This window comes from Salvia splendens, chromosome 2 (genome assembly GCF_004379255.2).
Source record: "Salvia splendens isolate huo1 chromosome 2, SspV2, whole genome shotgun sequence".
NCBI classification, from domain to species: Eukaryota; Viridiplantae; Streptophyta; class Magnoliopsida; order Lamiales; family Lamiaceae; genus Salvia; species Salvia splendens.
In genome coordinates, this window is record NC_056033.1 from 26,190,614 (window position 1) to 26,334,792 (window position 144,179).

General features: G+C 39.5%; 6 protein-coding genes and 2 pseudogenes across 10 annotated transcripts in view; 6 read left to right on the forward strand and 2 right to left on the reverse strand.

The window, feature by feature from the left end:
- The first annotated feature begins 4,032 nt into the window (after window positions 1-4,032).
- Window positions 4,033-8,783, forward strand: LOC121777165 (annotated as a pseudogene).
- Window positions 8,784-11,945: 3,162 nt separating this feature from the next.
- Window positions 11,946-13,926, forward strand: LOC121763311 (transcription factor bHLH148-like). The gene is made up of 3 exons (XM_042159307.1): window positions 11,946-12,089; window positions 12,409-12,992; window positions 13,588-13,926. Exons 2-3 carry the CDS (start codon window positions 12,447-12,449, stop codon window positions 13,675-13,677), a joined length of 636 nt encoding a protein of 211 aa, XP_042015241.1. The 5' UTR covers window positions 11,946-12,089; window positions 12,409-12,446; the 3' UTR covers window positions 13,678-13,926.
- A 52,856-nt stretch (window positions 13,927-66,782) lies between these two features.
- Window positions 66,783-68,286, forward strand: LOC121763327 (F-box protein At5g49610). The gene has a single exon (XM_042159330.1). It carries the CDS (start codon window positions 67,005-67,007, stop codon window positions 68,091-68,093), a length of 1,089 nt encoding a protein of 362 aa, XP_042015264.1. The 5' UTR covers window positions 66,783-67,004; the 3' UTR covers window positions 68,094-68,286.
- Window positions 68,287-80,170: 11,884 nt separating this feature from the next.
- LOC121777189 (pentatricopeptide repeat-containing protein At3g48810-like) lies at window positions 80,171-81,592 on the forward strand. Its single transcript, XM_042174366.1, has 2 exons — window positions 80,171-80,209; window positions 80,550-81,592. Exons 1-2 carry the CDS (start codon window positions 80,171-80,173, stop codon window positions 81,396-81,398), a joined length of 888 nt encoding a protein of 295 aa, XP_042030300.1. The 3' UTR covers window positions 81,399-81,592.
- Window positions 81,593-82,584: 992 nt separating this feature from the next.
- LOC121777198 lies at window positions 82,585-114,234 on the reverse strand (annotated as a pseudogene).
- Window positions 114,235-121,070: 6,836 nt separating this feature from the next.
- LOC121792058 (YTH domain-containing protein ECT4-like) lies at window positions 121,071-125,933 on the forward strand. 3 transcript variants are annotated; one of them, XM_042189844.1, is made up of 8 exons: window positions 121,071-121,316; window positions 121,564-121,649; window positions 121,923-122,073; window positions 122,202-122,275; window positions 122,353-122,826; window positions 122,942-123,475; window positions 123,610-123,822; window positions 124,844-125,933. In XM_042189844.1, the coding sequence occupies exons 3-8, from the start codon at window positions 121,989-121,991 to the stop codon at window positions 125,477-125,479; spliced, it is 2,016 nt and encodes a 671-aa protein (XP_042045778.1). In that variant the 5' UTR covers window positions 121,071-121,316; window positions 121,564-121,649; window positions 121,923-121,988; the 3' UTR covers window positions 125,480-125,933. The 3 variants fall into 3 exon arrangements, with proteins under 3 accessions (XP_042045778.1, XP_042045779.1, XP_042045777.1); XM_042189845.1 differs by having other exon boundaries at window positions 121,923-122,067; XM_042189843.1 differs by lacking the exon at window positions 121,564-121,649.
- Window positions 125,934-140,829: 14,896 nt separating this feature from the next.
- On the forward strand, window positions 140,830-143,351 carry LOC121763336 (pyruvate dehydrogenase (acetyl-transferring) kinase, mitochondrial-like). Its single transcript, XM_042159339.1, has 6 exons — window positions 140,830-141,236; window positions 141,871-142,129; window positions 142,255-142,435; window positions 142,521-142,668; window positions 142,762-142,975; window positions 143,053-143,351. Exons 1-6 carry the CDS (start codon window positions 140,994-140,996, stop codon window positions 143,109-143,111), a joined length of 1,104 nt encoding a protein of 367 aa, XP_042015273.1. The 5' UTR covers window positions 140,830-140,993; the 3' UTR covers window positions 143,112-143,351.
- A 532-nt stretch (window positions 143,352-143,883) lies between these two features.
- Window positions 143,884-144,179, reverse strand: part of LOC121792059 — a 4,251-nt gene continuing 3,955 nt past the window's right edge. For all 3 annotated transcript variants that reach the window (XM_042189848.1, XM_042189847.1, XM_042189846.1), the window contains one exon: window positions 143,884-144,179. This exon is cut by the window's right edge and continues 129 nt beyond it. In XM_042189848.1, the coding sequence (XP_042045782.1) occupies window positions 144,096-144,179 (84 nt within the window). In that variant the 3' untranslated portion in view covers window positions 143,884-144,095.

Here is a 144,179-nt window from a genome sequence, read left to right on the forward strand (position 1 = left end):
TGTCAGTCTCCTGCAAAACGTACTATAAAGTAAAACTTTTTCTAACAACTTAACCTTCTTCATGGAATCAACATAAAACACAGAGCATAATCAGATCTGAGCATTCATGTATAGGGATGTCAATCGGGCCAACCCGTTCGGGTTGTCGAGCCATTCGGGTACGGGCTGTTCGGGTTATGATTTTTTCAGGTTATAAAAGTTCAACCCTAACCCTAACCCTTTGGGTTTCGGGCTTACCCATCACGTTATCAGGCCAATGCATATTTTTACTTTTCTTTAATATTTTCAAAAAATAATACGTGTTTTTTTAATTATATACATATTTTTAATATGTCATGCAACAATAAAATACGTATTTTTAATTTTCTCTAATGTTTTTGAAAAAAGATTAAGTTTTTCAAATTGAAATAACTTATTCATTACATATTTATGTAATTAATTACAAAATATCTATCAATAGTATGTTTATGTATTTGAAACATAAATCAACACTATGTTTCAAAATTCAAAACATGAATTAATTCTTAGAAAACTGAATAAAATTTTGAATATTTTAAATTGTTGAAGAGTGAATTATCAAGATGCTAGCTAATTGGAGTAACTCTAAAGTTTTCTTGAATTATGATTAGGAAAATTTAATTTATTTCAGCTGTAAATAAGTCCAATACTAATTTATCTTTGTTTTAAGAATTATCAAAGTACACATAATTCAATGACGAAACGACGTCAAAACACTTTCACTATTATATTGGAAATATACTAAAAGAAAGCTTTTGTATATGAGTATTTATGAATCCATGAACCACATAATGACTTTTTTCGTTATCTTATATAGTTGGTTGACGTATTTGGATTTTGTATGATTTTAAAGAGTTGTCGTGGATAATTTTGATTATATTTCTATTTTTGTATGTTTACATGTTTGTTGAGAATTGATAGAAATGGATTAGAAAATGTATACGAAATATGTGGATGTGCAGCAGCCTTGTTTGAGTCAATGTTTCTCGCGATTTTGAAGTTCTATAAGCCTCTAATGCATATCATTCTCTTCATCTTCGAAAGAGCTTCGCGTGGGTATCTTGCACGCCTCAATCGAAGCTTTGTAGAGAAAGTTATGGTCGTTACAAAGACTGTGCGTTGTCCAGAAGCCTTCAACCCAACGGGCTGACCCGTAACCTGACAGGGCCAGCCCGCCTAACCCGGTAACCCGACCAGGTCAGCCCGAATGGCCCGATTTTAAATTCAGGCTGCGAAATTGCAACCCTAACCCTATATTTTTACCGGGTTATTCGGACCGGCCCGTGGGTTCCGGGTTACATTGACATCCCTATTCATGAACAACACATCTTATCATAACAATATGTAAATTTAAATCTGCCCCTAAAAACAAAACTACACTCTCATGAATAAGAAACTAACCCATAATCATTAGGAATTATCAACTCATCTATCAGATCTAAACATCCTAAAACACTTCAACCATAATTTTCTTCGCAAATAGACAAAACATAAATCAAAGACTCAGATCTAATCAAACCGTAACAAAATACTTGAGCTAAGATATGCATTGTAAATATGAAATCAAAAGTAGATCAGAGAATTCATGCGTAATAACAAACTTCCACAAACATTAATCAATAAACTAAAATCACCGAATCAGCACATCCAAGTCTGAACGTCAAACATAAACTAGAAGTAAACAGAGCTAAAAGTAGAAATTGTTTCATCGCTTCTTCTCGAAGCGGAATACAAAACCAAAAGGTGGAAATGATAAAACCAGAACCAACACGCTGCTAAACTAAACTAAACTAACAACTAAGTGTGTATGTGACGGAATTCAGGAATTTGGAGTAGATTGAGTTGCCATTTCAGCCCTAGAAGTGAGCTGAACTCTAAGGAGTGTGTCTCTGTTTCAATGCATCCTCCCTTCCTACTCGCACTTCGCTTCCTATTTATAGAGAGGCGTAGGGCTCTCATCCCTAGTGTACCGTCCTCTCGAATTGTCATTCCTGCCCTTGGCTTTTGGTGGGGTTTTTAGCTCCATCCTCTATGCGGGACTTCAGCTGGCTCCATTTGATCCTGACTTGATCAATTCGTGTAGTAAAGCGCCTCCTTTTCCTTCCTCTGTTCGTCCACCCTACTGATCAGTTCATTTCTTGAATATGGCGGACTTAACACCTGACTCACATTTGCATGTTAGTATCACAGAATTGGGTGCATTTTATCATGGAACACATGCATGAAACGAGCCTCATCAAACTGCTAACACTTAAACCGTACTTATCCTCAAGTATGAAAGACAAGAAAAAGAAAGAAGACAAGTTTGAATGCATGGTTCTTATTCAAAAACATAAAAATAAAAATTAAGCATGTAAAAGCTCTTGGAAAAGGAAACTCAAACATACTGAAGAACATTAACACATAGAGAAAAAATGAATTGGTTTATACTTTTGGCAGTCGTCCCCACAAGCTCAAGGTCAATCCAATTGTTTACAGTCTCAGATTCCTTTCCCCCATATCTACCTAATCATGCTTGTCCGTTTGTCATTATAGCTTCTATCTTTTCTAACTGTTGGATTCACTCAGTCACTCATTCCTCATAAGAAATGTTAGGACCATTCACTCATTCATTTTGTCATACCATTGATGCTGCGAGAATCACCAACTTAGTATAGTTCCTTAAGGCCTTTGATCAGGTTGTAATGGAGCTAATAGGGTGTTATGTGAAATTAGGTGAGAGTCCTAAGGGTTCTATGCTCATAACAGAAACTTAAAATATGTGAGCATGTGAACTCAGAGACAAAACCAAGACAACCCCCCTGTTTATTCTGATTATTTCCCAAAGGATGATCATATATTTTTTTTCTTTTCTTTCTTAGCTATTCTAGCTCTATACATTCTTTATCTCTTTCTTTTTTAGGGTCAGGTTATATGATTTTTGCCCATCCTTTTTTTTAAAGGTCTCTCTTTTTGTGGGTCAAGTTTGCAACGAACCTCTTTTTCCGTCTCTGCGATGACTGGATCAGACTTGACATTTATTTTTGATTCATCGTTATCTTTTGCAATAGTCTCGATGACGGAACCAGATGTGGCCTCCTTTTTAGCCATGACCTCTTTATTTTTGCTAAATATGCAACTGCCTCAATTATTTTGTTGAGAAGTTTATTCGTCTCGGCGAAGTAAATGACATCCTCATCAAAGTTATGATAAACAGCATCTGGAAGTTCTTTCCATGAGCAATCAGGATTCAAGCGTCGATACTCATGGAGCCATACGGATGCTGGATGGTCAAAAAATAACCTCACAAAGAACAGTCGATCGGCATCAGAGAACAAGTGATAGTCAAACTATTCTTGAATGTCCAAAATCCCTTTCAAAGGGTTAACACCAGAAAACCGATGAGCAGTAGGAGGGTAGTCTGACAGCAAAACGGACATGGTGGTAGAAATAAATAAATTGGAGGATAAGAACCTAATGAAAGCACCAATTTGATAGGCTTTAATTTCCTACCTTGAAGAAAATGGGTGATTGCCGTGTAATTTGAGAGATGCTCGGGGAGATATCGGTTTTCTCCAAGAGGGAGAAACCGTAGAGGAATGAGATTAATAATTCAATTCTTCATTCTGCTTGATAATAATAAAAGACTCCACACATATTTATGTGGTACAAAAAAGATCTCCTATAAACTAGGAAAGCAAATCTAATCCTAACCAGTGAAAGTAAATCAAATCATAATAACTAAATAATAAAACATAAAATGAGCTAACTAATTATACGGAGAGACAACTCCCTTCCGGAATAAAGTAAAAGACCAGGTCCCTATCAGATTCCGAGGATATGCAGGTATGAGACTGGATATTCCAGAAGAGCTTAATAATCTGGTTCTTCTTTTCTGGTGTCCATTTCACAAGACCTTCAGGATTAAGCGTGTTTAACTTAGGGAAATTGTGGAAGAATAAATACCACGAGCCCTTGTGCATTTGTGGTTCCTACGTAATGGAAGAATAAACACCAAAGATCGTCTCTTTAGACATGGAATCCAAGGAGTTGATGACGATAGGTGTGCCCTTTGCAAGGAGGAACGAGAGACCATTGAGCATCTCTTTTTCAGCTGCAAGTTCTCCTCCAGCTTGTGGTATTTTTGTTGTTCTCAATGGGGTATCTCTTACTGCATCCCAAACCATGATTTCCCAAACCATGCAATGACAAATCTACTCTCATGGCGGCGTGGTACACCGTTCACAAAGTTTGATATGAAATCTTGGTTGTCAATGTTCTACATTATTACTTGGACTGTTTGGGATATCATGAATAGGGTTGTTTTCCAAGGCCTCAACCTGAATTGGGAGTTTGAGAAAAAAATGTTGTTTTGGTGCCTCGGCATGTGGACCCGGGGTTGGTGTCACAATTTTTCCTTCTCGCCCGGACAAATTCTTAATAATTTGGAGAAAGTCAGGAAGTGGGCAGGTTCTTATCAACCCGAGGCTAGGTGCTAAGCTTTTCGTGGCCTTCTTGACAGTGGTTTTATGGCTCCTATCGCTTGTCGTAGTTTTCTTTTCTAGATTTGATTGTGGTGGAGTTTGTTGCTCCCTTTCTTATTATTTTTGTGTTGTTATGATTCTGTTTGTACTTCACAGCTTCTCTTGGCTCTAGCATTTTAATTAATTAAAAAAAAACTTTGGACCAACTGTAAAAGGAGTGAGCTCCTAAAAAAGCGTATGAGTAAAAAATAAAATATGCTGAAAGACATGTTAATTTGTAGACGTATCCGTGAATTTGGAAGCCGACTTGTTCACTCACTATTGATGAATTAGAAAAATAAACACAGATATAATAATCTTTATGACTTTACACCTCTATTTTTCATATCAAAACATCAAATAGAAACACAAACATAAATAATGAAAATTTGAAAGAAAAAAAAATCAATAAATAAAAGAACACACTGGACGGTGCCCATATCTAGAACATTGAATTGTTTAATGATGTCTCATGGTAGGGGGCAGTCACCTCTGGCTTGTGATTGCACTAAAATTATGATTTTTATTAGAATTATCTATGACAACGTATATGAATGGCATGTTCACATAATAATTGAATGAAATATTATTGATGGTGATGGCGAATTAATATTATCCGAACACAGCACAAAAAGCCAAAGCCTATCCCTTAGCTATATATTATCATACTATAAATTAGTCTTGAGGTGCGATACAGCAACACATACATGCATGCATTGCATATTTTTTGAAAGTTATGACCTCTTAAATTAATTTATCTTTTATGGCTAATTCATGATTTATGTTTGTGTTTATAACTATCAGTTTCTAAGGGTTCAAAATTTGAGTTTTTTTATACAAAAGAAATAATCAATGTTCAAAATTTGATTTTTTTTCTTATAAAAGAAATACTTTGAGCTAAGAAGTAAGCAAACAAAAGAGTCAATCAACATACTAACGATATACGGCAGAAAACACACTAAAAAAACACTCTTTGCTAACACTCCCACCTATCTACCATAGCTAAGCAAAGTAATACTCCTCACCATCTCAGACAACATGCACTTTGAGTTTTAATATAAAATTGATAAAGTAAAAGAGAGGTTGAGAAAAAAAAGTAGTATTGTTAATGGAGAATAAGTCTTATCTTTAGAGAAAAAAGTTTCCAATATTAGAAAGTGCATATTTTTATGGGACAGATGGAGTAACTGTTAAAAAATACAATGCGGAAAATAAAAGACTATTGCAGAATGTAAAAGACGGAGAGAACTTCAAAGACTACATTGTGAATGACTTGAATTAATTCTCTCAATGGTTACACAACCTTTTATAGGCTCTAATTCTAGCTATACATGGAAAATATATACTAATATCCTTTTTATTTGATTTTCCATAATCTTTAATTGATTTCCTTCTTTATTCATGCCATAACTTCATCTCTTGCCTTCTTGTTCTCCAATTACTTGATTTCCTTATTCCAACACTCCCCCTCAAGTTGAGTATCGAGTTTTTCGACACTTAACTTGCACGATCTTTAGTTTGATAAATAGTTTATACTCGTATTTAAGAGTTCTTCAATTTCCATTGATAGTTTATGCTCGTATCATAGAGTTTCTTCAATTCATCATTGATAATTTATACTCGTATCAAAGAGTTATTGAAAGTTTAGACTCATTTCAAGGAGTTCTTCAATTTTCTGTTGACGGTTTTAACTCGTGTCAAGGAGCTCATTCGAACAGTTTTGACTCATGTCAAGCAGCTAATTCGGACAGTTTTGACTCGTGTCGAGGAGCTCATTCGGACAGTTTTGACTCTTGTCGAGGAGCTAATCTATACAGTTTTTGCTCATATCTAGGAGCCATCAGCCAGTTTTGACTCATGTCGAGGAGCTAATCTAGACAGTTTTTGCTCATATCTAGGAGCCACTTCATTTTTTTCCGACTGACAGTTTTTAACCGTGTCGAGGAGCTCATTCGGACAGTTTTGACTCGTGTCGAGGAGCTAATTCTGACAGTTTTGACTCTTGTCGAGGAGCTAATTCAGACAGTTTTAACTCTTGTCGATGAGCTAATTCACCTTTGGACTGAATTTAAATTACAACCCATAGCTTAATTTGGGGCCATTCTCGGCCCATTTCTTTTCTTTGGGGCCATTCTCAGCCCATTTCTTTTCTTTGTTGAGCCTAAGGACACTAGACCCAAATTTGTTTCTTCTTGTTGGAATACTTTGGTCGTCCATCCAAAGTCTACTCTCTCCCGACGGTGAGAATTCTCCCGTCACTCCTTCAATCTGGTTTCTGATTCTTCAACAGCCGACGCTTCGCGGCTTTTCCCGCGGTTGTTCCTTTAACATCGTCTTTTGGCAACAGGTTCTCAACGTCCACTCGACGCCATCCCATTGCCATCAACTCTTCACAGCGGCTGTGTGGCGACACTATCTCTCTCCCCCTCGCCACCCAGACGTTGGCTGCTTTGCCTTCGTCCTTGGCAATTCTCTCCTTAATTCGGAGATTGAATCATTTGGCAAGTGGTTGATATCTCCCCTCTGCCAAACACTTCATTATAATGTGAGTTCACAGTCTCTCACGGCTGCCACCTCTTCGGCAGTAGATTTTCCTTTCTCGATTGCTTCTTCTTCTCTGGACCATTTCTGCCTGAAGCTATCTTTTCTGGCATAGGCGCTGCTCCAATCATCTCGAATAATTATCCGGCTTGGGCTAACCTCTCCCCCTCTGCAGGATAATTCTTTGACTGCTATATCTCCTTACCTGAATGCCCTGCTGCTGGTCATGGCAAGCTTCTCACGGGCCATTTTGACGGTACTTTCTCAGGCCAGATATGATTGAAGAGAGATTGTTCGGTCAGATACTTATTCTCCCCCTCGGCCGGACAAATCGAGGACTCCTTTGTTTTCTTCTTTTGAAAGCGGTTGTGCGCGTTGCTGCTATCAGGATTAGTTCGGGCAGCAGCTGCCTGTCGTTCTTGGCAGTCCCGTTTCTTCCAAAACTTGATAGGAACTTGGAATTGTTTTCTTCTGTCTTGATTTCTTTAACAAAAATATGCTCATCTGAATGATGCAGAGGGAAAACAAGTTCAAGTGCACAAGAAGATTGAGTACTCAATGCAACTGAATGCTTCTCGAATCAAGGTTCTCCAAGCCCAGGATGATTTTGTCAATTCCATGAAGGACAGTGCATCAAAGAACTCCTGGGTGTTAGGCAGTGTTCAGAAAAACTATAAAAATCTCCTGAAGAATCTAATTGTTCAGAGTTTGTTGAGGCTGAAAGAACCATCTGTGTTGTTGCGCTATCGTAAAGAGGATTTGCAATTGGTTGAGTCTGTTTTGGATTCAGCAAAGGAAGAGTATGCAGAGAAAGCACCATCAACCTGAGATCATTGTTGACAAAATCTATCTTCCACCGACCCCTTCTAAATAGAATGAGCATGATCGCTACTGTTCTGGCGGTGTTATGGCCGGGAAAATATACTGAAATACCGCACTTACCGTACCGAAAAAATGCCGAAAATACCGAATTTTTGGTTTACCGTACTTTTCGGTACAGTATCATACCGTACCGACAGTTTTAGGTACGGTAAATGTATGCATTTTGTATATACCGTGGTATACCGCGTTACACCGCATCATACCGCAATTGCGGTATATACCGCAAATTTACGGTATAACACGGTATACAGCAAATACGGTATATACCGTAATTGGCGTTATATACCGCAGATATGCCATATTTAACATATTTATTATTTATAAAATATATTATTATATAATTTTATTAAACATAATTGAATGGATTTTGAATGTCATGAACTATGTTTGCTTTGTGATGGATTTTTATCACTTTAGATATTTCCTAGATGTTTAAAATGATATTTTTGCTATTTAATGCATGAATGTTAGGTTTTGACATGCGGTATTCGGTATACCGTACTGTGATTTCAGCATACCGCATATTGCGGTATACCGAAATCAAGGTACGGTATACCAAAATGTCGGTAAGGTAACGATATCTAAATTTTGGTATACCGACTTTTCGGTATACCGGTATGCGGTATACCGAAAAAAGCGGTACGGTAAAGGTAAGGTTTTTGGTCTTACCGCACTTTTCGGTACGGTATGCGGTATGTCAATTTCGGTACGGTATACCGTACCGTTCCAACCCTAGGCGGTGTGGTGTTGGCTTCTAGGGATGGGAAAATTGTTTTTGAGAACACTCTTGATGCAAGACTGGAGGTTGTATTCCGCAAAAAGTTGCCAGAGATACGATAAAGTCTGTTTCGCCATATCGCTGCTTAAGGGTTGGAGAACTTTGTAAATTGTGGGAATGTAACAGTAATTCCTTCACAAAGCAGAATAGCCTATTGATATTTGGTGCAACCCTTTTTTTGGATTTTTTGGGTACAAGAATCTGATTGAACGGTTCCTTTTTTTTTAACAAACTAACGATGGATCGTTAGCTGTTCTGATACCATGTTAGAAAATACAATGCAGAAAATAAAAGACTATTGCAGAATGTAAAAGACGGGGAGAACTTCAAAGACTACATTGTGAATGACTTTAATTAATTCTATCAATGGTTACACAACCTTTTATAGGCTCTAATTCTAGTTATACTTGGAAAGTATATACTAATATCCTTTTTATTTGATTTTTCATAACCTTTAATTGATCTCCTTCTTTATTTTTGTCATAACTTCACATATTGCCTTCTTGTTCTCCAGTTAATTGATTTTCTTATTCCAACAGTAACACTTACCAGTAATACCTCGACTCTTGAGACAACCCTTAACAAACAGCCATCCAAACAGCCATACCAGTAGCTCAACCTTTGCTATTTGACTTTTCAAGCTTTAACTTTTTTTGGGGGACGTCCTATCATAAATGAGTCATTTAACTTTTAAGCGAAAATTATATATCTTACTTTATTTTTCCACCTACTTTATTCTTTTCACTTCTCTACTTTTTCCTGTCCACTTTAACTCTTAAAATATCAATTCTTCAAATTTCGGGCTTAAAAGAAGTCGTTCGCTTATGTCGGGAGACTGAGGAAGTATTAATTAGTCTTAGAAAAATCCGAACTCAAAAAAAGAAATCTAACGATAATGATGAAATTCTCCAGAAAATCCACCAGTAGATAAATAATTTCATGAAAATAATTAGTAGTAGATAAATAATTTCACGAAAATGATTTCTCAATTCAATTTGGAAGCGGCAGACAAACGTCGTTACCAACCAAATACTACTATTTATTTATGCAAATAAAGAAGCAAAAGTGTTTCTTTGCACGTTGTTAGGGTTTAAAAGCTCTATTAAACAGCCTGTCTAGCTTTTAGAAAAGCCATTAAATATTAATGGCCTAATCACAATTTTGACATTAATAAATTAAAAACTAAAAAAGTAGTAATCTAAATAATGCATTTACAAATCCCCAAAACTATTCAACCAATCATTTATCTATACAGCTAGTTATATTAATTAAATAGTTATGGACTACAATTGGAAGTTAAAAAATACGATAGTTCAAACATCTTTGGAGGTAGAATGCATCAAGTCTTATTTTAATTTCTTTCAACTACCTCAGCATTTTATTTCATGAATTGATCGTCAAGAATACTTATGTTTTGACGTAATTTTGGTTTCACTTTAATTTCAGTTTGTAATAAAATTGTCAAGTTTATAATTGGTACTTAAAATCACAAACTTTGACCAAAATATGGTTATATAAATTTAAAAAATGTTTTAATACATCATAAACTTTACATTTTATGTATTATTTTGCATGTCGGGTCCTAATATCACGAACTTTGACCCAATTATTTTTGCTAAATGATTATAATTTTTTTCAAAAATTGTGTTAATTCAATATTGATCTACATATAATTAGTTCAAATAAATAACCATTGACTGATGAATAATTGATTCTTTACTTGTTAACGACGTATATATAGATAAGAACACAGAAATAGTTTTCTAAGCCAATAATTATGGCAATCACACAAGCAAGAATCTTTATTCTCCAAAATATTTTATATTAATAGACCGACTACTTTCATTTGTTATTTAAATTGTATTTTTCTTGATAATTCTATTGGAAAAATAAATGAATAAAGAAGGAATTTTTACTTATAAATATGATAGCAAAAGAGCATTACAAAACATAAAAGTATAATATTTTATTAAATATATTTTCTATTTGAGAATGATTTTTTATGAAAAAAGGTAAATATGGCAATGATAAGATTTACTCTCTATTGATTGAAAGGTAAAAATATCTCTTTAAAATATCAAAAAATATAATACATTCTCAAATACCATAAAATATTTCTTGGAGAATGATTTTTCATTAAAACAAGGTTTACTAGATATAAGACTTTACCTTTCCATTTCTCTCTCCACATAGAGATGCTCTTACTAATAATAAAATCAAGATTATGCATAAACTATTATGTTTATAATCATAAAAAATATATAATCCAACATATTTTAATAATAAAATCCGTTTACTAAATACTTTGTTTGGATGTTTTAGAACTTTTTTATTGGAAATATTATTGCATATTTGCATTTATTAGTTTATTATAAATTAGTACTACATCCGTCCCATTATAGAACGTTTTATTTTTAATGAAACAATCGGAAAAGAAAACGTTTCATTTTTACTCGATCTAAAGGAGCATATAATATTGGGAAAATAATTGTTGATTTACAAAATATAATCCGATGTAATACATTACAATGTATTTTTTCAAATTGGAGAAGAAATTTGCATATTTCTTAGTATATAATGTAATGGTATAATATAAATACATAATCTTGATTTTATCACTAGTAATAATAATGTAGTAGTATGATTTTGATTTTGTACCACGGTCTACGGATACCTGATATGGTATATATCTAAGGAACTTATAATTTATTTAACATATAAAGAAGTAGTATTAAAATTTGTTTTATGGTTTTATAGGTATTTTAGTTCAAGTAATTTTACAAAAATGGGGAAGTTCTAAGTACAAATTAGAGAATTATTTTATTCCTATCCTATACTCACTCAATCTCATTGAAAATAAAATATTTTTTTAATGTATCATTAAAAATAAAATGCTTCCTAAAATGAAAAAAAATATTATCTCTATCTTTTATTTCTCTTGTTTTATTCTCTCCTTATTAACTAATAAAATAATAATGTATAGCAAAAAGCAAATGTTTCATTTCTAAGTAATTGATGAACTAAATTCTTTTAATACCACGAAAGTGGATTTTTTATGATATGGTAGTATTTTTTTTAAATACCACGAAAGTGGAAATATCAAAATTATAGGATAGCTTATGTAATTCACTCTTTAGGAAATTGGAAATTAAAATAGAAAGTATGTGTGCAATTTCTCTAAAGGATATAAATATCGTATTTTGCTGAATCATTTTCCCCAAAGCTCCTCCACTCACCGTCCCACCATTTCTTCTCCACTTCATTGAAAAAACTCCATTTTCATTTCTTCTATTCTATATATTCATATACATCAACGCAAATCTCCATCGAAAACGCAATCACAGAAATCATCTCCTCAATTTCTTAAGGTGTCGTTCAATTCTATGAATTTTATTTTGTTTGATTCGACAAAATTATAATTAACGGAATTACCTTTTCATTCCTATTCATGCGATTCATTATTCTGGCTCCGGTGATGATCCATTCACTAAATTTTCGAATCTATTTGTTTGATTAGAGAAGAAATCTGCATATTTCTCAGAATCGGTTCTGTTTTTTTTTTTGAAATATTGGGGGAATGTTCTGTTCGTGTGATTTGTTTCTGTGTTTAGTATTCATAATGCGCTAATCTGCTTTGATCGATTTCGCTCATTTTCTTCATTGTAATTGTATCAATTGAATCTGCAGCTCGAATTCTGGAATCAAAACTCAATTGATTAAAAAGGATGATGATGTCGTCGATTATATCATCATCGAATCCATCAGTAAATCCATCGACGAGAAGGAAGAAAAAGAAGAAAATCAGCCACAATCCCCAAATCCAGCCCGAAAACCCCCAAATTGAATGGAAATCGGAGGCGCAGCAGCAAATCTACTCCTCGAAGCTGCTCCGCGCGCTGCAGCAGGCGCGGCTGGGCTCGTCGGGGCCGCGGGGAGTTCGCGAGGCAGCGGACGGCGCCCTGGCCGCGACGGCGCGGGGGCGGACGCGGTGGAGCCGCGCGATCCTGACGAGCCGGCTGAGGATCAAGTTCATGAAGAAGAAAAGCGTGGAGAGGCGGCGGCGGAAGGTGATGGCGGTGATCGCCTCCGCCGGTAATTATCAGCAGCGGAGGAGGTCGAAGGTCGGCGTGTTGAGGCTGAGGTCGAAGTGCTTGCCTGCGTTTCAGCGGAAGGCGCAGGTGCTGAGCCGGTTGGTCCCCGGCTGCCGGAAACAACCGTTGCCGGTGGTTTTGGAGGAGACCACAGATTATATAGCTGCGCTCCAAATGCAGGTATACATAGATGCACCTGTCGCACAGTAGTTGAGTCGTTTATAATGGGGCGCTGATCGGCGAATTTTGCCATTTTTGTTCTTTGTTTTATCAAAATATTTTATTCTCTTGATTTACTCTTTCATCTTTTATTGTTTTTTAATTTATTATTTGAATCATAAATTTTAGTTAAATTATGATTTCCAATTTTGAAATTGAAATATCTAATCACTGAATTTCATTTTTCTTCAATTGTCTTGTCAATGCATAAAATGTTCACGCCTTTCATTAAAATAAGTATTTTTTTCTTTATATTCCTTTATTTTCTCATTTCTTTTCTTATTTAATTGAAATATTATGTGTTTAACATCGTGAAAAGATGTTGATTTTGTGCATGGATGGGGTTAGTTAAAAAAATTAAAATTTTGCTATTTAATTTTTTAGTTTCAAAGTTCATGAGACAAACTAAATTTTGACCAAAACTTCATGATTTAAATGACTATTTTTTCTTTTTTTAAATTTCTTAAATCAACATATTTTGTGGGGCTCACCTGTTCAATAATACATGAGCTATTTGTGAAATTAAGTTAGTGAATTATGGTTTTGGTGATTGTAGGTGCGAGCCATGAGTGCATTAGCCGAGCTACTTACCGTTTCAGGCTCATCTTCTAGCAGCACCTATGCGGACCCCACGCAGCTAATATGATATTTTCTTCTTCTTTGGTTTCTCTGACTGTTCAGCTATTCCCCCAGCTTACGAGTAGTATCCTAATGTGAATTGTTTTGGAAAGAAATGGAATATTTGGGTGAGCATTGTGCCTAGAATAGTAAAACTAATAAAGATGATAATGCTGGTAATATTGTTTACTACTACTAAGTACTAATATTTGAAATGAGATAATTAGGATGGGCTAATGTGGATTAGTGGGAAGGAATCAAGTCACCATCTTCTTTATTCACGTGGTCTCCACCTTTATGTATTGCAATGGGGTCATTTGTAATACTTAGATTTCGAGTTCTTTCCACTTTACTTTCAATAGCACTTCATCCGTCTATCCAAGGCTAATTTGACCTGATATAGATTTTAAAAAGTGTAAAAGTCAATTTTAATCTTAAACATATGACCAAAATGCAAACTTAGTTCAAAACACACATTTTTTTATAAAACAGGTCCATAACAAATGAAATCTTTATCGGAGTGGTCCTTTTTTTACGGTTCCCGTAAAAAAACTAACGGTCATGCCACTGTGTATTTGTGTATTTCGTGTTGACCGTTAGTTTTTTGACGGAATCGTAAAAAAGGACTACTTCGTCGACATTTTCATTTGTTATGGACCTGTTTTTTTAAAAGTGAATGTTTTGGACCAAATTTGTATTTTAGTTATATGTTTAGGACCAAAATTGACATTTATTCTTTTTAAAAATTATAGTAGAAGTGAGTGGGAAAAGGTTAGAGTAGTGAAATGTGTGTGAAAAGAAGTTGGCGGAATGTGTGGTAAATTACCAAAAATAGTAAAAAAAACAAATGTAATATTTATATAATTAATTTGTAATCTGTAAAAATATATTGGGACAACTTTATAAGCTCCCAAAAGATAAAATTGTTTAATTTTTTTGATCTAATAAATACTCCTATTAATCATTTTAAAGTAATAATGCTATTATAATTTGCTAGTGAAACATATTCTCCTCCACTTTTGATCATATTTTAGTTTTCTCTTTCTAGCTTATATTTATCTTCAGTCTGTAAACATAACTACTTAAATATAATAATGTAACAATCTTTATTTGATTAATAAATTAACTGAATAAGTGAAATAACTTACCGATACAGAGTCAAGTGATTAACCGTACTAGTCAATAAACGGAACCTTTATTTTAAAGAACTTTAGATTGCAAATGCTTTATAGAATATGTCAAAATAAATTTTGACAAATAGTGACATGGATAATATTATTGTATAATGATGAAAATGTAGGTTGTGGGCATGTGTATTTGGGAAGGTGAAGAGAAGTAGAGTCGGTTAAGAAATTTGTTTTGCGGCATGTTCTTATAATCATGACTCCACGCTGTTTCATGTGGAGCTCTCAAAAAGATATACCCCTTTATATTTTTATCAGATTTGTTAATTTATACTTAGAAGTACTCCATCCTCCATCCGTCTCTTTGGAGTTGAGCTGTATTTCTATTCGGATTGTTCCATTGTAGCTGAGTCGTTTTCTTTTTAGCAAAAAGCAACAATTTTTCTTCTCTCTTCATCTCTCTACAGTTTTCTTTTTCTACTTTATTATTCGTCTATTTACCTCACTTAACACAACATTTCTTAAATCACGTGCCGAAAAGAAACGTCTCTACTACAGAGAGACGGAGGAAGTAGTTTTTTTTTTGAATTGTAGTCAATTAAAAGTATAAATAATAAAAGTATAATTTCTTTTGTATATGGATATTTTGTATATGTATAATGGACTTCATCCTAAAATGAACATTACGTGATAATGTACTGTGGAATATGAAATTTCAAACTATTACCAAATTGAAATCTTTCGGTAACATATCATACCGTACCGAAATTCACAGTATGTTGAAAACTCTGTATATTTAGCAATTTTTTTGGGTCTAAGTTTGTATGCAAACAATATGGATTAGGGTTTTTTGGAAAATGATGATTGACACAAGAGGGTGGGGGGAAGGGAAATTCATTACTACTTTAACATGTGCACCAACATCCACACAAGCACATGATGCATCCTTTTTCCCATGTGCATCGCTAAATCTTCCGACCTTTTCAGTTTTGTGTTTCTACTTTTGCATAGAAAATTGAAATTTTATACATAAAATGAAAATGTTATGCTACACGCCTTATGTGAACTCTTTATGTGAGTACCTCTCCCGTTTAACACACATTTAACGTTGTTCGTTTCAATTTATATATTTAGTTTGATTTTAATACATTAAAAAATGCTATTGAAATTTTTAATTTCATAAAATTCATAAAAATCAAAGCTCGATTTACTCGTTTTCTCTATAAATTCAAATAAATTAATAAAATAACAAATAAAGCTTTATTTTTATGATTTTTGTGAAATTAAAAATTCCAATAACATTTTTTAATATATTAGAATCAAACTAAATATATAAATCGAAACGAACAACGTTAAATATGCGTTAAATGAGGGTGGTTCTCACATAAGGTATGTAACATATCACCCCTCTAATAAAATTACGAAATATGTAATGCATGCTTAACATATAATATCACATTCGTAATGAAAAAATTCATGTGACAAATGGATAGAAAAAACTAAAACAATGAACACAAATTCCGTGTGAGTGTCATTTTTTATATTGGTTTTAGTTTGTCTCGTTTTTCTTGAATTTCATTTTTTCATGTTGTAGTTTATTTTGCATAGCCTTGATCATTCCCAATTTGGGTGATAGTTATTTTTAGTTTTCAATGTTAAGTATTAGTTATAATTTATGATAAGCGATTTGATTTCATAATTAGGGTTTATGTATTTTTAATTTCAATTATCAGTTACAAATATTCGTTTGAATTTATTACATAACAATTAACTTTTTTATAGCAACTATTAAGAAATTCTTGATAGTAGCTAGGCAATAGGGTAAGAGAGAAGAAAGTGGTTAATAATAATAATTTATATTTTTTATGTATCAGTATTAATATTGTTTAGGGTTATTCTTTTATGTTTATAAGTAGGTGCATAAAAATGCCCCCAGATAGCTAATACTACTATATATTTTCATCCAATTCATTGTTTTATCATTTATGCATAGCAAATGAAATTCATATTTCTACAGCAGTAAAAGAAGAGATAAACAAAAAAAATCCCAAAGGTTTGGGAAATAATTCCATAAAACATGACATGGCATAATAGTGAACTTACCTTAAAAGTTAAATAACATATTTCCATGCATCCACAAATATATTAGCACTAGAAATAGAAATTTAATCATAATTCACATAACTGATTAGAGCAATGATCATATAAGAGAACGATTGTTAAAAGTATATATGTAAATAAGTATGAATTCTTCGTTATTACTTATTAGTCATATTTAATGTAGCATGCCCTTGACTAAAGACAAAATAAAAATTGTTAATCACAAAAGTTTAGGGGACATCATCACTAAACCTTTGCTTAGCCCCACACCCGAACTTGACATGATATTAGCCGCATAATTATGATATTTATAAATTGAGTAAAGGTCAATTTCGATCCTAAATATATGATTAAAATAAGAATATGATCTAAAATGTTTATATTTTGAAAACGGGTCCATAACAAATAAAAATGTCGTCGAAGTAACCTTTTTTTACGATTCCGTCAAAAAACTAACGGTCAACGCTGATTGCACAGTGGCATGACTGTTAGTTTTTTGACAGAACCGTCAAAAAGGGACCATTCCGACAAAAATTTCATTTGTTATAAACCTATTTTTCAAAAAGTGAATATTTTGAAACAAATTTATAATTGGTCATATATTTAGAATCAAAATTAAGCTTTGCTCTTATAAATTTAACATAAAGAGTAATGAAATACCTTTGGAAACCCTATATAGAGGTTTTTAAATTTTTATCCATCAAAAGATAACTAGGTACATGAGGCAGATCAAAATTGGGTCCCATAATTAATTGGGTTAAAAAAAATAAAGTTTAACAGTTTGAAAAGAATGATAAAATCCAAAGAACGGAAACTGCAAGAAATAGGAACATGTAACACAAAAGAAGGAATATATAAAAGAAAAAAAATAAAAAATAAAAAAGAAGGAATATATGGGCTCCACTCACCATCAACATTTAGTGGGCAACCATGTGTCTAAATGCTACAAAAATCATAAAATAAATAATGCTTATATTATCATAATACAATTATCAATCTGCATTTCTCGTTATTTCATTATACATGGCATCTAAAAAAAATACTATGCCTGTATTTCATTTAATGTAACAAATTGTTGTTATTTCAATAATCCTGGTGATAATAGAAGTTTACACTATGGATTATGGAATAAATGTGGGAATAATTAAAAGAATAATTACAAAAAAACTTTCTATGATGATTAACCAAGAACAATGGAGAATGAATATAAGCCATATAACAATAGCGTGCCTTGACTCATATTGAATGAATAATGAAATTGCTTTATAATAGTTATGAATCTTCAAGACGATCAGAGACATTATTCACAATATATTGTAGAGAAAATACAGAAATATTGAATCGTTTTATAATGTCTAGGGACCATAACCCAAGCTTATATTTATATAAATATAAAACTCCTTATTTTCTATACACTCCCTCAACAAATAGAAAATCTTATATTTATCGAATCACTTTAATTGGACAACTGAAAGATGGTCATACACATTAGATTAGTCGTGTCGAAGCCCAAATTTCAAACAATCTCCTTTGGGCAACACATAACACCAAATAAATGTGTACAAACTAATGAACACTCAAATACGATATATTGCAGTGTACTCCCAAACAATCTTATCATTAACCTTATCAACATATGACTAAATAGGTAGTCACCATATTTTTCATGATTATACACATCAGTAATCACATGCAAATACAATCAACAATGGATCAATTATAGAATATAGCATGAAAATTTCGTCATGCCTATTTTTAACTAACTGAAACCAAATTAAACAAGTAATGGACAAAACATAATACTCCCTCCTTCCCAAAGAAGATGGCACACTTGGGAAATGACACGAGATTTTAGGAAATGTTGTTTTGTGTGTTAAGTGGTAAGAGAAAATATAATTTTATAATTAATGTGAGAGGAAACTTTTTCCAAAAGGGGAAATGTAACATCTTTTGTGGGACAAACTAAAAAGGAAAGTGTGACATCTACTATGGAACGGAAGGAGTACTTTATTTCCTCAGAGAATAACATGAGTTTTTTATAACTACATGTTCAAAATACAATATTGAGAAATAACCAAAACTACTTCCAGTAAACAGAAGCATCATCAAATAATGTAACATGCATATAGGCTAAATGCCCATGATAGGTATTGGTCTAATTGGAACCATTTGTTTCACAACTAGAAATATGACATTGCAGATTTTGTCACGGGAAAAATTAAGTGGCATTTCAATACTTTTAGCAATATGCAGCCTAGAGAAAAAAATTTCGCAGCCATATTCAATAACTAGATGCCCCACAGGCCACAACAAGCTACGAATTCTGATGTCACGTAAAAAGTGTTGCAAGTGTCTTCTGAACACTTCTCCAAATGCCTTATCATCTAAGACTTTCTATATCCATTAATTAATTTGTAGTCTGCTATGGACTTTAAATTAATCAATAATTTTTATTTCCAAGAGTTTGTCTAGTACGAGAAGTATATTAAAATATACTTTTTCTTTTCTATTATTCTTGGATAAAATCCAAACTGGCCGGGTTTCCGAACAATAGAACTTCTCTCGAACACCTCTAAGGGATATAGTCAAACCACACAGGACACGATCCAATGTAATAATAAAACTGGCACCATACTAATTATTAATTACTACTACCCAAGATATCAGGAATATTGGGTTACGAAAAACCCGCACCTACTGATAAGTCAAAGCAACGTATGATTAAATAACGTGTGTCCTATATTATTACAAAGATTAAGAAATATTAAATCTCCAAGACATCGTCTTACAGTAGATAGAAATAAAGACGTGTCTATATTTTAGATCCTTTCAATGCTATACCACACCAGTGTCACTAGTCATTCTCAAGGTAAAGACGACCTTTCGTGATAGGTAGCCAGAGACTATCTAGGTTGTGAAAAAGTTTTACTTCTACAAGGTTCCGGCTGGGTCACCTACTGTGATGACCTGTTCCACGACCCAACCTTCAATGTGAAAGACTTAGACTGATTTTACTTTTCGGCGTTTTAATTATATAATTAAATATATAATTAAAGACGGTCAATACCCATTAAAGTAAAATAGAAAGCATGAAGAAAACATTTATTATTTTCATTAAATGAGGAGAGTTTACAATATTCAAGCAATTTATCAAATTCATAATAAACTCGAAAAATGTTTTTTAGCATATATGTTCCAAAAATCTCCCACTTATACTCAAAATATGCTTTCGAGTATACTATTGTCAATTTTCTTCAATTTCTCCCACTTACAGAGAAAGCAGGTCTTAGTCTTTAACGCACTTAACACATATGCCTTCCATATGACGATTAACGTCCCACCCATTAGGGCTTTTGTGAAAGGATCATCAAGGTTGTTTTCCGTTGCAATCTTGACTACTTGTATGTCTCCTCTCTGTACAATCTCCCGAATGATATGATACTTCCTCTCCATGTGTTTGCTTGTTTTATGGGATCGTGGTTCCTTCGAGTTCGCAACAGCTCCAGAGTTGTCACAATAAACCGTGATACTCTTTGGCAAACTCTGAATCACGCCCAACTCCTTGAGAAAGTTCTTGAGCCATACAATTTCTTTTGCAGCTTCAGAAGCAGCTATATATTCAGCTTTCATGGTTGAGTATGCAATGCATTTCTGTTTTGCATCTTTCATATAATGGCTCCACCACCCAAGGTGAACACATAGCCAGAAGTAGACTTCCTCGAATCACGATCAGATTGAAAATCTAAATCCATGTGCCCCATAGGACATAGATCAAATGCCTTGTAAACTAGAACATACTTTTTAGTCCCTTTCAGGTACTTGAGTATATTATTTATTGCAGTCCAATGTCCTTGGCCAGGGTTCGACTGATACCTAGCGACCATGCCTACGACAAAGCATATATCTGTTCGCGTACATAACAAAGCATACATGAGACTTCCAACTACCAAAGCATATGGAACCTTTTTCATGTCCTCTGTCTCTGTGGGTGTCTAATGACACATCTCCTTGGATAGATGAATTCCATATCTGAAGGGTACAAAACCTTTCTTGGAATTATCCATGCTAAAGCGTTGTAGTACGGTATCGATGTAGGACTCTTGGGATAAGCACAACATTCTTTTCTTGTGATTTCTAATCACTTTGATTCCTAGAATGTGTCCCGCATCTCCCAAGTACTTCATCTTAAACTGGGTAGACAACCAGTCTCTTACGAACGACAACATCTTGTTGTTGTTTCCAATTAACAAGATATCATCCACGTAAAGTATTAAGAACACCACATTTGCACCTTCAACTTTCTTATCCACGCAACTTTCTTCTGGGCACTAATCAAAACAAAAAGATTTTACAGTTTTATCAAAGCACATGTTCCATGCTCTAGATGCTTGCTTGAGTCCATAAATGGATCTCTTAAGCTTCCAGACCATGTTCTCTTTGCCCTTAACCCCATAGCCCTCGGGTTGTTTCATGTAAATGGTTTCTTCAAGAATGACATGTAGAAATGCGGTCTTGACATCCATTTGTCATACTTCCCAGTCCATGTAGGCTGGGATGGATAGGAGGATTCGAATTGATTTAAGCATAGCGATAGGTGAGAAGGTCTCATCATAGTCGATGCCCTCTCTTTGGGTATAACCTTCGCCACTAATCTAGCTTTAAACAATTTCACCTTCCCATCAGGACCTCGTTTACGTTTGAATACCCACTTACTTCCAATGGAAATGCAGCCTTCGGGTAGGTTTTCATGGTCGTAAACGTCCTTATCCTCCATTGATTGTAGTTCGGAATCCATCGCCTCAATCCTGTTGAGGCCATCCAAATCATTTACTGCTTCTTTGTAGTTCCAGGAGTCAGGTTCTAGATGGCCGGAAACTAAGTCAGAAGACTCGCCCAGACCAATCCACCTTTCAGGTTCTTTTGAAACCCTTCCACTACGACGATGCTCAACAATCACAGGAGTAAAAGTTGTAACAGTTGGTGCAATATTTTCTTGTGGAGTTTCCTCTTGTATAATTGGAACGTTATCATCTCTCATTTCATCAAGAGTGATTACACTTCTGGATTTCTGATTCTTTATATATTCCTCTTCCAAGAACTTTACATTTGTGCTTACAAACACTTTGTTGTTGATAAGGCTCATTTCATGCAACGGTTTAGGGGTCAAATGTACGCTACTTGATCGATTTATCACGCAAAGCAAGTGTTAAATGTGCATGAATGCCGCTTGACCAAGGCAACAAGGCCAAACTGATCATGCAAGTACAATAGGCGAAAAGAGCCTAGAAATCGGGGGAGTTGAACAAAGGGAGTAACCAAGCAGGCAAGAAGGGGACCACAGGCTTCCAGAAGAAGGACACGCGGGGCAATGAGCTTGATGGTGCATATCATCCTGTTAGCAAGGACAACGTTCTAGAATGGGACACGTGCTGATATATGAGACGGAAGGACGGAGCTGAGTCATGAATCTATTACTGAAAAGCGTCGTCATTCTAGAAGGAGAGCACGTAGAAATCGATGAGTCGCTCACACTCAGCGTGAGCGAATATTCCCTGCCAAGATCGTTATCCAGCTGGAGGTCGTGCCGAGCCTATAAATAGAGGATGTGCCACCACATTAGAGGGAGCCGATCCTTTACTTTCCGTCTTTAGTTTAGTTTAGCTTAGCTCTCTAGTTTAGTTCAGTTCTCTAGATAGCTTAGATAAAGTAATGCTTAGTTAGAAAGGGTGATCGAAGGAGCGCTGCAGAATACTTGATATCTGTCGGCATATTCTTATGTTTCCCATAGAGGATCCCCTCCGTTTTACTTGCTTTCGTATTTTCCGAAGTGTTAGCTTAGTTTAAATTTCACGTTGTACTGTTCAGAGTTTAGTTTTAATCAAAGTTGCTTTCGTTTTCATCGTGGTGTTTACTGTTTCACGTAGTTAATTTTTCATTCCAGTCTGAAATTCACTTGACACAGTAGTTAAAATTTCCTTGATCAAGTTAGTAAGTTAAATTCTGTCTAGAGTAAAATCAGTAGGTAAAAACACCCAAAGTTAAAGCGTGGCAGCAGCCAACCCCTTGTTCACTACTCACACACTTGATACACTAGCTTCTCTGTGGGATCGACCCCGAACTTGCCGCTTTACTGTTAAAGTAGTGCAAAATTAGGAGTTTATAAATTACTTTGGTAGGAAACGAGTGGAAGCAAGATTGCATTGATCAAGTGGCAACGACATTTGCTAACTGATCCAACCTGTTCAGTTATCATCCATATAACTTGATCCACACTCTATTCGCGCCCATTCTCGAGGCCCTTCCAAAATAGCGCCGTTGCCGGTGAAGCATGGTGTTATTTTATGTTTGTGTGTAGCGCATAGGTGTATATAATTTTGTTTCTTTCTTTTCTTATTTGTTTTTTTTCTTCTGTAGATGAGAAGGTACCACCGCGGCAGCCACTGGAATCACCCTCTTATATACAGAGGCACTAACGCTCATTGGAGAGTCCAGAAAGCCGGCCTCGTTACCACTCGTTACAGAGCCGCACTAGCAGCAACAGCAGCCGTTGACCAACTGACCAGCGAAGAAGAAGGAGAGCAGAACGCACAACCTAAACCACCACCACCACTTAAACAAGCAGAAGCAGAGATCAACCTCGTCGCCGACGACTCGGGAATTGGCATTCTGCACGCTCATGATGAGAAGGAGCCCACACATGCCATTGCTGTTACTCCTGGGATGCGGACCATCACGATTAAGTCAGGAATACTGGCCATTTTGTCCCATTTTTACGGCCTTTCAAAAGAGTGTCCGTACGCCTTCCTGGAGGAATTTTGCCGATACTGTGATATCTAGCCTGTACCGGCTGGATCTACGTCTGAGGTCTAAAGGCTGAAAGCTATCCCCTTTGTCTTGAAGAGTGATGCTGGAGTATGGCCGTCGAGACTGCCAGAAGGGTCCATCAAAACATGGGCTGAGTTCCGAATGATCTTCCTAGATCGTTTCTTTCCCGCGTCAAAGACAAGTGCCCTCAAGAGGGAGATTACAGAATCCAGACAGGAGTACGATGAGCCCCTCGGCCAGTATTGGGATAGATTCCAAGGGCTGCTTCAAGCATGCCCCAACCACAAGCTGGGGGAGCGGGAGATCTATTCGATCTTCTATGGTGGAATGACAATCGATATCAAGAATGATCTAAACCTCGCAGCTCAGGGGGATTTCTCAAAGGCCCCATTCAGCTAAGCCAAGAACATCCTGGAGAGGCTCATCGAGGCCAAACGCTCGTACGAAATGTCCCGTGGCCAGTACAGAAGGGGTGCGGTGCACGCAGTCGAGGCGCGCAATAACGAAAAGTTGGAAGCTCGATTTGAGAAGATGGAGAAGAAGCTGCTCGAGGCAGTGGAGAAAGCCAGACCGCCTCCACCACCTGCACCGAAAGAGACACAGTATGCGCCGCCACCGCCAGAAGAGCATCACTATTATTATTCCGAGTTTCCCCATGAGACGGAGCCGCAACCACAAGTGAATGCCGTTGGTCACTGGAATGCGAGTGGTAACTGGGATTCAGAGGAAGCAGAGAGACGCTCCATGGAGAGACTACCCCAATTTTAGGTGGACTGATCAGAGTCAAAGCCAACTACCTCAACCCTCAACACAGCGGATGCAACCCTCTGAAGGGCAGCCCAACTGGCCTGCTCGGATCCAGGATAAACCAAACACTGGAGGGAACAAAATACAAAGCGGAACTCAAGGGAACTGGTCTAATGGAGGACAACCCAACTGGTCAAGCAGACAATCGGGGGGAAACCGGGGATACAGACTTCAGGGCCCACAGTCAAGTAACCAGGGAAGACAGCCAAACAACCAGATGGTCAGCTACGTTCCACCACACCAACGGGGAAATCTGTACCCTGGAAATCAACAGCACAATCAGCCGCAATACCAACAAGAGCATTATGGACAATATGACTACCCGCAGCCCAACTACAATGGGGGACCGCCGAATCAAAGATACAACCGACACCCCAACGATAGTCAGGGAGATATGATAGTACCACACCATCCTAACAATGCAATGCGGGAAATCCAAGAGGCTCAGAAGGAGCAGTTGGAGGCGTTGGAGATGCTGACAAAGCAACTTTCTCAAGTTGCGATGTCACTGGGTGAGCTGAGGGGAAATGAAGGAAGGATTCCAGCTACTGTGCAGCTACCTGGTTGAGAAAACATTAGCGAAGTAACCCTAGGATCAGGAAAAGCCTACCAGGGCCCTACTCCACCTACGGAATCTCCAGCATCTATGTCTGGGCCGAGCCATGAAGGAGAAGGAGAATCCAGTGGAGCAGAGCAAGCAAAAGGGAGTGAAAAGGGCAAGGCAAAAGTGGGAGGTGAATCCTCATAGGAAAGTTGGAGAGAGGAAACTGAGAAAGTTAAGCCATATACGTACCGTGGAATGGTGACAAGAAAGAGGGATGCCACAATCGATGTGGCAAGTATGTTCGAGGACGTGGAGATGATGGTGCCACTCTTGACGGCGTTAAAGATGCCCCCGATCAGCAAATTTATTAAAGACTACGTGGCAGGGAAGGTCAATGAGGAAGGTAGAATGATCGCAGATGAGAATATCTATGTCGTGATCCAGCGGAGTGATCTTCCTTCAAAGAAGACCGACCCAAGGATGTTCACTCTCCCGATTTCAATCGGAGATAATCAAGTAGAGCACGCGATGTGCGACCTAGGGGCTTCCATCACTATTATGCCGTATTCTATATACGAGAAGCTAGGAGAAGCTAAGCTCGTCAAAACCGGTATGATGATACAACTAGCAGACGGGTCTTGCATTCACCCAGAGGGAATTCTGGAAGATGAAATCGTCAAGGCCAACAAATTCAAGTACCCTGCCGACTTCTTCGTCATGAAGATCACAGTGCCAGGAGCGGAGGAGTCTACCGGAGTCCTTTTGGGAAGGCCATTCCTATCTACAGCCAGCACAATCATCGACGTCCACCATGGGACGATGAAGTTGGGGTTTAATAGAGAACAACTTGCATTCGACATTGATAAAGCTGTGAGAAAGCCACAGGACAGTGAGAGCATACAATCGGTAGATACTATCAGACCTTGGGAGCAAAAGTATCTAGGAAATGAACTCCTCAAAAAACCGTCCACTGACTCCTTTCAAGATGAACATCTTAAGAAGCAACTGAATGGTTCGATGCAACGATGACCGGGGAAATGGATGATCAAGCCATCGAAAGAGCAATTATGGATTTCTGTAAGCCGCCACGACTAGCTGAGCTAAAAGAGATCACTCAGCCGGCAAGGATCGAAAAACCACCTGACCAAGCCGCTCCATTGAGAAGAATGTTGAAGGAAAGTTCTGCGCCTAAAAGGAAACTATTATCTTTACCTGCATCGCCAGTTACCCTCAAGAGCCTGTCTAGTGGGGCAGAGAGAGCTACTCTTCCAGTGTCAACTCAAACTGATACCCAGGAGACGGAATTCAAAATGGGTGGACCCTCGTACCATCATGACAATGCACACACAGGAGGCAAACATACTCCCAGGAAAACCCCCCAATTCGTTCTCCTTCGTGGTCAAGAGTCATCGGGTTGTGCCCTACAGGGACAACACCGAGGCGGGCACAGTGGAAGAAATTCCACTGATCCTGCCTAATCTTAACCAGTGAGCAAGTAAAAGGAGTGATTGGGTACTCATGGGTAATCTGCTTGATCAAAGCGAAAAATTCTTGATCTATTAAAATGATCAAGTGACATCCTAGGGGAACTCGGTCAAATCCTTTGTAGTTAGTGTAAATAATTTTTCGTGTGTTAGTCTTTAATTCTTAGAAAACTAAAAGTCGGAAGTAAGGATGGAAGCTGATCAAGTGGAAGTATTTGAGTTGTCATCTGGAATTAATTGTCCACTTGATCAGTACAATTCAAATTTAATTGGTGGTACAGTACTTTCGTTGATCAGGGCAGGTGATGAAAGGACGTGCGCAGTGACTGAAAGGGTGTCAGGAAGAGCCAACTGCCGCATTGGACAGAACGTCCTGGAGAGAGGAAGGAAGCGTATCAGAGAAGCTAAACCAGCTGACACTCTGAAAAGGCGCGTTTGTACATGAAAAGTCGCAAGGATCTGAACAGCCACAGGGATCTCAACAGTCGAGAATCCTAACAGCCGCGATATCATTATAAAAGGAAGATTTCAGATCCGTATACCACTTTCACCCAAGCCGCCACAGTACATTCCATTTGCTCTCATCTAAATTCTCCCAAGATCAAAACCTTTAACCAAGTTATCATCTTCTTCACCAAGACCTACCGCCATTACCAGTTACAATGTTACTTGAACAAATCCCGACTTCATCCTCCTTCTTCAGTTCCGGCGCCGACAATGGTGACCGGGAAACTTCCTCTCAACACCAACTAGAAAACCCTAATTCTCCACCACAAACCACCGCCGCCGCTCCACCTCCCAAGGTAGATGAAGAGGCCCTACGGCGCCTAACCAGAATCCTCCGGAGTATACCCTATGAGATGGATATCGCGACGGTTTATGCCACCTTAAAAGCCTGACTTGGTATATCCGTGTCAAAGGACAAAGCCACAAGCTCCACCTCCCAAAATCCTCCCCGAAACCCCCATCTACCTCCCAAACACAAGCCCCCCTTCGCACCCCTGAACCTACACCCGCCGTCCCCCTGGTGCAGTGCCGTGGGGGTGATTTTGAGAAAGAAGGGGCGCAACCGGCCGCCACTCCAGCCACCGAAACAGAATTCGTGCCGCAGTGAAGTGCTGATAGAAATACTGTGTGTTGTTTTTATGCTAGGTCAAGCTTCTCAAACCAGAGAATCCGCTAGATCACAAGGTCTAGGAACTCGGAGGATCTTAGAAGTCTCAGTCGTTGGACACACAAATTCCGCATTCAAAACCCTCAACCCGCTATACTATGAATTAGTACAGGGAAGCAGGGATCGATCCCATGAAGATGGACGCGTAAGAAAGCATTTAGAAGACTCTGGAAAGGTGAATAGCTGCTGCCATGCAAAATTGGGTTGAGGTGGAACTATTACTAGACTCAGGAATTAAATCTAACACTAGACCTAGGAAACTGTAAACATCATGCGGGCTTGGAACATATTTGTAACTACGAGATATCTAACTAACTTCCTCGACCGAATAAACGACTACCTAATATAGCTAGACAGAAAACGAGTAAACAGTGGGGACCATTTTCCAGAAATAGCAAGTACGGATTAAAAGCTGCAGATAACAAACTACGAATTTAACTAAACCGATATGCATTCCTTACCTGATTCAAACGTGAACATGAAGAAAAACAGAGCAGATTTCCAGATTCAAACAGAATGTAAAAGTTCGGACGTCGGAAACTTGCGATTAGCCGGAAGTTAAACAGATCTACATATACTAGACGGGAGGAAATAAAAATACGGAAATGAGGCATCCACCTGCGACTACTCTGTTCAGATCCACACGTCGGATGCTCAATCCACTCCGAATCCAAGCAATCCGAACCCAACTACAACCAAAATCAACTCCATAAACTCCAATTCAGCAAATCTATTCCGATCAACAACTATCGTCAACGATTCTACTCCAATTCAACAAGAAAATGCGAAAAGCACCCAATCGAGTAAATGACAACGAACTCATAAATAAACATTATTCATACTCAAAATAAACATTGCCATATCAGAAAACAGAAATTGCATAAAACCTGGTTAATTCGACAGAAAAACAGAGCCGAGCTTCGAACATCGAAGCTCGGTGAAATTCACAACAACGGAAATGAAATGAAAGCGGTAAATTGTATCTTCGCCCTACGCAAGGACGGTGTTACCCAACAACTAACAGAAAGTGAAACCCGAAATCCCCTACAATAACCCCGGACATCGCCCCAAGTGTGTAGAAGTAAGTGAGTGAAAAAAGAGCAAAAAACCCCAGCGTTTCCCAAAAAAAAAAGATCTCTCCTGACTGCATGCTCTTGCTCTTATATAGGCGCGGAGGATCTTCTAGAAGCCTTCGCAGAAATCTCAGTTCTACCCTTCAGCTTCGCTGCTTCCTCCGTCTAGTCATTTTTCTCCTTATTTCTCACTTTTATCGCCGATTCCCTTCGCCATGCGATCGTCCTTCTTTCTTCTTGGACCTGGCGAAACTTTCTACACACCTGGCTTAAACAAATGTGTTAGACCCCGTAAATGCATAATTTCAACCCCTTAATCAATGCATGAAATTAGCCTTATCACGCAGCCACATGCAGAGGCCACGGCTGCTCCCAACGCTCCGACACCACCAAGTGGCGGAGGCTCCAACTCCCCTACTCTCCTATGGCCGACACAACTGATTGAGGTTGTGAACATTAACGATGACTCTACGGAGGACTTTCTGCCTTCCCCCAGCGATATACTACAACAAAGGGGGGCAGAATGGACCTTCATTCTTCAGGTAGAGGGTGAGTCGGTCCCGGAGACTAAGGAGGAGCCGCTGCGCTGCCGGACGCGCAGAAGAGAAATCAACATGCTGATGGAGGAGGTGGAGGCCACGGTGGCCAACATGCAGAGGACGGAGGAGGAGCAGGTGGAGAGGCCCCGTGCAGTGCGGAGACTTTTGGATGAGTCGGGGGAGCCGGAAAACCAAGGAGTCGTTGGGGCGATGAACCAAGAGGCCGGAGAGGCCGAGGCAGTTGAGGATAACCGTCAGAGGGCTGAAAGGAAGAGGAAAGGGAAGGAGATTGTTTTGCCTTCTCCAAAAAGGATGCGCCCCGCACCCCGGGGCATTGAGATTTCTGATGCAGACCAACCTGCCCCTCCACAAGAAGGAGAAGAGGGCAGTGATACAGAGGGGAGAGAGCTCCGGTCGACCCGAACATCCCGCAGGCAACAAGGAAGGCCTGCACCACCCCCCACTATCGACTATTCCAGAAAAACTGTGGTGTTGACCACGGACCTCCTCCAGCGGATGCTGGAATTTGAAGACCCCAAATGGGCAGAGGAGGTCCACCAGAGGGTGACACCCACTAAGAGGCTGAAGGCCGGTAAGAAACTCCACCAGCCAGCCCTGGCGACTATCCGGGTTGAGGAGAGATTCACCCTATATATTACTGGGATTGGTTTTGACTTGCTGTTGGAGATCGAGGATACCCTCGTACCCGAGGACCTGGCCAACGAATTTTTCACGTCTTTCCGGTTTACCGGAAGCACAAACTTAGAGGCCAGAAGCGTCTCCTTACGGGTGTTCGGGCATGAGCAAGGATGAGCCTGAATGAATTTTCTATGAGGATGGGACTCTATACACAGTCCCAGGTCGCTAGTGGAGAGTGGTTCGGGCGCGACATTGTCCTTACTCAGAAGAAGCCGGAGTTTGATCAGCAAGCCGTCTAGCAGGCCGTGTGCAACGGACGTGCCCCCGACTTTAAGGCCTCTGAGTCCAGAGGAACTCATATTGCTGATCCGTCCCTCCGCCTTGCCCAGGTCTACCTTGCCTGCAATCTCCTTGGCCAAGCCAATACACTGACGATCATTACTCAGGTCGAGCTCTACTTTATGTGGAGCATGAAGGAGCAGAGGAGGGTGGACCTCGGCTACTGGCTGGATTACTCGATAAATCAGATTGCCACTCGCCCTACCCGCCTGTCATGACCGCCCTTACTAAGGATAGGGAAGACGGGGAAAACGTGACGAGGGGAGGGACTAAGGAGCGATGAAGAAAAGGGGGACGCAATGAAAGACAACAATAAAGGACGGCATTTAATATGAAAACCCAATTAACTTCAAAAAGAAATATTTTAGTTTATTGAAAAGTTAAGCAACGGATTTTAGTCTCAAGATACTAAATGTCATAAAACAGTATTAAAATAGTGCGAAAGACTTCTAGAAATTAATTTTAAACACGGCAACGGAAGAACAAGTATCAAAGAGAGTCATGGGATGACACCCATGTATGAAGACACGACGCATCCGGGAATCCCTAAAGCTCACTCAACATCCGCTGCAACATCCCGCTCAACCTGCACATAGGGAAAACATATACAGGGCTGAGTACTTGTTGTACTCAATGGGCTCATGCCGAAAACATTTTATAACAGTTATGTCATCCATACCAATGAACTCGAGTTTTACATGTAGTTAAGAAATATCGCCGAGAACACAAAAACATTTCATAGCCTGGCCAGACAAACAATCTCCCCACTTTCTCAACAATCCAACAATCACATGATCTTTCCACAGTGCGACGAAAGTGTGGCCACACTATTCGCCCACGAGACCGGCCGACTAGCAAGGACGGCTCCCGATCCCACCAGTGTACACAGCCTGATAGGGTTTGCGGCCCTACTCAGACCCCAGCGTCTCCCCCAAAAAAAGAGATCTCTCCTGACTGCATGCTCTTGCTCTTATATAGGCGCGGAGGATCTTCTAAAAGCCTTCGCAGAAATCTCAGTTCTACCCTTCAGCTTCGCTGCTTCCTCCGTTTAGTCATATTTCTCCTTATTTCTCACTTTTATCGCCGATTCCCTTCGCCATGCAATCGTCCTTCTTTCTTCTTGGACCTGGCGAAACTTTCTACACACCTGGCTTAAACAAATGTGTTAGACCCCGTAAATGCATAATTTCAACCCCTTAATCAATGCATGAAATTAGCCTTATCACGCAGCCACATGCAGAGGCCACGGCTGCTCCCAACGCTCCGACACCACCAAGTGGGGGAGGCTCCAACTCCCCTACTCTCCTAGGGCCGACACAACTGATCGAGGTTGTGAACATTAACGACGACTGTACGGAGGACTTTTTGCCTTCCCCCAGCGATATACTACAACAAAGGGGGGGCAGAATGGACCTTTATTCTTCAGGTAGAGGATGAGTCGGTCCCGGAGACTGAGGAGGAGCCGCTACCCTGCTGGACGCGCAGAAGAGAAATCAACATGCTGATGGAGGAAGTGGAGGCCAGGGTAGCCAACATGCAGAGGACGGAAGAGGAGCAGGTGGAGAGGCCCCGTGCAGTTCGGAGACTTTTGGATGAGCCGGGGGAGCCGGAAAACCAAGGAGCCGTTGGGGCGATGAACCAAGAGGCCGGAGAGGCGGAGGCAGTTGAGGACAACCGTCATAGGGCTGAAAGGATGAGGAAAGGGAAGGAGATTGTTTTGCCTTCTCCAAAAATGATGTGCCCCGCACCCCGGGGCATTGAGATTTCTGATGCAGACCAACCTGCCCCTCCACAAGAAGGAGAAGAGGGCAGTAATACAGAGGGGAGAGCGCTCCGGTCGACCCGAACATCCCGCAGGCAACAAGGAAGGCCTGCACCACCCCCCACTATCGACTATTCCAGAAAAACTGTGGTGTTGACCACGGACCTCCTCCAGCGGATGCTGGAATTTGAAGACCCCAAATGGGCTGAGGAGGTCCACCAGAGGGTGACACCCACTAAGAGGCTGAAGGCCGGTAAGAAACTCCACCAGCCAGCCCTGGCGACTATCCGGGTTTTAGGAGAGATTCACCCTATATATTACTGGGATTGGTTTTGACTTGCTGTTGGAGATCGAAGATACCCTCGTACCCGAGGACCTGGCCAACAGATTTTTCACGTCTTTCCGGTTTACCGGAAGCACAAACTTAGAGCTTCTCCTTACGGGTGTTCGGGCATGAGCAAGGATGAACCTGAATGAATTTTCTATGAGGATGGGACTCTATACACAGTCCCAGGTTGCTAGTGGAGAGTGGTTCGGGCGCGACATTGGCCTTCCTCAAAAGAAGCCGGAGTTTGATCAGCAAGCCGTCTGGCAGGCCGTGTGCAACGGACGTGCCCCCGACTTTATGGCCTCTGAGTCCAGAGGAACTCATATTGCTGATCCGGCCCTCCGCCTTGCCCAAGTCTACCTTGCCTGCAATCTCCTTGGCCAAGCCAATACACTGACGATCATTACTCTGGTCGAGCTCTACTTTATGTGGAGCATGAAGGAGCAGAGGAGGGTGGACCTCGGCTACTAGCTGGCTTACTCGATAAATCAGATTGCCACTCGCCCTACCCGCCTGTCACGACCGCCCTTACTAAGGATAGTGAAGACGGGGAAAACGTGACGAGGGGAGGGACTAAGGAGCGAGGAAGAAAAGGGGGACGCAATGAAAGACAACAATAAAGGAAAGCATTTAATATGAAAACCCAAATAACTTCAAAAAGAAATATTTTAGTTTATTGAAAAGTTAAGCAACGGATTTTAGTCTCAAGATACTTAATGTCATAAAACAGTATTAAAATAGTGCGGAAGACTTCTAGAAATTAATTTCAAACACGGCAACCGAAGAACAAGTATCAAAGAGAGTCATGGGATGACGCCCATGTATGATGACACGACGCATCCGGGAATCCCTAAAGCTCACTCAACATCCGCTGCAACATCCCGCTCAACCTGCACATAGGGAAAACATATACAGGGCTGAGTACTTGTTGTACTCAATGGGCTCATGCCGAAAACATTTTATAACAGTTATGTCATCCATACCAATGAACTCGAGTTTTACATGTAGTTAAGAAATATCGTCGAGAACACAAAAACATTTCATAGCCTGGCCAGACAAACAATCTCCCCACTTTCTCAACAATCCAACAATTACATCATCTTTCCACAGTGCGACGAAAGTGTGGCCACACTATTCGCCCACGAGACCGGCCGACTAGCAAGGACGGCTCGCGATCCCACCAGTGTACACAGCCTGATAGGGTTTGCGGCCCTACTCAGACCCGAATTCGTTTCACACACAGCCATATAGCCTAACGGAGCAAGCTCAGACGAACTAGGCATCATGCAACAATCTCAGCATAAAAACAGTAATGGCATGGCATAACACTTTAAATCACCCTTATAGCTCCAACATCATAATTTGAAACGTAAAATGAGTTTAGTAAAAGAAAGCCCACCTCGCTTGCTTGTACCACACAAATCACAACTTTAACGCAACCCTTTGCTCTTGGTACCCACGTACGTACAACCACCCTTGCCAAAATCACCACACAATCAGGTTTTCCATCACTACAATTATTATGCATGTCCCATCATTCCTTTAATCGTTTTCTTAGATTTCCCATCCCAAACGTTCATCAACAAAATGAAACGAACACTCAAGCATACATCAACGGGTAACACATAGCCACATCATAGGATACGTTTCTTATTCACACATGTATCATGTATTCACTCAAAACTTGACAACCAAGATTATTTCAACAAGACATAAATCTGGCAGAGCAGCACAGTCGTTTTGCAAAAATCATTAAACATCCATACGATATCATTTGAAGCTGAAATTTGGTAACCACACAGTAGACACATCAAGATGCATCCAGTTAAAAATTTCGTAACTCACTGGACGAGAATACATATTCTGGCAGAACTGCGCAGTTCAATTGGAAAATTCGTTAAACATTCATCTTTCGTCAAAAAAGGCTGAAATTTTGACACAACACAGAAGTCACCTAAAATTTCACTCAGTTAAAATTTCGTGCCAAAATAAGATCGTTTGGTTGTTTAAACACGCGTCGGAACCTACTGTCCGAACACCATAGAAATCATGCTCAACATTCACAAACTAGGGTTTGTCTATCCTTCATCCACACACACATATTCATGCTTTTAACACATATTCATGCTTAAAAATGACATCACAACCTTGATTTCATATTTACACATAACATTCACTAATGAATCATCCACAATTTCACATACACACCTATATACATGCACATATACATGCACATACACATACTTTCTCATGCAAACACCCTTCCCAACCGATTAATTTTTAGATCTACGATTCCTACACTTACTATATGCATGAGGGAATCAAGAAACATGGATTCAATGGTAAAGGTGATAGAGATGATTCAAGTATACCTTTCTCTTGCAAAAAAAATATCAGTAGGAATGACGAATGGTGCGATTCTTCGATGAATCTTGAGTATCCAACTCCAAAAAGATGCAAGAACAAGGGATTGGTGAAGAATTGGTGGAGAAGGAGAGGGGGAGGGAAATATCGTGTGGGGGAGAGGGAGAAGGGAGGGAGGCGTGTGATAGTGCGCTAGGGTTAGGGTTTCTCTTGTATTTATTAAATAATTCTTCCCTCACTTAATTAAAATAATTGTAGAAGAATAAAATAGAGATCAATAAATAAATCTCACGTTTAAAATGAAAATAGGCGTGTATATGGGAAGGAGGATTTTCGAAAATTAGGCATTACTTGGAGAGAAATATCTTCACAAATTTGGTAAAAAGATATTGGGTATTTCATAAATAAGGCAACAAGAAAATTTAAAAGAAATCTCCAAGAAGGAAATAAAAGGAGTGGTGGGGGGGCGTGTACTTTAAGGGAGTAGCAAGAAAATATTTAAATCCTCCAATAAAATAGGAATATGATTTAAATTTGGTAATTTTGTTTTGTAGAAAAAAGGCTCCCACAAAATAGGTAACAAATATATTAATTCCCCAAGGAAAATCATAGGTATATGGGCGAAAATTATTGGCCTTAAAGAAAGAAAGAGTTAAATCCTAATTAAAATAGGATATGGAGGGATTTGACAACATATGGTTAGATTTAATTGGATTTTAAATTCAAGAAGGGAAATTAAACAAGACACCAATTAAATCTACAAAAATAATTTATCCTCCTAATTAATAGGGGATTTTCGATAATCTCCAAGGAATAAGCTAAGGCTCGAAAATCATGCAGAATAAATTAGGGATAATTTGGTTTGGATTTAATTTGGATAAATATCCCAAAATAATTAATTAAATCCAAGAAAGAAAATATTAATTCCATCAATTTGAAGGGACCGAAAATTCCAAATAAAATGGCTAGAATAACATGCACGATCCCATTTAATTAATTTCCCACGTTGGAAAATATAGTACCTTATTCTACATAACTCACAACAATTAAAACTCGTATCGCTAACTCAAACACATAGAAATTAAATTCCATGAAAGATATTCCAAATTCAACAACCACATTAATGAGAACAAAAGTCGCAAAATTTTCGGGGTGCTACACCGCCACCTCAACGTCTGCCACATGCTTGGAGCCTACTTAAGGAGGAATTAGACCCTGGTGTTTCACAGGGACGTGGGGCGTCCTAGCCGTTGCCCTAAGCCCGAATTATTTAACATGGAATTCTTTGTAAGAATACACGTACTTGAACGGGTACCCGACGGGAAACTTCGCTTCTACGTAAAGCTAGGCAGGAGAGGCAGACGGAGCAACAGGAGACCAGGCGCGAGGAAGAGAGGAGGACGGCCGATCATCCGGCAAGCCCTGAGAGGCAGCAGAGAAGGCTGGAGATGGTCCCCACGACAGAGCCAGCGAAGGCTGCACGGACTAACAATGAATGGAGGCTCCGCATGGAGCAAATGATTACACAGCTGGTGGAGAACTCACATGCCCAGCTGGTTGCTCAAGCTAGGATTCTGGAGGCGATCCGCCAACCAACCACCACCTCCCTCTACAAGCTCTCCTCCGTCTCGGCGCCCATCATCCTACCGACCACCCTCAGCATCTCCCGGTCAACCCCCAGAAGGCATTGAGTGCACCCCCCCTCCCAATCTCAGTAATTTCAGGTTTAAACAATCTTACCTTTTATTTGTTTTTTATTTGTATAACTATCATCCTGCTCCACTTCACACTTAGACTTGTGTTGGGTCTAAGTGTAAGAAGTTATACATGTTCATTTTGCTATGTTTTGCCTACGTGTTTTGTTTATTGTTTTTCTGATAGGCTTGTTTGATTGTTGGCACTGTCTCACACTAAGCCCAGTGTCTGGTCTAAGTGTGAGAAGTTTTCCTTGGTTTCTGTTGTGCCGTTGCCTGTACCTAACCCTTTTTCCACTGCATCCAGTCCCTCAAGGACGAGTTCATATGCAGTGTGAGGGGGGAGGGTTAGTTCCAGAACATAAAAATCATACATGTCAAAATTTTTGAAAATACAAAATATCAGATAGTAATAAATAGGCAATATGCATGAAATCGGATAAGTGGAAGATTTGATTACTTTGGGAAGAGTTAGAGAAAGGAATCAGTATGTTTACATGTAGAAACTTGATTGCAAAAACTTGATCAGTTTGAACGACGCAAGTATGATGGAAATGCTCAATTTTTAAACTTACTGTGAAGCCTCTCTATATGTGAGTTATAAGCCAAAGTAGAACACTTTCTACTATTTTTACAAAGGAAAATCTTTTACGATAGTCTGAATTTTTTATATTTAGATGAAAATTGCACAAGTAGTAAGGACTAAAGGCATTAGGACTTAACCAATTTGAACCTTTCCTTCTTTCGCTCCACGAATCGGCCTCGTCAAGCTAGGTACCCCTTAGTTAACCAAGTTGAGCCCATACACTTTTACCCTTTCTTTGATAATCGAGACCCACATCCATATACTTTTTATAAATACCTGAGCAAAAGGGGTCAGAGAGATGAGTCATTTCAAAGTAAGGGGTAGTACGATAGAAAGTAAAAATAAAAGGGTAGCCGGGTTGAGCGAGTTAGTCAATCAGGTTGATCAAGTCAAAAATCAAGTCAAAAAAATGTGTTGTTATCGAGCAAAGTTTGAGAAAAAGAGGGCAGGAAAAGTTGTAAGCTGACCCGATAAGTCGGAAGTTAGAAAAATAAGCCAAAAATTCAAGGCTAGAAGTCGCCACTTGACCAAGTAAGATATCTAGTGGCGAAATAAATAGTTCAAATCTTTGGTTTCTTGACTCACTTGTTTTTACAGTTTATATTTTTAAACTTAGAACCCCTAGGACCCTACCTTGATACACCACTACCCTTAAGCCTCATTACACCTGAAACAAAGACCTTAAGAAACTATCTTGTGCAATCCGATTCAAGATATTAAATTTGTGGCAATACCGAGTGAACAGTCATAACATCTCTGGTAAGAAATGAGTGACTGAGTGAATCCAACAGTGGTTTTTAAATTGAGCAATCTTGACGAACTGACACATTGATCAAGTAAAAGTAAAAAGGAAGAAACATAAGCTGTTGGCAAATGGATTGACCTCGACCTCGGGTATGATTGTTGGAAATTTATTCGATCTATGCATCTATGTGAATATGTGTTTTTATTTCGAGTCTTGTTTTCTTTTTCGTTTTCTTTTAATTTCTTGAAATGATTAAACCATGCCTGAAATTTGTCTTATCTTTTTCTTTTCTTTTTCTTTATACTTGGGGACAAGTATGTTTTAAGTGTGAGCAGTTTGATAAGGCTCATTTCATGCATCGGTTTAGGGATAAAATGTACGCTACTTGATCGGTTTATCGTGCAAAGCAAGTGTTAAATGTGCAGGAATGCCGCTTGACTAAGGCAACAAGGCCAAACTGATCAAGCAAGTACAATAGGCGAAAAGAGCCCAGAAATCGGGGGAGTTGATCAAAGGGAGTAACCAAACAGGCAAGGAGGGGACCACAGGCTTCCAGAAGAAGGACAAGCGAGGCAATGAGCTGGATGGTGCGCATCATTCTAATAGCAAGGACAACGTTCTAGAAGGGGACATGTGCTGATATATGAGACGCAAGGACGGAGCTGAGTCATGAATCTGTTACTGAATAGCGTCGTCATCCTAGAAGGAGAGCACGTAGCAATCGATGAGTCGCTCACACTCAGCGTGAGCGAATATTCCCTGCCAAGATCGTTATCCAGCTGGAGGTCGTGCCGAGCCTATAAATAGATGATGTGCCACCACATTAGAGGGAGTCGATCCTTTACTTTCCGTCTTTAGTTTAGTTTAGCTTAGCTCTCTAGTTTAGTTCAGTTCTCTAGATAGCTTAGATAAAGTAATGCTTAGTTAGAAACGGTGATCGAAGGAGCGCTGCAGAATACTTGATATCTGTCGGCGTATTATTAAGTTTTTCGCCGAGGATCTCCTCGGTTTTACTTGCTTTAGTATTTTCCGAAGTGTTAGCTTAGTTTAAATTTCACGCTGTACTGTTCTGAGTTTAGTTTTAATCAAAGTTGCTTTCATTTTTATCGTGGTGTTGACTGTTTCACAAAGTTAATTTTTCATTCCAGTCTGAAATTCACTTGACCCAATAGTTAAAATTTCCTTGATCAAGTTAGTAAGTTAAATTTTGTCTAGAGTAAAGTCAGTAGGTAAAAACTCCCAAAATTAAAGCGTGGCAGCAGCCAACCCCCCGTTCACTACTCACACACTTGATACACTAGCTTCTCTGTGGGATCGACCCCGAACTTGCCGCTTTACTGTTAAAGTAGTGCAAAATTAGGAGTTTATAAATTACATTGGTAGGAAACGAGTGAGAGCGAGATTGCATTGATCAAGTGGCAACGACATTTGCTAACTGATCCAACCAGTTCGGTTATCTTCCATATAACTTGATCCATACTCTATTCGCGCCCATTCTCGAGGCCCTTCCAATTGTCTTGAGGACCATAGAATTCATAGCCTTTTGTTCCTTTGGCATATCCCACAAACAAGCGTACCTCAGTACGAGGATCCAATTTACTTGGATCTTTAACTAGCACATGCGCTGGACAACCCCGTATTCTGAGATGATCTAGGTTGGACTTACGTCCAGTCCATAACTCATGAGGTGTCTTAGGTGCTGATTTTGTAGGTAAGTTATTGTGGGTATAACACGATGTTTCTAGCGCAAAGCCCCAAAGGAATTTAGGCAACTGAGCATAACACATCATTGATCGAACCATTTCAAGAAATGTTCGATTTCTCCTTTCTGCAACCCCATTTTGTTGAGGTGCGCCAGGTGCAGTCAATTGGGATTCAATCCCAGCTTCTGCCAAGTAGCCCAAAAACTCATCATTAAGGTATTCGCTTCCTCGATCGGATCTTAAGGCTTTTACAGTCTCACTATGACGTGTCTCTACAAATGCCTTGATCTCTTTGAATTTCTCAAAGGATTCTGATTTGCGTTACATCAAATAGACTTAGGACAATCTCGAATAATCATCAATAAATGTGATGAAATATACATAGCCACCCCTAGCTTGAGTTGAAATGGACCGCACACGTATGAGTGAATGAGATCTAGTACCTTCTTGGCTCTATTTCCTTTAATCTTAAAAGATCTTTTGGTCATCTTGCCTTCCAAGCAGGATTCACAAGTTGGAAAAGGTTCTAAATTCAATCCCTCGATTGAGCCAAGGCTCGCCAACTTTTGGATCCTTCTCGGATTGGCATGCCCAAGCCTTAGATGCCATAAGTACATATCATTCACATCATGTGGAGAAGTTTTTCTCTTGCGAGAAACTGATATGTTATTCGACTCAACAAGATGATGTGTAGAGCGTATAGTATACAAGTTATTTTGCATGATACCTTGATAGATAAAATACTCATCTCTCTTTATAATGCAAGCATCATTAAAAGAAACAGAATATCCATCAAAAACCAGTTTAGAAACCGAAACCAGGTTCCTTCTAAACGAAGGTATCAATAAAACATTGTTCAATACTAAAACTCTACTACTAGAGAATCGAATATAAACAGCTCCCACTACAATCGCTCCCACTCTAGTAGCATCCCCAGATGAACAGTGATCTTGCCTTCACTTAGTTTCCTTGATTCCTACAACAGAGCAGGATCGAAACACACATGATCAATGGCTCCGGTATCTACTCCCATTGATGGGTAGAAACAGTTGCTAAGTGAGTTTCAAGAACATAAGCTTGGTGTATACCTGAACCATTTGGACCTTTATCCTTTTTGGGGCAATCAAGCTTCCAATGTCCCTATTCACCACACTTGAAACACTTGCCAGTTTTCCTTGCTTTAACCTTTTTCTTGCCCTTCTTTGCCTCCAACACTTTGGCGACTAGCTCCGCTTTGCCATCCTTTCTCGGTCTAGTGACCTTGAAACCGGAGGCATGATCAACCAGCATAGGTTGCTTAGCTTGGGCATAAATGCTTTCTGCATTCTGAAGCTCTATTAGATGTTGAGCCAAGTTGAGGTCTTGCTTAGTCATCCCATAGTTGACTTTGAACTGCTGAAAGCTTGCTGGAAGACTCTGGAGTATTATGTCCACCTGAGAATCTGGATCTATTGATCCTCCCAAGACCTTAATTTGATTGAGGTGGCGCATCATTTCAAGGACATGGTCCCTAACTGGTGTGCCCTCCTTAATAGTCTTATTCATGAGACTCCTGATCGCTAAAGATCTAGCAGATCGACTCTGAGTCCCAAAGAGGGATTGAAGGTTCCCCATAATTTCATGAGCGAATTCATAGGAATGATGCTGATGTTGAAGTACATTTGACATAGAAGCCATAATGTAGCACTTCGCCATCTCATTTTCTTTTATCCACTTCCTATACACGGCCTTCTCTTCCTCTGAAGCATTATCAGCGGGTTTTGCAGGACAATCGGTTTCAAGCACAAACTTATAATTATCAGCGATGAGAACAATATCCAAATTACATTTCCAGTCTACATAATTTGGCCCCTCGAGTTTGTTTTCTTTCCAGATCATAGATAATGGACTAAGTGACATAATTGATATTGACTGAGAAAAATAAAAGGTATCCATCAAATAACCATACATGATAAAAGAATGTAAAAACCATAAAACATTCGAGAATCGCATATGCTGTTAAAATGCTAAATAAACAAGCACCAAAAGATGTCATGGATTATTTAGATTTTAAAAAGTTTTTCTTGGTCACAATACCGACAGATAGTCCAAAGACCATAACAATGGCTTGGCTGCCTAATAATGCCTAAGCTAGTACCACAATTCTAGTCCTCAAGAATCTTATCTTGCTTTGAATACTCCTCTAAAGAAAGGTCGCACGCCACTCAATAAGATTCTAAGACTATGGTTGACATCTTTTAAACAATTCTCACTTCTTGATAATATTGCTCCCACTGGACACGATATTACTTCAAAAACATGTCTTTCATTTAAAATAACCATTTTAGTTATTCAAATATTGTGAAAACTGTAAATACTGATGATAACATGACTCCTCTCAAGCAAGGTCGAAATGTCATATAATTTACTTCACATTTGAGTACGATTTATGGAGACCATATACAACATGACTGTTCATAATTGTCGCTTAGTCATTTTGAAATAAAATGGTTTTCATTTGATTATCATGCAAGCAAATAATTATTTAACTCGCATAAGATGTAAATCACATAGGCAAATAATTTTGCACACTTTGTCACATCACAAAGAATCAAATAAATCACTTCATTTTAAACCAATAAGTGTCTAAAATCAAATAGTTAAAATAAATCACATTTTTTCCTTTCCATGAACCATGGTACTCCGGATAAAAAGGATTAAATAAAATATATACCCCATTTGAAAAAATCAAATATATAGGGCATAAAAAAATTAGGTCAAGACCACACCTTGGGCCTTGCCTATTAATCAGGCCTTCTAAAACCCTAATTAGGGTTATGCCCTAAAATAAAAACAACTAGCCGTCGCTGCCGACTTGGGATCCCCACCGCCGCACCACCGCCTGCCTCGATCTGCGTGCGATCGAACCCCTAGAGGTTGCGACCGCCGCCAAGGTTGTCTGCGCAGCCGCCTGCTCAGCCGCCCGCTGTCGCCAGCCCGATCTGCCGCCTCCGTCGCTGCCAGTCGGGAGCAGCCAAGGCAGCGCCGCCGCCGCCGACTGTCGCCGTAGACCAGATCCGCGTGCGGCCGAGCCCGCTAGGGTTTCGGCCGCCGCCTAGGTCTTCCTCACCGGTCTCGTTCTTCGTCGAGTTTCCTCCATTGTATTACATTTCCTTGTATTCTAACTATTACATTTGTTTACAAAAGAAAATACAAGGAAAAACAAATCCTAATCTACCACGGTCAACCCCCGTGGGTTTACAATAAAACGAAGAACAACAAGATTCAACAACCACGCAATATAACAAGCATGAAAACAATCATCCATCACATTTTTCAAACATGTAGATCTACACAAGTAAAACTCATATGTAGAACACAACAACATAGATCTAGAATAAACTATCATATATCTATAATATTCTCAATCAATAATATCCTTATAGATCTAGAATATTCTATTTTGCAACTATATAATATAGATCTAGAATATACTCTATAGATCTTGGAATATTCTATTGTAGATCAAGGCATTCTTCACCGACCTTGAATAAAATTCATAGATCTAGAATGTTCTTTAGCTGATCTAGAATGTGCACTTATAGATCTAAAATATTCTTCACGAATCCATGTAATTTTGAAAAAAAACAAGATTAAATCCACATAATCAGAGCCTAAAAGCATGGCTCTGATACCAATTGTTGGGGATATCGCAGCGGAAATTGCAAATTAAATAAATCCACAAAAGAATATATTTAGGAGATTATGTGGATCGATTCATTTTCATGCTTGAACATGTAGAGACATATTATTGTGCAATTAATAACATAATTTAGAATTAAATTATGACGTTGAATACTTACAATTATGATTCTCCAAATAATCGAAGTGGCTTGCTACTTCTCCACGTGTAGATCTTGAAGCTTGAATGTGATTGCAAGACCAAAGATCTTCTAACCTATGACCCAACTCTAGATCTAAATTCTTTGTGGGAGGAATCTTTTAGAAATTATAAGGATCTTGAAGGAGAAGACAAGAATGCCAAGAACACACAAAAAGGGGAATTTCGAAATCCTCTATGAGAGAGAGGGCCGAAAATTCCAAGTGTGGTGGCTAGGGTTTCACTTCATGTGTTGTGTGTATATGTCACACCTCCTCCATCCCTATTTATAGAGTTTGTGATTGGTTAGGTTAGGGATCTATGGCTCTTGGATTGAGCCTCCCCTATTGGACCTTCTTTACTAATTAAATTATAACCCATAATTCAATATAAGGTCAACATAATATTTCTTGTGCCACTATCGAAGAAATACTGACCGCCCATCCAATCCGTGATTACAAGCAATCCGGGTTAACCTCTTTAATATATTATTTCCCTTGTCTAAGACTTTCTATATCAATTAATTAATTTGTAGTCTACTATGGACTTTAAATAAATCAATATCTTTTATTTCCAAGAGTTTGTCTAGTACGAGAAGTATATTAAAATATACTTTGCCTTTTCTATTACTCTTGGATAAAATCCAACCGACCGGGTTTCCGAACAATAGAACTTCTCTCGAACACCTCTTGGGGATATAGTCAAACCGCGCAGGCACACTATTCAAAGTAATAATAAAATTGACACCATACTAATTATTAATTACTACTACCCAAGATATCAGGAATATTGGGTTACAAAAAACCCGCACCTACTCAAAGCAACTATGATTAAATAATGTGTGTCTTATATTATTACAAAGATTAAGAAATATTAAATCTCCAAGACATTGTCTTACAGTTGTCACAGCCGACCATAATAGGGATACTATAAACGAGGCGATCGTGACCAAAGGATAGCAATAAAGACAACATTTAATGATAACAGTTTATATGGAAAACTTAATTAGCTTTAAAGAAATATATTTTAGTTCATTAAAAGTTAAACAACGAATTTTTAGTTTACGAATTTTTTTTCAAAAGAGGCAGTAGGGAAAATAAATATCAAAATCCAATTAACTTCCAAAAGAAAACATTTGGTTTAGTTTACGAAAAACCATTTTAGAATAACAAGGTAAACATCGGGCTAAAGCCTAACACAAAAGGACATGCTCAAAAACAGTACGAAATAAATAAGGTCTTGAGGCATAGTTCCAAAAATATAGCAGCGGAGATAAGGTTTCAAAGAGAGTCAAGGATGACGCCTATGTATGAAGATACAACGCATCCAACATTTCCTAGGTCGACTCAACATCCACCGCAACATCCCGCTCAACCTGCACGTAGGGAAAACACATGCAGGGCTGAGTACTTGTTGTACTCAATGGGCTCATGTCGAAAATATTATATACAACTATGAAATCCATACCAGTGATCTCGTGTTTTACATGTAGTTAAGAAATATCACGAGAACACAAAAATATTTCAAAGTCTGGCCAGATAGTCAATCTCCCCACTTTCTCATAAATCCATCAATCATAGTCATCATATCACAGTGCGACGAAAGTGTGGCCACACTATTCGCCCACGAGACCGGCCGACTAGCAAGGACGGCTCACGATCCCACCAGTTTACACAGCCTGATAGGGTTTGCGGCCCTACTCAGACCCGAATTCGTTTCACAACACAGCCATATAGCCTAACGGAGCAAGCTCACAAACAAAAACAACATAGCATGACATAACAAGTTAAACCACCATTATAACACCACATCATATTTTCGGAAAAATAAAAAGATTTGTAAAAGAAAGCCCACCTCGTTTGATTAAACAAATCAATATCCAACTTAAGGCAACCCTCGTTCCTTGTGCTCACGTACACGGAATAACCCTTGCCAACATCACAACACAATTCAGCCTTCCCTCTATTCACATTATCATGCATGTCCTTTCGTTCCTTTCATCGTTCTCTTAAATTACCCATCCCAATATTCATCAACATAAGGAAAACATACCATAATATTTATCAACGTATCACACATAATCACGTCATAGGATACATTCCTTAATCATACATGCATCATATAATTCACCCAACTTGGCAACAAATGATATTTTAACATAGCAACAAATCTGGCAGAACTGCGCAGTTGGTTTGTAAAAATCACCAAAAATCCATCCGACCTCATACGAAGCTAAATTTGGTCACAACACAGTAGACACATTCAAGTTCATCCAGTTCAAAATTCACATAAAAATGAGGCCATTTGGTCGGTCAGATAGAAAACGAAACTTTCTGGGCGAGAACACAAGTTTCTGGCAGAATTGCGCAGTTGACTTCAAAACTTTATTAAAATTTCATCTTTCGTCAAAAGGGGCTGAAATTTATATACAACATAGAAAACACCTTGAAGTTTACTCAGAAAAATATTTCGCACCAAAATAAGGTCGTTTGGTCAGTCAAACACACGTCGGAATCCACTGTCCGAACACCACACTTTTCAGGTTTTACAATTTCGAAATTAGGGTTTCTTCCTCATTCATCCAACCACAATTTTTCATGCTTCCCACACACAATCATGCTTCAAAAGGCTCTCACAATCATGTTCTCATATGATCACACATCATTCACCAATGATTCATTCGAACTTCACACATATTCATTCAAAATCGCATATTCACAATTCTTCTCATACAAAACACAAATTCCCACTGATTAATTATGCGATCTATACTTCCTACACTCACTATATGTATGAGCGAATCAAGAACAAGGTTTCAATGGAGAAGATGAGGAAAAGATTTTAGTTATACCTTCTTGAATCAAAAATCAAACGGTAGAAGCAAGTATATACGCGATTCGCCGGGAACTCTTGAAAAACCAACTCCAATGGATGCAAGAACAAGGATGGAAGGAATTTTGGAGAGGATGAAGAGAGGGAGGTGGGGGAGGCGTGTGAAGAGAGGGGGGGAGGGAGAGGGACGAAAAATGAGGAGGAATGGAGGCTAGGGTTTAGTTTATGTGATTATATAGTCCTAGGTTTAATCCCACAAAATTAATTAATTGTGGAGGAATAAAATAGAGGTCAATAATAAAATCACACAATTAAAAGAAAGGCAATTTTCGAAAACTTGGCTGGAAAATTAATAACGAATTTATTTGGTATTTACTTGGGGAGAAATAGATTCACAATTTAAGAAATAAAACAATGACTATTCCATAAACAAGGGAACAAAGTAAATTAAATCTCCAAGTAGGAAATAATGAGGGAGGGGCAGAAAATTTTAAAGGTGTGCACAAGGAAAATTATATAAATCCTCAATTAAATAAGAATATGATTTAAATTTGGTAATTTCTTTATAGGAAAAGACTCTCATAAAATAGGTAACAATTAAATAAATTTCCACAAGGAAATTTGAAGCATAAGGGGCGTGTGATATGGAGAGCACAATACAAGGAAAATATTCACATCCCCAATTAATTTGACTTAGGTATTTATTTGAATAGAAGGAATTCCACAAAGCAGGGAAACAAATATTATTTTCCTTCTTAATCAAAGGCGCCGAAGATTTGGGTATTATTCCCACAAGGGAATAATTCGAATATTAATCAAATTATGGTGGGGAAACAAAATGTGACAAGATTTAATTTGGATTTAAAATAATGAAGGGAATCAACAAGGTACCAATTAAATCAAAAGAATAACCCATCCTCCTAATTAAATTGGGAGATTTTTCGAAATCCCTCAAGAATAGGCTAGGGTTCGAAACTCCCACGTGGCTTCCTCGGGACCATGGTGTTTTCACAACACTTTCACGGATGCTATCGACTTGTTTCGCAACTCTTGCACCTTCCGATCTAGGATTGCCTCGGGCCTTTCCTCGTAGCTCATGTCGGGGGTCAGGATTACTTCCTCTTGATGAAGCACATGCTTGGGGTCGAACACGTACTTGCGCAACTGCGACACATGGAACACATTGTGCACATTCCCAAAACTGGGAGGTAACGCCAAACAGTACGCTACAGGACCTACTTCATAGATAAACTCGTACGGCCCTACAAAACGCGGTTTCAGCTTGACCTTCACTCCAAACCTCACAACTCCTTTCGTCGGGGATACTTTCAAGAATACTTTGTCACCGACATCGAATTTGATTTTCGTTCAACGCAAGTCAGCATACGACTTCTGCCTATCTTGAGCTTCTTTGATCCTTGCGCGGATTTGATGCACAATTTCGGTCATTTCCTTTATAGCGTCGGGTCTTAACATCTTCCTCTCACCAACTTCATCCCAATAGAGTGGGGATTGACACTTCCTGCCATACAAAGCTTCATACGGAGCCATATCGATCGTCGCTTGATAGCTATTGTTGTAGGCGAATTCAACCAACGGTAGAAGAGTTTCCCAACTTTCCCTTCGATCTAAGACAATGGCTCGCAGCATATCCTCCAGCATTTGAATTTTCCTCTCTTACTGCTCGTCTGATTGCTGGTGATAAGCAATGCTGAAGTTCAATTGTGTGTCCAATTCTCGTTGCAAACTCATCCAAAACTTTGATGTGAACTTCGTATCGCGGTCGGATACAATGGTCTTTGGCACTCCATGCAAACGTACAATCTCACTCACGTAGAGTTTAGCTAACTTGTCCGCTCCATAAGTAATCCTAATCGGTAAGAAGTGCGCGCTTTTAGTAAGTCGATCGATAATTACCCATATCGCAGTGTTGCCCTTTTGTGACTTCGGTAAACCCGTAACGAAATCCATAGCTAGATGTTCCCACTTCCACTCGGGAATTTCAAGTGGTTGCAATTTCCCATATGGTCGTTGGTGTAAGGCCTTCACTTTTTGACATGCTAAACATCGCTCCACATATGATGCTACGTCCCCTTTCATTCCGTCCCACTGGAAGGGCTTGGAAAGAGACGAAAACGCGATTAGAATGCGGATCAAGTTTTATGGAATGATAACCGAACCGGTCGGATCAGTTAGCAAATGTCGTAGCCACTTAATCACTGCAGTCTTGCTCCTGCTCTTCCTTCCTTACCAAAGTAATTTGTAAACTCCCAATTTTGCACAACTTTAACAGTAAAGCGGCAAGTTCGGGGCCGATCCCACAGAGAAGTTGGTGTGTCGAGTGTGTGAGTAGTAAACAGGGCGGATGGCTGCTGTCACGCTTTAACTTCGGAGTTTTAACTACTGTTTTTACTCTAGGCAGAATTAAACTAGCTAGCTTGATCAACGAAACTTTAACTACTGGGTCAAGTGAATTGCAGGTGATAGCGGAAAAGTAAATGCGCGGATTAAAAGTGAAAATAACTTTGATTAAACTAAAACTGAGTACAGCGTGAAATTTAAACTAAGCTAACACTTCGGAAACTAAGAAAGCGGTAAAAACTGAGATGAATCTCAGCAGGAGACTTAAGATAACGCTAACAGAAATGAGTATTCTGCAACGCTCCCTTCGGTCGCCCTTTTAACTAAGCTATCTGGAGAGCTAAACTAAGCTAGAGAACTAAACTAAACTAAACTAGAGAGCTGAACTAAACTAGATAACTAAGCTAAGTTAAACTAGACGGAAAGTAAAGTATCGGATCCAATCTTTGTGATGGCACACCCTCTATTTATAAGCTCGATTCGGCCTCCAGCTGGATAACGATCTTGACAGGGAATATTCACTCATGCTGAGAATGAGCGACTCATTGATTGCTACGTGCCCTTTCTTCTAGAATGACGACGCTTTTGAGTAACAGATTCCTGACTCAGCTCCGTCCTTGCGTCTCATAAGCTAGCACGTGTCCCCTTCTAGAACGTCGTCCTTGATAACAGAATGGTGCGCCATATCTAGCTCATTTCCTAACGTGTTCTACTTCTAGAAGCCAGCGGTCCCCGCCTAACTACTTGATCACTCCCCTTGATCAACTCCCCCGATTCTTGGCCTTTTATCGCCTTTTGTACTTACTTGATCAGTTCGGCCTTGCTGCCTTGGTCAAGTGGCATTTATGCACATTTAACACTTGTTTTGCGCGATAAACCGATCAAGTAGCATACATTTTACCCTTAAACTGATGCATGAAATGAGCCTTATCACCCACCAAAAACGTTGCTTCAAATCTCGATACATCTTTGTGCTTTCGGGGTGAGCAGTGTAAGGAGTGTCATGCGCTTCACTCAAAATCTCATCTTTTAGCGCCTCATCGCTCGGCACACACAATCGTCCATCGTACGTCAAGGCATTATCCGCCTCCTCACGGTAATGATCAAGCTTCACGGCTCTCACCTTCACACGTAATTCTTCCAACTTCTCATCACGTCGTTGGGCTTCTATGAGCTTGGTTCTCAAATCTGGCTCAATCACTAGCGTCGCGATTCTTACTCCTACTGTCTCAGACGCTTTCACTATTTCCACTCTCATTCTATCGAATTCGCGAATCAACGCTTCCTCTTGCGTTAGGAAATAAGCCAATTGCAGTAGGTTCTTCCTACTCAAAGCATCGGCTACTACGTTCACCTTGCCCGGATGATAGTGAATACCACAGTCATAATCTTTCACGATCTCTAACCAACGTCGTTGTCGCATGTTTAGCTTCTTCTGCTCGAAGAAATACTTGAGACTCTTGTGATCCGTATATATCTCGCATCTCACTCCATAGAGATGGTGTCTCCAAATTTTCAGTGCGTGCACTACTGCTGCTAGTTCCAAATCATGGGTCGGAAAATTCAGCTTATTGGGTCTCAACTGTCGGGAAGCATATGCTATCACTTTCCCATCTTGCATTAACACACATCCAAGTCCTACTTTTGATGCATCAGTATAGACGGCGAAGACCTTGTCGGCTGCCGGCACTGCTAGAACAGGTGCTGTGGTCAACTTTTTTTTCAACAGTTGGAAACTCACCTCGCATTCCGGCGTCCAAACCACTTTAATTCCTTTCTTCAACCATTGTGTCATTGGTCTCGTGATTTTAGAGAATCCCTCGATGAAGCGTCGGTAGTATCCCGCCAATCCCAAGAAACTGCGGATTTCACTCGGTGTTTTAGGCGATTTCCAATTTTGCACAGCCTCGACCTTTGCGGGGTCTACTTGAATCCCATTTGCCGTCATGATATGACCAAGAAAGTTCACTCGAGTCAACCAAAATTCACACTTACTAAACTTGGCATAAGCTTCTCCCTTCGTAACGTTTCCAACACAGTTTGCAGATACCCTCAATGTTCTTCCTCGTTCTTCGAGTATACTAAAACATCGTCGATGAAGACTAACACAAACTTGTCAAGATACTCGTGGAAAACTCGGTTCATCAAGTCCATGAAAATGGCCGGGGCGTTGGTCAGCCCAAATGGCATCACGACGAATTCATAATGGCCATAACGAGTGTGAAAAGCAGTCTTAGGCACATCCTCGCGTCGGACCTTTAGTTGATGATATCCCGACCTCAAGTCCATTTTCAAAAATACGCCCGCTCCTCGAAGTTGGTCAAACAAATCATCAATCCTTGGCAGTGGGTACTTATTCTTCAAGGTCATCTTGTTGAGCTCACGATAGTTGATGCACATCCTCATCGTTCCATCCTTTTTCTTAACGAACAACACTGGCGCTCCCCATGGTGACACACTAGGTCGAATAAAACCCAAGTCTAACAGTTCTTGCAACTGAATCTTCAATTTTGCCAACTCTTTAGGGGCCATTCGGTATGGCGCCTTCGATACTGGCGCAGACCCTAGTTCCAAATCAATAGTGAACTCTAATTGTCTGACGGGTGGTGGTCCAGGCAAAGCTTCGGAAAATACCTCGGGAAATTCTCATACTATTACCACGTCTTCCACTTTCAAATCATTCTTTTCCTCTCCGTTCAAGTACACAAGATACGCCGGACGCCCTTTTCTTAACATTGTGGTTGCTTGCAATGCAGAGATTATGGAGGTTCGTCGGTTCATGGAGATCCCATTTAAGATAGTCGGCTCTTTGCCTGGGGCTTGAAAAGAAATCTGTCTCTCTTTACAGTGAATTGTTGTGTGGTTCTCGGTAAGCCAATCCATTCCCAAAATTATGTCTACATTTTCCAAAGGTATAACGTGCAAAAGTTGGGCCACTACTCCTAATTCTCCTAACGCAAACTCTATGTTCGAGCAAGTTTGCACAATATCAATTAACCCTCCAACAGGTGACGACACCTTCAAACCCAAGTCAAGTTTAGCAGTAACGAGTTCTAAGGCATTCACACATGACATCGAAATAAAAGAATGTGAAGCACCCGTATCAAACCGCAAGATAATAGGTAGTTGTTGGAGCTTTCCCATACCTACCAAATTCTCCTTGCCCTTGTTGGCCTGCTGCTCTTGCACTTGATTTCCTTTCAGTGCATACGCCCTTGCTTGTTGTGGGGCCACTTGTCGGATCGGTTGTGGCTGTTGCGGTGGCCTCTGTCCTTGCCCATTCTTCGCTCCACCTTTGTTGTTATTTGGGCACTCTCGAGACATGTGCTCATTTCCACCGCAGGCATAACACCGAATGCCTCCAACTTTGCTCTCCCCAACATGATACTTGGAGCACCGATTACAGTAGGGTGTTCTCTGTGGGTTTCCCCTCTGATGTGGCACAACTTGGCGGCCATGGTTCTGCGGGTGCCGAAAAGTGGAAAAATGCCGCTTGTTGTCAAAAGGAGCTCGGTTTCCTTTCTTGTCTCTATAGTTCAATGGGAGTGCGGGTGGTGTAGGATTTATTGCCCTCTCGTTCTTGGGCAGTGCTTCTTCCACATCTAAGGCGCAGCACAACACCTCGGAATAAGGAATTCCCCTGCGGCTGGCCACAGCTGCCCTTATCTCGGGTCTAAGGCCAGAACGAAACTTCGCCGCCATCTTCTCGTCTGTGTCCACCAACTCTGGCGCATAACGAGTCATCTCACATAGGGCGCGGTCGTACTCCGTGACCGTCATGTTTCCTTGTTTTAAGTTGTGGAAGTCTACTACTTTCGATCGCCGATAACTCATGGGAACATACTTGTTGTACACTTCCTCCTTAAACTCTTCCCCAGTAAGCGCCTCACGGCGAGCGGGGTCCATGGTTCTCCTCTTAGTTTCCCACCAAAAATCAGCGGGCCCTGTCAGTTGATAAGTCACGCATGCCAGACGTTGCCTAACAGTGCATACAATAAAGTCAAAGATACGCTCAAGGTCGCGTACCCATGCCTCCGCCTTCTGGGGCTCTCCCAACCCATCAAACTTGGATGGGTTCTCTTTTTGAAAGGCCTTGATGTATTCCCTTTCGTTAGGTTGGGGTAGAGGTGGTGGTGGAGGAGGGGGTGGATTCCCTACACTTCCCTCTGTCTATTCCCCAACATTGTTCTCCACTCGTGGACCACGTCTACGTCTTGGTGGCATATTGATAGTTATGCAAAAAGTGAACTTCCATAGATAACGTGGAAAGGAAAGTTGAAACATTTGTTTGGAAACAAAAGCAAAAGGTACTACTTCCATCGTCATAACAACTTAAGAAAAAAAAACAACATTCATCTATCTATCGATATACTCTTCCTCTTTCGGGTCCTCTTCCTCTTCCGGGTCCTCTTCGAGCCAACGGAAGTCCTCATCATCATCCATAATGTCGCCTACATAATCATCCTCGAAGCCCGGAATCATCCCTACTTGTGCCATGGCTTCACCTTCCGCCGCGGTCTTAACCTCGATCATGGGTTTTTCTTCCCAAACTATCTCGTCTTTCTCATCTTCCGCCGACGGTGGTTGCATAAAACGAGAGTCGATCAGAGCACACTGTAAGGCTTTCAGAACACCTTTCATGTCGCCATCCATCCCACTACTTCGTGGTTCGTACCACATAAACCGACTGGCCGTTGCTTCCATCCAAGAGTTCCAACTCTCGGGCATCAACTCGACTAGCCTCCTTATGCCACTATAGGACGTCGCATGGTACCTGCGGACTTTTCGCCACAGGGTTTCGAAATGGGCGACGACCTCTCTTAAGGCTTTTTCTTCTTCTCTCTCGTAGTGGCGGTAATTGTATATTGCTTGTCGCGTTCTAGCACTAAATTGACTGCTCTTAAGCGCGGTTTGTTTCGTTCGTACCATCTACGGAAAATGAAAGTTTCTTTTTAAAACACGTTTTATACCATTGTTTGCTTGTGATGATTCTTAAGTTCATCACGTAGTTTGAAGTTTAATATTATCTTACGGCTTCATATCTTCACATGCTATCGCCGTAGTATTTTCGCACATGATGCACATCTAACATCACGAAGTTCTTGCTCATGTCTTATCACTTTCGCCCATTTGGCATGTACTTTGGTCATTATACAAATCTTGTTCATGTCACACGTAATCATACCATATCAATATCATGTTCGTACATACAACACGTGCTTAAATCATCTTGTCAAATCATGCTCAGATTCCACATATTCACACTATCACAATATTATTTCCACATAATACACGTGTTTAGATTATCATGCCAATCATGCTCACATTCAACTTCTTTATGTCATCACATCATTTATTCACGAATTTCAACATGAAAATAACATCACATCATCACTTAATTACATGCTCATGCATCCTTTTGCCCAAAACATCCTCATCATATTATCAATTTTATACATCGTTCTCATATTTCATCCACAACTTAGAACATACCTCACTTTCCTTGGTTGAGCGTGATGCTTTAGATGTTGAGCCTTCGTGACACTTCTAGTCAATAAGGGTTCACTAATCTAGACTTAAGGTAAAAGAAGACTCTCGGACCACAGCGAAAGAACGAAGCTCTGATACCACTCTGTCACAACCGACCAAACTAGGGGTACTATAAACGAGGCGATCGTGACCAAGGGATAGCAATAAAGACAACATTTAAGGATAACAGTTTATATGGAAAACTTAATTAGCTTTAAAGAAATATATTTTAGTTCATTAAAAGTTAAACAATGAATTTTTAGTTTAAAGAAACTAAATGTTATAAATTTATTATTAATTAGCAAAGACTTTTAGCAAATGATTTTTTTTTTCAAAAGAAGCAGCAGGGAAAATAAATATCAAAATCCAATTAACTTCCAAAAGAAAACATTTGGTTTAGTTTACGAAAAACCATTTTAGAGTAACAAGGTAAACATCGGGCTAAAGCCTAACACAAAAGGACATGCTCAAAAACATCACGAAATAAAATAAGGTCTTGAGGCATAGTTCCAAAAATATAGCAGCGGAGATAAGGTTTCAAAGAGAGTCAAGGATGACGCATATGTATGAAGACACAATGCATCCAACATTTCCTAGGCCGACTCAACATCCACCGCAACATCCCGCTCAACCTGCACATAGGGAAAACACATGCAGGGCTGAGTACTTGTTGTACTCAATGGGCTCATGCCGAAAACATTTTATACAGTTATGACATACATACCAGTGATCTCGTGTTTTACATGTAGTTAAGAAATATCACGAGAACACAAAAATATTTCAAAGTCTGGCCAGACAGTCAATCTCCCCACTTTCTCATAAATCCATCAATCATAGTCATCATATCACAGTGCGACGAAAGTGTGGCCACACTATTCGCCCATGAGACCGGCCGACTAGCAAGGACGGCTCACGATCCCACCAGTGTACACAGCCTGATAGGGTTTGTGGCCCTAATCAGACCCGAATTCGTTTCACAACACAGCCATATAGCCTAACGGAGCAAGCTCAGACAAACTAGGCATCAGGCAACAATCTCACAAACAAAAACAACATGGCATGACATAACAAGTTAAACCACCCTTATAACACCACATCATATTTTCGGAAAAATAAAAAGATTTGTAAAAGAAAGCCACCTCGTTTGATTAAACAAATCAATATCCAACTTAAGGCAACCCTCGTTCCTTGTGCTCACGTACACAGAATAACCCTTGCCAACATCACAACACAATTCAGCCTTCCCTCAATTCACATTATCATGCATGTCCTATCGTTCCTTTCATCGTTCTCTTAAATTACCCATCCCAACATTCATCAACATAAGGAAAACATGCCATAATATTTCTCAACGTATCACACATAATCATGTCATAGGATACATTCCTTAATCATACATGCATCATATAATTCACCCAACTTGGCAATAAATGATATTTTAACATAGCAACAAATCTGGCAGAACTGCGCAGTTGGTTTGTAAAAATCACCAAAAATCCATCCGACCTCATATGAAGCTAAAATTTGGTCACAATAAAGTAGACACATTCAAGTTCATCCAGTTCAAAATTCACATCAAAATGAGTCCATTTGGTCGGTCAGATAGAAAACGAAACTTTCTGGGCGAGAATATAAGTTTTTGGCAGAATTGCGCAGTCGACTTCAAAACTTTATTAAAAATTCATCTTTCGTCAAAAGGGGCTGAAATTTACACACAACATAGAAAACACCTTGAAGTTTACTCAGAAAAATAATTCGCACTAAAATAAGGTCGTTTGGTCAGTCAAACATACGTCGGAATCCACTGTCCGAACACCACAGTTTTCAGGTTTTACAATTTCGATATTAGGGTTTCTTCCTCATTCATCCAAACACAATTTTTCATGCTTCCCACACACAATCATGCTTCAAAAGGCTCTCACAATCATGTTCTCATATGATCACACATCATTCACTAATGATTCATTCGAACTTCACACATATTCATTCAAAATCGCATATTCACAATTCTTCTCATACAAAACACAAATTCCCACTGATTAATTATGCGATCTATGCTTCCTACACTCACTATATGTATGAGGGAATCAAGAACAAGGTTTCAATGGAGAAGATGAGGAAAAGATTTTAGTTATACCTTCTTGAATCAAAAATCAAACGGTAGAAGCAAGTATATACGCGATTCGTCGGGAACTCTTGAAAATCCAACTCCAATAGATGCAAGAATAAGGATGGAAGGAATTTTGGAGAGGATGAAGAGAGGGAGGAGGGGGAGGCGTTTGAAGAGAGGGGGAGGAGGGAGAGGGACGAAAATGAGGAGGAATGGGGGCTAGGGTTTAGTTTATGTGATTATATAGTCCTAGGTTTAATCCCACAAAATTAATTAATTGTGGAGGAATAAAATAGAGGTCAATAATAAAATCACACAATTAAAAGAAAGGCAATTTTCGAAAACTTGGCTGGGAAATTAATAACGAATTTATTTGGTATTTACTTGGGGAGAAATAGATTCACAATTTAAGAAATAAAACAATGACTATTCCATAAACAAGGGAACAAAGTAAATTAAATCTCCAAGTAGGAAATAATGAGGGAGGGGCCGAAAATTTTAAAGGTGTGCACAAGGAAAATTATTTAAATCCTCAATTAAATAAGAATATGATTTAAATTTGGTAATTTCTTTATAGGAAAAGACTCTCATAAAATAGGTAACAATTAAATAAATTTCCACAAGGAAATTTGAAGCATAAGGGGCGTGTGATATGGAGAGCACAATACAAGGAAAATACTCACATCCCCAATTAATTTGACTTAGGTATTAATTTGGTATTTATTTGAATAGAAGGAATTCCACAAAGCATGGAAACAAATATTATTTCCTTCTTAATCAAAGGCGCCGAAGATTTGGGTATTATTTCCACAAGGGAATAATTTGAATATTAATCAAATTATGGTAGGGAAACAAAATGTGACAAGATTTAATTTGGATTTAAAATAATGAAGGGAATCAACAAGGTACCAATTAAATCAAAGGAATAACCCATCCTCCTAATTAAATTAGGGGATTTTTCAAAATCCCTCAAGAATAGGCTAGGGTTCGAAATTCATGTAGTACAAGTTTGGAATAGTTTGTTTTGGATTTAATTTGGATAAATATCCCAAAATAATTTTATTAAATCCAAGAAAGAGAATATAGTTTCCAATAATTGGGGGGCGGAAAATAGCCACTTTATTTGGCTAGAACAACATGCATGATCTTATTTAATTTAATTTCCCTCATTGCAAAAAAAATATATATATATAAATAACACTTCATTCCAAATCACCCATGACAATTTATTCCACATAGTCAACTCAATCACGTAGCAACAATTAAATTTCATAAATGAAATTTCCAATCGACATATTAACATAAAAGTCGCAAAAAAATTTGGGATGTTACAACAGTAGATAGCAATAAAGATGTGTCTATATTTTAGATCCTTTCAATGTTATACCACATCAGTGTCACTAGTCATTCTTAAGGTAAAGATGACTTTCGGATGGACACAGCAACCTTTCGCGATAGGTAGCCAAAGCCTATCTAGGTTATGAAAAAAATTTACTTCTACGAGGTTCCGGCTGGGTCCCCTACTGTGATGACCTGTTCCACGACCCAGCCTTCAATGTAGAAGACTTAGACTGATTTTACTTTCCAGCGTTTTAATTATATAATGACTAAAGTCCCAAAATGGTCCTTAATATATTGTGTTTTTTTTTATTTTGGTCCAAAACATTATCTTTTGAATTATTCGGTCTCTCACATTTGAAATCGGATCACATTTGGTCCATTTTGGACGGTTCCGTCAAATTTTTTACGGTTTTAATTACCGGGTCACAAATCCGTCAATAATCCGTCACTAACTGGGAGAAACTGATCCGTCACTAATCCGTTACTAATCCGTATATGGTTATGTTTATGTTTATTAAAGGTTTAAGTTTTCTTAAAGTCTAATTAGTATGTGGTTATGTTTATGTTTTTCGCAAAGGACTATCTCCACGAGTTAAGATCAGAGCGAGAAATTCAAGTTAAGAAAAGTAAACAAATGAGGTGGGCTTTCTATCCTATATGATTATGTGGGCTTCCTATCTTACATATGATGTTATGTGCGAGCTTTATGTTTAAAGTACATTTTTATGAAAAGTATTTTGCGGGCTTTCTTATCCAAAGTATTATGTGCAAGCTTTCTTCTTAAGATTTTATATGGGCTTTTCTAACCTACACTATTATTGTGGGCTTTATGTTTAAAGTACAAGTTTTATGAAAGGTGCTACTATGAAATAATATTACGTGGGCTTTATATGATATACGTTGAGTTGTTTATGTTCACAGTGTGTTTTGCAGTATGAATGCTTCCAGTTATTTACATTTTCAGTATGAATGCTTTCAGTTATTTAAGTTATCAGTATGTTTTGTCTTGCCAAGATTTAATTTAAACTTTGCATATCTGTTTGTCTAACAAGGGCGACCTCCCTACTAGACCAGTTCAGTTTAAGCGAATTCGGGTCTGTAAGTGGGGTGAGCCCTTACATACCCAATTCACACAGTTTCAGATATGACATTAGTTCCAGGAAAAATAAACCGCAGTCACAGATTTTTACATAAAAATGTTTTTAGTGTCCTCAGGCCTTTTAAGATAAAACCCCGAGCTCACTCAGTAATGGCTTGACAAAACCAGTTTAGTAAAATATATTTTGGCACGTGTCCACTGAGTACACCAAGTACTCAGCCCTGCATATGCTTTCAAAATGTGTAGGTTGAGCAGTGATGACGGTGGGCGGTGTTGAGCAGAGACTACAAAGATCCTTCGATAGAATAGTATTTGGATGCATCGTGTCTCCATACACGATGTCATTCGCTCTTGAACGCTTCCGCAAACGTCTACTTCATTTTCAGTTTTGTTAGTCCGATTTAATGGTATTCCCAGTTTATTGTAATATGTTCGCACTCTAATACATTTTGAGTTATTTTCAATTATCCAAAGTTTATGTTCAGTTGTCCCAAAGTTCTTTCCCGCTTCTTTCACCCTCCCTTGGTCGCGGTAAACTGAGCTTTCTATCCTTAGAAAGTGTGGTCGTGACAGCATGACGATGCCCACTTGCGTGCCGGCGAGTGGGCGTCACGCCGAGCGCCAGGGCTCGCCACGTGGCGCTGGCGCGTGGCGAGACAGTCCGCCACCCCCTTCCCCGGGCTACGCAACGAGACGGAGCATCCGCATCGGTGTCTCGATGCGGTCTCGTCTCGCTGCGACGAGTTCGAGCCCGCATCGAGACGCCGATGCAGATGCTCTTATATTTTTATACTATTTTTTTAATAAATAGTATTTTTTCACTCAACTTATTATTTCTTGATTTTTTTTAGAACGTTACAGTCGAATATGAGACCGAATTTTGTATACTCCTATTAGTTTTATAATAAAATGTGAGTGGAATGATGTTAGTGGAATGTGAGTGGAATGATGTTAGTGGAATGTGAGACCTATTACCATTTATGGAATATACTAACTAAAGCTCCTAATGTGGGATGGACTAAAATGAAAAACCATGACTCCTAAAGTGGGACGGATGAAGTAGTTAATAGTATTTTTTATTTTTTTTGTAAAATATTAGAGTTCTAGCTCAATTAGCTATATAATAAAACAAATAATAATTTGATATATGATATATCAATACTAATTGAGTTTATGATTTTTAATAATTTCACAATTTTGATTTGAATTCTTTACCTTTCAAAATTTTAATTTCTTTAAATTCTTAACTATGGAACATTGTCAAACCTTGATAAAAAAAATACATATTCTTGACTCTTCTATTTAATTTTTTAAAGCAATGTTGATATTTTATTTTTTTTCTTTATAAAATATGAGTATTATAGTTTTTAGCTCCATTCACAATATCATGGAAACAAATTAAAATTGATACTACATGATACACTAATAATAATTAACAACGGTTTTAATTTTACGAATTCCTTCATTTTGATTTTAATGCTTTATTTTTAATAAAATAATTTCTACAAATTCGTAAATATTGCAACACATATTCTTGGTGTTTTTTTACAAATTTCTACAAATTTAATTCTATTGCATCAAGTGGCGCAGTCTTACTAACAGTAGTTAGTTAAAATAAAAAAATATTATATGTAACACAAGCTAAAGAAATAAAAAAAATTTAACACAAAGAAATGCTTCATCACAATGACTATATTATTTCATTATGAAATTTAAATTTCAATAGCAAAAATGTTTAATTTTTTATATTTAGTTAGTATATTAAGACAGTGATTTTATTGACACCATTTGATAAAATGTTTTAGAAAATTTAACAAAAAAATAATCAATGAAAGAATAACACAAAAAATAAATAAAAACTAAATATTAAAGTGTAAAATGATTAAATAAAAATTTATTCGAAGAAATATATCATGCTATATTAAACTATCAAATTGTTTTATAATTAAATATAAATATTTGGTTACGTAGAGTATTTTTAATATTATAGTAACAATTAATTTATAATCTAAATCAATGATTTATTAAAAAAAATAATAGCTTTATAAAAGTAATGTCTTTAACTAAAATCATGAATACAATAACATAATAAGCATGATTTAATTTAATTATCATAAGTCTAAGATATATCTTTTCAAAATAACATTAGGGTATATTAGTCCATATTTAAATTAAATTTATGGCAAAATGACATAGGGGCATTATGGCATAGAGACATTATGTCTCTAAATTCTTACCTTTTTATTTATTGTTTATGGAGAGATGAAAAACTATTATTTTCATTAAAGCAACATTTAATTTTCGTGCATATTCATTTCAGTCAATGGAACATTTAATTTCAGAAAAGTCAGCATTAATTTGTTTTCTAAGCAATGTTTAATCTGAAAAACACAGCACTAATCTAATTATATAACTTCATTTTTGAGATAATAACAATTTAAATTTAAAAGGCATTGCTTATATACAATACTCCCTATGTTCCACTGAAGATGGCCTATATTTCTTTTTGGTTTGTCTCAATCAAGATGACTCATTACTAAAAATAAAAACACATTTATCCCTACTTTATTCTCTCATTCCTACTTTACTCTCTCCACTTAACACACAAAATAAAGCTGCATAAAATCTCATGCCGTCCAAGGAAGGGGTTTCTTTGGGACGGAGTGAGTATATGTATACAACTATATTCAAATAGATATCTAGTGCAGCTGGTTTCTTGATCCGTCTCTTTAATAGTATTAAATTACACATATTATTATTGTTTTCTTTCACTTCAAAATGTGACATCCCCAACCCAAATATAAAAAGAAAAAGAAAAAAAGGAATATATAATTAGTTCGCTAATTAAAATAGCTTAATTATTATATGTAAAATGTATGCGTTAGTTAGTAGATTAACTAATTTACTTAAGTGTGCCAAATGTTGTGTATGCATGACAATTTTTATAATTATGCATGAGATATATACACACACTAATATAGATATTTGTAGCTTATTACTATAGAAAAATAAAAGAGGAAGGATAAGGTTGTGTAAATAGAGGTATTAGGTAATATGATACGTGGCAAGTGTAGAATTACATGCACAAAATAAATATGAGTCATGGACTTTATAATATTAAAGTAAATAATTTTGATAAGTTTTTGATGTGATGACTTATATGTGGGAATAAAACAACTTTTGTGCAAAAACATAGGTAAAGCTAAATATAAATAGGAAGTTCATTTTATCAATGGGGGAGGAGGAAAAAATATACCGATTTATACAGACACACATTTGTTATGGAGGAGAGTTTTTCATTTTAAGGAAAGAAAAGGGAGAGGTTCGAAGAAAAACACGAATAATGCATTAGGAGAGAGAGGTTGAGAGAAGGAGGAAGAAAAAAAAAGGATCGAGGGTCGTAGACAGAAGAAAGAAGTAAAAGATTCAAATTGATTATCTTTATATGGGAGGTGCGTGTAAATCACACTTCTAATTTTACATGTTTTATTTGCTTCTTTGCTAGGTGTTAAACAAAATGAATGATTTGATTATATGATGTGATCCAATATAATATAATTATGTGTTATTTGATATAGATGGTGGAATATGATATGGATATGTGATTGGTGCAATGGATATGATGTTGTAAATGAATTATACGATAGAAATATGAAATTGATGTTTTACATATGGTATTGAAAGTACATGAATCATGTGATTAAAGAGGATCTGACAGCCTTGTACTGGATCTGAAATTTTAGATGGACCTATGAGTTCAAATACAGGGTGGCCTATGAGTCCAATTATAGAGAGACCTTCGGGTCAAATACAGAGAGACCTTCGGGTCATAGAGGAATCCCGGGCAGATACCAGGCTTGACTGTTACAGAATAATAAACTGAATAGAGTGGCATATGCATATGAATATGAAATGGTTTGTTTTTAAATTATGTTATATATTGTTTCTGATTATATGTATTGATAAAAGAATATGCTTGATGTTTGTATCATGTGAGATTAAAGGTGGAAATTTATATATACTGAGTTGTGGCTCATATAAACCACTAAATTATTCAGGAATAAGATAGCAGTAAAGTTTTGACTGACATGGGTCATAGGAACTCCGCGTGTTATTAGGCTCGGCGGCTGACGCATATTGGCAACCTTCTCCTCCTCATCATTTTGCATGTAGATAAATGTATATTATATAGAGTGGTGAGAGTGTTCCACTACTTTACAGGATATTTTGAAATATGTATCGGATAAGTGTTGGTTTGAACTTATATTATATGGGTGTTATATGAATTAGACACGTGTATTGATTGCTTTTATGATAAGGGATTTATTTATTATAAGAGTATACGTCAGAGGGGTTGAGGTGAGACAATACATATCTACGATTAAAAATATTTTTTATCCTATAAATTTGTACTACTTCATCCGTCCACAAAAAATAATCACATTTGTGAACAACACAAGTTTTAATGAGAAATTGATAAAATTAGTGAGAGAGGGAGAAAAGGTGGGTAAAGTATGAAAGAGAAACTTTCTTTTTTTTAAATGGAACTATTTTTTATTGACCTCCTAAGAGCATCCACATCTGTGCTCTTGCCAACGAGCACAACACCCACATCCGTACTCTTCCGTAAGGACGAGCACAAGAGTCCCACCATTCCATTATTCAATTTAAATAAAAACATTTCCACAAAATTAAAATGCATTAAAAATACCCGGAATAATATTATAAAATACATTAAAAATTAAAAATTACATAATTAAAATCCTAAAAAATAAAAATTACATAATTAGAATCCTAAAAATTAAAATTACATAATTAAACTCCTACAAATTAAAAATTACATAATTAAATTCATAAAATTTAAAAACACACTACTCGTTGGTTGAGGAGGAGAGCGGGGGTATTCGCCGCGACATATGCTTCATAAGCGGCACGATGTTGTTAGTAGTATTCTTGTTCTTCGCGCTCCGCTTCCGCAATGAGATGGGTGAAATCCATTTGAGGTGTTGAGTGGGAGATGAAGGTGTAGATAAGTTGTATGAAAAATATGAATGAGAGATGAATGTGTGTATTTATAGATGATTTTGAGAAAAAAATATTAAAATATTCAAAAATATACAGAAAAACGGGCAAAAAACGGCCATTTTTTTGGGATTGTGAAATTTTTTTTTTTGTATTATTTTTATTTTAAATAAAAATAATTTTCCAATGGATATGCCGTTAGCCAATCAGAACGCGCCACGTCGCCTGCTCGCTGGCACGGACGTGCTCGATGCATCGAGCAGCGTCGTGCCAGGGCAAGAGCGCAGCGGCGGATAGCGGTGCCGCGCCGCTGGCACGGACGGACGGAGGAGCAATTGCTCGTCGCTGTGGATGTTCTAAAATTGTAAAATGTGACTATTTTTCGTTAACAGAATGAAGTATATTACTAGCATGTTAATTTTAATTTATAGATTTTGTTGATTTTCTCACAACTAATAATTTTGTGTAATGAATTTCACACTCTAATATTATCTTTACAATTTAAGAAAATAAATTAATTCACATTGATTTTGTCTCCACGTTTGTTTATAGTTTCTATCGTCCATGTTCTAATTGTATTCACTACCCATCCGTTCCCTCTCATAATCCCTTCAATTGCTTATGCGGCTATGCCCACATCAACTTCAGACAATATTGACACTAAAAAAACTTCAAAAAAAATACTACTATCTCCACAGTGGCGGAGCCAGGATTAAATCCTGGGGGCCCAAATTTCTATTAAAATTTATTGAGAATTTTCCGTGTCAACAACACGGAAACAACTCGAATATGAGTAATAGAGAGATGCGCACGAGAAATGGATAATATAATAAATAATTGGAGGATGGGTAATACTACCTCCGTCCCGCATTAACTTTCACATTTACTTTTTTACACCCGTTTTGTAAAAATGATAATAAATAGTTAAAGTGGAAAAATAGTAAAGTAAGAGAGAGAATAATGTAAAAAAGATTCTTCTCTACCTCATTCTTTCTCTTATTTTACTTTTCTTGACTTTAACTATTTATTATCAGTTTTATAAAATGAGAGCAGAAAAGCAAGTGTGACAGTTAATGTGGGACAGAGGTAGTATTATACTACAAATAAGAGATACAGTTGATAAATATCAAAGTTGAAATAATTAAAAAATATAGTTTTATTAATAAAGAACATAGTATTGAATTTCCATTTGCTAATATATTTAATTATTTATACGATTAAATATTTTTTTCTAAAGTTTTAATAAATATCATATCATTAAATTAATTTTAATAATATTAGATGACAGATTTACATTATTTGGAATTAAAGAAATAACTATTGTTCTTATATTACGAAATCATAACAAAATAAAATTCTAGCTATAAAACTATTATAGAAAACAAACATAATTATTAATTATTAATCTAAATGGATAAAACACGGCATCACATGGGGTCAAACTTGTGAACTAACAGCTGCAAGTCTACTCTACAAACCAAATGAGCTAGCAATTTACTTTATTAATGTTTCATATATATAATATATACGGGTAAACCTCGAATGGGTGAGGGGCCCAAGGGCCCCCCGGCCCCACTCTGGCTCCACAAGTGTATCTCCATCCTACATTAAATGTTGCATTTGTTTTTTTTGCACTCATTTTATAAAAAGAATAATAAATAGTTAAAGTCGAAAAATAATAAAATAAAAGAGAGTATAAGGTAGAGAAGAATCTTCTTTACATTATTCTCTCTTTTACTTTACTATTTTTCCACTTTAACTATTTATTATCATTTTTACAAAACGAGTGCAGAAGTAAATGTGACAGTTAATGCGAGACGGAGGTAGTATTAATTAGAAATTTGGGCCCTTATCAGTAAATTCCTGACTCCGAAACTACTTTATATCAATTTATCTACTTTATTAACACATTCATTGAATTGAGTACACAATTTTTTTTTAATTCCGCCTGGAAAAGAAGAATCTCTATTAACGCCAATTAATAAAACAAATCTGCATGTAAACTACCTTGAATAATACCTCGCCAATTTATAAAAAATAATCTCATTTCCAGATAACATAGATTCTAATGTTGAATTTGTAAAATATGCAAAATAGAGATAAAATAGGTGAAATATATGGAACAATAAGTAAAATAGAAAATTTTCATAAATGAAAATAAGATTAATTAAATAAACCAATCAAAACGAAAAATGAGTTTAATTTTCTACTCTCTCCGTTTCATGTTAATAGAGTCATTTTTCTATTTTAGGAAGTTTCAAGTTAATTGAGCCATTTCTATTTTTAATAAAAAAGTAATTCTCTCATTTACTCTATTCTCTATTCATCTCTCTTGCTTTATTCTCTCTTACTACTTTTTTTCACCAATCATTTAACACACTATTCTTAAACTTTGTGCCAAAAAGAAATGTCTCGATTAACAAGAAACAAATGGAGTAGTGGCGTATCCATAATTTTTTATATGGGGGTGCAAAAAATAATTACAGACTTAAAATTTCCAAATTTGGCTAATTTTTAATATTTTTTTGTTATGTTTTTTCAATTGTTCTATTTTATAAAATAAAATCTTTGTCTTTATTTTTTATCAAAAAAATTTATTTTAAATAAATATAAATTATTATCTAGTATCTATTAAAAATAATTAACGAAAATAAATATGAAAGACTACACGATTAAATTAAAAAAGGGCAAGCTAATGGTTAAACTAATAAATAGTATTTGTTAAAAACAAAATAATCAATAAAACTTAATTCTGAATTGAAAACAAAATTACTTTGAGTTAGGGTGATATAGATTAAAACGTAATTAATTTAGAGTAAAGAAGTTTAATTAAGTAGGAAATGTGGGAAATGCGCTAAGGAGGGATCTAACACAGGCCTATGAAATGGAGAATATGCCTATTTACCACTAGACCACCGATAGATTTTGTAAAAAGTAGAACGACATATAGTATTAAAGGACAAAGTTTTGGGGGTACAACTTGTTCCCGTATACGCCAGTGATGGAGTATTACACGTAGAGGGAATAGCAGTATTTCTTAAACTCGAAGGCCCGTTATGCACGGCCCTTTTCAAGCCCAAGTTTCCAGCTGTATTTTGACCAAAGGCCCAGTCCGTTATTCATATTCATAGTAATTATGTGTAGCTCATTTTCAACACGCATTTCCTCGATTAATTCCCAATTAATCCATGGGAAAGAAAGATCGTTCTCTTCTGATTTCAATCGGTAGAAATAACCCCTTCCTCTTCGCCAGTTCCCAAATTAATTCTATTGGGAATTTATGCTGCGATTCAATTTACATTGAGTAAGTATTTCTCCCTCCATTTCTTGATTGTTTTCACGAATTTATGTGTTTTTCTGTAACATCATTGGATGAATTCATTTAATTCGAAAAGTGGGTTCTTCCCCGACGAGGTTGTGATTCAGATTCTCGCAAGATTGCCGATTAAATCCCTAATTAGAACCAAATGCGTTTCCAAGGCTTGGCGTAGCCTAATTTCTGATAAATACTTCACAAAGATTTATAACGAAAATTCAATTCGAAACCCTAATGTGCTCGTAGAGATCACCGATCCCACCTCGGAATCGAGGCCAAGTTTGATTCTTGTTGACAATTTGAGAGGTGTCTCCGAATTCTCACTGGATTTCATCAAGGATAGAGTTAGGGTTAAGGCATCTTGCAATGGATTGCTATGCTGCTCTAGTATTCGTGACAAGGGCGTTTATTATGTGTGTAATCCGATGACTCGGGAGTTTCGGCAGCTCCCGCGAACCCAGGAGAGGCCGTTGACTCGATTTTACCCTGACGGGGAGGCCATGCTTGTGGGCTTAGCTTGTGATGTTGTGACGGGGAGGTATAACGTGGTGTTGGCCGGTTACCACCGCTCGTTCGGGCATAGGGCCGAGAGGACCTTTAAGTGTATGGTGTTTGATTCGGAGACAGGAAATTGGAGGAAGTTTGTGTCGTTGCAGGATGATCACTTCACTCATATGAATCGGAACCAGGTTGTGTTTGCCAATGGTGCGTTGCATTGGCTCACGGCTAGCTGCTCGTGTTTGCTTGTTCTTGATTTGGACTGTGAGTCGTGGAGGAAGATTTCGTTGCCTGGGCAAGTGGTGTGTGGGAGTGGGAATCGGGTTTATTTGCTTGAGTCGGATGGGAGGGTGTCGGTTGTGCAGATCTCGGATGTGTGGATGAGTATATGGGTGATGGAGGAGTACGGGAGGGAGGAGTGGTCGTTGGTGGATAAGGTTAGCCTGCGGTGCATAAGGGGGATGGTACCGGGGGTGTTCCCGATTAGCCAGACGGAGCAGTGCGTGTTCCTCGCGACGCACAAGCAGGTCTTGGTTTACCAGCGGAGGACGCGCGTGTGGATGGAGATGTACGCGTTGAAGAACGCTGCGACGCTGCCGTTGTGGTTCTCGGCTCATGCTTTTAAAAGCACTATAGTTTCCTGCTAGGGACTCTTGTCTGTTACTGTGCATTTTGTGGATTGAAATCTGGTTTTGTGAATCAAAGTTTGTACAGTTGTATAAATTTCATAATATAATCTGCTGCAGAATTAGTGTTTGTATTTTCTTCTTGATTTTGGTATCTCCAAAAATTGGCTGATTACTATTATAATTCTTTGATTTGTTTGAGCTTTCTTAATGAGATTTTAGGTTGTATTTGTATTGCTTGGACATTTTAGGTTGTACTGGTGTTTTGTTTTTTATGTATTTAATTATGACTTTGCCTGTTTAATATTCTTCCTAAATGCAAAATACTAGTAGTATAACTTAAACTAATCATTTTTCAATCTATCAACATTTGTGGAGTCGGTCAGAATTATTTCATTTTAAAATTTGTCTATAGACTTCTAATTTTCACCAAATTTATTATAATTTTGTTGTTAAATAATTGATTTGTTCATTAATGAGTATTAAAAAGAAGAGTCAACTGCACATTAAACTCCTAGCTTTTTGTGTTTTCATCACTAGCAAAAAAATACCACCATTAGTCCCTAGCATTAAACTTATTCATGCCGAAGTGTGCCAAATCCCTTCTTTTGTATTTCATTTATTCTAATTAAGTTGAGTCAAAACTCTTGAACATTGAAATTAAAAAAAATTGGGTTGAAAAGTATGAAAGATAAAGAAAGTAAAGTAGATAATGGAATAAAATAAAATTGATTGGATGTCTTGTTTTTGTCTAAAAAATAAAATGACTCAACTTAATTGGAACAGCCTAAAAAATTAACACGACTCAATTTAATTGGAATAGAAGGATTAAGAAATATGAAAGGAGCGTAGAGAGAGATAGAAGAGATCCAAGAGGTTACATTGAGAGGATAGAGAGGCCATGCATTTTAGAGAAGTAGTAGGCTTGATTAAGAATAAATCAAAATTATTTTCACTCACCAGTATACCAAAGCATATACTCCCTCCGACCCACAGTAGATGTCACACTTGAGAGATGGCACATGATTTTAGGAGATGTTATTTTGTGTGTTAAGTGGTAAGAGAAAATATAATTTTATAATTGATGTGAGAAAGAACTTTTTTCAAAAGAGAAAATGTGACATCTTTTGTGGGACAATTAAAAAGGAAAGTGTGACATCTACTATAGGACGAAACTAATGCACCAAGTACTTAAGAGTGAGAAGCTCCACCTTCTCTCTACAATCCCACCCTTATTGAACTGTCGGAGAACTACCCTGCCACCCACCTCGCCACCCCATCTCCAACCTCCCTCCCCTCCCTCTTTCGGGTGTCCACCCACGCCGGATAAGCCTACTCTCCTCCTTCAAAATTCGACCTAACCACCATTCTCGGCCACCACCTTTGAAGAGTCCTTCTCGGCTCGATGGCGGACCATCCGCCGGATCCCCCCCCCAGGCCCTAAGGTTCCTCGAGTCATCCCGGACCAGCTAATGGTCTTTCAATCTCCCGAAGTCGCCTCCACCAAACAACCAACCAAGTCCATGAGGAAGAGCACGCCGGCTCCACCCCCAAAGGGAATGGACGGAAAAGGTTAGTCCCCTCCCCCCTCCCGGAGGACAAACAACTTTGTAAAAAGCTATCTTTTGGAGGGGAAGATAGTCTCGTCGGCAATAGCGATGACCCCGAGACACCCCGATGCAAGACGACCCTCTTCCCTTTGGAACCAAGCCATGCCGTGAAGGAACCCTCTATAGGGAATGAGGATGATATACCAGCCGACGAAATGGAAGGAGATTTGAGCATCATCGCCCAAAAATGTAGTGATGTGGCTGACGTGGCATCGCCGGCCGGCCAGGGGTCCGGTGAAGAGTTGGAAGACGAAGGAGTGTCTCATCAACCACCTTCGAACGCCTCCCCAACGGCTAGTGATGGCTCATTCGGTCCCCAACGTGCCTTGGCATGTGTGGAAGTCAACTTGCCAAAAATGGGTAGTGAACCAAAAATACCTTTTGAAAGTGCATTTGGCCCATACCAAGGAGCAACATCACGTGATGTACCTTCCTCCATCTCCCCAATGCAGCCAAAATATGATAATCTCTTGCAAGTGGTGGCACTTGACTCGGCGGAGAAGATGGATACTTGGGCGGCGCAGCCCCTCCTCGCCGACGGCCCACCGGACGACGACACAACAATGTCGGAGTTGGCCAACTTGCTCAAATGGAACTCGGATCCTCCCTCAACCAAGTTGTTGATACCTAATGGTCCATCATATGAGGAATTCCCACCCCTCGAGAGAGGAAGGACGAGAAGGTTACGCGCCACCTTTGAGATAGGAGCGATGCATCATGACTCGACCTCGGTCATGCCGAGGACGAAGGCTAGCGATCAACACCATCGGGCCGAAAAGGCAAGCACGGGTTCGGGGGTAATCACTAACGTCCCCAATCAATCCGAACAAGAAAAGGAGACACCACTTGAGGTTGATGAGGCGATGGAGGTGGAGACCCCGAAAGGAAGACCGCAAGGTAGGAATGTCCACAAAAATGGATCCAAAGAGAATGAAGACCACAACAAGAACTCGGCGAAAATTAACTATCCCCAAGGGAGTAATGCTACCATGAAAAGTCCCAACAAACATACCACTATGGCCAAAACTAGATGGACCACAAGCATTCGTCCCGGAGCAAATCCAAAACATTGGATACGCGACAACGTCCAATGGCAAACTAGCTATCTACTTCAGCGGGGCCGAGATCCAAAAACTAGCGACAACACTAGGCCACGCCATTGTCGGTAAGTTCTCACACTCTATTCCGGCTTCGCATCAAATTCAAAAGGCTCTTGAGAATATCGAGTTTTGTCGTGGTTACACTTGGAAATATATTAATGCAAAACATATTCTTGTGCAATTCGAGGATATTGCGGACTACGCTCGACTCCTTAGCGGACCTAAAGGCACGCCGGTTTGGTTCGTAGATCGCCACCCGATGAGAGTCTTCAAATGGACACCGGATTTCGACGCTTATTGCGAGTCCCCAATTGCGGCAATATGGTGCAACCTAATAGGCCTACCTATTCACCTTTTTGATCAAGCCGCCCTATTTGCTATTGGAAAACTCCTTGGGAACCCGATCCAAGTGGATCGAGCCACGACTAACAAATCTAGGCTATCTTTTGCTCGGATTTGCGTGGAAATTGACATTACTAAGCCGCCTCCCGACGAAATCATTTTGGACATTTGTGGCCGCGAGTTGGTGCAACAGGTGAAATGGGATAAAATCCCATCGTATTGCCGGGAGTGTAGGCATGTAGGCCATAAGAGTGAAGTATGTTACGCGGCCAACCCATCCGAAAAGCCTGCGAGACGGAACTACAACATAGTTCAACCGAAACAGCCACAACAAGGGGGTCGGGAAGGTAAAGCTAAAGACGTTGAATTGAATCAAATTGAGACAACCTCGGAGTGGAAACAGCAAGGGAAGAATAAAGCTAAGGAGGGCCATCATCGGGCGAACGGGAAGGCAAAAGAAAGCAAGGGAGGGGGATGGAAGGGCCCGGATATTATGGGAGATTCACCTAGTGGACAGGGCATGGACCTGGTCCGAGGCCCTAATCAGCCTAGACCCCGGATCACTAGATCTTCTTCTCTTGGAGGCGGACGAGATAGTGCTCCGCAAGGAGTGGACACCACGAGACAAGAAGATCCGGCGCATGAAGAAGGATAAGGGCGTGCGACCGGTTCCTTTAAAAGATTTGATCCCGAGAAATCTCAAGAGATAGAAAACCACATGAGCTCCAACCGATACTACTCCCTCATGGCCTTCGGAAAATTTGGAGAGAATGCCGATGGGGAGCATGAGGATTGGGAAGTGAACAAGCTAGACCACGACGAAGCAGAGGGGATGAGCTCCATCCTTATGGAAGCCGAGCCATGCCAAGGAGGAAATAGTCTTCAAATCATCGAATTCCAAGGAGGGCCTTCACACCCCCCGGGTACGGATCCTACTTGTTAATCATGTCAGTTAATTTCTTGTTTTGGAACGTTAGGGGAATCGCAAATGCGGCCACCCAAAACGTCCTAAAAAGAATAATTCAACCTCACAATGTAATTTTTCTTGCAATAATGGAACCTCTCACGACCCCCAACCCGGAGAAATATTCAAAGGCGGTGGGTTTATCTTTTAAGGCTTCGAATGCCAATGGGAAGATTTGGATTTTTGTGGAGGAAGAGGGTGATTTTGAGGTTGAGGATGTTTCGGATCAGGAGCTCCATGGGCGGTTCATGTGCCGTCGTCTTCCATGCCCCATCTTGGTCTCGGCCGTGTATGCAAAGTGTTCTAGAGGGGAACGGATTCCTCTTTAGGACAAAATGAGAGAAATATCAACTACCGCCGAGGGGATGCCTTGGTCCATTGGAGAGGATTTCAATACCATTCTTTCCATTCGAGACAGGTCGGGTAGCGACACCAATCGGCAAGCAGAGATGATCGACTTCGCCGAGGCCATTGAAGACTGCCGGTTGCGCGATCCAGGATGTGATGGCTCGGACTACACGTGGGCAAAGAACGGCCTTTTTGAGAGGCTAGATAGGGTCCTTCTAAGCGAATCATGGACCCGGATATTTGAGAGTGTGAGGGTCACGAATCTTCCACGGGTCGCCTCGGACCATGGCCCAGTGCTGGTCCGGTGCAGGTTGCCGAGTGTGCATGCCGGGGGCAGACCCTTCCGATTCCAAAATATGTGGACCCGGCATGCGGGATTTATCGATCTGGTGCGTGAGGATTGGGATAGACCAACGGAGGCGGAGGGACTCCTTAACCTCCAAATCAAACTCGCCCGCGTCAAGAAAGCCCTTAAGAGTTGGAATAAAGAGGTTTTTGGCAATATTCACGCAAACATCCGAGACATGGAAGGGAGGATTGTGAGTGCCCAAGCTGATTTTGAGAAGAGGCGTACACCCGAGAATAGAACGGAAATCAACAAAAGCATTGCCGAGTACATTTGCCTTCTAAGAATGGAGGAAGACTTTTGGCGCCAAAAGGCCACGCTTCGATGGCTTGCGGAGGGGGACAAGAACACGAGATTCTATCAAAGTTGGGTCAAGCAAAAAAGGATTCGAATGCGCATCCATAAGATTAATGTTGGGGGACGTGAACTATCGGATGACGTGGAGATCAAGAACTCGGCGGTACAATTCTTCCAAGAGCTCCTCGCCCCAGATCCTCTTTTGCTTGGAGAGCCGGACCTCAACATCATACAGCAACTCCCTCCCTTGGAGGAAATGAGCACATTGATCGAGAAACCAGAGATGGAGGAGGTGAGAAAGGCAGTGTTCGGCATCTCGGGTGATAGTGCACCTGGGACGGACGGCTTCTCGGCAACATTTTTCCAAGCCTATTGGGGAATTATTAACACGGATGTCTATGCTGCTATTTGTCAATTCTTTCAGGGAGCCTACCTCCCTCGGAGCATCACGACGACTAGTATTGTGCTCATTCCCAAGAAATCATCGCCGGTCTCATGGGGTGACTACCGGCCCATCAGCCTATGTAACGTCACCAATAAAATAATCACTAAGATCCTCTCCACGAGGCTCTCGCCTATCTTGCCCCGTGTCATCTCACCAAATCAGAGTGGGTTTGTTAAGGGCCGACTTCTTAATGACAATGTCCTCCTTGCCCAAGAGATGTTCCATGAGTTAGCAAAATGGGTGCCAGGTCCGAATGTGGCGATTAAAATCGATATGGCTAAAGCTTACGACCGAGTCCAGTGGCCTTTTCTCCTTAAGGTACTACTTCGTATGGGATTCCCTAGTCCTTGGGTTTCCATGATTGATAGATGTGTTGGATCATGTTGGTTCTCGGTGCTAATCAATGGTGCCCCTGCGGGATTCTTTAAATCAACACGAGGGCTTAGACAAGGAGATCCCATATCGCCATCTCTTTTTGTTCTAGCGGCGGATTACTTATCAAGAGCCCTTGACAAGCTGATCCTGGGGCAAAGAGATATGACCTTTAAAGCCACTCGAAGGTGCATGGAGATCAGCCACCTAGCGTATGCCGATGATATCATCATTTTCACTCAAGCGGCATCCACACCTCTCAGGCGGCTCCGCACTTGTCTCGATGAGTATGCTAACGTTTCAGGACAACAAATCAACCTATCAAAGAGCAATTTTTACATTACCGAATGCCATGAAAGGAGCGCTAGCCTTATCCAAACCGAGGGCGGTTTCTCACAAGGTACCTTCCCTTTCCTTTACCTAGGCGTACCTATCTATAGAGGAGTCAAAAGGACGGACATATTTATGTTCCTTCGGGAAAAGATTGCAGCATGAATTTCTGGGTGGGCCCACTGACACCTATCTTTCGGTGGAAGGCTCACCCTTATCAAGAGCACACTTGAGGTGGTGCCAATTCATATTTTTCAGGCAATAGAACCAACGGCCGAGTCTCTCAAAGGCCTCGACCAACAGTTGGCCCGATTCTTCTAGGGTGCTACAAATGATAGAAAGAGGACACATTGGATCGGGTGGGATCAAATCTGCCGGCCAACTGCCGAGGGTGGGCTCGGTATACGCAAATTCAAAGAGGTCCTCCGAACCTTCAATATCAAGTTATGGTGGAGATTTCGGGAACAGAGTTCTCTTTGGGCCCGGTACATGAAAGCTAAGTACTGTTTCAAAGAGTCACCTTTGGTGGCTAGAATTATTGGAAGACATAGCCCGACGTGGAAAAGGCTCTTGAGAGTACGTGATCAGGCGAATCCCCACATTAGATGGGTGATAGGTCAGGGTGAGATCTATTTTTGGGATGATATTTGGCTTGGAAACACCCGTCTCAGGAACCATAGTCTCGATGACAGAGGGGCAGCGCAAACAAGGGTGGTGGACTTCATAAGGGATGGCACTTGGGATGAAGCTAAACTCAGGCTACTACAATACCAGACCGGGTTGCCACAGAGGGTGATCACACAAATATTAGACACGCCAATTGTGGTTAGGGAGTTGGACATCCCGAGATGGTCCCTCTCTCGGCTAGGGGACTTCTCGGTGGCCACAACTTGGGAGACATTCCAAACAAGAGGACCGAGAATTCAAGGTCTTGAGGAGATTTGGTTGGCCGGCCTCACAAAGTCAATTGCAATCTTCAACTGGAGGCTTCTTTCAAACCAAATTCCGGTCGACTCCAAACTTCAATGGCGAAATATTGAAATGGCATCAAAATGTCAATGCTGCCCTCAAAGGCCGAACACGGAGTCCCTCCAACACCTCTTCATCCAAGGCTGGGGGGCAACCATAGTATGGAGAGAATTTGATGGATGGTTTGAAGGTTCGCCCCCACACATCCGGATCAATGATACTATACCGGAACGGCTGGAAGTGTGGTCTCGAAGATCGCACCAACCGGGCATGAAACATATTAGCCGGGTCCTGCCATATCTCATCTTTTGGTTCATATGGGCAGAACGTAACCGAAGCCGTCATGAACAGGTACAATTTAAACCTACCAATGTGATTTGGCAAGTCCAAATGTTCATCCGGAATAGTATGGAGAATGGGGGCATAAGAATGAAACATTGGATCGGGATAAGACCTAGAATGGAAATACCGAGCCGTGTTGAGACAGGAAGGCCAACACCGGTTGCTATGCTGATCAAATGGCACCCACCGATCCCATCGTGGATTAAACTCAACATGGATGGAGCCTTCTCGACCACAACAAAACAAGGAGGAGGAGGGGGCATAGTTCGGGATCATCAAGGGAAGATGCTTGCAGCCTTCGCCACTCCCATCGTCGCACAATCGGCCTTAGAGGCCGAACTTACATCCATCTATCACGGTTTGGAAATAGCCAAGGAGTTTAAGAAACCAATTTGGATTGAATCGGATGCTAAACAAGCCATCGATTTATTCAAAGGGGCAGCATGGGGCCCGGCACACACTTGCCAAGTAATGGCCCGACTACACATGCTCAAGAAGCAATACACCATCCGGTCCTCCTTTATCCACAGGGAGGGCAACAAAGCGGCCGATTTCCTAGCCAAGATTGGCCTTGAGCAAACCGCCTTGAGCCGAATGACCTCAGACAACGCCCCAAGATTGCTCAAAGCCATTGTTCGATTGGACGTTATGGGAATCCCCAACCTCCGAATGAGTAGTGACGTCCGAGAGTAGTGCAAGTGTTGAAGGGGTCTTCCGCAAGAAAGGATACAACGGTCGGGAGTTGATTGTAGGCCGGAGAGTACGTAGGTGTCGAACCCCACCAGGCTTGTCCCCACCGTACTCTTTGATGATTTTGCCCTAGTGTGTTTGTTATTATTTTTGTACTCTTAGCTCTAGATTGTTTGGCCCGTGTAATCCTTGATTGTAACCTCTTCTGATGATGAAATATAGAGATGAGGGACCCACGAACCCTCCACCATAAAGGTGTTTTAAAAAAAATCTACTATGGGACGAAGGGAGTACTAGTGTAATAAAACTATTTAATAATAATATTCAAATATTCAAATATTCTTTTCTATTTTTAAACAATTCATGAGTTACTTTTCTAATACGAAAGCTTTTGATGGTTTCTCATGTAAAATTTGCAAATGTTGTGGTTCCTCAGGTAAAATTGAATAATACTAATGTTTTTACTGATGATTGTTAAGAACTTGCTCTATAAAAATAACAAATTTATAGAGTTTTAATGCAAAATTGATTTAAAAAAATGAAATAGATAACAAGTAACAGTGAATTTAGATCACTTTATCTGAAAAAAAAGTTACAAAATAGTTTCCAACTTATACTCCCTCTGTCCCATAAAAATATGAGCAATGAGTATGACACTGGAGTTAAAACAAAATCGGTAAGAAAGAGAGAGGAGGAAAATGATATGGTAAAATAAGTGATAGAAGGAGAATGGTAGTTAAAGTAACATTAGTGGATAGTGAGATCTATATTTTTAAATTAGAGTGAACTACATAAACCGTCCCTGACGTTTGCATTTGTTTCACTCCAGGCCCCTAACGTTTAAAAATATCGCCACAGGTCTCTGGCGTTTAACATAATCACATATCAGGTATTTGTATCCATTTTTCGGTCCACAATACTGCAGGGTATTTTAGACATTTTACCAGCGTGTTGCAGGCATCTCTGCCCGAGGCTGCACTTTTGCAGACCGGTCTGCATCGCTGTCAAGTCAAGTGTTTGAATTTAATTTCTTAAATGTACTGTGCTTTCATTCTTAAATGTTTGAAATTGAATTGTTTCTTCCTCCTCTCACTGTAATTCAAGCGGCAACTGTAATAATTCGTCGTAGTGACTCAATTTAGGTAATTTCTTCTGTCGCAATGTAAATCGGCCTTCCATTGTCTGTCGTCGTCTTATCCCTACAGAGTGGGGTCATTTTTTTAGTGGAATTTGCAGCTGAATTTAGTCGTATTCAATGTAGGGTTTATGTGTGTAGGACTGAAAATCGGCCTTCGATTGTACTGTGCATTTATTTGTTGATGGTCGAATTAATCTATGTACTTCCCTCTGCATTTGAATTTTGAAGGATATGAAAGTGTGTTGTATTCTCTCACCTCAATTCATCCTCCAATTATCTTTCGTCTACTGCGTGTGGTCCCTGCCGTCGTATACTCATTGTTCAATTCATTCTGTATAGCTGAGCTTGAGATCGTAAACTTACATTCTGACCCATTTCGGTGGTTTTTGTAGCTCAATCTGGGTGGATTTTGCAGCTGTAGCTGGCAATTTAGGGTTTACGCGTGTTATGTGTGTGTTATACTGCTGTCACCGGGCTATTTTTTTTAGGAATTTAATTTCATAAATAATGCTGTATAAGTTTTTAATATGTTTGGTTTTTAATTTCCCATTCAGCGTGTTCGTGCAATGTCTTCTTCAAGTTCTCAGTCGTTCGGATCAAGCTTCAATTGAGAGTGGCCTCGTCCACAGATTGTAATCTGTAATCACGATCTCGAGGCCGAGCTTGTGACATCTAGGACGGATGCTAATCCTGGACGACGTTACTATCGTTGTCCAATATGGAAGGAAGATGATTGCAGATTCTTCCGTTGGTTTGATGCAGGTCTATCGCCGAGCCAAGACACTTATTTTCAAAGAATCAAGCTCGAACGAGACAGGTTTGAAGAACAACTCCGTTGCAAGAATATCGTGGAAGGCGTACTTGAAGATAAATTGTGCATGAAAAGTGACGAGTGCGAGAATCTGAAGTTAAAATTGAGCATGAAGAGTGAGGAGTGTGCACGTGTTAATTTAGAAATTGTTAGAACAAAAAAACGGCCCGAAATCTAAAGATTGTAATATCGTTTTCAAAACATCCTCCTCCAACCTCTGTCGTACATTCAATGACGGGTGCTGCTTCGGATGCTTCTCCAATCTCGGAGGCCGGGGCTTCGGTTGGTACTGATTTAGATGATACTGCTTCAAATGCATTCGCCAAATTTTGAGTAGCTACCTCCGCGTCCCTCTTCCTCTTAGCACGATCATCGTCTAAACTCTTCGTAAGATATTCCTCGAACTCTATATCCTTATCATACCATTCAATCATTAAAGGCTTATTCCGCTGCCTCCTCATCGGTCTTGGCTTTTGCTTTGGCACACTAGGTTCGGTTTCTTCAATCTCTTCAATGATGACTCCTGGGGGTTTAGCCGCCCTGAATCTGAGAAGCTCTTGCGCTTCATCCTTCATTTTCTTCAATAGAGCGTCAGCCCGGGTTATCTCCACAACATAGATGTGAACTAACTTTGTCGTTGTATACGCCACCTTGAGGAAATCCGTCAGATGTGTATCCTCAACAATGGGCAACAACGGGCCGCCGATTGAAACCCTGCGCACGCATTACTGTACTTTGGATCACAATAATAGAACTCACATATCATCTTCCTATCGTACTTCAACTTTAACACCATGCTCGATAGGTCTATGAGTGCGAATTGGTTTATGTTGCAGAAGTCGAAGTATGTCAAATTCCCACCAACATACTTGTTATCATCGTTCGTATTGGAGAATGAACCGCCATGATGGAAAGCAACTGAAAACTTTCCAGGCGCATCCCCTGTTAAGGAGAACAATAATCGGACCGTTAACAATCAAACCAAAACAATAAACAAAATTCACAAAAAAAAAAATCAAACTCTGGCGCCCTAATTCACCAAATGAGGATTAAAAATCAATTTCCGGAGTAACAAAAATATATTCACAGAAAAAATAAATTCCGTAAACCCTAAACACAAACCGAGGATTATAACTTACTGTATTCATCTTCTGGGACAAAAAAATCAAGATCAGGATCGCGGATATCCCAGGTTTCTTCTTCCACATCTATGACCACCGGTGCATGTCTCGGTGGTGGTCGCCAGTGTGGTGGCGATGGCGGGGGTATGGGTTCCCTGTTACGCCGCGACGATTTCCGTGACGACGAACCGCCTGATGATCCGGCGCGCTTCCGTTTAGGCGCCATTCGTGCAAAATAGTTTTTTCACACAGGGGGCAGAGAGAGAGATTAGATTGAAGAGTGAGCACAATGTTTTGCAATTTTTTGGCGGGGTGGGAGAGATAACTTCTTTTTTGCAAAACTTTTAGGCGGGGTGGGAGTGAAGGCCGAAACTAAGGCTTGTGAAATTTCTGAAACTTATTTCATAAATCACACCCGGAGTCCTGAGTACGTGGCGTGTGCGTCTGGCCATCATGACTTGATGGCTGACACCCGCACATCAAATCACGCCAGAGTATGGTGGCCGCCACTGCAGGTCAGATGTGGTATGACCATAATGCCCTTTTAGAGCTGAAGGGTCTTTTTGTCCGAAAATACCTGATATGTGTATGTTAAACGCCAGAGACCTGTGGCGATATTTTTAAACGTCAGAGGCCTGAAGTGAAACAAATGCAAACGTCAGGGACGGTTTATGTAGTTCACTCTTTAAATTAATATAACTTTTCAAAACTGGAATGCACATATTTTTATGGGACGCCGAACCGGAAATTGCATATATTTTTACGGGACTAATGGAGTATTATAATTGAAACGGTTCACGTTTTTAAAATTGTGAGTGTTAGAATTTAACAATAAAAAGTTTGGGATTTAAATGACTGAATAAATAAAAGCGAATGAAAAGACAAACAGAGCTTCTGCCTCTCGCGACTGAGGTCAGTCTGTGCGTTCTTGTTTTCATTTTTCTTTGTTCTTTGTTCATCTTCTTCCGATTTCACTGTTTGCAGCTGAATAAACCAATCTTTTCAGGAACACTTTATTTTTTGTCCCCAGTTAGTTCTATTATCGATAATTTTAGTCTGAATTAGCTTGTTTTCGAAGGGGGAAACGTAAATTGTATTCCAATTTTGTAGAATTTGCCCAAAATTTGCCCGCCTTTTCTTCAGTTTAAACTTGAATTAGAGAAAATGTATTTGAAAGAGGGCCGCTCTCTTAGCCATGATGTTTGTTCGAGGGTGTGATCTGAATACTCAAACGTTTACTTCTTTGATAAAGGTCTTGTCGTTGAGGGGTAGATTTCTTGAGGCCTATGATGTTTTGAGTCGTATGTTGAGTGATGGGATTTTACCGAATGAGGTTACATTCAACACGCTCATTCACGGCTTATGCTTGGGTGGGAATATGAGAGATGCGTTCTCTCTTCTTGATGAAATGGAGGCAAATGAATGTTGCCCGAATGTCACAACATACGCAACCCTAATCAACGGGTGTGCAAGAATGGGGGATTTGGTTGGTGCGTCCGAGGTGTGGAACAAGATGGTATCTCGTGGGTGTCGCCCCAATGTTGTGGTGTACACGAGCATGGTGGATGCACTCTGCAGAAACTCCATGTTCAACGAAGCTTATGATCTTCTTGAAACTATGAAGAGAGACAAGTGCTCTCCCAACACGGTTACTTTCAACGTTTTGGTCAAAGGCTTATGTGCTAGAGGCCGAGTTGATTGGGCCATGGAGTTGTTCGATGAGATGGAGACGCACGGCTGCATACCTAATGTGACCACATACAACGAGCTCTTGGACGGTTTATTCAAGGCCGGCAACGACAGGCGTGCTTTTGAGCTCGTTTCTGCAATGGAGGAACGGGGCGTGAAGCTCAACACGGTCACCTACAACACCATCGTTCACGGGCTGTGCACATGTGGGAAGCTCGAGGAGGCATGGAAACTAGTCGGGAGAATGGTGGTCGAGGGACTCAGGCCTAATGAATTTACGTTGAATATGCTCATCCACGGCTACTGCAAGCGAGGTATGATCGAGCCTGCAGCTCGGGTTTCGGAGATGATGAGGAAGGTAGGGTTGAAACCCGATATCGTCGGTTATAGTAGCCTTATTTGTGGGGTGTGAGTGTATTGATTTAGACGAAGCTAGTGTTTATATTGATAGAATGATAAGTGATGGGATTATGCCAAATTTTTCACTTTGGAGTTTCTTGGTTAGAAGCTTGTTTAGTAGGACTGGAGTTATTAGAGCAGCTCAACATATGAATCGTGTGTTGGATAGCAATTTACATTTTTGAAATTCGTCTCTCTTTAAGCGTATATTTGTTTTCTTGTTCATTCATTTTGAATGTAGTTAGTGTTTCTTGATTTTTTTTTACCAGTGAAATCTGCTGCAGAGTTGGTAATTATTGTGTTTATGTTGGTTCTTGGTTGTTGGCATATTAACTTTTTTTGTTTTTGATTTTTGGAAAATTATTTTAGGTTGGTGCATCTCACATCTTTAATCACTAATTTATGTGCTATTATGGAATGTGGTAAATGTTTTTATACTCCTTCTGTTCACCATTTAAAGAACCATTTTGCTATTTTAGGTTATCCATAATTACCATTTACTTTTTTTCATTTTTGCTAGCGGACCTCACATTTCATTAACCTTTTACACTCATAATCCATTATAAAACTAATACTCCCTCCGTCCCAGTAAAGATGACCCCTTATTTCACTAATTTTTTACCCTCATAATCCATTATAAAACTAATACCTAAAAATGGTTCTCATATTTCACCTACTTTTTCCATTTACTTTTCTTTAAAAAGTCAAATAATTTTTAAAGTGACTCTTTAAATGGACAAAGGGAATATATATTATGTCCGACAAGTCAAGTAAAACTTATACTCCCTCCGTCCCATAAAATAGATTACATTTGTCATTTTTTGATGCCCATTAAAAATAGATCAATTCTATTTAAGGAAACTCTTTTTCCCCTAATGAGGAGGTGGGTCACATTCTCTACTAACAATATCAATCACTTTTTCTTTCTATCTACCACTTACTTTACTAATTGTGATTTAAAATTCGTGTCCTTTCTAATTTTGTCTATTTTATTTCCGAATGGTGAGAGTATATACAAAACAAAGAAATGAGATGAAGTATCAAATAAGTATCAATCATCATTCCATTCCCTTTTGTCATAAGCATCATATTCTTCTGAATAGCACTTATTCACTATCCTTAAAATAACTAGGTTTGAAATAAAACCATGTCACAACATGCCCCAAACTGAAATCTAGGTAGATAATACAAATACTTGATCATCTATGTGTAGGGAGAGGGTGACCATACAAGTAGGATTGGATGAGAGAGAGAGAGAGAGCCTGTTTAGGCTTGTTAAGAGGCACAAGATGGCCAGCCCCTCTCACTGTCCTTCATACTCCACTATCCTTCCTGCTACCTACAATCCACAAATTAAAGATTGATAATTTATGGAGATTTGAAACTCATGACTCTGGCTAGTTTTGGACTAACCAGTTGGTCATCGAACCAAGTGGTCCACGACGTCTTCACACTCAAATTGAGAGCTTCGATGTAGTAGCGCGAACCAATAACCGGCACTCTCCCATCTGCATCTCCGCTGTAACACTCCCAATTTTAGTACTACCTCCGTCCCTCAAAAATAAAAAACTATTTCCATTTTGGATTATCCCTTAAAAATATAAATTTTTTAATTTTCTATTTTAGGACGTGGACCCCACAATCCACTAACACCACTTTCACTACTTTTTTTTCTCTTTTCTCTCGTACTTTATCCATTTTACTTTTCCTCTCTTTTACTTTATCAATTGTGCATTAAAACTCATGTCGTTTCAAAAGTTTTTATTCCCTCCGTCCGCCATTAAGAGTCTCATTTTTTTGCGGCACAGGTTTTAAGAACATTTAAGAGAAAGGTAGAGAGAAAAAGTAATAAAAGTATTGTTAGTGAAGAATGAGTCCCACCTCATTTGAGAGAAAAGAGTTTCTAAAATTATAAAGAGCATATTCTTGTGAGACGGACTAAAAAAGAAAGAGTGCATATTCTTCTGGGACGGATAGAGTATTAGTTTTAAATGAAATATGAGTGAATGAGTTAGTGGAATGTGGACCCTATTACAATTTATAATAAAAGTAAACTGGGACTCCTATTCATGGACGGACTAAAATGGAAAACCTATTCACGGACGGAGGAAGTATTTTTCATGGAGGGAGGTAGTAACAAACTTCGAAAAATCAAGAATGTAAAGTTTTGTTACCTGTAAATCCAAATCTTTAGGCCTCCTTGAATGAGTTTCTTGTATATTGGCAAGACTGAAAATACTCTGTAGTTGTATGCTCTAAACCAGCGGCGGATCTAGGTGGGGTCTGGAGGGGGGGTCGGTCGACCCCACCGCTGTCCCCGGAGAATCACCGGATAATGCCCTCCCTCAGCCGCCGACCCCACGCCGCCAATCTCCTGCCCCGCTTATACCCCAGTCGCCGATTCTGCAGAGAAGAAGGAAGAGAGATTCTAATTTGGGCTGCCTGCTTTTACAATTGGGCTTTACAATTTGGACTTCCTTTTACTCATTAATTCTAGAATTGAACCCACTTTTAATTGACCCAACTTCTAATAGGAGTAGTCCACGTTATACCTATTAAAATACGGAGAAGGTAAAAGGTTGTTGTATCGCTTTACGAATTATATAACAACAATAAAAAAGTCATTTATTCCATACCATAAATTATTTGGAAGAAATTTCACAGGTTCTGTGCAAGAAGTTTGAAAGAATATTTTAGCAATTGGCAATTTGACAATCAATTATTCATTGTATTGAGCTCGAGGATTCGAGGTAGGTAAAATCAATAAATCATAATTCAAGTTTAAGTTAGTAATACTATTATTTGTTTTTTTTTTCAGTTTTCACATTTAAGTAGCAGTTAGCACTATTAAATTGATCATCATTTAAGTAGATATTGCAAATTCTTTGCTTAATTGCTTGAGAAAAACGCGTTTCTAGGCGACTTTGCCTTTAAAATAACGCAAATGTACCCATTTTGTTATCAATTCCATTTATGGGAAAAACGCCGATGAAGTTGGCGTGTTTATAAGTAAAAACGCCAGTGATATTGGCGTGTCTATACGCAAACACGCCAACATAGTTGGCGTTTTACAATGGCACCGTATCTTGCTCGTATTTTTAACCAAAATATTTAAATTTGAACACGCCAATCTTGATGGCGTCTTTACGATATAAAACGCCAAGGTCATTGGCGTGTTTAACGTAAAAAACGCCAACCTGATCGGCGTTTTTTGGTTGAACAATATTTCTCAGATCTCCCCCAAAATCGCAGACCCTAATCACATTTCCTCCCTCCCCAAAACGCGAAAAACCTTCCCAAAGCTGAAAAACGCGAAAACGCTTGCCTTGGTCGGGTCAACCCGGTGGTGGATTGAAGCGTGTAGATTTCTATTTTGGCTCATTTCTTCCAAATATTAGTACTCGCAATCGGTTAGTATAACTAATTTTTAACTCATTCTTCCAAACATTAGTCTACCAATATCAATATTTGATGGATTGTTATAGTATATATTGTAGTGTAATTTATATAATTATTTGATGGATTGTTATAGTATTATAAATTGTATTGTAATTAATAGAAATATTTTGACCAATTGTTATGGTATTATATGTTGTAGTATATCTAATTTTTTACCCATATTTGATAGGTTGTTATGATAGTATATATTGTAGTGTACTGTAAAGAAATATTTTTGACCAATATTTGTGTTTGACATTAATGCAGATAGTATGACGTGGTGTGTCCATTTATATTGGGGTGGAAATATAATTCTCGGAACAGTTATTTCATATGATCCTCCTTTTGCAAAAGGATTGATTATGTTAGATGAAAGTATTTCCTACGATAAGCTTGTGGAAACAATTTGTGAAAAAATGGGGATAAACAGATTTGAAAACAAACTTCAAATAGTATGGAAACGTCATATATTCTATGGATCTTCAATCACGTATATAGGTATTTTACTAGAAGAAGTATACATGCCACTAATGTTTAGTGAGAGTATGACTACAGGAGGTCAAATTGAATTGTATGTTGAGTATTCGTCAATTACTCAACAACATAGTCATCATCTCATGAGTAATGATGTTGGTACGTCTACGAGAGGCCGAGAACCATATTTCGCTGCAACACAAGATTTTGATGTTGGTACGTCTACGAGAGGCCAAGAACCATGCTTCGATACAACACAAGATTTTGATATTGGAGGCGTGCATTTAGGGGACAGTGACAACCCAGCTGTGGTTGAGGACATAATTGGTCTTGATAAAGCCGACTTTCTTGATCCACAATCACCTTATGATTCTGAAGATGTCGATCCGGATAGTACAGATTCAGATGGTGCTTCGTCGGATGAGGACCAATTTGTTGCTCCAAGAACATCCATTCCGGTTGGAGAAACAGTGGTTGGCGAAACATCAATTGGAGGAAGAGCAGTACGAGAAAGAGTAGTTCCACAGTTCCCACAGCCTGGTATGAACTATTTTCGCACCTTACCAGGTCCATATGATAGTTTTGATCCAAAAAACTTTGAGTCAGATGATCTCAATGTGCATTATTGGAGTGAAAAAGATCCGAGCAATGTCGGTTTGCATACTAAATTTAAAACCAAATTGGAATTGAAGTCAGCTGTGACTTTTTGGCATTTGGAAAAAATCCGACAATATACAGTTGTTGAAAGTAAAGGAAAGAGATGGCATGCAGTTTGTAAGTGGCCACAAGGAAATCCGAAAGATAAGTCCTTACCGCCATGTTTGTGGGAGTGCCGAGCAACATTGAGGAAGCATGATGAACACTGGCAAATTAGAGTGTTTAGCACTGCTCATACTTGCATGGGGGATCGTAATTATAATGGGCACGCTAATCTTTCGTCGGGTATGATAGCGTTGAGTGTTCGACATCAGATAGAAAACGATCCTTGCTACAAGGTAAAAGCAATTGTGGCGGATATTGAAAATAGATTTCATGTGAAAGTTAGTTACAAGAAAGCATGGTATGCTCGGAGGACAGCTATTGAGCTTGTGTATGGTTCGTGGGCGTGGAATTTCAAAGTTTTACCAGGTTATTTGAATGAGTTGCAAAGACAAAATCCTGGCACAATTGTCGAATGGTTACATGATGAAAGATTAAGCAACGGTATGAACAAGGTTTTCAAGTACGTATTTTGGGCTTTTGGTCCAGCTGTGGAGGCTTTTCAACTATGCAAACCAGTTTTAACCGTTGATGGAACTCATCTACGTGGACGATATCGAGGTAAAATTCTTATTACCGTTGGATTTGATGCTAATAAGAAATGTTTGCCTATTGAATATGCCATTGTTGATGAGGAAACCATACAAAGTTGGAATTGGTTTATGGAACGTATTAGAATTCACGTAGCCAAGCATGAAATATGTGTAATATCTGATAGGCATGTGGGAATCATAGATGCAATGAATTCTCCCATATGGAAAGAAGAACCCAATGTGGGGCATCACAGATTTTGGTTGGTACATGTTAGAAAAAATGTTTTGCAGAATCACAAAGGCATCATGGTAAAAAAACTTGTTTGGAAAATTGGTATTGCTACAAAGAAACGCAAGTTTAAGATCAGACGTCGTTTACTTCGAACCATCAACAACGAGGCTGTGCAGTACCTTGATGCCGTGGAGTTAGAAAAATGGAGTTTGGCGTATGACAAACACAAAAGATGGGGTGAGATGACCACTAATATGGTTGAATCTTACAACAATGTGTTGAGAGGCGCAAGACAACTCCCAATTAAAGCTTGCATTGATCTGATATTTTGGAGGACAATAGAATGGTTTAATGAGCGGTCAATTGCATCAACACAGTATGCCACACCACTTACCCCGTGGGCCCATGAAAAGGTGTGCAAAAATGATGTAAAAGGTCAATTACATAATGTGAGAGTCTCAAACACAATTGCAGGGCTTTACGTGGTTCGAACAAAGCGTCGAATTGGTGGAAAGGGCGGTAATAAGTGGAAGGTAAAGTACTTGGAGTCGAACTGCAAATGTCAAAAGTGGCAGATGTGGAGACTTCCATGTTCACATGCAGCGGCAGTTGCGCAGTTTAGAAACGAGCCCATGCTGTCGCTTGTTGATAACGTATACCGCACAAGTGTTTGGGTACACCAATATTCTACGGTGTTCAATCCAATCAGACACCAAGATTATTGGGTTGTGCCTGAATGGACTTTGCAATGTTCACGAGCCCAGTTAATGCCTAAAAGTCGAGGTCGATATCGTACTACTAGGATTCCTAATCAGATGGATGTCCGTGAAGCTGACCAGCCACGCGCCCGACGCCGATGTAAACATTGCCGTCAACCAGGGCACGACAGACGCAACTGCCCGAATGCTTCTTCAAGGATGGATACTCAGTTGGTAGATGATGCCGCTGACGATTTTATGCCTCCACCTCCATCAAGATCTGCAGTTCGAGGTCGTCATTCTATTAGCCACACTGATGATGCCGATCACGATGTTATGCCTCCACCTCCACCAAGATCTGTAGTTCGAGGTCGGCATTCTGTCAGCCACACTGGTGGTACAGGCGAAGACATCGGTCTCAGTTATGTCCCACATTCTCCGCCTAGATCTTTTGTGCGCGATGATTTTTTCGGGGTTGATTTAGAGAATGTCGTTGTGGAAGATACTCCTCCGTCTAGACTCTCAACCGCCAGAATCGGGAAGGGTATCCGTAGCTTCTTTACGCGGAGAAGGCGAGACAATTGAATGTGTAACAACTATTTAGCTGAATTGAACATTGTTCTGTTTTACTTATATTTTGGCGGCGTCGTAGTTATTTATTGAATAGAACATTGTTCTGTTTTACTTATATTTTGGCGAGTCATGGAATACACAAAACGTAGTATGTAGTTTATTTAAAAACGCCACTCAAGATGGCGTTTTTCCTAAAAACGCCATCTACGTTGGCGGGTTTGTGTAAAAAAACGCCATCTAAGTTGGCGTTTTTATCTAGAAACGCCTATTTCGTTGGCGTGTTTTAAAGACGCCAACGCCGATTGGCGTGTTTGTTCAGAACCTCAACCTCGGTGTGGCAGAAAATTGCAAAAAGATTTTCGAACTTAGAAACGCCATCTTGAGTGGTGTGTTTAAAAAAACGCCACTGAAGATGGCGTTTTCTAGGAAAAACGCCTATGACGTTGGCGTGTTTTAAAAAACGCCTAGTAAGCTTGGCGTGTTTGTTCAGAAACTCAGCCTTGGCGTGGCAAAAAATTGGAAAAATTTTTCAAACTTAAAAACGCCATCGTGAGTGGCGTGTTTCAAAAAAATGTACCAATAAAAATTATAAGAGTTCAAATTATCAACATGCACACGTATAAAAAGCGGATTTATCAAATTACTAATATACATATGCCAAATAAATGAAAAAAACACCAATATCAATACAATATATCAAATTACTTATATAAAGCGTTCAAATCAATGTAAAAACACCAATATCAAAAGTTCGGGCAACGTTCACTCGTCTCGCCTTTTACGCATAAACAGACTACGGATTCCCTTCCCGATGCTGGTCTTAGGGATTCTAGACGGAGGAGTATCTTCAACGACGGCATTCTCTAAATCAACACCAAAAAAGTCGTCTCTGGCAGAAGACCGAGGTGGAGATTGTTGATCGCTGAGACCGAAATCTTCTCCTGTACCACCCGTGTGGCTGACAGAGTGACGACCCCGCACGGCAGATCTTGGTGGAGGTGGAGCCACAAAATCGTCATCAGAATCATCAACCAACTGAGTATCCATCCTTGATGATGACGACTCTCCACCAACTTTCTTCTTTCCACGCCGCTTCGCTTTTTGCCGCACGGGCATGTCAAGGTCCAGCTCAGAGCGCTGTGAAGGACGGTGGTCCATCGTCTCAGCTTCCCCACATATCTGGAGGCCATCTTCAACCATTCTCGAAATGGTGAATAAATCCGGCCGTCCTGACATGTCTTGCTCCCTAAGAAAGTGGCGTATTTTGTGAAGGGTCTCCACCTACAATTTTCAGCGTTAATTACATTTCATCTTATGAATATAAATAAAGAATAGTTGTTGAAATCTACCGCGTAGTGATGAGACGCCGCCGTTTCATGGAAGCCCTCATGAGAATGCACCCCAGGTTTTGTTAGGTACACCACGGTTATCCGGCGAAACCAATCCATGCACTCATCAGTAGCAACAGGCACCAATGAGTACTCCAAATCAACATACACCGTGTCGTGCCTATTATGCCAATCTTGTATATGATTGGCGTGCCACTGAACCCAGTTCCGACCTGCTTTGCCACGTCGATCCTGTTTCGTAAAATCAGATCCGTGGAACCGGTCGACAAGCGGGATATAAGGTTGGACAATCCCAAATTGTCACAACACCCGCTGTGGCATGTGTGGCTCAACCATATTCCAGCAGATTAGTGTTGTCATCGACGTCCATATAGGACGACCGGCAACACAAACATCCGGCAGATTTCGCGATTCATACGGCCTCCAATTAAACTAAATATGAAACTTATTTAGTCAAAACAAGTTCAATCAAAACAACACACTAGCAACAATTTAGGTTACGTAAATTACCTGATTGGCATGCATTATTGAGAACTGATCTCTGAAAGTTTCAATGCAATGCCCCGGTGCTTTTACATAAGAGGCCCGACCAGTCCATCTACAAAAATTAAATTATGAGCGAACAACACAAAAATCAATAAAAATTATGCTTAAAAGAGTAATTAGTGGACAACTTACGCGACTGCACATGGTAAGTAGTCTACGGGCGCGGGGTTCAGCATCTGCGGTCTAATAATTGGGATTCTTTCCCAAGCCCACAGCTGTAACAATGTAAGAGCTCCACCGACATCGGTCCTCTTACCAAGTGCAGCTTCACATAGATTGTGGTACAAGCAGGCAAGAGTCGCACCTCCCCAGCTATAGCTAGCACATTGTTCTATATCCATGAAAAACTGAAGGTAGAAGAAGGGAATTTTATTACTGGTAGCGTTCGGGATCAGTAGACCACCCAGTAACAGCAGACAATACACACGAGCACGTTGATTGTACATGTATTGCTCGTGGTCATCACTCAACTCAATCCGCAGTTGATTTGATAAGCTTGTCTGCTTCCAGTTCATTTCTTTTAGATCAACTGCATCTGAAATAAAGCCAAGAAAATCCAAACAAACATCCTTCCAATAGTTGACATCCTTAGTGGGGATGTAACCCGTCAGAGGCTCACCGTCAGTTTTGAGGCCCCATAAGACCTCCACGTCTTCTAAGCTCACAGTCGCTTCACCGACTGGAAAGTGAAACGTGTGAGTCTCTGGCCTCCAACGTTCAATCAAAGCGGTGATAAGATGGTGGTCAATGTCTTTCGGTTGACCACACCGCAACATCCCGCCGAACCCCATCTCATCTATAACCGCCAAAACACGAGGATTTATGGGAACATCCTATATGATTCCTTCGTATCTTCTACACCGTACGTCTTCCGATGGCACTCCTGCCCATATGTTATTAGAGACGTGTTGTCTCTGCAGATATAATACGGAGGGGTCCTCAGGACCACATAAGAGCCGACGACGAGAAGTTGAAGAAGATGCCATAAATTACCTACACAACATTCATATTCCAAATTAAACAACAAACAAACCTAAACAAATTCAATAATTACAAACAATTTAATACAATATCACAAAATGGAACACCTATATCAAATAATTCACAATACACAACTTCGACATCATAACACAATTCACCTACACAAAAGTTACAGTTCAAATAAACAATATACATCAATTTTCCACCAATTCAACTTACCCAATTTTAGTTTAACCAACCTAACAATTTCAATTTCAATTTCAACCTAACAATGTACACAAAATTAACATTTCAAACTAAAAAAAGACATTAACCAAAACCCACATAAACCAAATCAATTTGCCCAATTTTTAAGCTATAAAACCCTACAATTTTGGTTTATAATCAAATTTATACACAAATTCACTTAACCCAAACAATCCAACATAATAATCAACACTAACGTCATACAAATAATCCATATGCACAATATTTCAACTCAAATCGCAACACATTACAAACCCTAGCTAAGTATCCAACAATTACTCTAATAATGTAAAAGAAAGCATACTAACCGAATAAATTGGACGAATTTGGGGAAAACTAGCACCGATTGATGAATGGAGGGCGAAATCACAAAGACACGGACGAATTTGCGAAGGATTTGGCCGCTGCTAGAGAAAATCGCGAAGTGGGTCTGTGGTGTTAATTTTTCGCGACTGGCTGCTAGTATATGCTTCTGAACAAAGACGCCAATGGTGTTGGCGTCTTTTAGTTAAAGACGCAAATGAGGTTGGCGTCTTTTAGCACAGACACGCCACACGGATTGACGTCTTTTATTATATACACGACATCTTGATTGGCGTGTTTAAATGTACTGTAATCGGAGTAAATACGGGTAAAATACTTGAACATTGTAACACGCCATTCTAGTTGGCGTTTTTACTTAATAAAAACGCCTTTCCCATTGGCGTTTTTCCTATATATGGAATAGATAACAAAATGGGTACATTTACGTGATTTTAAAGGCAAACTGCCCTATAAACCCGATTTCCTCTAATTGCTTTGGAGTTGTGGATTATTCATTTATTTTGTATATGAAAAATGATTAAATATAAATTCTAAATTTATGTTACTTTTTTTTAGGTTAATGGATAAATATCTTAATAAAAGACCTCGAGTTTCTATCGGTTCTTCTAGTGCTAATGTTGAGTAAGAACCACAACAATTGGGAAATAATGTGGTAGTTGAAAATAATCTGGACGAGATTGAAATTGATAAAGAGAAAATTAAAGCCGATCCCGGATTACGAGACTCTATGGATAGTTTTGATGTGAATATTCGGGATCGTATTCGTAGAGAATATGTTGCCAAAGGTCCTTGCCAACCAAAAAGCCATGATTTTCCTAAAAAACAATATGGAAAAGATAAGAGAGGTTTTAGGGATGTTTGGTATAAAGATTATGTTTGGCTTGAATATAGTACGACAACAGATGCTGCGTATTGTTTTTGGTGTTTTCTTTTCAAGCGTGGTTATTTAGCACCGGGAGATGAAGCATTTGTTAGTGGTGGTTTCTCTAATTGGAATAAGGCTAATGAAAGATTTAGAGCTCATGTTGGGTCAAGGGATAGTTCACACAACAAAGCTAGAATTGAATATGAAAATTTTATAAATCAAAAGCAGAGTGTGACTTATATTGTTAGTAGAGTTAGTTCAAAACAAGAGAAGGAATATAAGATTCGTTTGACTGCAACTCTTGATTTATTCGATTCCTTTTGAATCAAGGTTTGACTTTTAGAGGACATGATGAGACATCAACTTCTTCAAATAGGGGCAACTTTCTAGAGCTATTATATTGGTATAGTTTAAGGAATGATGAAGTTGGTCAAGTTGTATTGAACAATGCCCCTGGAAATAATCAAATGATTGCTCCATCAATTCAAAAAGAAATAGTTAATGCATGTGCAGTTGAAACTACGCTAGAAATAATGAAGGAACTTGGTGATGAATTATTTTCCATAATGGTTGATGAGTCTCGAGATTGCTCGGTGAAGGAGCAAATGGCTATTGTTATTAGATATGTGAACAAAAATGGAGAGATAATAGAAAGATTTTTAGCCTTAGTTCATGTTAAAGAGACTTCATCAAAATGCTTGAAAATGGCAATTGACTTCGTATTTTCTAAGTTGGGATTATCTTTGTCAAGATTGAGAGGTCAGGGATATGACGGGGCTTCAAATATGAGGGGTGAATTTAATGGACTTAAAGCACTTATTTTAAAAGAAAATCCATCAGCGTATTATGTCCATTGTTTTGCCCATCAGCTTCAATTGGTATGTGTGGCAGTATGTAAGGCAAATCGACATGTTTCTGATTTTTTCAACTATCTCAGTCCGATTGTTACAGTCTGTGGATCTTCTTGCAAAAGGGCAGATATACTCCGACAAAATGAATATGATAGAATGGTTGAAATGATTGAGAAAGGGGAAATCAGTTCAGGTAAAGGTCTAAATCAAGAAACTTCTTTGCATAGACCAGGTGACACTCGATGGGGATCTCATTATATTACTATAGTTCGTCTTACATCTATGTGGCCCTCGATAGTCAAAGTACTTGAAACAGTATTTGAAGATGGGGTTGATCCAGAAATAGGTGGCAAATCTAAAGGGTTGCTTCAAAAGATGGAAAATTTTGATTTTGTGTTTCTCATGATGTTGATGAAACGCTTGTTGGGTATGACTGATGCACTATCTTGTGCACTGCAATATAAAGATCAAAATATTTTGAATGCTATAAATTTGATAGTGACTGTGAAAGAGGACTTGCAAGCATTTCGAGAATCTGGATGAGATGATTTCTTGCAAGAAGTGGAAGCATTTTGCCGGGCAAATGAAATTGATGTTCCTATCATGGACGACATTGTTCCAAGACGTATTCACATGAAGAATGATGGAAAAACTATTACAAACTATTATTATTATCGTGTTGAAATTTTTTGTCAGGTATTTTTTATAACTAATATTCTTATTTATTTAAACTTTGACATTAACTCATTAACTTAATTTTTTTTCACAATCAGGTTGTTGACTTAATTAGTCAAGAAATGAGGAATCGTTTTTCTGAATCCAGCACCGACTTACTCGAATGTATGGTATGCCTTGATCCAAGAAATCATTTCTCCAATTTCAATGTCGATAAACTTGTTCATCTTGCCACTCTTTATCCGGAAGACTTTTCATCCATGGAGCTTAGCTTGTTAACTCAAGAACTTCGAAGTTTCGTGAGTGATGCAAGAACAGATACACGTTTCTCAGATGTTGAAGATTTAGGAACTCTTTCACAGAAGATGGTTGAAATGATGAAAGATAAGATTTTCAAATTGGTTTATCGATTGATAAAATTGGTCTTACTTTTACCAGTAGCGACAGCATCTGTTGAAAGAGTGTTTTCTGCAATGAAATTTGTGAAGTCAGAGCTGCGAAATAAGATGGGAGATGACTGGTTAAACGACAGTTTGATGGTATATAGCGAGAAGAAGGTGTTTGCAACTATTCCCAATGAAATAATTTTGAGTCGTTTTCAGAAAATGGGTACTCGAAGAAGCCAAATATCTCGCATAGAATAAGATTGTGGTATATATATTTTTATATATTTTTGTTTAGAAATATTTATTTAAATATTATATATATAATCTTATTCGGTTCGACCCTACGATTTTTGATTCCTGGATCCGCCATTGCTCTAAACAAGAATCACTGCAACACATCACATTTTTATCCTAAGTTACTACAACAATGTCCAAAATAATAAAATTAAAAAAAAAAGAGATAGCTTTATCACTCACTTGCATTCTTTCCATTTCACCCCACCAGCCAGTCCCCAGGCGCTGACGTGGAGCGCTTCTCGCACATCCTTCCTATTGAAATACACCTCGTCGTTCCTAGATAAGCAGGGGTTGTACCCTCCCGGCCCCGGCCTCATTCTCCCATTTGCATTGTGTAATTTCTTTTGGACATGGGAAGGTTTATATTAGATACTAAAGTGGAAAATGAGACATTTCAAATAGGACAGATATTATTATACCGTAGTGAGTGAGGCATCGGTTGGCCTAGATACAACGTTATCAGACGAGGAGGTGGTGTTGAGGAGACAAGAAGGGGCGTAGATGTTGTAGATGTCTATCTCGTTGTAATGATCGAACACTAGAGTCATGGCGGCATTCCATGCACCAGACCAGTGTTCGAGCTTGAAATCACACGCTAGTTTCGCCTTATCAAATTCTTCGTCTGATATAACTGCATGGCTCCACACATACTCTAGCAATCCTTTGTAGTCATAGTAGTCGTTCGTCTCCCCCGAGATGTTGTTGTCGAACACTAGCTCGGCAAGCTGAGGCACGTAATGATCGGCATAGCTCTCCCCCGATATGAAGTCGCGGTCTTTAAAATGTGGAAACCTTTCAAGCCATTTTAGTAAAAAGATGTAGGCATCCTTGGGTGAGGGAAACATGTAAATACAGTTAAGTCTCCTCAGCTCAAATGGGAAGCTATTGTTTTGTATATATAATATTCATGAGTGGAGACATTACCCACAAATTTGTCATCTATATTGCTGAAATCAGAGGAAGTGTTGGTGTAGGAGAATCCCACCCCAATTGGAGATTCCACAAATATCACATTTGCTTCTGCAGTATCAAAATCACTCGTATCTTTTTCCCTATGTATCAAATTTGATCTAAAAAAGACTGACCTTTATTCCAATAATATTCATTGAATTCAAGAATGCTTCCTTTTTTAGCAACTCTAAGATGCCCTAACTCCACAGCTGCTCCATATCCAATTGATGAACAACCAGGGCCTTCCCAACATCAACACAAGAAATTAATCCTCTCAAATATAATCAATATGTGTTTATTGTATACATGTATATTTCCTTTGGACCAAAAAGGCACGGGCTTTTCACAATGCCAAACACACATCAGTTCAAGAAAAGATAAGGAAAACTAGAAACCTTCCTACACATGAATATATAAAAGCATATATCACACACACACTATACCTTCTGTTGAAAGGCTTAGATTTTTCATTCAACTAATGATTAACCGTGAATTACAACCATCTATATAGGAGGGAGGCTATACAAAAAAGGTAAGATCTACCCTAATTCTAATTACCTTATTCTCGGTAATTTACAATCAATTCCATATCTTCACAATTATTTGCACTTTGATTTGATTCCATAATCTCCTCACATTAATTTACTTGATTTCTTTCCAACACTCCCCCTCAAGTTAAATAAGGGGATCATCCATACTTAACTTGCCTAATACTTCATGAAAGCTTCTCGAGTCCACAGCCTTGGTCTGAATATCTACCAGTTGATCTTCGGATCTTACAAATGGTAGTTCTACGACTTTTGCTTCTATGTTGTCTTTGATAAAGTGTCGATCTACCTCAACGTGTTTCGTCCGATCATGTTGTACTGGGTTTTCGGATATACTGATGGCTGCCTTATTATCGCAGAACAGTTTGCAGGGTTCTAAGGGCATCAACTCCAACTCGGTCATTAACCGTTTTAGCCACAGAATCTCCGTCAATCCGCTCTTAATTCCCCGAAATTCCGCCTCTGCACTTGACAATGCTACCACTTTTTGTTTCTTGCTTCGCCAAGTAACCAGGTTGCCTCCAACAAATGTAAAGTATCCTACGGTTGACTTTCGATCATTTGGGTTTTCTGCCCAATCTGCATCGGTGTATCCACATATGTCCATGTGTACATGTTTCTCGAACATTACTCCATGTCCTGGTGTTCCCTTCAAGTACCGGACGATTCGTATTGCTGCCTCCCAATGAGCCGCCTGAGGCTTATGCATGAACTGACTCACTACTCCGACTGCATATGCTATATCAGGTCTAGTGTGGGATATGTAGATCAGCTTTCCGACTAAGCGTTGATATCTTGTACGATGAGTGGGTTCTGCTCCTTCTACTATCTGCAAACCATGGTTCTGGACCATAGGGGTGTCTGTCGGCTTGCAGTCCAACATTCCAGTCTCAGCTAACAAGTCAAGAACGTACTTTGACAAATACAGATTTTGCATGTTTTTAAGGACTATATTTGACTTGTTTTAAATGTCAATCATGCAAATTATGTTCTTAAATTGCATATATTATACATTTGGTATTTTTGACGTGTTTGTTGATAAATGATAGAAAAAGATAGAAAAAGGTGAAAAAAATGCCAAAGTGCAGCAGCCTCTGTTCGAGCCCATTCTGCCAGCGATTTTGATGTCCAATCAGTGCTTACTAGAAGTCATTCTCTTCCTCTTCGAAAGAGCTTCGCGTGGATACCTTAAACGTCTCAATCGGAGTTCTGTAGAGAAAGTTATGACCATTCTACGAACATTGCGCAATGCAGTCAAAGCTGGCAGAAATTTGGGCGGAAATTCAAGAAAGATAATAAATTATTAATTTGTGAAACCAAATCTCTCTCCTTTCTTGTAGGGCACGAAAATAACCAAGATTAACCCTTTTTCTAGCCTATAAATACCCACATCTAATTCATAATCTTCATCTCAGAGCCTCCAATCCTTCCCCCTCTACACATTCTTCCGTTCCATCTTCCACACATAATTCATTCATCTTCCATTTGAGCGGAGCTCTGCAGATCCAGGCAAGAGAAGACTGAAGATTGAAGATTCAACCTTGGGTTTTATCAATTTCTTTCATGTCTCGTACTTTAATTGTAGTTTTTACTTGTCTATGAGTAGAACATCTTTTGTACAATTTTTGGTAAAGATATTCAATTGATTTTCCTTGTTAACTCTTGCAGTTATTTGATTTATCCTTGCACTTTCTATATTCAATTGATTAGCTACCTCTTGAATACATGTTAGAGTTGATTAGAGTACTCGGGAGACGAAGAACGTACTTCCTCTGGTTTATGAAGATTCCTCGTCGAGACCTTAGTACTTCTATCCCCAAAAAATACTTCACCAATCCAAGGTTCTTCATCTCAAATTCCGAGAAAAGATTCTGTCTTAACCATTTGATTTCCTCTTCATCATCACCAGTGAGGATCATATCATCAACATAGATAATAAGACATGTGATCTTCCCTTCTCTTTTCTTCAAAAACAGAGTGTGGTCTGAGTTACTCTGTTTGTACCTGTACTTCTTCATTACCTAGGTAAACCTCCCAAACCAGGCACGGGGTGACTGCTTCAACCCATATAACGTCTTCTTAAGTTGGCATATTCTTCCACCTTCAAACTCCGCAGAGAACCCTGGTGGGGCCTCCATATAGATCGGTTTTGAGAGTTCACCATGTAGGAAAGCATTAGTGACATCGAACTGGTGTAGGGGCCAATCCTTATTTGCCGCAATGGAGAAAAGGACCCTGATCGTGTTCATCTTGGCAACCGGGGAAAACATCTCGGCATAATCAACTCCATAGGTTTGCGTGTACCCTTTTGCAACCAGCCTGGCCTTATATCGCTCAATCGACCCATCTGGTCTCCTTTTGATGGTGAAGACCCACCTGCACCCCACGGCTCGCACGCCTTCTGGTCTGGCACACACTTCCCATGTTTTGTTCTTCATCAGCGCTTTCATTTCTACCATCATCGCCTTTCTCCAATGAGGTATTTGCATTGCCTCTTCAGCTGTTTGAGGGATCTCTTCTTCTTCATACAGGGCTGTTGTGAAAGCTCTTGCCATCTCTGTGAGGTTGGCTTTAGCAAGATTTGCCATTGAGTATCTACTTTTACTCCCGATCTTTTCTGGACTGTATCTCTTAGGAGGGACCCCTCGAGTGCTTCGTGGGGGTACAATATATCAGCCAGTGTCCCCATCAATAGCCGTGACTTCATCTGCCTCAGGAAGGTTAGGAGTAATAACCGTACTTTCAGGAATGAGTTCAGAGTTTACCTCGGATATCACTGGAGGGGGATTGATCGGAGGCGTGGTTGGCTGAGGGGGATCCACAGTGAACGTGACCTGCTCGGCGGTAGCGCTAGCTTGTTTTGTTGGTTCCACTTCGGAGTTGCTTGATTGAGGCATCAACCAACTTGGAGGTCCACTTATATCCCTTAGGGAATTCCTACTCTCCCCCTGACCGCTGAGTTGGGTTTGATAGAAGTATTCACACTCAAGGAAGTTACAATTCATAGTAGTGATTATTTTCCTAGAAGATGGATCATAACATCTATACCCCTTCTGATTAATCCCATATCCCAAGAAAACACATTTCACGGCGCATGCCGAAAACTTAGTGCGTTCATGTTTTGGTACATGCACATAGACAGAGCACCCAAAAATCTTTAGCGGAAGAGTAAATGGTTCAGGGACTTTTGTCAATTTTGAGAGAACTTGAAGGGGTGTTTTCATGTGTAGAATCTTTGTAGGAAGACGGTTGACTAAGTATACCGAGGTAGCTACTGCTTCAGGCCAAAGAAATTTCGGAACATTTGAATCAAAAAACAAAGCTCGTGTTATTTCAAGAAGAATTCTATTTTTTCTCTCTGCTACCCCATTTTGTTCCGGTGTATACGGGCAAGTGGTTTGGTGAATTAACCCATTTTTCTTAAAAAAAAATTCCATGTCTTGATTAACAAATTCTCTCCCATTATCTGATCTAAGAACCGAGATAGTTTTGTGAAACTGTATCTGAATCATTTTGAAAAAGATGGTAAATTTTTCGAAAACTTCAGATTTATGTCTCAAAAAATATACCCACGTTATTCTAGTGCAATCATCGACAAACAGAAGAAAGTATTTAAAACCATGATCACTAGTAATAGGCGCAGGGCCCCACACATCAGCATGAACAATGGAAAAAATATTTTTAACACGCATATTACTGGATTTAAAGGATTGTCTATGATTCTTTGCCAAAACACATGACTCACAAGAAATGTCTTTAAGATGAGAAAACTTTGGAAAAAGTAATTTGAAATAACCCACGGAAGGATGACCCATTCGACGGTGCCACAACCAAGCTTCTCTATCAGCAGATCCGTGAGCAAGCATCGTGGCGCCCCCTTGGTGAGCTATCTCATCCACATAATAGAGTCCCTGACGCTCAGTGCCACGCCCAATTATCCTCCTCGTCCTGATATCCTGTAAAACACAGAAATTTGGATGCATCAATAAAGTGCAATTTAGTTCCTTCGTCACGTGACTAATAGACATCAGTTTGTGAGACAGTTTTGGCACATAGAGGCAATTTTTGAGTTTCAGGCTTGGGGATATTTCAATAGTTCCACTCCCATTTACAGATGTCAATTCCCCATCAGCGGTTTGAATTTGGCTTTTCGTTGCATCATTAAAGGTGGTAAAATCCCTCTTATCATAGGTCATAGTATCTGTAGCCCCACAATTAAATATCCACTCACTCCCATCATTAACCCGTAATTTTTCTGCCACGCATGATATATGTGTATTTTCAAGAGGTGCAAAAATTGGGGTCAATAAGCGATTTTTCTAGAGTTGGGGGGTAGGTTTTCGTGTTTTTAACTCTAAGAGGACTCAATTGCACATTAAGTTCAGCATGGGGTTTTTTATGTAATAGTCCAGACTTGGGGGGTAAAAGACAGGATTTATTAGTGTTGGGGGACTTAATAGCAAATAGCAAAGTGGGGTTAGGGATTTTAACCCCTAACCCGTTACCTCCACAATCCCCGCCGCCTCGCCTGAAATCGGCGATCGCCGCCTCCCCGACTGCACCGCCTTTGTTCTCCTGCCGACTATGAGTGTCGGCGGCCTCCTGGTTGCCCGCTCCAGTCGCCGGAAACATTCCTCCCCCACTTTCAGACATTCCGATTGCTAGTCTCACCTTGGCCCTTTGGTTCTCGTCCCACCACTCTGGGAATCCGACAAGGAGGAAGCATGTCTCCTTGGTGTGTTTATGTTTCTCGCAGTGCGAGCACCATAGCTTCGATTTTGGGGTTGGGTGCACCGGTTCGATGCGGTGGTGGTCCACCCCGCTGCTGATTCAGAGCCGCGAATCCAAGTCCGATACCGCCCGATGATGCGACTTCGTTGGTTGCGCTGGCTAGTTCGGTGGAGATTGCCGGCATGATTTTAAGCCGGTCTCCTTCTTTATCCAGCCGTATGCGACCTCGGCTGAGGGCCACGGTCGTTCTTTGAGCACTTCCCGCTTCATCTGATCGTATCTCGGGTTGAGTCCGGTTAGGAACTTGAATAATCGCCGGGTGTCGATGTACTTCCGGAATTGGCTGACCCCTTTGTCGCAACATGTGACCGGTTTCTCTTGACACCGGTCCACATCGATCCATGTCCCGTGTAAGTGCCGCCAATATGTTTCGAGGCTTTGATCTCCTTGTTTGACGTTTTCTACCTTTTCCTCTAGATCGAACAGTAGGAACGGATCGGATGTTCCTTCGAAGGTCACGGCTAAGCTCTTCCATAGAGCCTCTGCCGTTTGGTGATGAGCAAAATCAATGACGACGTCGGTCTCGATGTTGTCTAGTATCCAAGAGAAGACGATTAGATCCGTCTCCTCCCACTTCGTGTAGTCGGCCGCCCCTGGTTCGGGTGGTGGCGGACCGCCGTTGATGTGGCGGAGCACCCTTCTACTCCCAATCTGGATCTTCATCAATCGTGACCATATTGAATAGTTTGTGCCGTTGAGCTTTACGGCAATATTCACGTTTTTGCTGACTCTCAGCTTGTTGTGGTCTGAGATTTTGGGTTTGTCGTCGTCGGCCATGGCTTGTTCTGCCTAAGGTCGAGAGAGGTATATTTCTAGGCTATGATGAAATTTTTCTGAGCCTTTGTTCTGATGCCATGTTGAAAGGCTTAGATTTTTCATTCAACTTATGATTAACCGTGAATTACAACCATCTATATAGGAGGGAGGCTATACAAAAAAAGGTAAGATCTGCCCTAATTCTAATTACCTTATTCTCGGTAATTTACAATCAATTCCATATCTTCACAATTATTTGCACTTTGATTTGATTCCACAATCTCCTCACATTAATTTACTTGTTTTCTTTCCAACACCTTCATTGAGCAAAAAAAGATTGAATTTTTCTCACATAAAAAGGGCAACTTGCAAACACATTTCTTTATCATTATATGCATACATAGTGTTCATTAAAACACACACACACTATACCTTTATTGAGCAAAAAAAAAAGATGGGATTTTTATCACACCAAAAAAAGGGCTACATGCAAACACATTTCTATATCATTATATGCATACATAATGTCCATTAAAACACACACACTTCTATAACATTATATGCATACATATGGAGAGAAAGAGAGACCTCCATTGAACCATAGGAGAAGAGGCCTTTTATGAGGGAGAGATTGGGCCTCAAAGAACCAATAGAAAAGGGCTCTTCCATGAGCTTCATTAACTGTGATGTAACCTGAAAACTGAGACTATTCTATCATTTTCATATTCATGTTTTTGCAGATTTTCAACATTCAATGCTGCAACAAAAGTTAATATGAATAACAAGATCATCTTTGGATTTTTTTCCTCAGTTTTTTTGTATGTGTGAGTGAGAGAGAGAGAATAAAAGGATAGAGTAAGAAGTGAAGTGAAGTGAAGTGATGTGATGTAATAGTAAACCAGGAATTCAAGCTGTGCAGTTTTGGAATTTTTTGATGACAATAATCTAAATTATTGAACGTGAATATTTTCTCTGAAATTTGACAGTTTTTTGTCATATGTTATCCTCACAGATAAATGGTTCATAAAGAGCAGATACAATTAAGGATCCAAATTACTTATTAACAATTACATAATAGTGAACGACAAATAATGAAAAAGTTGACAATAACTAGAGATACATATGATCATTGTCGTTAAAAGTAGCGTCGACAACTCGAAATTGAAGAGCCAACACAGTTATGAATACTTATAATGTTAACTACTATACATATATTATACTATTACATATTTGATTTTCATAATAATCAATTTTTCATAACTATTAGGAGAATTTTCTGTATTGCAAATGCGTGCAATTTAAAACTAATTGCTTGTCTATTTGAAAAAATAAAAACTGTGTGAACGGATATAATTGTGCACAAATTATGGCATTTGTAGGAGTCAAACTCACATCTCTCTGCTGGAAGTCTAAAGTGTCAGCCACTTGCGCTAACAGATCTATATTTATTTTTTGTCAAACAACCTAATAAATATATATAGTAAGCCCAGGTGTGCCAGTGTTTATATAGGAATGTTAATCTTGACATGTGACTTGTTTAAATTTTTTAAGAGGGTGTGGTGATTAATTTTGAATGACTCATGTTCAAATGATTACATTGTGGATTTTATTGCAAGCTCATATGCATGGTATCTCATAAAGGAAAGATCAAATCAGAAAGAAATTAAGCACAATGGTTCTTCTTTTAACTAAATGTATTATTGCTAAAATTACGTAAATTCATTTTTAGAATAAAGAGCGATAGACAATAATACTGAAAGTTGACTATAATTTGATGGACAAAAGAGTACTTACAATATATGCGTTGAAGATAATAATTTTGTGGTGGTCCAATAGCCAACATTTTTTACTGGCAACAAGTTTGTTTTGTCGAATGTGCTGGAAAAATAAAATTTGGGTTTTGTGTTTTCAAATTGCAAGAAACAAGAGATATGCAAACGGTTTGTCTTTTTATTTGTAATGACTTATTAACCACACCTTTTTCTCTTCACTTTGTTGGTCTTGTTTTAAACTTGTCATGAATACACAGTCATGCTCTTTTTATCTTCAGTTATAATGTTAAATAAACGAGTGTCACACGTGAACCACATACATTATGCTACAAAATCAAGAATTTGAGGTAACAAGCATTAGCATTGTCTCAACAAATGTTCGATTCATGCTCAAATAGGTTGGCCTCATCTCTGAATGTGAGTTGCAAATATTGCCCAAGATACATTCGCTCGCGTGGAAGATCACATCCAAAATCGATATTCGGATTTATTTTGTACTACATATTACTCCCTCTTGCCATAAAAATATGGTCTTTTGGGGGCGACATTAGTTATAATACGAAATTACTTTAAGTATAAAACAACAAAAAGAAAAGTAATTGAATGGTGTTTGTAGACCGTGATTATTAGTAGTGTAATATGTGGTAAAAAGATTTCCATAAAAATAGAAAGTGAACTAATTTAGTAGGATAGACTAAAATAGCAAAAGAAGATTATTTTTTAGGGATATAGGAGTAGGTGACAAACCATATCCAAAAGTAAAAGGCAGATTAAGAAACATTTAAATCTTAATTACCTTTTTTCTATTAAAGAAAAATGCTCAAGCAAAAAAAATGGCCGAGCCGAAAAAGTACATCAAAAATAGCGAGCCAAAAAAATACATAAAAAAACCAAATAAAAGAAGGAAACAAACATAACAACACCAACCTCCACAAAACCACCAACACTCTCCAAAGTCACAAACTCCAAAAACCTACCAAAACAACAAAACACACCACCCAAAACCCTCAACGGCTCAACCCACACAACAGAACCTAAAAAACAAACAAACAACAAACACAAGCTCACCCAGAAAGCACAAAAAATAACAAGAAAACAAGCCAACACCAAAAGGTAGCCACAAGTAGAGGTAGGCAAGTGATGGAGTACGTACTAAACAAGCCCAACAGCAGTAAAGCCCATCAGCCTAAAGCCCAAGAAAGAGTATCAGTTCGGCATGACTAAAGAGTATCAGAGTTCAGTTCGGCACAACCAAAGAGTTCGGCCCCAGCCTACAGCTCGGTAAAAGCCAACCAATCAAACTCTGCTCTCAGGTCGGCATCAAGCTCTCAGATCGGCAAAAGCTGCTCGGCCATAATTCAGCAGTTCGGTCTCAGTATTCGACCGAACTAGGAGATAGTGGACTCATGCAGGATTTCCACCTCCACCACCCACGATCTATTTAGTGGTGTCAAGCAGTCATTAACTCATGCAGGATAGTGGACCCATGCAAGATCGCCACGATCTCCACGACATCCACTACCTAGTAAATGGCTGCATGCCACGATCTAGGTTCAATGTATAAATAGAACCTAGATCAGATAGATAAAAGAAGTTCTAAATAGACTCTCTCGCTTTCTAGAGATAAAATACAAAATATCAAGTCTGTATTGTAAGCTGTAAGAAAACAGATCAAGCAATACAACTCTGCCCTCATTTCTTCCCGTGGACGTAGATTTACCTCAGTAAATCGAACCACGTAAAAATCTGTGTCGTGATCTGCATCTTCCTGCATTCACTAACATCAGAAATTCGCCGATTCATCACTGGCGCCGTCTGTGGGAAACAGAGAACCAAATTTGTGATAAAGCGAATTTTTGACCCTTTTTCCACCCCAAAAAAAAAAAATGCATACCAGATCACATAACACCCATAATACCGTTCGTGATAACCGTGAGGAAGCTAGTCCAGCTCGCAGGTCTGAAAAACGGCCTCGGGAGACATCTACCTCCGGTTCTCACGAAGAAGGAACAAGCCACTCCAGGAGTCATCGCACCGAGTCTTCCCAGCAGCCCGATTTAAATGAAGCTGTCAAGCTGTTCTTGGCCGAGAAGCAGGAGGAGTTCTTAACCTTCCTGCAGAAGAGCCAACAGCCGGAGAAGACAACGACGGATTCTCCCTCCTCATCTAGGCATGAAAGTCACTACCGCAGTAGTGACGTGTCTTCCAGGAGAAAGAATCCTCAACCCCGACATGTTCCTGTTCTTCCTCGGTACCGGAACCACAGGAGAACTCCATCTCCTCCGTACCGAAGAGATGTCGGGTTCGCCATGTACGGAGCATTAAAGACTCCGTTCTCGGACGATATCACCCGAACTCCTTTGCCGCGGAACTACCGAACTCCGTCGATAACCTATGACGGACTCGTGGATCCTCATGATTTCTTGGGACGCTATCAATATAACATGGCGAACCAGGGTCTCAATGAGGTCCATATGTGTAAGCTGTTCCCCGAGCTGCTCATCGGGAACGCCAGAAGGTGGTTCGACAGCCTTCCTCAAGGCAGCATTAGATCCTACCGAGATCTAATGGATGCTTTCCACAGGAGGTTCTTTCAGAAAGCGGAAGCCCGGATCACTTCGGCTCAGCTGCTTTCTATTCGTCAAGGTCGCGACGAAAAAATCAGCGACTTTATGACAAGATTCCACAAGGAATGCCTGCAAGTAGACGATCTCAACGATCTGCTTGTCATCTCGGCATTCCAAAATGGAATCCTGCCTGGAGCTCTCTACAGGAAGCTCGTTGAGTGCGGTCCGCAGACAGCTCAGGAAATGTGGGACATTGTGGACCAGTACTCCCGGGCCGATGAGGCAGACCGTCGCAAACGGTCGTTAGACAGCTCATCGTCCCGAGGAGACAGAAGGAAGCCCGATCATAGCGATCAGGGACATCCTCGCCGGACTCCATTTGAAAGAATTCAAAGGGCTCCGGTGCAAGACAGATTGGGACCCCCGTCTCAATCCCGAGAAGCCGCCCGCTCAGTTCGTACCGCTGAACAAGTCAAGAGCGGAAATTTTCGAACTACATTCCGATATGTTCGAAAGACCAAAGCGGATGACGAAATCAGCCGCGCGGCGACCTCAGGATCAATATTGCTCCTTCCATCAAACCCACGGTCACGATACCGAGGAGTGCCGAGATTTGGCTGCAGGTATTGATGTTCTTGTGAAAACAGGAACGTTAAAAAAATACCAAAGCAAGCAGCCGAAAAAGAACAAAAGACAGAGAGGTGCGAACTGCAATCCTCAGGATCCGAAAAGGCATGAGGATCCCGAAGACGACGACGAGCCGCAATATGATGGAGTAATCCAGACTATTGATGCTCTCCCTGCCGGGAAGACTAAGTCGTCCCTAAAAGCAGAACGCAGAGGTTCCAATCAAGAGGAGCCAACACATAAAAGGCTGAAGAAAGACGAAGTGATTACATTTTCAGATGCCGATCCTGTCCCAGCCATCTCTCCTCACCAAGACGCTATTGTCATTCAAGCCGGAGTGGCAAACAAACTGGTCCACAGAGTATTTGTGGATACAGGAGCGTCAGTCAGCATTCTTTTTAAAGAATGTTTCGATAAAATGGAAGTGGATCCAGCTCGGCTCAGTCCGGCTCCACTTCCTCTGAAAAGTTTCGCCCAGGAGGACACCCGCCCTGAAGGTATTATCAGCCTTCCGATCACGGTGGGAAAAGCGCCTACAAGCTCCAATACGATGATCGAGTTCTTTGTGGTGAAAGCTCGGTCCCCGTACAACATCATCCTGGGGAGAGACTGGCTCAACACAGTTCGGGCCGTTTGCTCTACTTATCACCTCACCATCAAGATCCCCACTAAAGGTGGGATAGCGGTCATCCGAGGTGATCAAAAGAGAGCAAAAGAATGTCTGCAGGTTGCGCTTAAAAGTGCCGAGCAATCAGTTCGGCACCATCAAGCATAGCAATCACAGCAACCGGAGTCAGAGGCAAGCAAGATGACCGAAGTCACTTCAGAGCCGAACTCAATGACCGTTCAGTTATACGAAGATGATCCATCCAGAGTGGTCAAGATCGGCTTCGCAGGAACGCCTCTACTCCGGGAAAAGACCATTCAGCTCCTCAAGGAGTACAAAGATGTCTTTGCATGGTCTCCATTGGACATGACCGGAGTGCCCCCCGAGGTAATCACTCATCGGTTAAATATTGATCCTTCAATCCGGCCAGTAAAACAGAAGCAAAGACTCTTTGCGGCAGAAAGAAGCCAAGTCATCCATGACGAAGTCCGCCAATTACTAAAAGCGGATGTACTATTCGAGGTGAAATATCCTTCTTGGGTGGCTAATCCTGTGATGATCAAGAAAAAAGAAGGAGGATGGCGGATGTGCATAGATTTTACCGATCTAAACAAGCACTGTCCTAAAGATTGCTATCCCCTTCCGAATATAGATAAAAAAGTAGAAGCTTTGATCGGCTTCGAAATTTTCTGTTTTCTTGATTTATACAAAGGATATCACCAAGTGTTGATGGATGAGAGTGACGCTCCGAAAACAGCTTTCATTACCGATTTCGGCATTTTCGCTTATAAAAAGATGCCATTCGGTTTAAAGAATGCCGGAGCCACTTATCAAAGGATGGTAGACAAGCTTTTTCGGCACCTAATCGGAAAACAGGTTGAAGTGTATGTCGACGACATAGTTGTCAAAAGCAAAAGCACTTCGGAGTATGAAGACAACCTCAAATCCACTCTCAACGTGCTCCGAAAAGCCAACCTCAAACTCAACCCCCAAAAATGTACCTTTTTGGTAGATTCGGGAAAGTTTCTGGGTTGTTTGGTTTCAAAGGACGGACTCAAGGCAAACCCCTCAAAAGTTCAAGTCGTTCAGAACATGGCAATGCCGAAGTCCATACATGACGTGCAAAGGCTAACCGGATGTCTAGCCGCACTGAATCGATTCCTTTCCCAAGCAGCCGAAAAGCAACTACCGTTCTTCAAGGTGTTGAAAAAGGCACCAAAGTTCGAGTGGGGAGCCGAGCAGAAAAAGGCCTTTGACGAGCTCAAAAGTTATCTAGCCGAGCTTCCTATTCTCTCTGCTCCAACCGAAGCCGAAGTAATTTTCTTATACTTAGCGGCATCCGATCAAACCATTAGCGCGGTGCTTGTACGAGAAGAAGGCCTAAAGCAGTTTCCCATCTACTTTACAAGCCGAGCATTAAGAGGTCCAGAAACAAGGTATCAACCTCTGGAAAAAATTGCTCTGGCGTTAGTAAATGCAGCAAGGAGACTGCGGCCATACTTCTATGCTCACAAGGTATGCGTCTTAACCGATCTGCCTCTTCGGCAAGTTTTGACCAAGCCAGAAGCATCAGGCAGAATCGCCAAATGGGCCATAGAGCTGGGAGAACACTCAATCGAGTACCTACCTCGAAAAGCCATCAAGGGACAAGCCTTGGCAGATTTTCTTGCAGAGGCCAAGTTCGATCAAGCAATCCCTGTCATTGCCGAACAGAAAAATTCTGCCAATGCCGAACTAGCACAGCCCTTGGAATCCGAAGTAGAGCCGCCAGACTGCTGGAGCGGATTCGTAGATGGAGCTTCAAACAAGATGGGAAGTGGAGCTGGTATTTTACTCGTCGCTCCCGACGGACACGAGGTAACCTACTCACTTCGGTTCCTATTCCCCACTACTAATAATGAAGCCGAGTACGAAGCCCTCCTGGCCGGACTCCAGTTAGCGCAAAGTCTGCTCGTCAAATCTCTCAAAGTCCATTGTGATTCACAAGTCATAGTAAATCACATGTTGAGTACAAGTGAAGCTCGTGACGAGAGAATGAAGAAGTATTTGGACAAAGCGCAAAGCATCAGCCGAAGTTTCTCCTATTTTCGGATAATCCGCGTTCCCAGAGCGGAAAATAGCCGAGCAGATACCTTAAGTAAGTTGGCCTCAGATCCGAGCTCAAAGGCGGAAGAATTAATGCATCGAAGCATTGATGAAGCCGAGGTACATTCAGTGTCCAGCTCGCCGAACTGGATGACGCCGATCTTGCAGTATCTGGATCAAGGACAATTGCCCGAGGATAAGAGAGAAGCTCGGAAGATCACGTGCCGAGCACTTCGGTACGAACTTCATGAAGGAGTCCTCTTTAGAAAGTCTTACCTCCAGCCGTTATTGCGGTGCGTAGGACCAGAAGAGACGGACTACATCCTCAGAGAAGTTCATGAAGGATCGTGCGGCAGCCACATCGGAGCTAGAGCTTTAGCTAAAAAAGTTCTAAGATGGGGATATTATTGGCCAACCTTGGTACAAGAAGCAGTGCAGCTCGTCAAGACATGCCCGAAGTGCCAAATCCATGCAAATATCCCAAGGATGCCGCAGACCGATCTATTCACTATGCAAAGCCCTTGGCCTTTCATGCAATGGGGCATAGACATAGTGGGACCACTTCCTCAAGCTCCTCGGCAAATGAAATTCCTAATCGTTGCCGTGGACTACTTTACGAAGTGGGTGGAAGCTGAACCATTAGCTACGATAACGAGCTCGAAGGCATTGGATTTCGTCTGGAAGAACATAGTGTGCCGATTTGGCATACCCCACATCCTCATCTCGGATAACGGGACTCAGTTCACCGACAAGACGTTCAAGAATTGGTGCCAAGAGCTGAATATTCAACAGCGGTTCACTTCAGTCTCTCATCCACAAGCAAACGGACAAACGGAGGTAACAAATCGTATCCTGGTGAAAGGGTTAAAAGCTCGGTTAGAACAAGCCAAAGGACAATGGGTAGAAAATCTCCCTCAAGTCCTATGGTCCTACCGAACTACACCCACAACCTCCAACGGTGAAACTCCGTACAGTCTGGTGTACGGCACTGAAGCCGTAATTCCGGTGGAGATCGGCGTACCCAGTCCCCGAACTCTAAATTTCTCCTCAGAAATGAATGACGACGGACTGAGAGCCGAGCTAGATCTTGCCGAAGAAAGAAGAGAATTGGCATGCATAAAAGCAGCCAAGTACAAGGAGCAAGTAGCCCGGTATTACAACCAAAGGGTGAAGAAGCTGCAATTTCAAGTGGGAGATCTCGTCTTGAGAAACAACGAAGTAAGCCGAGCAGAAAAGCTGGGCAAGCTCGAACCCACATGGGAAGGTCCGTATCGGGTGTCAGAAGTCCTCGGCAAAGGGTCTTACAAATTGGCTCACATGTCAGGAGAACAGGTACCCCGAACATGGCACATTTCCAACCTCAAAAAGTTCCATTTGTAAGAGACAGTCCGGTCAGTCAGTCTTGAGTCCTGTTCAGTCAATGTGCTTTATTTGGTTTACTTGGTCTTTATTTGTCTCTGTGCGTTTTTGTGTGTTTTGTCTGTCTCTGTGCGTGTCGTCTCTTACAAATGGTACTGAGGTATCTTGTTCTTCGAAGGCTGATCCCCTTCTTAGAACATATACAAGCCAACAATTGCGAGTCAAAGCTTCTACAGAAGATACAAGACCACAATTCAGCTTAAACAAGCAGTTCACGAGCTGCAACAAGCCAACGATTGTGAGTCAAAGCTTCTACAGAAGATACAAGACCACAATTCAGCTTAAACAAGCAGTTCGTCTGAAACGAGCTGCAATAAGCCAACGATTGTGAAGTCCAAGCTTCTAAAGAGGATACAAGACCACAATTCGGCTTAAAAATCAAGCACTTCGTCTGAAACGAACTGCAACGAAAGTCCGATTCTCGCGATAAAACTTGCCTGAATTAGGACAAGGGAAAGTCCGATCCACGCGATAAAACTCGCCGAATTAGGACAAGGGAAAGTCCGATCCCCAAATTAGGACAACGGAAAGTTCGATCCGAGCGATAAACCTCGCCAAATTAGGACGCAAACCAAGTCCGGTCAAAGAAGAGTTCACTTCATCAGACCGAGGACAAACATCAACTTACCCCGTACCTTTATCCAGAATGCCGAAGTGATTCACTTCGCTTTCCGGGGGGGGTAGTGATGGAGTACGTACTAAACAAGCCCAACAGCAGTAAAGCCCATCAGCCTAAAGCCCAAGAAAGAGTATCAGTTCGGCATGACTAAAGAGTATCAGAGTTCAGTTCGGCACAACCAAAGAGTTCGGCCCCAGCCTACAGCTCGGTAAAAGCCAACCAATCAAACTCTGCTCTCAGGTCGGCATCAAGCTCTCAGATCGGCAAAAGCTGCTCGGCCATAATTCAGCAGTTCGGTCTCAGTATTCGACCGAACTAGGAGATAGTGGACTCATGCAGGATTTCCACCTCCACCACCCACGATCTATTTAGTGGTGTCAAGCAGTCATTAACTCATGCAGGATAGTGGACCCATGCAAGATCGCCACGATCTCCACGACATCCACTACCTAGTAAATGGCTGCATGCCACGATCTAGGTTCAATGTATAAATAGAACCTAGATCAGATAGATAAAAGAAGTTCTAAATAGACTCTCTCGCTTTCTAGAGATAAAATACAAAATATCAAGTCTGTATTGTAAGCTGTAAGAAAACAGATCAAGCAATACAACTCTGCCCTCATTTCTTCCCGTGGACGTAGATTTACCTCAGTAAATCGAACCACGTAAAAATCTGTGTCGTGATCTGCATCTTCCTGCATTCACTAACATCAGAAATTCGCCGATTCATCAGCAAACAACACCTCAAGGGCACTCACCTTATCAGTCGAATCTCCTGCCGCCACGAAACCTGGCTACCTCCTTTCATCCAATTTTCAAGACGACAAAAAAGTCGCTTCTTCTCAACCTCCCAAATGGGGTTTATATTTTGAAAGACAACCTTATTGCGAATGTTCCATATAGACCATGATATGACATAGAACATGATTGTCCAAATTCTCTTTTCAAGATCTCTAAAGCCAGGAGAGAAGACATGCCTTCGGTTGATTAGGGAGACACATGGAGATGATCTTAATTACCTTCCCAGTTTTTTGATCAAATTGTTTAAAACTATTCTTTATATTTGTAAATTGTTGCCATTATTGGGCTTGTAATGCAGATACTTACACAAAGTTCACATTTTTGAGAGGATTATAATACCAAAAGTGTCCGAGGGAAAGTGATGCAAGACCAAATCTGTTGCATGTTTCTTATGAACAAATCTATGCAACGGAACGCACGACCTAGGATACCTTGACAATTCGAAATAAATTTGAAAATCAATCCTAAGGCTCGAGACAACTTCTAAAAATTTGTATGAATGGTAACAATCTGGAAAAGACGAAATATGGGTGGGAATGGCGTGGACTATAAATGGGAATACATTAAGCGAATGACGCGAAAATCGAATATGAACGTTCAATTGATAAGTCGATAAATTATTCCAAAACGAGCACGATGCTACGAGATTTTAGAATAGGGAAATCAAGAGTAAAATCTCAACAACAAACTAAACCTTTATTACAATAATATGCCTGATTAATCGACAATGGTTGGCCTATTTTTAGGTTAATTAAATACTCGACTAAAACTATACAAAATTTGAAAGAGACAAACTCAGAAACAAATCCTAATTCCTAAGAACAATGAATCAAATCTTCTAAGCTTAATCTCTCAAGGAGACGCACACGAAAAAAAGATAGACTCTAAACAAAATATTCTCGATACACTCCAAAAGAAATAAAATTCCTAAACCTAAAGTTTTTATTTGTTCATCGCCTCTTGGCCTCATCTCATAACATGCATGGCAGTTCTTATCGGCCCAATGAGCTCTTCCTTCTCCATCTCAAGAGTTCGATCCACTCCATTTGGGTTCCTATCAAGTGTTGTTTCGAACTTAAGACAAGGATTGTGATACGATCATATCTATCATATATCTTAGGATCTTCTAATTATTTAGTTTTCCCTTATTCACCATATCTTTCCCATATTTGTTTAGATATTTGTTTCTTGTTCATTAAGTTAGAGTAGTAGTATTCTAGTATTATAAATAGGAGAGCTTGTTATCATTCTAATCAATAATTCAATGAATATATTATTTTCCACAAACTTGTCTTGAGTAACAAGAATATCATATTTCGTTTCCAAATTGTTGTTCATCGGAGAACGTCCGAAAATCAGCAATTCGTGAGCTTTCCTTCGAGCACGTCGAAGGTTCGATCACCTTATCTCTCCGAGAAGTTAGCTAACCGGCCTCGTTACGGAGAACGTCCGTAACAACTGGTGCTTTCATCTCGTGCTCATCCTCCGTCTTCGTTCATCCGTATCCCCCAAATTATTTCCCAGCCCCCGTCGAAAAAAAAAAGAAAAACAAAAGAAAGAAAAACAATCAGCCGCAGCTCCACCACCACGGCCACACCTAATCCTCCATATTCTTTCATCCCGAAACTCATCATTATCTGTGAAAACGAAATCTAATGGAGTCCGAAGTGCCGGTGACTGAAACACTGCAATTGGGGCCGACGCGTCAGCGGAATATCGGCGAGATTGGAGGTAGGCCTCAATCGACGGACCCGATCACGCTAGGGTTTGAGCAATTGAACGCGCGCTTCGATAAGATGGATCGCCGGGTCGCAAACTTGGAACGACGCGCTGATTGGGACAAGCGGCATCGGCGTTACACCCAGCCTACGTACCGGCGGCCACAACACCACCAGTCGGACAGGTACACACCGTCGCCTCCATATCAGCCGGATAGACGCCGCCCGTACCACCTCCACCAAACTCGTTATCAACTGCCCGAGCACTATCATCCCTTCGACTATGGACCGCCACCAACGTACAGGGGGTTCCCGCTTCGTCAATTTCTGCAGCTGCAGAATGAGCCTTCTCGCCAACCATCCTGTTGGGACCCGCCGGGCGCTGGGGTGTCGATGGGTAACCTGGATTATGAAGAGATCGCATCTATATATTACCCTGATTATGATTGTGACTCTGTTGGATATGGTGAGGACGCTGATGTCCACCACGACCCATCTAGCAACTCACAACTAACTGTCATTGTTGTCCCGCCACCACCACCACAACGCTCGTCATCTTGCTTGAGCATGACAAGCCACTGCCGTGCAGCAGCGTCACTGCCCGCTGTAGCTGCTGTCCCATCTTCGAATCTGCCCCCAACAGTTCCGTCTTGCAGCCCCGACGATGACAGCGGAGGGGAAGGCGGATTGTTAGATGAACTGCCTCCACCAGCTATGATCTCTCCGCCGTGCAGCCCCTATATCAGTGGAGAGGAAGAAACATTGTTAGATGGCGACGATGAGGTTGATTCCATTGAGGAAGTGAAGAAGGTCGTCGCATCTCTCGACGCTGCTCGAATGACATCTCCCGATGTTGTTGAGAATTGTTTTAGTGAAAATGTTGGTGCTTATCTATGTGCATTAGTTGGAAATAAAGTTGCACCATCCTTTCCAATACATTTGAAGGAGATTGCCTTTATCTATGGGGATTTGCATGTTATGGATGCTACACGTCTGAATCCTCGATCAACATCGCTCGACACCGATGCGAGGTTGATCCCTCCGCGCAATGACACGTCATGTTTGGGCATTCTTGGAAGCATGGACAAGCTTTTCGTTTTGGCATGGAATTTTGCCGACAACATTGGGTCTCCTTTGTTGATTTTTGACAAAGGTGAAGAAGGGGGACGTTCAGCTGTTCGATATGGGTTTGATCCAGGAGGAGACGCCTCGCCAAAGCGTTTGCTTTCAACTCTCGTCGTTGCTTTATGGTTCCCACCTTGAGGACAAGGTGGATTTCAACCGTGGGGGAGTTGATACGATCATATCTATCATATATCTTAGGATCTTCTAATTATTTAGTTTTCCCTTATTCACCATATCTTTCCCATATTTGTTTAGATATTTGTTTCTTGTTCATTAAGTTAGAGTAGTAGTATTCTAGTATTATAAATAGGAGAGCTTGTTATCATTCTAATCAATAATTCAATGAATATATTATTTTCCACAAACTTGTCTTGAGTAACAAGAATATCATATTTCGTTTCCAAATTGTTGTTCATCGGAGAACGTCCGAAAATCAGCAATTCGTGAGCTTTCCTTCGAGCACGTCGAAGGTTCGATCACCTTATCTCTCCGAGAAGTTAGCTAACCGGCCTCGTTACGGAGAACGTCCGTAACAGATTGCATCAGAAAGTAAGGTGGGTGAACTAGTGCACTACAAAAAACTTGTCTTTCAAGGACACAAAAATTGAGACACTGTTACTAGCGTTTGAATTTTTTTTAAAATAACCATAATTAAGGATGCAAAAGAAAGTGTCCCTAAATTGAAGACAAATTATCACAATCTTTAGCTTTTTAAGGACGCTTTTATTTGTGTCTCCTAATTTTAGTTGGGACGCCAACAATGAAGACATTTTATGAAGCGTTGGTGGTATATAGTTAGACACACAAGTTAATTAGTGTCCTTAATAACATTAAAAAGCAGTCATTAGCTGTTTTTTTGTTGGAGTGGTGGCGGAATCCATACAAAGCTTCAAAAGGAGTCATCTTGATGCCGAGGTGGAATGTGGTGTTTTACCAATATTTGTCAAAGAAAGCCTTTACATCCAAGAGGGGGGTACTCTCTCATATTGATGAAACAATCGACCATGTGTGTTTGGTCTTTAGTTTGAATATGGTGTTGAGCTATGTTAAGGAATGCCTTCCTCAACGTCAAAATATCGAACACAATCAAGAAACGAGTGCCGTCGTCGTCGAGCGCCTAAGAGATTTGGGTCGGCGATGACTTCCGGCGGAGGGTTGCTGAGCGCGAGAGAGGTTCTCGTCGGCAGCGATAAAGAGAATTTCTTGATGCACAATTAATTGAGCCAAATAAATGATCATTCATATATTCATTGACTAACTATTATGAAAGACTCCACACATATTTATAATATGTGTGGATACAAAATGATATGCTAAATCCCTATAATATCTAAACAAATTAAACAACTAAAGATAGCTATGAATCAAAAGATAACTAAATAAAAGATATGGAAGATAAAATACATCTAAACTAAAGAAGGACTCGTATCAACTCCCCCTCGGTTAAAATCCACCTTGTCCTCAAGGTGGGAACCACGAAGCAAAAAGGAGAGTTGAAAGCAGAAGCTTCGGCGAGGCAACTCCTCCTGGATCAAACACACACCGAACAGATGAACGTCTCCCTTCTTCACTTCCATAAAAAATCAACAAAGGAGACCCAACTTTGTCGGAAAAATTCCTTGCTAAATCAAAAAGCTTGTCCACGCCTCCCAGAATGCCCAAGCATGGCATGTCATTACTTGGAGGGATCAACCTTGCATCTTTGTCGAGCGATGTTGATCGATGATTCATACTTGGAACATCACCGACATTCAAATCCACATAGACACAAGCAATTACGGGCAAATCGGTGTAAGCACCATCTCCTTTCTTGCCCCAACAATTTCCAACAACATTTTTGGATGACACTTGAACAACATTGAGTGAGACGATTATCTTCTCCACTTCACCAATAGAACCATCCTCCTCTTTATCTTCTAGCAATGTCTCCTCCTTTTCACCAATCTTCTCATCATATACCCCAACGAGCACTTGCGGTGGCTCACTGTCGTTCTTGACAATCCCTTTGTTCTTGAGGAACTCTCCAGGGGACTCGTTGTTTTGAACATCAAGAGGAGCGCCATCATTGTGAACATCGGTAATGTCATGGGGAACATCATCACCGAATACTATCGTGGGAGTATTATCAGTTTTCTCTTCGGCTAAATTCTCATCTTGAATGTTCTCCTCAAACTCCTCCCTATCATCCGCATAACAGAGAATGCGTTGTTTACACATATGTCCCATCACCCATTTCTCGGGACAGTGCCAGCAGAGACCCAACCTGGACCGTTCTGACTTCTCCGCCTGGGAGACTCGTATTAGCGGCAGGCGTGGCTGCTCCGGAGTTTGACTGGTCACACGTGCGGGCTGACTGTACAGGTCCCTCGTTGGCTTTTCGGTGGAGTAGCGGGGCTGGTAAGAGGCGGGCTGGACTCGCGCTCTCACCTCCTCCCGAGGGCGAGGTCGGTCCCGGCACGTCTCCGAGCGTCGGGGACGGTCAATGGTCAGGTAGCCGCGGTCCTGCTGTTGCGCCGGTGGGTCCCAACACGTTGGGTGGTGCCGCTGCGTTGCGGTTGTCGGGTAGCGATCAAACCCTAATTGGGTCTAATGATCTTCGCAATCAGATAGGTGGCCACCCCTCTCGATGTAGCCATCGAGGTGTCGGGACCAAGCGTCTTGCGCGCGATCGCGGTACCCGATGGGCTAGTATCTCGGCCGTGGGCGACGATCAGGTGGATCCAAGTGGTGTGAGACGTAGGGTGATTCTGGATCGGAGGGTCGGAGGGTCCCAAGTGGTTACACGGCGAGGTTGGGCCGGCTGGTAGGGACGGAATGACTGTGTGGCCTGAGGGAAGTCGTATTGACGACGGCGATAGCCGCCGTAGTCGTATGACATGTTGACATACTGAGGCGTGGCTGTGGTGGTTAATGATCGTCTGACTTCGACGCGGCACGCGGGAATCCTTCCCGTCGGGCGTTGCAGAAGTAGTGTTGTCCTGCTGCTAGAGCTCGGCGGACAGGCGGGACTCGACAACCAAAGCAGTTGCTGTGCGTGGAATGTTTTCCGTCGGGCAGCGGTGTAGCTTCGGTTCGAGATGGTGGGATGATCAACTCTCAATGAGAGCACCAGTTGTTAAGGAATGCCTTCCTCAACGTCAAAATATCGAACACAATCAAGAAACGAGTGTCGTCGTCGTCGAGCGCCCAAGAGATTTTGGTCGGCGATGACTTCTGGCGGAGGGTTGCTGAGCGCGAGAGAGGTTCTCGTCGGCAGCGATAAAGAGAATTTCTTGATGCACAATTAATTGAGCCAAATAAATGATCATTCATATATTCATTGACTAACTATTATCAAAGACTCCACACATATTTATAATATGTGTGGATACAAAATGATATGATAAATCCCTATAATATCTAAACAAATTAAACAACTAAAGATAGCTATGAATCAAAAGATAACTAAATAAAAGATATGGAAGATAAAATACATCTAAACTAAAGAAGGACTCGTATCAAGCTACTCATATGGCATATGTTTAGCAACCCCAAAAAACAGGGTGCACTGACAAATGTGGGCCATTCTTTTCATGTGATATTCACAAAGGATTTGAATTGAAGGAAGAATTCATTGAGAAGAATGGAAGCATTGGAGAAAGAATAATTAATTTTTTTGAGAAGAGAAGCTGTTCATTATATTTGGTGGAATGTGAAGATTTGAAGGGATTCTGGCCTGATGTAAAGGAAGAAATTTGATGATTAATGATATTTGAGTCATCTACTTTTACCAAAACATCTGGCCATCCCCAGGTTGATGGTGATAGCTTCTTGAGACTTGAAATACTCTCATGGAATTACGTTGACGCTTGCTCCCAAATTCGCCCACTTGACCATCTCCTATTGAGCAGTGGATGAATGATGAATTGGCTGAGATCTCTTTGTTTCACACCTCTTTCACTGCAACTGCAGTGTATGAGATCCTCGGGCTTAAGCTTCCTCCCCGTTGAGTTCAATATTACGCTGGAGATATTCATTAATTATTCTTTGGAATTAATATACTATTGTTTTAGGGAATTAATATATTGTGGTGATATAAAACTATATATCCCCTAAATTTTCAACCTATCTACTTACTGCTTGCTTTGAATTCTAAAAATTATTGAGGTTAGTTTACATACGTCGCTAAGAATGCTCAAATTTTTTTAATGCCTTTCTAACTTGTGTTGGTTTTTGGACTTTTTGTATCTAATATAAGCCATTTTCATTATTTGTATGGGTGGAAAATTCAGAATATCATATCTTGATTGAAATTTTATGTTGAATATTGAAATTGCATAAATTAATTGTTAATGTTAGCTTAATGAATTGCTATTTAACTTAGTAAAATAATATTATATCCGTCCATAAAAAATAGTCACATTTTATCATTTTGAAATATTTACAAAAAATAGTCACATTTCTAAAACTAGAAACATTTTCTATCATACTTTACCCACTGTTCACATTTGTGTCATACTTAACCTACTTTTTCTCTGTATCTCTCTTACTTTATCTATTTTTCTCTTCTCTCTTATTTTACCAATTTTCTCATTAAAACTCATATCATCCACAAACAGGACTACTATTTTTCGTGGACGGAGCGAATATATTAGTATGAGCTATAGACGCGCCTAAGAGTCACTATTATCCAATAAATTGTACTCTCACTGTCCCTCATTAAGAGTCCTATTTTGCCATTTTCATTCGTCCCTCATTAATAGTCATATTTCACTTTTACCATAAATGGTAAATATGTCACATATTTTACCATTTATTCTACATTTTATTATAAAACTAATATACGTATATTTCACTAACTTATACGTATATTTCACTAATATATGTATGTTTCACTAACTTATTCAATTTATTTTTCTTTACCTTTTTAAAAATTCGTGCTCAAATCAAATATGACTCTTATTATGGAAATGAGGTAATAGGTTATTATTCCTTAGGTGTTTGCCATTTACTCCATTTAGTCTCCAATATTATAAATTTTGGGAAATTTTAATATTTTTATGATTTTTAAAGTAGTTTACAAAAATTATATAAGACTTTGTAGTAAATGTTCCACGAAATAAATTTTTCATCGTTATAAGAGATAAGTTCATGACTTTTATGACTAAATTTTAAGTTCATGGAACATATGGTATTCATTTCACATTTAATTTTTTTTTGTCATACTCAAAATTATATAATCAAATATTTTATATATTTTACTATATTATTCCTGATACATTACCATATTCATTCATCTCTAATTAATAAGTATCGCACTAATACTATCTGGTAAATTTAATCCAATGTATATACATGCAATTAGCCTTCATCTAAACCATATAGAAGAGGGAACATCTTTTTTGGTCCACGAACTTTGCCAAAATATCATTTTAGGTCCGTGAACTTTGAAAATATCATTTGAGGTTCACCAACTATAGATTAATATCATTTGAAGTATTTTTTACTATTTCCAAATTTTTTTGGACGAAAATACCCTCAATACATTAAAATGTATATATTTTTAATAAATTTATCATACACTCATATTTTTTTATAAATATCTGTGCAATATATTTTTGACAAATTTTCTAAATATAATTTGACATTAAATATTATCACTTAATTTTGTGACATGCAAGTAAAAGTGCTTCTTCAATTTTTTATATTAATTTTTTTTTAAAATTGAATAAATAACTTTTCTTTAATAATAAAAAATTGAATAAAGATCTCTTCTTGCATGTCACAAAATTAAATGATAATATTGAAGGTCAAATTATATTTAGAAAATTTGTCAAAAATATATTGTAAAGATATTTAAAAAAAATATGAGTATATGATAAATTTATTAAAAATATACACGTATTGAGGGTATTTTCGTCAAAAAAAACTTGAAAATAGTAAAATGTATTTCAAATGATATTAACTCATAGTTGATGGACCTTAAATGATATTTTCAAAGTTCACGGACTAAAATGATACTTTGGTAAAGTTCGTGGAAAAAAAAAAGATGTTTCCTCATTTTACAATGCGAACAAGATTCGTCATCGTGTAGACCGTATGCCACCCAATCTCTCCCTCTCCATAGGAGTATTATTCAAGCTTCCATTCTCCACACTCGACCGCCTTTTTCCTCTCTCTCTAGGGTTCTCTCTTATTCGCCTGAACAAATCTGGATTCTCGCAGTCGCAGATACATTTTCGGGATTTTCACACCAATTCAATCAATCCCGCCTCTTTCTACTTCGATCCTTGACCTCCTATCTCACTCTGCCATGAATTGAATCCGCTCCTTTCTTCGGTTCGTCTCGCTTTAAAATTCACTCTTCTTGTGATTTTCTTAGGTTTATTCATGTGTTCTCAATTTAATTTCAGTTCGTATTTATTTCATGCGTGAATGTATGTTTCTGTGTGAATCGCGCTGCTGTCGATGGTTTTGTTTAGTTTGGAGGAGTTGTGAGCGTTGACCTAGTTTACTTTTGTATGAATTGATTCAAGTTGTTTTTTCTATATTTTTGTCCAGTAAAAAAATGTGCTTATGGTGTTAGGGTTTTTTGCGGAGGGGATTATGCATTAGGATTTTGTTTTCGGTGATTGCAGAGTTTATGCACTGATCTTTGGCCGTTGGTTGAGGGTAAAGTTATTTTTTGCCTCACATAATCTGTATAAGAAATGATAGCAGTGTTAAGGTTTTATTGAACTATCAATCAATGTGACTGACTTGCTGATATGTATCTGGTAAATTTTCATAGTTGGGTTGCTCACTCTTCCTTCATGAATGATCGTCTGATCCTGTAGTTGGTAAAGGGGGGCAACATTGTCCTTACTTCTCCTGCTTCATTTTGTTCCATGCATTCTGGACATCCTTGTTCCTTTCTTCTTATAAAAACGATTTTGGATTCCATAGATTCAAGGTGCTGAGTCAAACCCACAGCCGACTGCTCAAGGCCTCAAGTTTGAACCATACGGATCCATGTACAACGAGGGAGCACCTGGCTATATAATTGACCAGGGCTTGTATTATCCTACTGGCACCAGCTATGGATACATCTGTACGGGTATAAGTTGTATAATATAATCTATGTTTACATACACGATACTTTATTATTCGCTCTAGGGTTAGTTGGCAGTATAAGAAATGGTTTTAGGTACCTTGGCTCGAATGACTTTTTTTTTGTGTTTGTAGGATATGAACCAACCATGGATTGGGAAGACCAGCATAGGTTTTTCCGTGTAGACAGTCAAGATATTCATTACACAGTGAGTATATTTCTTTTAAGACAGATTTTTATACTTTATTTGGTTTGAAGATAGTAAATCTAGTTCTTCTCTGGCAGGTTGCGACAAATGAGAACACACCCTATGTATATTATTCACCCAATTATGGGTATGGGCAGTCTGCTTTTAATCCATACAATCCTTATATTCCTGGTGCTGTGGTAGGAGCTGATGGATCAATTATACCAGCACAACAGTACTTTGCCCTTCCCTCGTATGAGGATCCTGCTACATCGGCGTCATACCTTCCTGTAGTTTTCCAGCCAAGGCGTGATGCTTCTGCTAATGGGATTGTAGATTCATTTATTGATACTTGTGGATCTTTTAACAAGGCTGATGGCCTACGTTCTAAATACAATTTGGCTCTGAATACTCCTGATTCCTCATTGACCGCAATGGGTGATGCCTCTGGTCAAAGAAACTCTTTTGGAAAAATGTCTGAAGGTAGGGTTAATACGGGGACTGGGAAGCAGCATCCATCAAGTATTACTTCTGGTAGTATTAATAGTCAAGCTGCATCGCAGATTTCCCAGGTTAGAATTTATTTTTTGTTTCATTGAACTAGTTGTCTCTGAGGACAGTTTCTATTTTTGTATATTGTTGTTGTAGCCATTTCTTATACCTCTCCTACACATGTTTTCTTTTTAGATTAGAGGCCCTCAAGGCATGGAGAGATCGTTACGTGGGAAAGCATCGGCTGTCGGTAATCAGTTAAAGACTGCTTTTACTTCTGGAAACGGAGCATCTACTTTCGAATCGATCAATTATTCCCTTGCATCTGTAAATAAAGTTAAGCCTAACATGCTTAGTGGGAGGGCTCCTGATGATGAAAGAGCTGGTTCTGATATATCTAGCGACCAGAATAGAGGGTCTAGGATGAGCAAATCAAAGAACCAATTGATTGTAAAAGCCTATACATTAAGGGCTGGAAATCCTGATGCACAAGGAAACATCATTATCTCTAGAGATCAGTATAACAGAGTTGATTTTCCGGTGGAATATGCAAATGCAAAGTTTTTTGTGATTAAGTCATATAGTGAGGATGATGTGCATAAGAGTATCAAGTATAATGTGTGGTCATCCACTCCCAATGGAAACAAGAAGCTTAGTGCTGCATATGAAGATGCCAAGAGAATATCTGCTGGAGACTCAAGAGGCTGCCCCATCTTCCTCTTCTTTTCTGTCAGTAACTGTTTCGTCATGATTTTGTAGTTGCATCGATTATTTATTTTTTGTTATCATGAGCATGAGCATGCTATTTCCATTTGTTCATGTAGTGGTATTGACTGATGTTTTTTTCTCTTTGTGAAAATAAGGTTAATGCGAGTGGCCAGTTCTGTGGTATTGCAGAAATGACCGGCCCAGTGGATTTCAACAGAGATATGGATTTCTGGCAGCAAGATAAATGGAGTGGAAGCTTTCCTGTAAAATGGCACATCATAAAAGATTTGCCAAACCCAAATTTTAGGCACATCATATTGGAGAACAATGAGAACAAGTCAGTGACTAACAGCAGAGACACACAAGAGGTACGTATAGCTGTCTTTTCTTTGTCATGTCTTTCTCCCTGCCCCTTAAAAAATGTCTAATGGGGTGTGGCATGAGTTTTCATAAAAGCTGTTGGTATATTGTGAGTGGAGAAAGGGTTCAACCTTTGAAGGTAGTGTTAGTAATTATTAAGAAATGTATTGCAAGTGGACAAAGTGGTGAGCCATGGCCCATGTGGTAGAAAGGGTAAATAAAATGATATATTGAGGGTAATTTGTTGTTGGGTAGTGTCTATAAATGGAAAGACACTATACTTGTGGACGTACCAAAATCATAAAAATTAAAAAAGGACTTGAAGCAGAGGGAGTACTAATTAGTACTACCTCCGTCATTGAAAAATAGAAACTTATGAAATGGCACGGGTTTTAATGTACAATTGGTAAAGTAAGAGAGGGAGAAAAAATGTGTAAAGTAAGAGAGAGGAAGAAAAAAGTAGTGAAAGTAGTATTAGTGGATTGTGGGGTCCACTTCCTAACATAGTAAGTTTAGAAAGTTTCTATTTTTAAGGAACAGACCAAAATGAAAAAAGTTTCTATTTTTAAGGGACGGAGTTACTACTAATAATTATACATCTCTTGTTAAAAGCAAGTATGCATGCAAGCACCATTTATGTGGGAAATATGTTCTCTTTTATTTGATTCTCTTTTTAAAGCTTGTGTTTCACCAAAACCCTATTGATGAAGAATATTAAGTCACGTTCCTCCTTCTTATTGGTCATAGAGATAGGTGCATTAGTACTTAGGTTCAGTGTTCCTAGCTTTTTTGTATCATAAGTTACTTAGCATAAAATAAGCCATACTTTTTCTTAACTTATATTTGGCTATTTTACTGTGCTGAACTGTGCATAATTAGTGTGTTGGAAAAAGAAAATATTGCGCTACTTGAAATGGATGATTATTAAATATACAATGTTGCTGTCACTTTGCAGGTATACTTTGTTTTAATTTTCTTTTTTTTGGGGAAAATAGCTTGCCATAAATTATATTTTTTGAATATTTTCAGATAAGCTTCAAGAAAGGCTTGGAGATGCTTAAAGTATTCAAGGGCCAAACGTCTAAGACATCCCTACTTGATGACTTCATGTACTATGAAAATAGACAGCGGATTTTACAGGGAGAGAGAGCCAGGCTTTTCATGAAAAGCTATGAAAACCCTTATCTTGTTCCATTATTGGATCCTCCTCGCAAGCATCAGTCTGTTCATGATTTTCCTCCTATTAGCGATGCAAATTCTGCCAAACATGATACCAATAATTCAAGTATGGCAAACAAAGGGGAAGTTCCCTCAGAGGCTGTATCAACTTGCTCCGCGAGCGACCATGCTGAGCCCAAAGGGCAGATTTCCTCGGGGACTAATCCCACCAATGGAGCTGGTGTCCCTGGGAGCCGTAAAGGCTCAGCAGATGGAGTGCCAAATGCAGTTGATGAACTTAAAATTAGTGGTTTGAAGATACATTCAGACGAGCCAGGTTCAAGGTGTATGCTCCCTACTAGCGCAGTATCTAACAAAACTAACAGTGAGGTGGTAAATGTTGTCACTATAGGGTCAATGCCTGTCAAAGTGGTGGATACCGGATCTTCTGGTTTTCTGACAGTGGGTACAATTCCACTGGATCCAAGAACTCTCCTTAATGAGTAGCTAGACAGGGGACAGTGCATAAGAAGAGAGGTTTACGACGACTCGTGAAGATGGATTTGGATGGTTAGTTTTTTTATTTGAAACGTTGTTGACAAATTCCTGGGGGAGCTCTGCATTTCTATTGTACAATTGGGTGTAGTCATACTCGGTCTTGGCTTCTGTTTCGGAACATCGGTGGTATAACATCCAGGGGCAGGATAGCTTGCAGTTTTCATCCCTCTTTCGTCTGGATGAGAAGGAAGAATTTTTATTTTAACTAAATTGAAATGTTATAAATACTGATGTTATCTTTTTTCCGGTTTCTTTAGCGGGAGTGGCTGGGGTAGGGACATTGGTCTTAAGCCGAGGGTGCTGTTGCTCTTTCGTTTCCGATTAACTCATTGATTTTTTGCCTTTTGGCTTCATCTTTACAGAAGTTATATCCAAGAAAAAGGAAAATAAAAATTTACGTTTACTCCTTGTTTGTCTCTCGGATTGATTCCATTGTGTTGAAAATTTACGAGAGCCACGGCGGGGGGTGGCGCCCATGGGCGAGCCAAGCCAACGGCCGGGCCGAGGCTTCGAATTTTTTTTTTCAATTTTTATGCTAATTTTAATGGAACAAATTTTGGAGAAGATTAAGTGCAGAGAGAAATACAGAGAGAGAGTTTGTAATTAAAAAGGGGACGCCTGTTTCAAAAATTAATTTAGCATTAATTTAGGAAACAATTGTAAAACTAAATCTCAATTAAAATTGGTCAACTTTTTAATTAAGGATTCTGATTTCAATTCACACCCTAATTACGGAAATAGTTAAAATTCGAATTTTAAATAAATATATTTGCTTGTAATTGTAAAAAAAATTTAATTAATTTATATTTTTTCTAATTATTATAGTCCGATAATTTTATTTTAATTGAATTAAAATATACCAAAAATTAAAAAAATAATTAGATTTGTGGCTTGGGCTTATCCACTATTAGGGTGGACAAGTATTTTTATGGCCACGGCCAAGTTTTTGTGGCTTGGGCTTGGGCATATCCTTAACTATTGTGGATACCCTTAATTCACCAACTCAAATCCGACAACACCCCAGCTCTATTTTGGGTAGCTAGCTGCTTAATTCTATTTTTAGGGTGTGTTTGGGAACATGATATTGGAGCTATGGAACTCCAATTCCAATTCCATTGTTTGGTATCACAAAAATGTATAGAATTGGAATTGAATTATAATTCCAAGTTTTTCAGATCCATGATTTAAATTTCATATCAAAAGTAAAAAAAAAATTGGAATTCCAAATATTCATAAAATTAGATAGCTTCACTATATACTCACTACACACATTTCACACACACTACACTCACTACATACATTTCACACACTACATACATTTCACACACTACACAAATTTCACACACTACAGACACTACAGACACTATACAAATTTCACACACTACACACACTACACAAATTTCACACATTTCAAGCATTCGATTTTTGGATTTTTTTTCAGTTTTAGATTTTTTTTCGTGATCTTAATAAAAAAACTGAAATTTTCTAAAAGTTTAAACTAAACCAAACTATAAATTTTAGTTTGTGAATACTGTGTATTTTGGGTATAGTGTGTGTATTTTGTGTGTAAGTTGTGTCGTGTGTGTTTTTTGTGTGTAATGTGTCGTGAGTGTATTTTGTATAGAGTATGTAGTGTGTTTATTTTGTGTATATCGTGTGTGTATAGTGTGCAATGTTTGGAGTACGTTTTTTTGTATAGTGTGTGCAGTGTGTGTATTTTGTGTATAGTGTGTGTGTGTGTGCATATTGTGTGCATTGAATGTATTTTGTGTATAGTGTGTGTGTAGTGTGTGCATATTGTGTGCATATTGTGTGCATTGAATGTATTTTGTGTATAATGTGTGTATATTGTATGCAATGTGTGTATTATGTGTATAGTGTGTAGTGTGTGCGGGGTGTGTGCATGTGTGTATAATATTTGTATTTTGTGTGAAGTGTGTATTTTGTGTATAGTGTGTGTACAATGTGTGAACAAATTATTCAAATTCAATTTCATATCAATTACTTCACTTTACCAACATATGATTTAGAATTGAATTAGAATTCAATTCCTTCCAATTCAATTCCATAGAATTCCAATTCCAATTCAATTCCAATTCCAATTCCAATTCCAATTCCGTGTATCAAACGGAGTCGTATAGTGATTTATAGATAAAGATCTAAAATTCTAATTTCACGAATTATGTCTCGACGGTCCTGTTTCATATTTATTTAATGTTTTTGACTTGAGTTGCATGTTTTTTTAATACACATAGCAAGCTGTCAGATATACCATCTATTTACCTCCTTAAAAAGTGACTTTCAAAAAGTATCACATTCGAAAGGAAAAGGGTATATAAAAAGATAAATCATTTAAAAATAAATAAAATAATAGTACAAAATGCATTAAAAAACATAAAGTGTAATACTTCTCAAATACATTCTCCCTTGGGGAACAGTTTTACATGAAAAGAAGGTAAATATTGTGGTTATAAGAATTTACCTCAGATACCTCTTTAAAATGAGAAAATATATAATAACTTCTCAAATACCTCTCCCCTTAAAATATAATTTTTAATGAAAAAAGGTAAATATGATTGTTATATGATTTTACCTCACTATTTACCTCTTCCCTTGGAGATGCTCTAAAAATATCACAATTGGATATACACCTGAGCATTGATTTAAAGCAAAGTGATGAAATTAAAATTTTGATTAGGCTCTGGTGACAATTGATATTATGAATGATAACCGTAGAAGAAAAGCAATGTCAGGCTTTAAAACATCCGCAATAGCGGATGTCCCGGTGGATGAGCGACCGCCTAGCGGCTCATCCGTCGCGAGCGTCCACTATTGCAACCGCCTAGCGGGTGACAGACGTCCGAGACGAACGAGAGGTCGTCCGTCGTATTTGGTGGTCGTCCTACCTGACGCCCGTGCTATTGTCTGCTATTGCGCGGACAACAGCACGGACGTCCATATTTTTTTTATTTTATTAATTTTTTTATACTCAATATTTACAACTCATTGCACTTCATTTTTTTTTGTATATTTGATAAACACCAATAATTAAAATGAATGAATCGTATCTTTCAATTTGTTTTATTGGCAAGGGCGTCGGCTAGTCCTAGTGCTAGACTATTATTGTGCAGTGGGATGTTCTTATGACGTGACAGGAGGTGTTTTTGGGATGTCCGTGTGCTAGGCTATTAAGATATCCGCCCTACTGTGGATGCTCTTACTTCAAATAAGAATTAAAAAATTGTCAGAATTAAAGTTGAAAAGAAAAGAAAATAACTAATTATAAAATAAAATAGTAACAGTGTTAGATATTAAAAGTGTTTTTACAGTAAAATAGTAACTCAATTATAAGAGCGTTAGCAGCGGGGCGCCCTAAGGGACGACCTAAAGCCCGCCCTATGCACTGTCACGTCAGCATTTTATCCTCCTACCCTTCCACCTGTAGTGGGGCGCCCTATAAGCCGCCCTATATGTTTCACTATTGTTTTGTTAATTAATTTAAATATTTTCAATTATGTCAATGCAAAATAATTCAAAATACCATGATTAATTAAAAACGGCAAATCCTACCTTGATTAAAAAAAAGTTTTACACGAGTTAGAAATGAAAAAAAAGTTTACTACTCTACAAAAGTCCCAACTTGCGGCGCAACTCATCGATCATCCCTTGGAGGTATTCGGCTTTGGCCGGGTCCTGACATTGCATGAGGGCGTTGTACAACGTCCTCCGGTTGGCGGCCGCTGCCAACTGTTAGGGTTTTGTATACTAGAAATCACCTTTCGAGTGATTGCATACTGTAAAAGTCTAATGGTTATTTTCCAATAAATGCAACAGATTATTTTTGTCATAATGTTATTATGTTTTACATTTAATGGTTGTTTATTGCATATTTAAATGTATAAGCAAACGTAACAAAGTCTAAGTCTTTGTTTTAGTAGACCGGTTGTGGGCGTCGTCCAATTTAAGGTAACACAGTCAGTTCTAAACAAAGAAAAATAAGAATTTCACAACCTAGATAGGGCTAGACTACCTATCGCGAAAGGTTGCAATGTCAGTCCGATTATTTCTAAGCCTTATTGAAATAAGATGACGTTGGTGTGGTATAGCACTGAATGGATCTAACAGCAAGACGAGTCTTTATGCTATCTACTGAAAGACGAGGTCTTGATAATTAATTTCTTAATCAATGTACGTTAGCATTGAGCACATGACATTGAGTATCCACTACTTTGACTTACCAAATGTGCGGGTTTTTCGTAACCCAACGATCCAGGTATATTGGGTAGTGGTGATCATTATCTAGCGATACTAGGATTGCTATTATGTTGAAACGTGCGCGAGGAGAGTCTCGTTTGATAACATCCACAAGAGGAGCTCGAAACGAGGTTTTATTATTCGGAACCTAGCTAGTTGGAGTTTGATTACTCTATGAATAATAAATAAGAGTTTCTTGCTAAGTCCACTCTTGGAATTCGAAATATGTTAATTAATTAAGTCTATAGCAGACATTAATTAATTAATGGATGTTTCTATCATAAGCACGAGAAATAAATCAAATGCAATTAAAGGAAACCCGGAATACTTGTAATTTCGGATTTGGAAGGCAGTGCAATATTACTTCTGTAGTGGCTGCTCGTAATATTCAAATATAAGCTTATATTAAATTGTGGGTTCAATTTAATTAGTAAAAAGCTAATTGGGTGAGGCCTGTTCCAAATTCTTCCTTAGATCCCTGACTGTGCCCAATATGTGACTTATATAAATAGGAGAATAAAGGAGACAGAAGATACACTTTTTAATATACAAAATTTTCGTCCCCCTCTAGAAAGAGAGAGCTCGAAATTTGTGCTCTCTCCGTGAGCAGTTTCTGTCTTCCATTATTTGAGTCCTAGTACGTTGGTGAGATTTGCCCACACAAATATCGGCGTATAGTCCGAGACACCAGTCAGAAGATCTGAGGTCTTGTATTGAAGATCTTCACGTGGAGACGGAGCAAGCCATCATCGATTCTTGATTGAATCTACGAGGTAAATTGGCTAATTCCGTAGTAAGCATGCTTTAGGGATTTTATGTGCTAAAGCATGTTTTTAATTCAAGTTATGAGCATGATACATGTGATAATTACGTGAATAGAATTTGTCTAAATAATCTGCTAAATAGATCAAGTTTATATGATCGTTAAATATCGCACGCTTCCGCTGCCAACCCCTTCAATTGGTATCAGAGCCAGTCTTTGGCTCTGATTATTTGGATTTAAATTTAGCGAAATTCATGTATGCATGTATTATTTGATTGCGAAACATGTTCTTGGTGTTTTGTTTAATAAATTATGCATGATGAACTCAAGAATTATAGAATCAAAGAACTTGAATTACTCGATCGTACGAGACGTGCGAACCGTTGGCGTTTGCGCCGAGACGGATTGCACCACGCGCGATCGTGAAATAGGGTTGTCGATTGAGTGGGAGCCGAGGGATCGCGATCATGGGGCGACTCGCAATCGAGCGTGGGCTCGAGCGCGACGCTGGCCGAGACCGAAAAACCCCAGGCGTTCCCCGCACCAAGGCCGACGTGAAGGCTGGCACGGAGTGGTGGTTCGTCCGAGAACCACTGAGACACCAGGCGCCGAGAGCTGGAACCCTAGGTGGAAGGAAGGGTGGTCGGAGCTGGGCGAGAGCGGGCGCGCCTGGCCGAGAAGCGTCGACAACCGACGGTCGCCACTGGCCGAGACGGACGCGCCGAGTTGCGCGCCGTGTGCCACTGCGATGGGAGCATCGTCGCTCGGATAGGCCGAGACGGGCGACAGCAACTGGCCGAGAGCAGCGCCACCGTCGTGCGCGCCGCTGGCCGAGGACCGCGTCACCCGACGTGCTTAGCTAGCCGAGGCGCGTCGGCACCCGACGGTCGAAACGACCGAGACGGGCGCTCGCTAGTGTCCGAGACGCTGCGTGCGTCGTGATTCGACGACGATGTCATCGGATCTTCGTCATTCATCGTTCGTTCGAACGTCGTACGATGAGATAACGATGAAGGATTATTTTAATGATTATTTAATTATTTTATTAAAAGATATCATTAAAATATTATTATTTAATGGAAATAAAATCTTTTTGGAAGATTTGTCTATATTTTAGGAATATTTTTATTATTATCTATATCTGTGGAAATAAATAATATTATTTTATTCCTAGATAATATAGATGAGAATAATTTAATAGTTTCCTAATATTGGTCTAGATTTAAGGAGAATCTTATTATTTTCTATATCTATGGAAATAAATAATATTATTTTGATTCCTAGATGATATGGATAAGAATAATTTAATAGTTTTCTAATATTTATAGATCTAACATCCTAAAAAGGATAGATATGTATGAATACATTAAATAATGAAATATCTTTTCCTAATCTTGAACACGAAATTAATTTGAATTTAATTTTTCATGTCTTATTATGAATTAAATAATTTATTTATTTTAGACATATCTTATAGTAGACATGGATAAGAATTATATTCTAGAACAATAATTTCCTAAAGGAAGATACCAATTAATAAAAGATTTAATTATCCAGCAAATTAAATACAAACATAATTTAATGAAAGCCTTTCTCTGCCCTAAGGCTAAGGATAATTAAAGAAAAACCATAACCCAAAATATCTAAGCTATAATTACGAACTCAACGTTTGTATATGGTTTCCATCAATTGGTCTGCAATTTATGTAGCCTTTTTCTAATATTATTGCCACCTGCTCTGTGGGGACAATAATCCTAAGAAAATAGCAAGTTCATGAGGGCGGACTTCTCAAATATAAATAGTATGAACTAGAATGCAGTTTCCAATATTATCACTGCCTGCTCTGTGGGGACAATAATCCTAAGAAACTGCGAGATTCAGAAGTTCACACAGGATTTATGAAATAGCTTGATCTTGTTAGCAGCACATGAGCATTGTTATGGGAGTGTGTTGTATAAATGAGACTCTGTAATGCTAAAGAGATGGTCTTGCTTAGGCAACATTAGGCGGCCATGCCACTCTGTGGTCTCTGGACTATTCGTCGGTGTTGTGACCAGTAAAATTGTAAGATTATAATGCGTATTGACTTCCTATGGAGGGTACAAAATTTTAATTTTACAGTTGTAAGATTTTGAAAAGTTTTATGGTTAATCTAATCAAACTTCTTACATAAGTTTATGACAATAGTAAAATACTCTGTTTTGCAGTGCAAATCAAATCGTCAATATGTCGTTCAATCCTCTTTCTGCAATTCTCAAAGAAAATAAACTCGAGGGCCAAAATTACATAGAATGGAAACAAAATTTAGACATCGTTCTCACAGCAGATGAGTACATCTTTGTGCTCACCACCCCGCGACCTCCAGTTCCGCCGGCTAACGCTGCGGCAGGAGTCAGACATGCACACAGACGGTGGCATAAGGCGAATGAGATAGCTATGTGCTACATGTTGGCATCTATGTCATCAGTACTCAAGCATCAGCATTCTGCTATGGGAACTGCCTCCGAGATTATGCAGAATCTCAAGAATCTTTTTGGTACTCAGAATCGAACGGCTAAGTCTCAAGCCTTTCGGAGTATCATGTCGAAGACAATGAAGGAAGGCTCGTCTGTGAGGGACCACATCCTCGAGATGATAGGCCACCTCAACCAAATTGAGGTCTTGGGAGGGACGATCGATCCCGAGTCCCAGGTGACTATCATCCTTCAAAGTCTTCCCCCTAGCTTCCAACGGTTCAAGCTCAACTTCGAGATGAACAAAAGGAATTACACCTTGGCAGAGCTGTTGACTGAACTTCAGTCGGCAGAGGACCTTATGGTCCAGGCTAAGGCGGCCATGATGATTTCGGCGCCTCGTTCCTCTGGCTTAAAGCCTAGCAAAGGAAAAAGGCAGGCACCGAACTCAGGACCGACCAAGATAGCTAAGGGAAAGAAGAAGAAGAGGGCTAACAAGAAGCCCACGGGGAAGTGTTTCAATTGTGGAGAGAAGGGGCATTGGAAGCCAGACTGTCCTAAACGGGGCAAGGCTACAGGTATGCACCAGGCTCTAGTTGTCGAGTCTTGTTTGACTTCGACATCAATTTGCACTTGGGTTATTGACACAGGAGCCACTGATCATATTTGTTTTGATCCTGACTTAATGCAGGTGACAAGACGGCTACATGATCGTGAGATCGAAGTCCAGCTGGGCGACGCTACCAAAGTGGCAGCCGTTGCAGTGAGAGACATTTATTTGCGTTTTAGTAGTGATAGATTTTTGATTTTGAAAAATGTTTTGTTGATACCTTCTTTTAGAAGAAATTTAATTTTAGTTTCTAAATTGGTTTATGATGGATATTCGATTTCTTTTAACGACAACTGCGTTATTAAGAAAGATGGTTCTTATATCTGTCGTGGTATCATGGAAAACAATCTGTATACAATCACTTCTACACAGTTTAATAATCGCAAATCAGAACTCAATACAATATCGAAAATTTCAAAGAAACGAAAGGAACCTTCAAGTTCAATGAACGAAACGTACTTGTGGCACCTTAGACTTGGTCATGCCAATGAAATGAGGATCTATTCTCTTGTTCAACAAGATCTTATCAAAGGTCTAGAGGAGAAACCTTTTCATAAGTGTGAGTCATGCTTAGAAGGAAAGATGACCAAGAGGCCTTTTAAGGCTAAGGGCAATAGGGCCAAGGAAGTACTTGAGCTCGTTCATTCCGATGTATATGGACCAATGTCTACTGAGGCAAGAGGTGGTTTTCGATACTTCATCACTTTTATTGATGACTTCTCGAAAATTGGATATGTCTACTTGATGCGTCACAAGTCAGAGTCTTTTGACAAGTTTAACGACTTTAAGACTCTTGTGGAGAAGTATCATGGGAAGAATATCAAATGCTTACGATCTGATCATGGAGGCGAATACCTCAGTGCCAAATTTTTGGACTACTTATCGGAAGTGGGAATGGAATCCCAACTGACTGCGCCGGGCACGCCCCAGCAGAACGGCGTGGCTGAAAGAAGGAACATGACCTTATTAAACATGGTTCGATCGATGATGAGTTATGCACGTCTGCCTATTTCATTTTGGGGACATTCCTTGCTTTCTGCAAGTCACATTTTAGACAATTTACCATCAAAATCCGTACCTAAAACTCCATATGAGTTGTGGACTGGGCGTAAGCCCAATCTAGCACATCTCAAGGTTTGGGGTTGCCCGGCTCTTGTATTGGAAAAGGATCCAACTAAGCTAGGATCTAGGACGGAGGTATGTTTGTTTATAAGGATACCCCAAAGGGACAAAAGGTTATGAATTCTTTAGTCTCCGAGATAAGAAAGTCATTGTGAGCACTCACGCGACATTCTTAGAGGAAGACTATGTAATGAATCATAAACCCAGCAGTGAAGTGGCTCTTGATGAGCTAACTTCTGTCACAAGTTCCATTAACCAAGAACAAGTACCAAGTGTACAAACAATTCCCGAAACTTCAACTTCTTCTCAAAATATTGTAGTGTCGCGCCGCAGTGGGAGGGTCTCACATGAGCCCGACAGATACATTGGTTGGGGGGAATCTATGGATCACTCCTCGGACAGCAATGTATTAGATCCCTGGAACTTTGCGGAAGCGCTGGCAGATGTCGATCATTGCGAATGGGTGAAAGCAATGGATTCGGAACTACAATCTATGATAGATAAAGACGTCTACGATTTGTCCATCCTACCCGAAGGCTGTACTGCCATTGGGAGCAAGTGGATATATAAACGTAAACGTGGACCCGATGGACGAGTTAAAGTCTTCAAAGCAAGACTAGTGGCCAAGGGGTATACCCAAAAGGAAGGCATCGATTATGATGAGACCTTCTCCCCAGTGGCCATGCTCAAATCGATCCGGATACTGTTGTCTATTGCAGCTTATATGGATTGGGATGTATAGCAGATGGACGTTAAGACTGCGTTTCTCAACGGCAGTCTTGAGGAGACCATCTACAAGGAACAACCCGAAGGATATGTCATAAAGGGCAAAGAATACATGGTTTGGAAGCTTAAGAAGGCCATTTATGGCCTCAAGCAAGCATCAAGATCGTGGAACCAATGTTTCGATCAAACTGTTTGCAAGATTGGATTCGAAAAGTGCCCAAGTGGAAGCTGTGTGTATAAGAAAGTTGATAAGGGGAATGTAGTGTTCTTAGTTTTATATGTAGATGACATTCTTCTAATTGGAAACAATAAAAAGATGTTGTCATCAGTTCGAACATGGTTGTCGAACCAGTTCGAGATGAAGGATATGGGAGACGCGGGATACATCCTCGGGATCAAGGTTCTTCGGAATCGAGAGAAGAAGATGTTGTGCTTATCTCAAGAATCTTACATCGAAACAGTACTTAGTCGTTTTAGCATGCAGGATGCCAAGAAAGGTTTCTTACCTTTTAGACATTGCATCCATTTATCTCAAGAGATGTGCCCTAAAACGCAGTCTGAGATACAGGAAATGAGAAGGATTCCATATGCTTCGGCAGTTGGAAGTCTCATGTATGCTATGCTTTGTACTAGACCTGATATTTGCTTTGCTGTTGGCATGGTGGCAAGATATCAGTCGAATCCGGGCCAAGAACATTGGACTGCAGTAAAGAACATACTCAAGTACCTTAAACGGACTAAGGACTATGCTCTAGTTTACAATGCAGCCGAGCTCTGTCCTTTGGGATATGCTGACTCAGACTTTCAAGCTGATCAGGACTCGAGAAAATCTACTCCAAGATATGTGTTCACCTTAGGAGGTGGAGCCATAATTTGGAAGAGTGTGAAGCAGAAATGCATCACGGACTCGACCATGGAAGCCGAGTATGTGGCCGCTTCGGAGGCTGCAAAAGAGGCGGTATGGTTCAAGAACTTCCTTATGGATTTAGGTGTGGTTTCGAATCTGCCCAAGAGCATCACCATTTATTGTGACAATTCTGGTGCTGTGGCAAACTCGAAAAAACTAAGAGCTCACAAAGCGAGCAAACACATAGAGCGGAAGTATCATATCATTAGAGATATAGTGCAGAAATGAGACATAAAAGTGGTCAAGATTGCGTCAGAGAACAACCTGGCAGATCGTTTTACAAAGGCTTTGGCGGTGAAACCATTCGAATGCCACGTTGAAGGGATGAGAGTTCGACTCATTCAAGACCTCAACACGCTTTCAGTATAAGTGGGAGAAATTTAGACGTGTGCACTACCATTTTGTATACTCGAAAGCTGTTTTGAGTATAAGTGGGAGATTGTTAGGGTTTTGTATACTAGAAATCACCTTTGGAGTGATTGCATACTGTAAAACTCTAATGGTTATTTTCCAATAAATGCAATAGATTATTTTTGTCATAATGTTGTTATGTTTTACATTTAATGGTTGTTTATTGCATATTTAAATGTATAAGCAAACGTAACAAAGTCCAAGTCTTTGTTTTAGTAGACCGGTTGTGGGCGTCGTCCAATTTAAGGTAACACGGTCAGTTCTAAATAAAGAAAAATAAGAATTTCACAACCTAGATAGGTCAGTCCGATTATTTCTAAGCCTTATTGAAATAAGATGACGTTGGTGTGGTATAGCACTGAATGGATCTAACAGCAAGACGAGTCTTTATGCTATCTACTGAAAGACGAGGTCTTGATAATTAATTTCTTAATCAATGTACGTTAGCATTGAGCACACGACATTGAGTATCTACTACTTTGACTTACCAAAGGTGCGGGTTTTTCGTAACCCAACGATCCGGGTATATTGGGTAGTGGTGATCATTATCTAGCGATGCTAGGATTGCTATTATGTTGAAACGTGCGCGAGGAGAGTCTCGTTTGATAACATCTACAAGAGGAGCTCGAAACGAGGTTTTATTATTCGGAACCTAGCTAGTTGGAGTTTGATTACTCTATGAATAATAAATAAGAGTTTCTTGCTAAGTCCACTCTTGGAATTCGAAATATGTTAATTAATTAAGTCTATAGCAGACATTAATTAATTAATGTATGTTTCTATCTTAAGCGCGGGAAATAAATCAAATGCAATTAAAGGAAACCCGGAATACTTGTAATTTCGGATTTGGAAGGTAGTGCAATATTACTTCTGTAGTGGCTGCTCGTAATATTCCAATATAAGCTTATATTAAATTGTGGGTTCAATTTAATTAGTAAAAAGCTAATTGGGTGAGGCATGTTCCAAATTCTTCCTTAGATCCCTGACTGGGCCCAATATGTGACTTATATAAATAGGAGAATAAATGAGACAAGAAGATACACTTTTTAATATACAAAATTTTCGTCCCCCTCTGGAAAGAGAGAGCTCGAAATTTGTGCTCTCTCCGTGAGCAGTTTCTGTCTTCCATTATTCGAGTCCTAGTACGTTGGTGAGATTTTCCCACACAAATATCGGCGTATAGTCTGGGAAACCAGTCAGAAGATCCGAGGTATTGTATTGAAGATCTTCACGTGGAAACGGAGCAAGCCATCATCGATTCTTGATTGAATCTACGAGGTAAATTGGCTAATTCCGTAGTAAGCATGCTTTAGGGATTTTATGTGCTAAAGCATATTTTTAATTCAAGTTATGAGCATGATACATGTGATAATTACGCGAATAGAATTTGTCTAAATAATCAGCTAAATAGATCAAGTTTATATGATCGGTAAATATCGCACTCTTCCGCTGCCAACCCCTTCACCAACTCCGCGTAGGCAAGTGCCGTCGGGGTCGGGGTCGGGATCGGGCATTTTATATAAATAAATTTTTCGGAATTGGGTATTCACCGGACTCCATTTTATAGTGTAATTTGAGTGTGGAAAAGTGAATGGAAAGGTTACAAATGAAGGTGGGGTAGAGGGTAATATATAAATAAATTTTTCAGAATTAAAAAAAACGTTGCAACGTCCGCGTCGCCCACAGTGGGTGGACGATGGTGCGGACGATGCCCTATCATCCGCGAACTATCTATAGGGTGCGGATGATGCATCGGGCATCGTCCGCGCACCCACAGTAGGCGGACGATGGCTCGCCCGAGGCATCGGGCAACCTATCGTCTTCCCCATTGCGGATGCTCTAATGGAAGGATGAAAGAAATAGTAGTCCTCTTCTTCCTAGGCTAGACGTTTTTATTTTGGCACAAAATTTTAGGTAATGGTGTTTAGTGAATTAAATTATTAATAATAAAGTAAGAGAAAATTAAGTAAGAGACAGATAATAATGTTAGAGACATATTCCCTACGTCCCACTGAAGATGACTCACTTTCCTTTTTAGTTTGTCCTATTCAAGATGACTCAGTACTAAAAATGAGAATATTTTTATCTTTATTTTATTTCTCTCCACCTAACGCACAAAATAAAACTGCATAAAATTCCGTGCCACAAAAGGAAAGGGTCATCTTCATTGGGACAGAGGGAGTATAAAGTAAGAAAAAGAAAAACAACGAATAAAGTAAGAGAGAAGAGTGAGTTAGTTATTATCAAAAAAGAAAACGTTTCACTTAAATTGGGACATACCGAAAAAATTATTGTCTTACATAGCCTAGGATAAAAGGAATACAGTACAACTTAAATGTGGTAAAATGCGAAGTGGTCTCTAAGAGTAACCACGATAGGGAGCCGCGGCTCCCTATAGCTAGGGACAAGGAGAGCCGCGACAGGGGGGAGGGGGCCATGGGCGCCGCGGAGTTGGCCTGGTCGAGGCTCTTGGGCGTGGGGCCCTATTGCAGCGACCGAGAGCCGTGGCGCCCGCCCAAGTTTGATTTTTTTTAAATATTTTCGAAAATTTTCTATAAATACCTCATTCCACACATTTTCACATCACACACATTTTACACCCTAATTTTCACTCTCTACATTTTTTATAGTATCAAAATGCAAGGTAGAGATGATGATTCCCCCGGCTATGAAGACTCGGGATACGACAAAATTTCCACCATCCCAACCCTGGAGATCGAGTCCCACCCCCTCCATCCCAGATGTGGAGTCCGCAATCGCCGCCGCCATGGCAACAGACACCCCAATATCGGGGCCAGTCCTCCTCTCATCAGCAGAGGAACATGGGTCGTCCCCAATCGGGGTTCGGTGACTACCGGCCCAACATGGACGCGATCAACTATCTAAGTCCTAACACCCCTTCTCAGCAATTCCAATCCACCCAATCTCATCTGTCTAAATCTGATAGATTCACATTGGAGCAGTTGATGGGGATACCGGAGACCCCGATGTCCGGACATGTGGAGACGGGGAAGAGTTGATGGGGACAAGTTTTCTTGGCCTTAGCCAAGTTTTTGTGGTTTGGGCTTGAACATGTCCATCCTATTATGGACACCCAAACAACTTTTTATTTTTCACTACATTTATTTACGGCTGGATTGGTGCAGAGTTTACGAACTCTTCATAAAAAAAATACGCAACATTTGACAGACATAATTGATAGATGATTTTTAGTAGATAAATATCATATGGTCATATGGATATGTATCCTACAATTTAGAGAAAGTGGTTCTGGTAGTTTATTTTGTGGAAATTTAAAGTCGAGAGCATCTAGAATGTGGGTCATGTCATAAAAAGAAATTGCATTTTTTTTATATAGTTTGTTTTTTATTTTATTTATCACTTCTCGCATTTAACTGATTTTAAGTATGCCAAGAGAAATTTTTTGTGTTCTTGAATCTTGTTCTTGTTTCCAATTCAATTATCGAGGAGTCACTCTGTCTCATTAAATATGTAATATTTAAAATTGCATTTTTTATATAGTTTGTTTTTTATTTTATTTATCACTTCTCGCATTTAACTGATTTTAAGTATCCCGAGAGAATTTTTTTATGTGTTCTTGAATCTTGTTCTTGTTTCCAATTCAATTATCGAGTAGTCCCCCTATCTCATTAAATATGTAATATTTGGAAATCAGTATATGATTTTATATAGTGTTGTTTTGTATATTAATAAAGAGAGAGTAAAGTAAGAGAGATGAAAAAAAATAAAAACCTTAAATAGAGTTGTTTTTATTTTAAAAAATGTTTTATTTTTAATAGAATAATTTAAAAAGGAAAACAGTTTATATTTAATGGGACACGGTGAATGATGAATGGAACCATAATTTACTACAAATGAATAATTAAATGATAATTTGTTTAACATGATTTCATATGCACCAAATAAAAACAAAGAATTGACTTGACATATATCAACACTAGATTTGAGTAGAATTTCAAAGATGATTATGTTAATCTACAACTAATACAATGCCCCATTTCCCGAAACAAGCATCAATGCAAATGCAAGTTCAAGTTTGCGAAAAAGACAAAAACGGAATGAGAAAGCGGTTATTATATTTCACAGAATTAAATGAAAAAAAGTGGACGATAAAACTGAAGAAGAAGAAGAAGAAGAAGAAAGAGGAGTGAGGGAGTGAGGGAGTGAGTGAGTGAGTGAGTGAGTGAGTGAGTTTGATGGCGGCGACGATCAAGAAAGCGTCGAAGGATCTAATCGATGAGGTTCGGAGATGGGCTGCCATGAAACAAACAGGCGTCAGCCTCCGTTACATGACCGAATTCGGCTCCCGCCCCACTCCCCGCAATCTCCTCATCTCTGCTCAATTCCTCCACAAGGAGCTCCCAATTCGCGTCGCCCGCCGCGCCGTCGAGCTCGAATCTCTCCCCTACGGCCTCTCCCTTAAACCCGCCGTTTTGAAGGTACTTTTTCCCTAATTTCCAATTTTTTTCATCGGAATTTGATTTTTATATAATAATAATTGTGGTCGATTTGGTCAATTTGATTTGGTAAGTTTGAATCCGAAGTAATAGTGAGGTTGATTGGAGTTTCCTGTTTTGTAATTGATGAATTGAGGGAAGGATGGGATTACTTATTCAGCCCCAAATCTACAGTGGCTTTGACTAAAAATTGTTTTTTTTTTCTAATTAAAAACAAAAAGAGTACTAGCTTTCTTTTTTTAATTGCTATTAATATTAGTGAAAAACTTAGACGAAAATCTGAAGGTGTCAGTGAGATTCTCTCCATTGCTAATATATGTAACTTTTTGCTAGAACAAATAGAGTCTCATGATTTCTTCATCACTACTGTTTGGAAGTTTTGATCTCGTGCGGTGATGAATGCTTATACTAGTGATATTAACATCAATGGAACTTGACTATAATCCATAGAATGTAATTGGTTGCATTTTTATCAGCAGTTCATTGAGGCATTCAGAAAATCCGAGCCTGTGTTTGAGTTGTTTTGTTATGAGAATTATTCATGATATATTTGAAGTTTAGAAACTCTCTAATTTTGTGATTGTGTTTATTTTAACTGGAATTCTTCCTATTCTAGGTAAGAGATTGGTATTTGGAGTCTTTCCGTGATATTAGATCCTTTCCGGAAATCAAAGATAACAACGATGAGTTGGGTTTCACGCAAATGATTAAGATGGTTAAAGTCAGACACAACAATGTGGTTCCTATGATGGCTTTGGGAGTGCAACAGTTGAAAAAAGATCTGAATCCAAAAATTGTTTACGAAGATCTGGATGAAATTCATCAGTTTCTGGATCGGTTTTATATGTCTAGAATCGGGATCCGCATGCTTATTGGTTAGCACAACTTCCTTTGTTGGATTTCTTTATTTTTGGTTGGTGTGATACTGATCTTTGACGTTGGAAGAAAACTAAGCTTAACCATTTTGTTATTCCATTAAAAACAATTACGGGTAACTCAGGGCAGCATGTCGCCTTGCATGATCCGGATCCTCCTCCCGATTGTGTTGGGTATATACATACTAAAATGTCCCCAGTTGAGGTTGCAAGAAATGCTAGTGAGGATGCCCGTTCCATTTGCTTGCGAGAATATGGCAGTGCCCCAGATATTAACATCTATGGAGACCCTAAGTTCACGTTTCCGTGAGTATTTTACTTTTCCACTTTCAATATATTTAACACCGCGTCATGTTGCAAATTACTATTTCATCATCTGTTCCTATGGCAGTTATGTTCCCACTCACTTGCATCTAATGGTGTTTGAGTTGGTAAAGAATTCACTGCGTGCTGTTCAAGAACAATATATGGACTCAGACGAGGTTGCGCCTCCTGTGAGGATAATAGTTGCTGATGGATTGGAAGATGTAACGATTAAGGCAGGCTCAGTCTCGACACCTTCTCGTTATGGGATTGAGATGTACATACCATTCAGTATGCTTTTATTTTGTTTGATTATCTTATGCCTGTAGGTATCGGACGAAGGAGGTGGAATAGCCAGAAGCGGTCTTTCAAAGATATTCACCTATCTTTACAGCACTGCAAAGAATCCCCTCGATGATCAGTCAGACGTTGACCCTGAAACAGCGACAACTATGGCAGGTTATGGTTATGGTCTTCCTATAAGCCGGTTGTACGCCAGGTACTTTGGAGGGGATCTGCAAATTATCTCTATGGAAGGATACGGTACGCTTTATCCACTTATGCATCCCAGTGTCAAGTTGTATTGATTCGATCTGAAATTGTATGCCCGGGCTTTACAGGGACCGATGCTTACCTCCATCTGTCACGGTTGGGAGACTCTCAAGAACCTCTTCCTTGAGCTTTAAACCATTATTGAGAATGATGTGTAGAGGCACAAGTGCACTATTCTTCCAACTGTAGATTCTCTTGTATGTTGTCTTTGTTGTTATTTTTTATGCAATATAACGCATGTGTGCGCTTCCAACAAAAGATGATTCATGCCCAATCTTTGGGTGTATCCTCTGTATGCATTTATCTGAATATGTAACTAGATGTATACTACTTCCTCTCTATTCTAAGTGACACATTTTTCTTCTTAGATGTCTCACTCTAAATGACAAATTTCTAAATATAAAAACATTACTCTCTGTACCTTTTCTCTCTCTTACTTCATTTTCTCCACTCTACTCACAAAACAACACTATACAAAATCTCGTGTCAAATTTAAAATGCTACAGTTAGAGTGAGATGGAGATAGTGTATTAGATGAAATATCACCAACTAATCACGCAAATGAATAATAGTACTCCCTCGTCTCACCTCATCTTAGTTGGGGTATTTTATTTTTAGCACGAAGATTAAGAAATGAATATTTAGAAGTTAAGTGGAGAGAGAATCATATAGGAAAGAAAAAAAAATTAATTGAGAGAAGAAAAAAATTGTAAAGTAGTATATGAAAGTGAATAAAGTTTTTGACAAGAAAAGTAAGCAACTCAATTATTTTGGGACGGTCTAAAAAAGGAATACGACTTAACTACCATGGAATGAGGAAGTATTAATTAATACAGTAAGAAAGGAGTTGCATGTTTTCCCTGGTTAAAAAGACATGTATTTCAAAACTTGTTGATACCTTTACAATTCAAAAGCCAATGCATTTTCAATTCAAAACATAACCGTTGCAAGACATAGGCACCAAGGTTACTTTTATGAATTTACAAAACTGGGCAAACACAATGTGTTATGTACGTTGGGGCAACAATTACAGTGTATACAACAAAAGACATGAATAACCCTAGTAAAGTTTACACCCAATTAGATCGTATAGTACCCATATCCGTCGCGACTAGTCAGTCATATCTTCTTCAATGAAGTCGAGATCTTGATCATCGCCTGAAGCTGCATCATTCTGAGCGCTGTCATCGGCATC

Coding starts and splice junctions, on each gene's coding strand:
- LOC121763311 (XM_042159307.1), top strand. CDS start 12,447: ATGATGATGTCGTCGATTATATCATCATCGAATCCATCAGTAAATCCA. Junction 12,993..13,587: donor TAGCTGCGCTCCAAATGCAG/GTATACATAGAT, acceptor TGGTGATTGTAG/GTGCGAGCCATGAGTGCATT.
- LOC121763336 (XM_042159339.1), top strand. CDS start 140,994: ATGGCGGCGACGATCAAGAAAGCGTCGAAGGATCTAATCGATGAGGTT. Junction 141,237..141,870: donor TTAAACCCGCCGTTTTGAAG/GTACTTTTTCCC, acceptor TTCCTATTCTAG/GTAAGAGATTGGTATTTGGA. Junction 142,669..142,761: donor TGGAAGATGTAACGATTAAG/GCAGGCTCAGTC, acceptor TTATGCCTGTAG/GTATCGGACGAAGGAGGTGG.
- LOC121763327 (XM_042159330.1), top strand. CDS start 67,005: ATGAATTCATTTAATTCGAAAAGTGGGTTCTTCCCCGACGAGGTTGTG.
- LOC121777189 (XM_042174366.1), top strand. CDS start 80,171: ATGAAAAGACAAACAGAGCTTCTGCCTCTCGCGACTGAG. Junction 80,210..80,549: donor TTCTGCCTCTCGCGACTGAG/GTCAGTCTGTGC, acceptor TCTTTGATAAAG/GTCTTGTCGTTGAGGGGTAG.
- LOC121792058 (XM_042189844.1), top strand. CDS start 121,989: ATGTACAACGAGGGAGCACCTGGCTATATAATTGACCAGGGCTTGTAT. Junction 122,827..122,941: donor CTGCATCGCAGATTTCCCAG/GTTAGAATTTAT, acceptor TTTTCTTTTTAG/ATTAGAGGCCCTCAAGGCAT. Junction 123,476..123,609: donor CCATCTTCCTCTTCTTTTCT/GTCAGTAACTGT, acceptor TGTGAAAATAAG/GTTAATGCGAGTGGCCAGTT.